This window comes from Phocoena phocoena, chromosome 10 (genome assembly GCF_963924675.1).
Source record: "Phocoena phocoena chromosome 10, mPhoPho1.1, whole genome shotgun sequence".
Classification (NCBI taxonomy): Eukaryota; Metazoa; Chordata; class Mammalia; order Artiodactyla; family Phocoenidae; genus Phocoena; species Phocoena phocoena.
The window spans coordinates 80,110,843-80,255,021 of record NC_089228.1 but is presented as its reverse complement, the minus strand read 5'-3'; the positions used below and the strand labels follow the sequence as shown (position 1 = coordinate 80,255,021).

Sequence of the window (144,179 nt, the reverse complement as noted above, 5' to 3'; positions counted from 1 at the left end):
CGCTTTTTTGACTTGACTCCTTGGAGCTTTGTAAAGAATGAATGTCAGATTTCAGGCTTTATTTAAACCCTGCTTTAGTTCATTAAAAGACAAATTCTGTCTATTTAAAATTTTAATCATTACATGTCAAGAGCCACCATAACCAGACTCAGTACAACTTTAAAACACATCAGCTGATTTGGGCAGGGTCACCGAATGCATCCATTTTTCATTGCATTTAATCTCAAATATCTTTTAGATTTTGCATTTAAGGGTCACCAAATGCATCCATTTTTCATTGCATTTAATCTCAAACATCATTTTTGGCTTTCTTTTTTTAAAAATTTATTTCATTTATTTATTTATTTTTGGCTGCATTGGGTCTTCATTGTTGCACGCGGGCTTTCTCTGGTTGCAGCAAGCGGGGGCTACTCTTCGTTGCGGTGCGTGGGCTTCTCATTGCAGTGGCTTCTCTTGTTGCGGAGCATGGGCTTTAGGTGCGCAGGCTTCAGTAGTTGTGGCACACAGGCTTAGCTGCTCCGTGACATGTGGGATCTTCCCAGACCAGGGCTCGAACCCATGTCCCCTGCATTAGCAGGTGGATTCTTAACCACTGTGCCACAAGTGAAGCCCCATTTCTGGCTTTCTTACTGGTCACCACAGTCACATCTTAAAAAAGAAAAAAGAAACAATACATTTAATCAGATAAGTCAATATTAGGAACTATTCACTAGTCACATAGAGCATGTTTTTATGTTGTAGGCACAAACATTCCCCAAATGTAACTATTTGTGTGTAGTTTTCTCTTAAGAAAATTTACCTGAAAGATGATCATAGATTTTGAACTCCATGAAAGAAAATTCTAATTTTCCCTCTGAGATTTTTTTTTTTAAGATTAGTAAAGAATGTTTTAACAAAAATGGACCACAGAACGAAGTTAGATTTTTAAAGTATTTTTAAGATCTGTAAGTAAACAGTGACTTCACCTGCCTACTCTATGAAAGACCGTGGAAGTTTTAAATGAACCCCCCAATGCTGAGCTGTGTATCCCTTTATCCCTTTACCCCAGCCTCTGCATTTTAATGACGTAAGTCAAGTAATGCTATCATCTGTTTGAAGATCCAATGATGTCACTTTTTCTAAACAAAGGACGAGTTAGACTGGATTTTAAACATTACTAGAGGTTTATCTCACAAGGTTCTCCCAACCTAATGGTTCTGGAGACCTAATGGAGCTGATTTTAATAGGAAGGGTGGAGTTGGGGGCAAAAGATGGAGAGTTGGGGTTCGGGGAAGGAGGCGGATTGAAAAGGATAAAAAAAAAAAAAAAAAAGGACATGTGGTGTCTGTCTGGGTTGAAAGTGCACTCGCTTCTTGCCTCCCCAGAAACAATTGGAGAGGAAACATGGGTTACTGTTAGGGAGACACTAGGAGTTAATCATTCAGGGTACAGATGAAAGCAAGAAGGAATTCTAAAAATTGTGCCCTCCCTTTCAAAACTGAAGCCGTTTGCAAGAAGCAGAATGGAAGAGCTTATTAGCTTGACTCCTTTGCCCTCTGCAGCAGGTGCTCCCAGGTGAAATCCTGGCACTTCGTAAAATGAGAGTTCACTCTGCAAAATCAGAAGAATCGAGGGCATCGAAGAACAGCCATCAGGTGAGTCTGGCACAAAACTAAGTCAAAATTCCACGTTTGTGTCGGGGGCTCCTCGACCTCCCCCATCCTCGTTGCCCTCCACAGAGGTCACTGAAAAGAAGTCAGACAGACAGAGCTGCCACTGACAGAGCTGCCGTCCTCATTGGCCACTGCTCTGTCATCCTGCAGCATCAGTAGCTTTGGGAGGAGCAAGGGAGGGTTGCCAAGGCATTCGATTGTATGTCCACTTCCATTCTATTTTCAGTGCCCTTTATGCAAAAGAGGCCCGGCTGCAGCCCCACTTCCTCTTAAGAAGCTTGCCACCCAGATCCACCCTGCGCCTTTCCACAAACCCTGCGAATTGTTTTACTCCCTATGGCCGACCGACCCCGTGGCTAGTGCTATGAGGTGGATCCCTTCCTTCTTTCTTCTCCTCCTTCCTATGCCTTCCTGCCCTCAAACAATTTCAGCCCTGTACGTGATGCTAGAGATACAAGGAAGACCAGAACATTCCCTGCCCTCAAATCCTTCTCAGTCCAGTGAAGGAGACATAAACTGAGGTCTGAAAACTCTGACTAATAAAGCAGCATGTCGCAGAGTTCCAGCTCATATGGAAAGTAGAACTGACGTCTTCTGACTCATAGCAAAACCTCCATCACAGCGCCACATACGAAACAAGCTATTTATACATGGGTGAGTTCCATTAACAGATTTATCATTTCAGAAAAGGCCATTGGTGCCAAGATAGCAGCATTTCAACTACTACCTTATCTTCCTCCCACTTGCTAAAGGAAGACTTTATCTGAAAGAATATGTTCCCCCACGGCTAAAGAGGCTGCCCAAAGGACACAGGCTTTTCTTACCGACAGGTGTGCAACACATGTGGGTAAGGCCCTTCCTTCGGCATAGGGTTCACACCCCACACTGTCACTCATGAGCTCCTGAGGCAGATGGAGAGGCAAGGCCTGGCCAGCCAGTGCCACCTTCTGGAGGGGCCAGGGCCTTGCAGGTGTTGTGGTTGGTGGCGCAGTAGAAGCAAATGTCAGGCCTTCCAGGAAATTCTTCCCTTTGTATACAACAGAGTGTCCTAATGCAGCTGGGCTTTTAGCGGCTGGGCACATAGCAGCATCAGGAAATTCAATTAGGGGACGGATGCCAGAGACCAGGAGAGGTACCAGAAACACCGAGAAGCTTACAAGTTTACAGATAGCCTGGTGACACAAAATCAGAGAAAACATTAGGGATCTTTATTTAGTTCCTTATGAACAACTCTCAAATCTTTCTGATTTCAGATGTTACAAATTCATCCCACCAACATTGGACCTGTGAGTCTCAGAGAAAACAAGTCTCCATTGCTTGAGGAATGACTACTTCATTTACTGTCTTTCAACCCCGCCCTGCTGCAAACTGTCAGGTCCCTACCGCTTTCTCTTCCTTACAGATCCAAAAATGGTTCTATAAAGCACAGTTTGAAAACCACTGCCATGGTACATTACTGGGAAATTTGTTCATGTGTTAAAACTCAAACATCACTTCCATTTCAAAGACCACCTCCTCAATGTTTTGGTTAGCTATAGCTGTGTAACAAACTACCCAAAACATAGTGGTTCAAAACAACATGGATTTTATTTGCTCCCAGCACTGTCACTTATTAGCAATGTCAATGTGTATGGTTCCATGAGGCAGGAATTCAGGACAGCTCAGTGGAATACTTCTCCTCTATGTGGGGTCAGCTGGGGTCATCAGGTTGCTGGGCTGGAAGGTCCAAGAAGTCTTCACTCTCATGGCTGGTGCCCGGGTGCTCCTCCAAGTGGCCTCTCTCTATCCACATGCCTAATGAGCTTCCTTACAACACAGTGGTCTTTGGGTAGTCAGTCCTAAGTCCATGATGGCTGGCTTCCAGGGGAAAACATTCCAAGCAACAAAGGCAGGAACTGCAGATCCCCTGCCTCAGAAGTTAGTGTCCTGACTCAGAAGTTACATGGGCTCACGTCTGATGCACGTCGCAAGACCAGCCTAGATTCAGAGGGAGGGTAGTTAAACCTGCCTCTCTGTGGGGGAAGGGCAAAAGAATTTGCAGCGACCTTTAATCTACCACAGTGAGGGCAGCCTTTCCAGAACTCCAGTTGAAGCCTCAGACTCTATTATGGTCTCTCCTTGCCTCTTGAATTTCTGTTTCATAACATTTATCATAAGTTAGTTATGTGATGAGCTGTCTTCCTCATCAGGAACCTTATGGCCAATGAGGGCAGGGAATGAGGTGACTCTGTTAGACTCACCATTGCATACCCGCTGCCTGGGGCAGTGCCGATGCATCGTCGGCTTTTGGAAAATGTTTGTTTAGAGAATAGGATAAACTGTTACCAGGAAAATAGAAAAACACACTTAGGGAAAGTCAGAACAACATAATGTAGTTCATGTGATATAGTTCTATTGGAGGAAAAAAGATAAAATAATGCTCCGAGTCTTTGAAATCCATCTTTTTGGTTAACAAACTTCTCATTAACCACCTAGAAATCTCATACTTCCTATCTTTTCCACCACGGAGGAAAAATCTAACATGTTCCATTTAAGCACATCTGTATATGAATTTTCCAGAGTATCTATATATTTAAAAAAATTTTTTTAACTGTGGAAAATACACACAGAAAGTTTACCATCTTAACCATTTCTCAGTGTATATTTCAGTGGTGTTAAATATCTTCACATTGCTGTGTAACCATCACCACCATCCATTTCCAGAACGCTTTTAATCTTGCAAAACTGAAACTCTACCTATTAAACAACTCCCCGTTTCCCCACCTCCCCAACCCCCACTTTATTTTCTGTCCCTATACCTATACTCTATAGATACTTCATGTAAGTGAACTCATACAGTATTTGTCTTTTTGTGTCTGGCTTATTTCACTGAGCATAATGTCCTCAAGTTTCATCCATTTTGCAGCACGTGTTAGAACTTCCTCCTTTTTGAAGGCTGAATAATATTCAGAATCACCTATATTTTTAAACCAGGTTTTTTCTTGTAATTGTGAAATTAATTATATCTATTCTGAGAAGGTGTAAGAGAACGGCAGTGCCTTGAAACACTAAGCTTACCTACCCATGCACACTGTGTAGCCTTATTATTTTTTTTAGAGTCGCTTTACAATATTTTGTTAGTTTCTGGTGTACAGCAAACTGATTCAGTTACATATATGTATTCTTTTTCAGATTCTTTTCCACTATAGGTTATTACAAGATATTGAGTATATCAATAGATCCTATGCATTTTAGTTATTCCTCATCTTCTCCGGAAGGTGTCGCTAGTCCTTGAAAATGGAAGGTCACATCTGGCCATTAGGCAATTAGGTGATAGATTTTCCTTCAAATAATTTCTACTTGGCCACCCAGACAAAGCTGTGCTGAGCATACCCAGGGAATGGTGCCCCTGACATCCTCCCGTCTGCCTTTTCAATCTTTTTTCTTCTTGTTACAACCTCCCTACCCCATGCCCTGCCCCTCCTCCCATCTTTTAATACTGACCTTTTCCAGGAGTCTCTCTCCTGGCCAGTCACCTTGGAGTTTAGTAATCCCCTTCTCATCCTGCCAGACTCGCCTGCCATGTCTCTTGTATCCCAGAGACTCTTCCCAGTAAATACCCAAGTGTGAATAGGATCACAGATGATATTTGTGAGTGAAAGGTTTATAGCTGGGTTTTTTTTTTTCCTTTCTTTATTTCCCAAGCTTTCTTTGAATTGGTTACACATTTTATAATGTAAAATTGATTTTAGGGACTTCCCTGGTGGCACAGTGGTGAAAAATGCACCTGCCAATGCAGGGGACACAGGCTTGCACCCTGGTCCAGGAAGATCCCACAGGCCATGGAACAACTAAGCCCATGCACCACAACTACTGAGCCTGCGCTCTAGAGCCCGCGAGCCACAACTACTGAGCACACGCACCACAGCTACTGAAGCCCATACGCCCTAGAGCCCTTGCTTCACAACAAGAGAAGCCACCACGCTGAGAAGCCGGTGCACCGCAACGAAGAGTAGCCCCCGCTCAGCACAACTAGAGAAAGCCCGCGCACAGCAACAAAGACCCAACACAGCCATAAATTAATTAATTAATTAAATTAAAAAATAAGTAAGGGCTTCCCTGGTGGAGCAGTGGTTGAGAGTCCGCCTGCCGATGCAGGGGACACGGGTTCGAGCCCTGGTCCTGTAGGATGCCACATGCGCGGAGCGGCTGGGCCCGTGAGCCACAGTTACCGAGCCTGCGCGTCTGGAGCCTGTGCTCCACAGCAAGAGGCCGCAACAGTGAGAGGCCCACACACAGCGATGAAGAGTGGCCCCCGCTTGCCACAGCTGGAGAAAGCCCTCGCACAGAAACGAAGACCCAACACAGCCATAAATAGATAAATAAATAAATAATTTTAAATAAATAAATATATATATATAATTCTATAAATAAATAAATAAATAAATAAGTAAAATTTTAAATTTTAAAAAATTAAGTCAAGTTTTTACTAGGTCAGCAGCGACATAATTCTACTCTGTCTTTTACACCTGATCTTCCCAATTTTTTCCATTACTGAGCACCATCTGTGTTATTATTTGCAATTATTTTTATTTATTTTTTTGTTTTTCATTGACGTATAGTTGATTTACAATGTTGTGTTAGTTTCTGGTGTACAGCAAAATGATTATGTATATATGTATATATGTATTCTTTTTCACATTCTTTTCCATTATAGGTGTTATTACAACATATTGAATATAGTTCCCTGTGCTATACAGTAGGACATTCTCGTTTATATATTTTATATATAGTGGTTTGTATCTGTTAATCCCAAACTCCTACTTCATCCCTCCTGCACCCCCTATCCCCTTTGGTAACCGTAAAGTTTGTTTTCTGTGTCTGTTTCTGTTTTGTAAATAAGTTCATTTGTGTCATATTTTAGATTCCACATATGTGATATCATATATTTGCCTTTGTCTGACTTACTTCATTCAGTATGATAATCTCTAAGTCCACCCATGTTGCTGCAGATGGCATTATTTCATTCTTCTTTATGGCTGAGTAATATTCCATTGTATCTTTATAACACATCTCTTTATCCATTCATCTGTTAATAGACATTTAGGTTGTTTCCATGTCTTGGCTATGTGAATAGTGCTGCTATGAACATAGGGGTGAGTGTATCTTTTTGAATTATAGTCTTGTCCAGATATATACCCAGGAGTGGGATTGCTGGATCATGTGGCAACTCTATTTTTAGTTTTTTAAGGAAACTCCATACAGTTTTCCATAGATATTTGCCTAATAACTTTTATTAAACTTATTCAGTTTTCTACAAAGTTAAATATATCTTAAAAGATAATTTTATGTGACATTCTAAAATGGAAAATGCATTTGCCACAAATATAAAGTAACCATATAAATAAATACAACAGAAATAAAACGATATTCTCAAATCTACTTTAAACCATTGCCTGCTGGAAGCTGGGATCCTTTGTTAAAAGGGTGATTAGCAAGTGTTAGGGGTCTTCTCCTAGGGGTAATCAGATTGATTGGAGGAGCACTGAGTCATTGTTAATTAGTACAATGGGCCTCATATCTCTTTAGGGTTCATTTGCACTTTAATGAAGTAATCTTGAAGACAACACCTTGGCTGGAGGGAAAGACTTTCTCAAAGTTGTATTTCAGATGTAGGGGCTGGTGGGCGTGGAAGAGGTGTGTGTGCACCCATTAGGGTTAGGTGGCCTTGTCCCAAAGGTGATACCCCCTGGGGTGCACTAAATTGTTTGGCCTGCACCCAGGCCCCACAAGCAGGGATTAAGGTACGAAGATGATAGAGTCATCTACCAGGGCCTGACCATAGCTCCTGTGCTCATACAGATATTCAAGCAGGCGAAAGCATGCTTTTCTTGTTTTTTCGACCATGAGCCTTAATCACAGACAGGCAGAAGGAAAAAAATGCAGAAAAGCTGAGAGCAAAGGGCTGCAGAAATAGACTTCCTGCAAAATTGTCTTTGCAGCTTTTTCCCTCTTCAATTTAGTCTTTGCTCATTGCTACAGTTATTGTCAAGTCACTAATTACAAGTGAAGACCCAAACACTAGATAAATCTATGAATATTAGGCTGTAGTAAAAGAGCTCTAGAGCTGGAAGTAGGAAACCTGAAATCCAGTCCTCTTCCAGCACTTCTTCGCTGTATCATCACCAAGACCCACTTATCCCATCGCTCATCACGTCTCATCTGCCATTAAACCTTCAATTCCCGGGGCTTCCCTGGTGGCGCAGTGGTTGAGAGTCTGCCTGCCAATGCAGGGGACACGGGTTTGTGCCCCGGTCCAGGAAGATCCCACGTGCCGCGGAGTGGCTGGGCCCGTGAGCCATGGCCGCTGAGCCTGCGCGTCCGGAGCCTGTGCTCCGCAGCGGGAGAGGCCACAGCAGTGAGAGGCCTGCGTACCGCAAAAAAAAAAAAAAAAAAAAAAAAAAAAAAAATCTTCAATTCCCTCCCCCTTATTTGAATGAATTAGGATCTGAGGGCTCCAACTAGAACCTCTGTGAGATGAGAACAACAACATCTTATCCCCACCCTGGAAGGCTGGGGACTGGACCAGATAATCTCTTGTAACCACCAGTTTGGAGGTCATAGAATCCTATGAACTAGCAAAAATCAACTGTACACCTGTGCCTACTTCTTGAGCATGAAGCAAATACAAGATATACCACTGTCTGAGATGTCAACAGCAACAGTTATGTGTAGATAGCCAACGATGCACACACAATAAGGTTGATGAAGATATGTAATTTTTATTGAATCCTCACAACAGCCCCATGAATTCGTTTCTATTACTATCCCCATTTTAAAGGGGTAGAAACCAAGGCACAGAGAGTCCAAGTCATTTGTCCACAGTGCACAATCAATACGCAGGAGAACGGCTTTCGAACAGAGGTGGTCTCCCACAGGAGTTGTGCCCTTAGTGCTGACATCACACCACTTAGGCAAATAGGAGGAAGAAGATATACAAACCACTGCCTCACCCTCAAAGCCTTGCACCCTAAAGGGGGAGGGCACAAATGCAAGCACTAAGCCAGGTAGAATGCAGTCAGGGGCAAATACAACTGTAAGGAGAAAGTGTTCCTTCTGGATGGGTGTGTAGGCGACAACGAGGGGCAGTGGGCCTGGTGATTCCCTGGGAGGGAACACAGAGGATCACGCAAATAGAACAGCACAATTTGCAAAAGATGGCCTGATGGTCCCCTTCACGCCTGGCCTGCCACCTGTGTTCTGACATCAGTCAAACTTAGCATCACTAATAGGGACAGCAGGCAAGGGTCCCCGATGGGATGGACAGGAAGCCCACTGCCCCTCGGAGGAAGGAGTCTTGCTCCTGTTAAATCAGTTAAACAAGGAGGCCATAGACCCGAGGTGGCTTTAACGCCATGGTGGCCGGAATAAGCAAAGCAAAACCTAAGCCTGTAAATGCCTCAAGGTTACGAAATTGAAACCTAAGGACAACCAATCACAAACAGCCAACTAGGCTTTAAGCTACAGCCAATCAATAATTTCCACGCTCTGTTTCTGCCTTTTCTCTCTAAAAGTCTCTCCCAGCTCCTGCTAGTGGAGGACTCCTGACCAGCCCTGGTTTGATGCTGCCCAATGTGAAATCAATTTTTGCTCAGATAGACTTAAAAATTTTAATATGCCTCAGTTTATCTTTTAAAACTCCCAACAATCTAATGATGTCGTCAGAGCTAACTTACATGAAGTGCAGGAAACAGAGGAGAAAGTTAAATGATACCACAAGGAAGCAAGGCAACAAATCCAGAATATGGAAACATTCTGTAGGAAAACAGACCTGTTTTCTGTAAGTCAGTGACATGGGAGGTCAAAGGAGAGGGGACTAGTCTGGATGAAAACACTAAAGAGCAATAACAACGTCATGTAATATGGACCCTAACTCCAAGAAGCCAACTGTAAAAAGACATTTTTGAGATAATCAAGGAAGTTGATTATGGGTGATGTAGTGGATAATACCAAGAAAAAGTCAGTTAGGAGTAAATGTGGCATTGTGGTTGTACAAGAAAATGTCATGCTTTAGAGATCTGTCATGCTTTTAGGGATCTGATATGATTTCCAGCATCTTCTTTAAAATATTTTAGCAAGAAAGAAAAAAAGTGATAGATATAGAAGACATGGCACAATTTTTATACTATTGAGTTTCACCAATGTGGGGTGGGGGGGTCACTCCACTGGTCTCTCTCCAATTTTATGTATGTTTGAATATTTGTAACAAACTACGGGTACACAGCCCCAAGCTGGAAACAAACCAACTGCCCGTCCATCAACCGGTGAATGGATAAACCAATAGCCATACAATGGAATACTACTCAGAAGTGAAAAGGAATAGACAGCTGATACACAAAACAACACGGATGAATCACGTAAGCATTGTGCTGAGTGGAAGAAGCCAGATTCGAAAGGCTGTATGCTCTATGATTCCATTTATAGGACATTCTGAAAAAGACTAAAGGGACAGAAAATGGATCAGTGGTTGACAGGGCCTAGGGTAGGAGGATGGGGTTGAGTACAAAGAGGCAAGAGGAATTTGGGGGGTGGGGATGGAAATGTTCCATATCCTGGTAGAAATGGTCTATATCTTGGTGGTTATGTAACTGTATACATTTGTCAAAATTTATAGAACTATGCACCAAAAAAAGGTGAATTTTACTCTAAGTAATTATACTTTAATATACTACTCTAAGTAGTATACTTTAATTAACCTGAGTTTAAAAACAAATAGAATGAGACCAAGAGCTAAGGAAGAAAGGGAGGGAGGAAGGGAGGAAAAGAGAGGACGGGGGATCCTCTGCATAGCAGGCCTGGAGCCTGGAGATGGAGCAAAACTCTTTGCAAATACTGACCAGTGCAAGGTCAGAGACATCTTGAGAACCACTGCTTCCCTGTGACTGTTTCCACAGTCCCAGGGAGAAAAACAAAAATATATAAATTCTGCTTCTCTTTTCCCTTCGTGTTTGTTGGGCTGTGCTTCTTTTCCTCTGCTGTGGCCCCTTCTCCTTACCTTATTCATACTCTCTTAGGAAGACAGTCTCCCCACAGACTCAAGTGCTGGCTGATCAAAGCAGGACTGAAACATTTGATCTCACCTTGATTTAACTAGAACAGCCTGTTCCGGGGATGGAACAAGCAGTGACCCAGAGGTTTTTGTTAAAGAATCTGACTGTATTGATCCAAGTAAATGAAAGAATAGATAAGTATTTTTACTGCAGCCGTCTGGCTAAGAATTGATGGGAAAATATTCATGAAGAGTTAAATAGAAAACAATGGTGTTCTCTTGCCAGCATGCTTTTCGCCTGGTGGAGAATTCATTTCATTTTTTTTTAATTTAATTAATGAATTTATTTATTTATTTTTGGCTGTGCTGGGTCTTCGTTGCTGTACGCAGGCTTTCTCTCTTTGCAGCGAACGGGGGCTACTCTTCGTTGAGGTGCGTGGGCTTCTCATTGTGGTGGCTTCTCTTGCTGTGGAGCACGGGCTCTAGGCGCACGGGCTTCAGTAGTTGTGGCGCGTGTGCTCAGTAGTTGTGGCTCGTTGGCTGTAGACCGCAGGCTCAGTAGTTGTGCACAGGCTTAGTTGCTCTGCGGCAGGCATGTGGGATCTTCCCAGACCAGGGCTCGAACCCATGTCCCCTGCATTGGCAGGCGGATTCTTTTTTTTTTTTTTTAATTTATTTATGTATTTATTTTTTGGCTGTGTTGGGTCTTCGTTTCTGTGCGAGGGCTTTCTCCAGTTGCGGCGAGCGGGGGCCCCCGCTTCATCACGGTGCGCGGGCCTCTCACTGTCGCGTCCTCTCCTGTTGCAGAGCACAGGCTCCAGATGCGCAGGCTCAGCAGTTGTGGTTCACAGGCTTAGCTGCTCCGCGGCATGTGGGATCTTCCCAGACCAGGGCTCTAACCCGTGTCCCCTGCATTGGCAGGCAGATTCTTAACCACTGCGCCACCAGGGAAGCCCCAAGAACTCATTTCAGATTTCCATTTTTAGCAAATATGTCCCATATCTCCCTAGGCTGGAACCCCTGACCCTCCTCGGGTCACCTCTCAGACAGGAGAGTTGCCTAATCACAACCTGTTTATTTCACCCTAAATTTTACAGTCCTAAGTCCTTTACCAAGCTGTCATTTTCATGAGATCAAAGTACATTTGCTTTAAGAGGTACAAACTACTATGTAGAAAATAAGTAAGCTACAAGGATAGGGAATATAGCCAACATTTTATAATAACTATAAATGGAGTATAACCTTTTTTTTTTTTTTTTTTTGGCCTCTCTACACTGCCTGTGGGATCTTAGTTCCCCAACCAGGGATCGAACCCAGGCCCTTGGCAGTAAGAGCAAGGAGCCCTAACCACTGGACTGCCAGGGGAATATAAGACTTAAAAATTGTGAATCACTATGTTGTACACCTGAAACTTATATAATATTGTAAACCAACTACACCTCAAGAAAAAATAATAAAAATAAATTCTACTGCTAAAAAAAAAGTACGTTTTCGAAAGACTGAAAATTGATTGATTAGCAAAATAATAAACTGTCTAATCATTTGTTGATGAAGTATTGTCTCTTGTAACAAGAATTTTGGTGACCATCAAGAAATCAAACTATTAGAATTTTTTAAAAGTGTTATTTTCATTTCATATCTTAACCTTTTACTTTTATTTTAAAGTTTATTCTTTAAGTGTTAGAATGGGTAATCCATTCCAATGGTTGAAAAAATAAGGAAAAAGTAGAGTGGAAAGTTTCCTTCCCTCAGTTGTCCCCATTTGCCCACTACTCCCTCCCTATAAGTTTCTTTTGTATTCTTCTAGGGATTTTAATGCATACGAATGTGAATATTTACTTACTCCACTTTTAAAACCTAAACTTTCTATTAAAGTATATATGTCTGGAGGAAAAAGTACACAAATCATAAGTGATCAGCTCAATATTTTTTCTCAAAGTGAACATACTCATGTCCTCCTAGATCAAGAAAGAAAACTTTCTCAGACTCATGGGCCATGAGGCTCTTACCATGAGACTCTCAGTAAACAGGTATTCAGGTCTTTTGCTCATTTAAAAAAAACAGGTCGTTTATTTTTTTTTTACTGATTAGTGGTTCTTTACATCTCTGGCTATGAGTCCTTTGTTTATTACATGTACTGCAAATAACTTTTCCTCTCTGTGGCCTCCTTTTGACCCTTTAAATGGTGTCTTTGGATGGACAGAGGTCCTTAGCTTTAATGTACTCCAATTTGTAATTTTTTGTTTGTTTGTTTGTTTTGACCAAGCCATGCAGGGATCTTAGCTCCCCAACCAGGGATCCAACACAGGCCACCTGCAGTGGAAGCACGGAGTCCCAGCCACTGCAACACCAAGGAATTACCTAAATTTTATTATTTTATGATTACCACTTTTTACTTCCTGTTTAAAAAATCTTTACCTTCACTAAACTCATGAAGATATTTATGTATGCTTCTTCTATTAGCTCAATTGTTCTATGTTTTCAGACCTCCAATCCATCTGAATTGATCTTTGTGTATGTTGTAAGCTAGGGGAGTCCAGATTCATTTTTCTTCCCATTTGAATATCCAGTTAACTCAGCACCATTTTTAAAAAAATTATTTATTTTTGGCTGCGTTCGGTCTTCATTTTTGCACGTGGGCTTTCCCTAGTTGCAGAAAGCGGAGGCTACTCTTCATTGCGGTGCGCAGGCTTCTCATTGTGGTGGCTTCTCTTGTTGCAGAGCATGGGCTCTAGGCACAAGGGCTTCAGTAGTTGTGGCTCACAGGCTCCAGAGCACATTCTTCCCTGCTGTTGCATTGGTTAAGAATCCGCCTGCCAATGCAGGCGACACGTGTTCGAGCCCTGGTCGGGGAAGATCCCACATGCTGCAGAGCAACTAAGCCCGTGAGCCACAACTACTGAGCCTGTGCTCTAGAGCCCACGAGACACAACTACTGAGCCTGCGTGCCACAACTACTGAAGCCCGCGTGCCTAGAGCACATGCTCTGCAACAAGAGAAGCCACAGCAATGAGAAGACTGTGCACCACAACGAAGAGTAGCCCCTGCTTGCCGCAACTAGAGAAAACCCTCGTGCAGCAACAGAGACCCAAAGCAGCCAAAAATTAATTAATTAATTTAAAAATAAACAAACAAACAAAAATGTTGCCTATATTCCCCATGTTGTACAATACATCCTTGAGCCTATCTTACACTCAATAGTTTGCACCTCTCACTCCCCACCTCTATATTGTCCCTCCCCCTCCCAACAGGTAACCACTAGTTTGTTCTCTAGATCTGTGGGTCTGCTTCTTTCTTGTTATATTCTCTACTTTGTTGTATTTTTTAGATTCCATGTATAAGTGATATCATACAGTATTTGTCTTTTTCTGTCTGACTTATTTCACTTAGCATAATACCCTCCAAGTTCATCCATGTTGCTGCAAATGGCAAAATTTTGTTCATTTTTATGGCTGAGTAGTATTCCATTGTGTATATATACACCACATCTTCTTTATTCATCTCCTGATGGACACTTAGTTTGCTTCCATACCTTGGCAATTGTAAATAATGCTGCTATGGACATTGGGGTGCATGTATCTTTTCAGATTATTGTTTTGTTTTTCTTGGATGTATACCCAGGAGTGGAATTGCTGGGTCATATGGTAATTCTATATTTCTTTACTTTTTTTTCTCTCTCTCTCTTTATTTTCTTTTGTTTTTTTCTTTTTTTTAAAATTTTATTTATTTTTTATTTTTTCTTCTATTTTTTGTTTTTTGAGATACCTCCATACTGTTTTCCACAGTGTCTGTACCAACTTACATTCCCACCAACAGTATATGAGGGTTCCCTTTTCTCCATAGTCTCACCAACATTTGTTATTTGTTTTCTTTTTGATGACAGCCATTCTGACAGGTGTAAAGTGATATTTCATTGTGGTTTAGATTTGCATTTCCCTGATAATTATTGAGGTTGGACATCTTTTCATGTGCCTATTGGCCATCTGCATTTCCTATTTGGAAAAATGTCTATTCAGTTCTTCTGCCCACTTTTTAATTGAGTTGCTTGTTTTTTTGATGTTGAGTTGTATGAGCTGTTTATATATGTTGAATATTAATCCCTTATTGGTCATATCATTTGCAAGTATTTTCTCTCATTTAGGAGGTAGATTGTCTTTTTGTTTTGTCAATAGTTTCCTTTGTTGTGCAAATGCTTTTAAGTTTAATTAGGTCCCATTTGTTTATTTTTGCTTTTATTTCCTTTACTTTAGGACACAGATCCAAAAAAATATTGCTGCAATTTATGTCAGAGTGTTCTGTCTATGATTTCCTCTAGGAGTTTTATAGTATTCAGTCTTACATTTAGGTCTTTAATCTGTTTTGAGTTTATGTTTGTATATGGTGTTAGACAATGTTCTAATTTCATTCTTCTACATGTAGCTGTCCATTTTTCCCAGCACCTTGATGAGACTGTCTTTACTTCACTGTATATTCTTGCCTCCTTTGTCATAGATTAATTAACCATAGGTGCGTTAGTTTATTTCTGGGCTTTCTATTTTGTTCCATTGATCTATATTTCTGTTTTTGTGCCCATACAATACTGTTTTTATTACTGTAGCTTTGTTGTATAGTCTGAAGTCAGGGAGTGTGATTCCTCCAGCTCTGTTCTTCTTTCTCAAGATTGTTTTGGCTACTGGGGTCTTTAGTGTTTCCATATAAATTTTAAAATTATTTGTTCTGGTTCTGTAAAAAATGCCATTGGTATTTTAATAGGGATTGTCTTGAATCTGTAGATTGCCTTGGGTAGTATGGTCATTTAAACAAAATTAATTCTAATCCATGAGCACAGTATATCTTTCTATCAGTTTGTGTCATCTTCAATTTCTTTCATCAGTGTGTTACAGTATTTCAGAGTACAGGTTCTTTGCCTCCTTAGGTGTATTCTTAGTTATTTTTTTCTTTTTGATGCAATGGTAAATGGGATTATTTCCTTAATTTCTTGTTCTGATAATTTGTTAGTGTATAGAAATGCAACAGATTTCTGTATATTAATTTTATATCCTGCAACTTTACCAAATTCATTGATAAGTTGTAGTAGTTTTCCGCTGGCATCTTTAGGATTTTCTATGTATAGTATCATGTCATCAGCAAACAGTGACAGTTTTACTTCTTCCTTTCCAATTTGGATTCCTTTTATTTCTTTTTCTTTTCTAATTGCCATGGCTAGGACTTCCAAAAATAAGTTGAATAAAAGTGGTGAAAGTGGGCATCCTTGTCTTGTTCCTTATCTTACAGGAAATGCTTTCAGCTTTTCACCATTGAGTATGAAGTTAGCTGTGGGTTTGTCATATGTGGTCTTTATTATGTTGAGGTATGTTCCCTCTATGTCCACTTTCTGGAGAGTTTTTATCATAAGTCAATGTTGAATTTTATCAAAAGCTTTTTCTGCATCTACTGAGATGATCCTATGGTTTTTATTCTTCAATTTGTTAATGTGGTGTATCACATTGATAGATTTGTGGATATTTTAAAATCCTTGCATCCCTGGGATAAATCTCACTTGTTCATGGTGTATGATCCATCCTTTTAATGTACTGTTGGATTCAGTTTGCTAGTATTTTGTTGAGAATTTCTGCACCTGTGTTCATCAGTTGTATTGGCCTGTAATTTTCTTTTTGTGTGATATCTTTGTCTGGTTTTGGTCTCAGGGTGACGCTGATGCTGGTCTCATAGAATGAGTTCAGAAGTGTTCCTTCCTCTGCAAGATTTTGGAATAGCTTCAGAAGTATAGGTATTAACTTTTCTCTAAATGTTTCATAGAATTCACCCATGAAGCCATCTGGTCCTGGATTTTTGTTTGTTGGGAGTTTTTAAATTACTGATTCAATTTCATAACTGGTAATTGGTCTGTTCATATTTTCTGTTTCTGCCTAGTTCAGTCTTAGGAGGTTGTACCTTTCTAAGAATTTGTCCATTTCTTCTGTTTTGTCCATTTTATTGTCATATAGTTGCTCATAGTAGTCATCACTTCTCGTATTTACCTGATTTTTTTCATGAGAACATTAAGTTCTACTCTCTTTGTAAATTTCATTATAGTATAGTGGTATCAGCTAGAGTCACCATGTTATACACTCAGTCCTCAGATCTTACTCATCCTATAACTGAAAGTTGGTAGCTTTTACCAAACTCTCCTTCTTTTCCCCACTTTCCAGCCCCTGGCAACCACTTTTCTAGTCTGTTTAATAAGTTTGACTTGTTTTTTTCCATTATAAGTCTTAATATTTGGTAGTCTAAGTCCTTCAGCTTTGTTCTACTTCAGGATTGCCTTGGCCCTTCACATTTCCATATAAATTTTAGAAGCCCTTCCCTTCTAAAATTTTGTGCCCCTTCCCTCTTTTTTTTAACATAAATAGCAGCATGCCATGCATGCATCTTGCTTTTTTCCCTTAACACTATGTGTTGGAGGTCTTTATATAATTATACCTAAAGAGCTTCCCTATTTTATTTCTTGAAAGCAGAAGAGTATTCTAAAGAAGAATAAGCCATAATTTATTTTATCAGCCCCTACTGATGGACAATTAGGTTGATTCCAATCTTTTTTTATCATTCGTATGTCTAATGAAGACATTAAGACTTTACACAAATTGTTTTCTTTGGGGGTCATAAGTGGAAGTTGTATGACATTCGTAAGTTGTTCTTATTGTTCACATACTGGGAAAATATAACAATATAGCATATGATCAAAAAGTCATATAGAGGGATTGGGGAGACCTCTATATTGGCTTTTGGCCAATATTGGCCATTTTAGCAATTATAGTAGCTGATACCAAAAATAACTAACATTTTTACAGAGCTCTTGTATCATAGAGTCACTCAATAGTTATCGCACACACATTCATCTCACCAGTGAGGCAAGGATGTATTATCATTTTCACTTTACAGATGAAATGCCAAGAGGTTAAATGACTTGTCCAAGGTCTATAAGGAGAAATGAGGTGGAGTAGCCAGGATTTGAGTTCCAGTTGCCTGACTTGATGTCTAGCATAAAGGCAGCCAAGCAATTGTTTCATTTAGCTCTAGGGTGCATTAGAGCTCGCTCCACCGTGCAAGCTCCATGCCATAATCGTTTAGATTAATTGCTCAAAAGTAAAGCCAAGCTTTCCAGTGGTAATGACTTAACTTGTTAAATATAACCATGACCCTCGGGAAGGTAATATTTTAGCTCTAACTACCTTCTTAACTTGGATTAGGTAAGCAGCTTTAAACAGGTTTGAAGCAAAAACATTCTATTGATCCACTGTGGGTCAATAAAAAGACATTTGCTAAGGATGTGATTCAACTGATTTCTTCCACATCAGGTACAGGGTGGGCCAGAACCTAGTTCTCAGATTACCACCCACTCATTTTACTAAGTGAATGCTTAATTACATCTTTGAATATTTTGCTTAGCTGTGTTTACTAGGTGGAGCCATAGGGGATGTGGCTCTAGCCTCTGGAGATCTGTATTTAAAAAACAGATTGGGGACTTCCCTGGTGGCCCAGTGGTTAAGACTCTGCGCTCCCGATGCAGGGGGCCCAGGTTCAATCCCTGGTCAGGGAACTAGATCTCACATGCCGCAACTAAAGATCTCACACGCCTCAGCGAAGATCCCTCAAGCGGCAGTGAAGAGCCCACATGCCGTAACTAAGACCCGGTGCAGCCAAATAAATAAATATTAAAAACAAACAAACAAAAAAAAAACAGATCGAACAGATCAGGACCCCAGCTCTTGGTGTTATGATGGAGCTTCACATTGGTAGAAAGAGTTGCACAGGCTTCTCCTCCACAACCGATTCATGAGCTGGGACTAGTTTTTTGTTTGTTTGTTTTCTTTGCGGTACACGGGCTTCTCACTGTTGTGGTCTCTCCCGTTGCGGAGCACAGGCTCCGGATGCGCAGGCCCAGCAGCCATGGCTCACGGGCCTAGCCGCTCTGCAGCATGTGGGATCTTCCCGGACCGGGGCACGAACCCGTGTCCCCTGCATCGGCAGGCGGACTCTCAACCACTGCGCCACCAGGGAAGCCCCGGGACTAGTTTTGAGTTAGGTGTCATCAGACGTCGTCTCAGGCTCATTCCCTTGGATAAGGGCGCCTGGAAAGCCAAGCTGGGACCCACGCTGGAAACCCGTTAACTTCTTTTTCAAAATTTGGAGCCCTTGAAGCGCAATCCTCTTGGGCAAGAAGAGTAGTTCAGGCTAAATGGCTCTGACCCCACATCCTCTGATTCCATTCAGTTTTGTGGCCATCTGCCTATTGTTGTTTCTATCTAAAACAAGTAAGCTTAGGAAGTATGAGGAAGAAAGATGGCTAGGGCTCTTACTTGTGTAAAACAAGTAAGCTTGGGAAGAATGAGGAAGAAAGATGGTTAGGGCTCTCCACTAAAGGGTCCTATCTATTCTTTTTACATCGCATTATTAATGCAATGACAAGGCTTACTTAGTTATGGGCAGCATAAGATTTTTAAAAATGAATAATACTAACATGGCTAGATGGACGCTTTTTGCATTTAATTATTAACTGGTAGAGATTCTGCAGTTTTAATATTTATTTTAAGTGAGAATTTATGGTGACATAGAAAACTGTCTCCCTCCCGACTCCCTACAAATCTTAGGGCCAATTCCAGCCCTATCCACACATTGGAGTGATGAGTGTACTCTTAGGCACAGCTGGTCGCCAGTTTCCCAGGTTTCCCAGCCTCGACCTCCAAAGCTTCTAATGCAAGTCTGAGGGCTTCCCAGGACGGAAGTGGGAGGAGCTTAAGTTTGTGATTGAAAACCCTGGGGATGAGAAGGTAGTAGCTTTTCTACTGGTTTTATTTTGATTTTCTCTTCTAGGTAAAACAATCTTGATCTGGACTAGAGCAGTTGGTTCTTCTGAGTACAAAAGACAGTGCATGCTAAATAGTGTTTAGATTTTTTAAAACAAAGACAAGTTCTCTGAGAGCCTCATCCTCTAAAGGTCTAGGAAACATCACCTGTCCAAATTATTTAGGTAACATTTTTTTCTCTATTTTTCCCATCTTCCTTCACTCTTCTTATTCTCCATCACTTCCTCTTGTCCAAAACCTCCAGGCAGGCGTCAGGTCAACTTGATTCTCTTCAACTGCAACTTCATCAAGGAAGACTTTAAATCCCATAAAAGTAAGTGATTTGTTATATGTTTACTTCTTCATGTATTTTTAAAATATTCCTACCTATTTAAATAATTTAAGTTTATGTTATTTAAATGTGTGAATTATTTTAGGAACAAATGGAATTATAATTACGAGCAAGTGTCCACTCCTAACTTTTCCTTTGCTGTTATTTCGGGAAGTTCTGCTTTGATTTACTGAAATTTGTTTTCCTCATGGCCTCCAAGACTGCATACATGGCGCGAGTGCCCTTGTCATGCCTTGGATTCTCACGACAGGAACACAGGAGGTAGCCTTTAGAAAGCTGGAAACAACACTATTTGTGGGGTGAGAAAAGACTGAGGTCCTCAATTTCACTTTTCAAGCTAATAACCTGTGATCTGCGCAGGTGACTTAAACATTTTAAACATTGCTATCCTTATAGGTTATTAAAATAGAAACGGAGGTGTATTAAAAATTTGAAGAGTTTATTTGAACAAAAGCTCATTCAAATCAGGTGACACCAAACTGGACGTGGTTAGGAGAGCTCTGCTGACAGAAGTAGGGAAAAGACATACAGAGAAGGTGCAAAGCATAGAAAGGAAATTGTGGGATTGGCTGTAGCTTAAAGCCCCATTGGCTGTTTGTGATGGATTGCCTTTAGGCTTAGATTTTTCTACTTAGACATTTCAACCTTAAGTTTTGGTTTGCATAATTATGTAGCCGCCAAAGCTTTCGGGCCACTTCACTCCACTGTCCTCCCTGTTTAATGAATTTTATGGGTAAAATGGAGATAACACATAACTCGAAATGTCGTTGAAAAATTAAGTACAAAACAAAGGCAAAACCATCTAGCAAGCAGACATTCAGTTCATTCATTTGACAAATACTCATTGAGAGGGTTTATTGTCAAGCACCTGGAACTAAATAATTGAAGTGGACAAAACAGACAAAAATATATCGCCTTGTGGAGTTAACATTGCAGGCATAATAAGTACGTGGTATAATACGTTAGAAGTTACAGGGCAAGGTCATACTGGAGAGCAGGGCTGAGGGATCAGGAAGCCAGGTAGGTCACACTGCAAAGGTGACATTCAAGCAGATTTGAAAGTGACAGAGGTTCCCCATGCTGCTGTCTAAGGCAAAGCATTCAAGGTAGAGGGAACAGCCAGTGCAAAGACCCCAAGTGGGAGCAGCCCTGTCTTGTTGCAGGAGCAGCAAGCAGCCCATGCGTTGTGCTGAGTGGGTGAGCGGGCAGATGACCAGAGATGGAGTCAGAGACGTGAGGGATAAGGAGGCAACGTCAAGTGAGATTTGTAGGCCATTCAGGGACTCTGGCTTTCCCCTTGCTTTCTTCCTTCTGAAGTATACTTGATGGGTGATACCGTGTGTTACAGGTGTACAGTATGGTGATTCACAGCTCCTGAAGGTTATACTGCATCAATAGTTATTATAAAATCTCTGGGTTTTGCTCTGAGTGAAACAGGGAGTCAATGCAGGGGTTTGATATGACTTCCATTTAATAGGATTTTTCTGGAGGCTGGGTGGAGACCATATCAGACAAGGGTGGAAGCAGGGAGAACTGTTAGGAGGGTGTTGCTGTAATCTAGGCGAGATGATGAGGTGGTGAGATCCGTGAGACATGGTCAGAGACGCTGGATAAATTGTAAGCGGAGAGCCAACAGAATCTCCTGACCGATTCTAGGTGGATAGAAAGAGGGTGATCAAAAGGATGTCAGGGATTTGGGCCTGAAAGGAAGGATGGGGTGCCAGTAACCGAGGGAGGGTTGGGATGCTGGGGAAGGTGACGGACCTGGATTTCACCCTGGACTGATGCCTGGACTGGGATGTCGACTCTTTGGTGTCTGTTAGATGTTCCCGTGGTGATGCCAGGCCGGCAGTGGGTAACGAAGCACGGCAGGGGAGAGGCCTAGGTGGTGATATTTATTTAGGAGTCATAAGCCTGAGAGATGGGCTTTAAAATTGTGAGTTGGGAGCAGCCTAGAAAGGTAAGGGCAGGAACAGAGCGAGGAGGTCCTGGGGCCCCAGCGATAAGAAGGGAAAAGAGGAACCAGGGGAGGAGGCTATAAGGAAGCATCCAGTAGGCAGGAGAAAAATCCAGAGGGTGTGGTGTCTTGGAAGCCAAGTGAAAGGAGAGCTTTGAGGCCGAGAGCGATCCCGGTGTCACAGCTGCGCAGCGACCAGGTAAGATAAGCCGGGAACGGCCACTGGCTTTAGCTTCACAGGGGCCGTTGGTTACTAATGCGAGCAGTTTCGGTGGAGTGATGGGGATGGTTTAAGAGAGATTTGGGGAAGAATCGTGGCCCTCAAGCGCAGATAACTCTTTGGGGCTTTTGGCTGCGGAGGAGAGCAGTAGCTGATGGGAGCAGAAGGAAGGCTGGGAAGAGGTTTTCTTTCTTTCTTTTTATTTTTTTAAGATTGGAAAAATTACAGCTTTTTAGTGTGCAAATAAGAGTGATTTAGTAGACAGAAAACCTGATAATGCAGAATTGGGTAGAATTAATGGGGCAAGCATCTTGAGTACAGGAGAAAGGATGGGATTAAGTGGCTTTGGATTGGAGCACAGAAGGTGAGGGGTCAGCAAACGCTTTCTAGAAAGGACCAGATAGTAAATATTTTAGTATTTGCGGGTCCCACGGTCTCTGTCACAACTGTTCTGCTGTGGTTCTAAAGCCGCCGTGGACGATACGTAAATGAATGGGCATGGCCATGTTCCAATAAAACTTCATTTCAGTTCATCGAACTTTTAATTTCATATAATTTTCACATGTCGCAACATATATTCTTCTTTTGATTTCCCCTCCTTCGACCATTCCAAAAGTTAACGGCAGGCTGTACAGAAACGGGCAGTGAGCTGGATCTGGCCCCCAGGTCAAAGTCTGCCAACCTCCAATCTATGTACCTGACAAGAGTAACCCAGATGGGTGCAAAGAAATTGGATAGAAGTGGTGAGGGGAATCTGAATTCTCCAGAGTGCTTCAATTTTCTCAGTGAAGTAGGACCCTGAGAATGAGGATGAGTGAGAAAGTATAGAAGATTTGAGGAGAGAAGCAAAGACATAAAATACAGAGTGTGGATTGACCAGGAACATCTAAGTAGAACAAGTCTCCCTGGAGCCTTAAGTCCCCTTTTGAGGTCTGCGGTCTTGAGTCTGAAGTCAGATCTCTTCAGGGGAGGCTGTGTTTTTCTGCAGCCACGATAGAGTTGTCACAAAGTTGGGCTTGAGAAGCTGTGGTTCTGCCAAAGGAGTTTCAAGTAGGAGGAAGCGAAGTTAAGAGTTTTCATCTAAGAGGTTATAGATGATTGTAGGCTTATGAGAGATTTAACAAATAATAATACAGGACGCCCAGTTAAATCTGAATTTCAGATAAACAACAAATACGTTTTTAGTGCAAGCCTGTCCCACGATTAGGAGGAAGAGAGAAGATAAAGCAGTCCGGGGAGATGTGCAAATTGGGACATCAATGGATTGGAGGTCTTGTCCGGGAACGGGTGCTGGGGGGACCACCAGCCAGGGCAAGGTAGAGTCGAACACCTGACCTTGAGATGCTGAGCAGTGGCAGCTACCGGTCATGACAAATGTTCAGCCACGGGAGCCACTGGAGGAATGAGTGGCATTGGGTGGGGGAGGAGATCATTGGAGGTAAGGAATTCAAGCAACTGTTCAGGGGGATCGCATACATTGATAGCGTATGGATAGCGCCATGGATGACTAGCAGTTCACACTCACCATGTGTCCAGCCCTATGGGGGGACATGAAATAAAGGTTAATCAGGATTCCAGTCCAGCGTGACCTAGAAAGGGCATTTAGAGCTAGATCTTGGGCCCTTGGATGCGATGCTAAGAACTTCAGACCACTGGTTTAACATCCCTCCCCTCCTGTGTGAAGGAAAGTAACAGATCAACGAAATCAGTATGCCTCACCCAATGTGACGTACCTGAGTATGAAAGTGTTTAAAGTCCTTGCAACACATTATGTTATGATATATATATTTGGGGGTTGGGTTAGCTGCAGTTGGGTTTCTTGTAAGCTTTCATAATCTTCTGATTACTTTTAAATGAAAGTAATTTAGAAAATACTTGAAGGACATTCTTTTTAATTTGCCCGGAACAAGTGAGTAAAATTAGACTGAATAAAAAGAGGAAGGTTGAACCCTAAAATATGCCTGTGGTTGATGCTGCAGGGTGGGCTTAAGGAGGACTTAGGGAGGAGCCAGCAAGGGGGTTGTGACCCGAACCAGGTGTAAGTTCTGACCTTCCAGAAGAGGGAAGAGGCAGGCAAACATTTTCTGCTAACTCACGTCCCTGGTCCACTTCAGCGTGAGCTCACCACTCCCCTTCCCCTTCGCACACCCAGGTGGTCACTGGGATTTGGAAACAAAAGCTCCAAGGAGACACAAAGGGGCTTTAAAATTTTCAAAGTACAGTCCACTCGGCAAGATGTTGGCTAAGATGTGTGGCCACCTCTTCAGAAGGTGAGCTCTTGTTATCCAGTCAGAAATGAAAAATGATTCGGTTATTATGATTATGATAGAATAGGCTCAGGAAGAAAATACAGACTCAGTAGAGAAGCGGCAAACCCACAGCAGCTACAGAGATCCTCAATGGGCTCTGGAAGGGATGGAAGAACGGTACGGGAGAGGGACTGGGTGATGGTTAGAAACCCTCTTACCTACCTCTGGAGACTAAGTTCCCAGGGAGCAGAGAAGGGGTTTGTGCCCTCAATTCCTAGAGCAGCTCCTGACAGAGAGGAGATGAATAATACTTGTCGAGTGAATAAATGAGTACAGAACAGTGAAAGAAAACCTGGGGAATCTCCTCCGCTACCTTTGTCCACTTAACCAGATGTGTGGCCTCGGGCGAGTTAATTAGCATCTCTGAGCCTCAGTTTCCTACACCTCCACACCTTTGCAAAGCAGAAATGAGATAGCGCTTAACTTTTAGGAATAGTGGTTGTTGTGGGTTACTGATAGGGAAAGAGATGGGGCGTGGTCTTTGCGTGGAGGGAGAATTTTTTTAGAACTAGCTTGAGAATTTTATTTTATTTTTTAAAAGTTTTTTTTTGCGGTACGCGGGCCTCTCACTGTTGTGGCCTCTCCCGTTGCGGAGCACAGGCTCCGGACGCGTAAGCTCAGCGGCCATGGCTCACGGGCCCAGCCGCTCCGCGGCATGTGGGATCTTCCCGGACCGGGACACGAACCCGTGTCCCCTCCATCGGCAGGCGGACTCTCAACCACTGCGCCACCAGGGAAGCCCTAGCTTGAGAATTTTAAAAGGGGGTGGTACTTTAAAATTTTGGGAAATCCTGGAACTTAGAAGAAAAATTTTCAAGTAAAGTTAAAAAAATTATTTACGGGCTTCCCTGGTGGCACAGTGGTTGAGAGTCTGCCTGCCGATGCAGGGGACACGGGTTCGTGTCCTGGTCCGGGAAGATCCCACATGCCGCGGAGCGGCTGGGCCCGTGAGCCATGGCCGCTGAGCTTACGCGTCCGGAGCCTGTGCTCCGCAACGGGAGAGGCCACAACAGTGAGAGGCCCGCGTACCGCAAAAAAAAAAAAAAAAAAAAAAAAAAAAAAAAAAAATTGTTTACTTTCTATTATATGTCAACTCGTATGGAAGACAGTTATACATTATCTGCAGAAAATCCTTGGGGATAGGCAACATCCTAGGAAAAAACATAACAAGTATGTAAATAGCTAAACAGCAGCATGTAAACAGGGGGAACAGGGCTTCAAACCAAAATTCAGGTTTAAGTATCTTGGAATGTTAAAGGCAAATTTAGAGGGTTAGTCCCATCTCCCACACAGGGCCCAAATCTTCTCCGCAATAGTGAAGTCTAGATTTGGAGCCAGAGTTAGACCCCTTAAGACAGTCCAATTCATTCTGAATTAGTCGAAGGTTTTTCCTTCCAAAACATTAAAGCTAGTCTCCAGCAATTTCCCCTCTCTGGCCCTGGCTCTGACCTCTGGAGCTGCCCGCAGGAAATACAGACCAGCCAGAAGGACAGGGGGCTGTGTCCTTCTCACCATCGTTACTGCTTCCTACAACCGTGCACGCAGGGGACACTCAGGAAATGTTTGCTGCATCGAACTTGGCTTTGCCTTTTCTCGCAATGACGCCTAAGAGACGAAATAGCCCCAGTCTCCAGCCCTCCAAGATCAGTGCTGCTCTTGCCCTCTGAGATCCTGGCTCCAAGCCTTGACCTGAAACCCCCCTGGGAAGATAGGTCTGTGCTCTCATTAACTCAGTCGGTCAAGAAGCATCCACTGAGTGCCTACTGTGTACCAGGTGCTGTTGTAACTGCTGCGAACCTATCTTCTAACAAAACAGGCAGATTACCCTTGTATCTTCTGTGTGAGAAAGTAGAGAATACACAACGAATATAAGATCTTCCAGAAAGTGATAAGTGGTAGGGGGAAAAAAATGGAAGCAGGTAAGAGGAATTGAGAGTGTCAGTGGTGCTTTCAATGTAAGTGGGATGACCGTGTCAGCCAAGAAGGGAGGTGATGAAAATGTCCATGAGATCATTGTGAGGGGGAGTGGCAAGGGAACAGGCTGTGTAAAGTGCGGAAGTGCCAGCCTGCATGGTGAAGGGGAGCAGGGTGAGCTCGGGGGAGCAGGGGGTCCGTCACAGAGATGCTGTCAGGCAGATGCAGGCTCAGGCTGCACTGTCCCCAACAGGAGCCTCCAGCCACGTGGGGCTACACAGCTCCTGAAATGTGGCTATGACCCACTACGTTTCAAAGACTTTGAATGAAAACAAGAATGTGACATTTCTCAATTTTTATGTGGATTCCATGTTGAAACGGTAACAACTTAGAGATACTGTGTTAAATAAAATATACTATTACAATCACGTCACTCGTTTCTTTTTACTTTTTTATTATGATTACCAGGAAATTCAAAACACCACATGTGGCTCCCAATCTGTGTCTATTGGATGGTATTGGTCTAGGGTCTTACACACCCTTCTAAGGACTTTGGCTTTTATTCCAATAGAAATGGGGATCCCTTGGAGAGCTTAGAGCAGAGGAGTGACAGGATCTGGCTTTGTACAAAAAGATCACTCTGGCTGCTGTATTGAGATTAAATTGTAGGACGTCACTCATGGAAGCGGGAGCCCCTTCAGGAGGCCATGGCAGTGATGCAGGGGAGATAACGGTGGCTTAGCCCAGGGGGGTAGCGGTGGAGGCAGTGAGATGTGGCTGGAATCGGATGTATTTTTGAAGGTAGTGCCTACAGGAGCGCCTGCAGGATTAGACGTGGGATGTGAGAGAACGGAAGGAACCAAAGGTGCATGCAGTGATTCTGGCCTGAGGAGCTGGCCATTCCCTGAGGGAGGAAGACCGTGGGCAGAGCATCGGACTGTCAGGATGTCAATATGGGTCAATTACAGTCACGTGGAGATGCTGAGACAACAGCTGGGTGTTAGAGGACAGCGCCCGGGGTGAAATTTGGGAACTGTAATATCTAAGTGGTCTTTAAAGTCAGAAGACTGGAGGAGCTCACCACAGGAATGCAATAATATTGAGAAGAAGGCTAAGGACTGAATTTAAGAATATGAGGTTGGGGAGAAAAGGTGGAATCAGCAAAGGACTAAGAATGGAGGAGGCAGATGGTGGTGACCTGGAGCCAAGGAAGAATGCGTTTCCAGGAGAAGCAAGAAGTCAGCATGTCCAGTGCTTCTATGGACAGAGTTAGGATGAGGATGGAGAGTTGACCATTGGGTTTAGATGATGTGGAGGTCAGGAGTTTTTTGGAATCGTCTGAGCAAAAGCCTGATAGCAGTGGGTTTGCCCGAGAATGGCAGGAAAGACTTTGGAGACAGCGAGCATGGATAACTCCAGGAATTTTACTGGAAAAGGGAGGAGAGAGATGAGGCCATAGCTGACAGGTACTTGGGGCCGGAGAGGGATTCTAATTAATGATGGGGTAGATAACAGCTGGTTTGGGTGCTCGTGAGAATAACACAATAGAGAGAGGAAAACTGATGATGTCGGGTAAAGGTGGACCATTGCTGCAGTCAGTTTCCCATGGAGATGAGAGGGGATTCCATCCAGGGCACAGGCAGCCTTGCCTGTAGGAGCCACGGCAGTTCCCCTTCACTAACAAGTAGGAAAGCCAACTGTAAGGGTGTGGATGCAGGTGGGGATGTCACGGAGGGTCTCTTCCAGCTGCTTCATTTGCTCAGAGAAGTGGGAAGCAAACCCATCAGCTGGGAGAGGCTTTGGAGGTCTTGCAGAGTGAGCTCAAAGTGTAAAATAGGTGTCCAGGAGAGAGTGAGAGAGAAAGCACTGGGGAAATAGGGACTGATGAGCGCACCCCCCCCCCCCAACCTTGGTACTTTTCGGAAGTGGGTTTAAAGTGAGAGCAGTCTGGGCATGGTGGTGTGTTTTCTCTAGCCACTTTTCACGGCAAAGGGCCAGGAGTAGAGTAAGCCTGGGGCTGTGGCGCCTGCCAAGGTGTGAGCGTGCCCTCAAGGGAGCGATCCTAATGACTGACCACAGACTTGACTCGTTCAAACAAATATTTGCCGAATGGCCGCTGTCATCACAGCAGTAAGGTAATAAAACTGCTTTTACGTTTTACGTTTTTCTACTGCTTACGTTGTGGTCCTGTCGCCAAATCAACCGCCTCTCTGGTGACGCTGCGTCTTGCACTGCGTCCCCGTGGCCGTGGCAGGAACTGCGGCTGCTGAGGCACCAGATGAGACAGGGCTGCCGCCTCCTGGCCAGTTTCTGCTACTGCAAATACGCCAGGACCACATCTACAACTAGCTTCTCACTGCCCTGGGCTGGTGAGCGGTAAAAACAAGGACCCGACCAAAGGCTAGCGCTGGGCGCCCAGGACCTCTGCTTTTCCCCACCCCTCCGTCTTCCATTCTCATTCTCAGTAAGGAGCAACGTAATCCCTACTAAGGGACGCTCCTTTCCTGGGAAGGTTTCCACCTTAGCAGACAACTTTAAGCATCCAAAAGCCCTCAAGCGCCAAGGAAATGAAGCAGTCATTGAATTTCAAGCATCTGTGGAAAATCAGTGCAGGAAATATGTGAGATGCAAAAGTCTGCCTTGTGGCTACTCGTCCACATACTACCATATAGATGGTATATTAGTATTTTTGTTCTCTTTGACTTTGGTTTCACTCTCTGGTTAGTAGGTTTTGCTGATTTCACTATCCTACTTGTTATTAATTTTTCATTTCACTGTTATATTTACAATTTCTCAACTATACTTCAATAAAAAAGAAAAGAAAAGAAAGATAGAAAAGAGTTCACTGTCATGGAAAACCATCACATAAAATATTAAGATTAGAAGGACCTTAAGATGTTGTCTAGCTTATATTTCTGTGCCTCACAGTGAAATTGTACTCAGGAAGTGACTTCTAATGCTCATCACAGCTACGGACGGGCAGTGTGGACAAAGGGACAGGGTTGAAGCTGGTGTTGTCAGACCGCTGGTGGGGTGCCTGGTACCCCACCTGGTGATGAGCTAATGGCTGAAGTTCTCACCTTCTTCCTCTATAAAATTGCACAAATAATCACCCTGCCCATCTTGTAAGATGGTTGTAAAATCACATGTTGTAATTCAGATCAAAATAGTTCATTAATGGCGTACTGCATTGTGTATTCAAAGATGTTTATGGAATTTGCCAGGAATTTTGCTACACGTTATGTGGAATGTTCAGTACCTTCAATCCTTCTCTAAATTCAGAACATTCCCTGATCTTATGAAACTTACAATTCAGTAATATCTCTTTAGAGAAGAGGGGAAAACAACAAAGACAAAAATCTGACTTTTTTTTTTTGAACACTGGAATTTGCTTCTCGAATTTGAAATAACTCAGTGCATACTTCTCTGATCCACGTCTACTGCCATTAGCTCTATTTTGCTTTTATCTTGGCTGATGTATTTTCTCTACCCTTTAAATGAAGGCTTGAAAAGCTTAAATGCAGTGGAAACATCCCAAATGTCCATCAGTGGAATGGATAAGCAAAATGCAGTATATACATATAATGGACTATTATTCAGCTTTAAAAAGAAATAAAATTCTGAAACATGCTACAACACAGATGAACCTTGAGGATTTTATTCTAAGTGAAATAAGCCAGAGACAAAAAGACAAATACTGTATGATTGCACTCATGTGAGGTACCCAGTCAAATTCATAGAGGTGGAAGGTAGAATGGTGTTTGCCAGGACCTGGAGGGAAAGGGAAGTTATTATTTAATTGGTATAGACTGTCAGTTTCGCAAAATGAAAAGAGGTTTGGAGGTGGATGGTGGCGATGGATGCGCGACAGTGTGAACGTACTTAATGCCACTGAACTACACACTTAAAAATGGTTAAAATGGTAAATTTTATGCTGTGTATATTTTACAACTTTTTTTAACGGGAAAAATAAAGCAGCCTAAGTGCATTGTAAGTGTGTAAATCCAGTAGCATGCCCAGAATTAAAAACAGCTGTGCATACTTTTCTAGTCTTACATGTCTGCCACAAACAGTAAGCATTCCATACACCTGTGGGGCTTGTTGAATTGCCCTGGATTTCTGCATATCAACTTTCAGGCGACTTCAAAGAATTTTTCTCAAGGTTGAGCTTTCTGGACGAAGTTCGAAGGCATTATAAGAAAGATGACTGAAATAGCTTTCAATAAATACTAAGTTTCAAGTATTACATTAGAGAAAAAGAAAGAGTTACAGGGAGTCACTTTCAAAATGAGTCCATTTCAGCCGAATAGTGTTTGCAGCCCTCTGGATGACTGGGATTGCTGGTAAATGTCAGCCCTTCCATTAGCAGGGACCTTGGGCAATCATCTGGTCCAGCCCGTGCCTTCGGGCAGGTAAGATATCATCATCCCATTTTGCAGATGTGGCAATCCTTGTGCCCAGAGAGGCAAAGAAACTCGTGTCAAGTCACACAGAAAGCGGAGGAGTGGTGTCCAGAACTTGGGGCTCCCGCCTCCCAGAACCTGTGCTTATTTCTGCTTCATCATGCTCTGGTTTACGTAACTTCTCTGCGTCTCCGTTTTCCCACCACATTCTAGAGCGAAAATGTGTCCGTTCTGATTACTGTGTAAAAATTCTTTGGGTGTCCCAGGCTGTTGCTTATCTGGGAAAAGGTGGGTGGTTATCTGGAATCAAGTTCTGGATTCAGAGTCTAAAGACAAGAATCTGAGCCTGTGATCTTGGATGAATTGGTTAACCTCTATGAATCTGACTATGTCAATTCAAAGTGTTTTTGAAAGAGGCAAGTGAGGCTTGTTAGTGCATGTATTTTGTATAGTATAAAGAAAAGAGTTTTCAAAGGGTAGCCCATGAAGACTTGGGGGTTCCCCAGACCCTTTCAGAAGGGTTCCAAGAGCAAAACTATTTTCATGATAATACGAAGCTGTTACTTGCCTATCTTCACGGCAAATTTCTCACAGGTATGCCATGGGGTTCCCAGAGGTTACATGGCAGGTGGTATTGTAACAGATTGAATGTAGGAGCAGAAATGAGGTGTCCAGATGTCTTCTATTAGGTTAGTTAAAAAAAAAATAGGCAGAAATGTTAAACAATGTGACTTTTCTCAATTTTTTGTTTTGAATATAGTTATTTTCATTAAAATGTTATTTATGTTAAAATGTAATGGGTTATTACTATTATTTTAGATGAATTAATAAATGTTTCAAAATTTTTTCAGTGTTAATTTCTAATATGGTAATATTGACAGATATAACCACATACACAAAAGCTCTTTGAGGATCTCAATTTTTCAGAGTGAAAACTGTCCTGAGAGCCAAAAGTCTGAGAACTGCTGCTATAAAGTACTGTACAAATAGTAGATATTTTTACTTTATATCATTGACCTTTAAAGAAAAAAAGTATCACATGATAAAAAAAAAAGGATGCATGCCTCTTATGGAAAAGTTAGAGAATTATAGATAAATAGAAAGAAGGAAATAAACAGTATCAATAATTCTATAACACAAAGAACAACTGTTACCATTTTTGTTGCACTTTTCTCAGTATTCTCTCATTGTAAATATCTAGCCTGTGATCTTTACAGGCTTCGTCAGTCTTCAGAGTTTAAATTGGGGTGGCACGGGGAGTTTGGGGCGGTTATTCGCTGGCCCTCGGACCACCAGCAAGATCTCGGCTCCGCCCCAGTCATCTCTGGTTGTTTCATCGGGTGGTGTCTCGTGTTTGCTCATCACTGAGTCTTTGGTTACAACACGTCCATCTTTTCCTTCCTCTTCTGCTCTGCCGCTTCGGAGCCGGGGATGCTAAGGTCCGCACAGCCCGCCGCCTCCTGCGGGTCAAGCATCTCCATCTCCGCGGGGCGTACCCCCCACTCCCCCATCCCCCCCATCCCCCCGCCACCCCAGTGCAATGGGCGGGAGCTCCGGGGCTACGGAAGTGGTGGGCGCTGGGTCTGCTGGAATCGGTCCTGGGTGCCTAAAAGCCTGGCTGTGGGCAGGGCCTCCCTCCTTGAGCGGTATTTTGTCCGACGGGCGCTGATGCTGTGCAGTTTTACCGAAAGCATCTTCTTCCTCATCATCTCCCTTCGATTCTTGCCCACTTTCTAGTCCTGAGCTAGGAGCCCCGTGGAGGGCTAGAGATGGGGTAGTTTTCACACTGAGCTCTGAATATCGCCAGAAAGAGCCTCCCCCTGACGGCCAAGTTGCAGAACTTTAGGACTTGGTACTTCATAGCGGCAGTTCTCAAACTTTCGGGTCTCGGGACCCATTTTCACTCTTAAAAATTGAGACCATCAAAGAGTTTATGTGTATGTGGTTATATTTGTCAATATTTACCATATTAGAAATTAGAGATGAAATTTTTAAAATATTTATTAATTCATCTAAAATAAGAGTAACAACTTATTACATTTTAACAAATAATATTTTTATGAAAAATAACCATAACACCATATTTTTATGAACTATAAAAAATTTTTATGAAAAAAATTGGGTACCTCCCTCTTTCATAGAAATCGTGGGATCATATTCCTTCTCCATTTGATCTGTGGTTCTTAAGTTTTTCTTTTAAAAAGTCGGTGTTGGGCTTCCCTGGTGGTGCAGTGGTTGAGAGTCTGCCTGCCAATGCGAGGGACACGGGTTCGTGCCCCGGTCCGGGAAGATCCCACATGCCGCGGAGCGACTGGGCCCGTGAGCCCATTTTGGGGGGGGTTGACACTTGGGTTTGTGCTTGTGATTTTGATATTACGTACACGTATGTTAGTCCTCATTCCTATGGGCAAAACAGTTCTCAAGTCTTTAAAATTTTTAAATTTCACAATATTTTCCAAAAAGCACCGTGACAGCCAGGGGCTTTCCCACCTGAACCACCGACTATAGATCTCAACAGCAGACCATGTTTGTCCTGTCTGCTCAGAGATTTGGAAGGAGAATGCTAAGTCAGCCTCTTCTTTCTCAGAACAGATACAGCTCAGAATCCACTTTGAAATGATGCAGGTTCTCTATAGAACTGAGGTATTTAGACAAAACTTGGAGACTCTCCATGTGAGAATCACAAATGGCTTAAAATTTGAGAAACCCTAAAGGAAAAATCCAAAGTTCTCTTTTACACAGCACAGAAAAGTGAGCTCTGAGAGGTCCCTTGGCTACTTGCTTTAAAGCTGCCTGTGCTACCTAAACGTCTCATTGGGCGAACGATGGCTGTTCCCTGGGTCCTGCACATTGACTCAGGTGAGACATTAACAAGCATTTTCTGATTTTAAGGGGTATCAGACAAGTGCCTTAGGGTGTCCACCTTTAGAAGCATAAATAAAAGGGACAGTGCTTTATTTTGAAGTCTGGGCTAATTTCAGGCTTACTTAGACGGGAGATGTGTTAGTACATCTCTAACAGGTGCAAGCTGAAGCTGCTCACCTTTAAGGGGTGAGAGTGGAGATGGTCTTTGGGGATCACGTGATTGGGAAGGAGAGGTTAGGGCTGGCCTCGGGCTTGCCTGCGTCCAGGTTTCTCTCCTTCCTCTCCCTTTGTCTGTCTCTCTCCTCTGCTTTCGCTCCTTGTTGGTTTCATCTCTCAGATCTGTCATGTGGCCGCAGAGGTGACCACAGCAGCTCTGAGGTCAGGCTCACAGTTTGGCATCTGAAATGAAAGAGCAATACCTCCACCTCTGATTTGGAAAATTCCAGGGAAGAACGGTGTAGGTCAGACTGGGTCCCATGCCAGAAGGGACAGAAAATTCTGATAAACAGCCTTGGGGGAGGAAAGAAATATTCTGAAAAATGGTGAGGTAAGGAAGCAAGAGAATCTTGATGCCAGAAGGGGCTGGTATGTCAGACAGACTTACTCTATCAGGAAGGGAATGCCTTTTAACGTCATTCTTCTCTAGTAGATATTTCTTCTTTGACCAAGGTCAGTTTGCTGATGCCAAGAGATTGGTTACTCCACAGTCTCATAAGATCAAGTTACTTAACCTTCCTGTGACTGTTTCCTCATACTAATATGGCTTAATAATACTATATCTCATGAGGTAGTTGTGAGGCCTACAGAATAGCATCTACCTCACAGGGATGCTCTAAGGACCAAGTGCTCAGCGTGGCACCTGACACACAGTAAGTGTTTGGTCAAGGAAAGCTTTCGTAATTACCATTGTTATTAATAACAATGACAGAGGAGATCCAATTAGGAGAATTTGGGCAAGAATGTAGGGCGTGGCCTTAAGAGAGCAGAAGTGCCTTCACCTGTCTGGGACATACGGTCAGAGCTCCACCAGAGTGTGAAGACGGAGCACCTTCGTTCCCCCGTGTCAAGGGACAAGGATGGATCTGCTGCTGAGGCTGGGATTCCAGCAGATCCTTCTGTAAAGAGAAGAAGAGTGGAAGATACCAACCTCACCTTGAAGGAAGTAGCAGCTTAGCAGAGAACTAGGACTAACGGGCATCAGCAGTTAAAGCAACAGTACGTACAGTCATATCACAATCATGCAAAGTAACACCTGCATTTGGTGAGGTATGTAGGAAAACAAGAGCCTGAAAGGAGTGACCCAAACGTTACCTGTTGGAATCTCTAGGAGATGGGAACATGAGTTCTTGTTTTTGTTTTTTAAGATTATGAATTTATTTTGTAATTAAGAAAAAAAAGTGCTAGTTTTAAGTGATGTAAGACAACTTATAACTCAGTTAAGAGTTCTGGAACACCACTGAAGTGAGAAATCCTGTGCTCTAGACTAACATGGGAAGACATCATAAGGGGTGACATTTTGGGGACTCCTGAAGGATCGATGAGGTGTACATGTATAGGGGGGAGAAGACAGCTCTGGCGAGGAGCCCTGAGCAAGTGGATAATCATGGCAGGTTCAGTGATCACCTTACTGCCTCTCAGCTCCACGTCCACTCTTTGCTCTGCTTCCTGATTCTGGAGCTGGACCCTATGGACATTTCTCTTTGGCCAGCTGGCACAACGCCAGGCTCTGTCCCGCTACCATTGTTCAGGGGGTGGAGAAAGATCCTGACCATGGAGGGCCTACAAAGAGCAGACCGAGACTAGCCAGAAAAAAACACAAGAAAATCGTGTAGGGTCTTAACCTCCAGATGGAGAAGGAGTTCATTCGTGAATTGAAAGCCTAGTGAGACACCTTCCCAACGTTGCCAAAGGTCTCCCAGGGCCTAACACAGCCGGTGAGGCTTCCACAGCATCTTGTCTTCCGGCGTGCTCGCTCCTCCTTCTGATGGTCTGGACCTTCCTCCAGGTACCGACTTCTCGTCAGGCTGAGCACACACTTGTCATACCACTTTACTGGCCCACGGCGTTGCCGCTACCTAGAGCAACCTCTTTTACTCCTTGATGCCTTGACTATTTGTCCTTCAAAAGGCTGATCAGGCGTGCTATTGGTGTAAAAAGTTTCCCCTGAGTCTCTTCCCTCCAGCTTAAAACCTTCCCCCTGTACATCCTTCTAGACTACCTCTATTCCACGCATCATGTTAACTTAGGCTGATTCAGTGTCTGTTCATCTTTTCCACCACTGAACTTCTTCATGGCTTTAATGATCCCCTGTAACTCCAGAGACTAGCAGACTGCCTGGAACATGGCAGGTGAACTGAATCAACGCGGGCTGCGCCCCGACTGCTGAGAATGTCTTTTGAAGGCAGGATTATATTATTCTGGGAGATTAGAACACTCAGAATTAGTGGGGCATCATTGTTAGGGGCAGGACAGCATTTTAGTGCTTCTGGTTTGGGAGTTTTTGGTTAACCAATATCTATTCCAATAAATTCCATCACTGTCACGTTTCCCTCTGTCTGTCTTCTCTCGCTAGTGTACACATGCAGAGGTAGATGGTGGAGGAATTAGAATCTACCGTTAATCAGTCTGCCTTGGGCTCAAACTTTGAAATTACAAGAAGGAAAACATCTGGACTTCCTCATGAGAATCTTTGCAATGTCCATTTCTGTTAAAATGCCTTTTTGACATAAACAAGGGGAAAGTTCATAGGCGTACTATAGAATATTCACCACATTGCTGGCATTCTGCAAAGAATTGGGCTGGTTAAGTGGCTCCCAGGTCACTCTTACCTATCCCAAGCTGAGAGCATCTAGATTTTGATTGGATTATTGCCAGAGCTCATTAGCATAGTGTACCTTGACCTGGATTAGGGAACAGCAGCTTCTGCATAGAAAATGATCAGAGCTTGCTGGGACCTGAACCAGAGACGAGATTTTTATGACACAGTTTTGTCTACATCTCCATAAGAAGTCAGAGGTAAGGAAACCATTACAAAGTTTCAGTTGTAAGATTAAAAAAAAAAATGGGGAAGTAATATACAGCATAGGAAATATAGTCAATAATATTGTAATAACTTCATATGGTGACAGATGGTAACTTATGATGATCATTTTGTGATGTACAAAAATATCGAATCACTACGTTGTACACCTGAAAGTAATATTGTAAATCAATTATACATCAATTAAAAAAAAAGGTAAAGAAGCCAGAAATCCTGAGGAGAGACAAATGTAAGGGATGTGATAATGGCCACCTCATTTCTACAGAGTTTCATTTGTTCTGGTCGGTTTTCTGTAGAAATAATGAAACTTGAACAAGTTTCAAGCTTGGCCCAAGTTGCTTTGAAAAAAGAAAGTCTTGACAAATGGAGTTTTTTAATCCTAGAGGAAAACTGAATTGGCTTGTTTATGTTTTAAAGGCTGTAAACCATCTTTTCTTCTCTCCTGTGTTTTGGTCTTAACTTTCAGAGAAATATTAAGTTCATGTTCATTCATTTGTCAAGAATTTATATCAGAAAAAAATCGAAAAAGCAATGTAGTTTTTCTGCAGCAGGATTTTTGATTCCCCTTCCCTTATTTTTTTATTTTTTTATTTTTTTTAAAGAAGATGTTGGGGGTAGGAGTTTTTTTTATTAATTAATTAATTTATTTTTGCTGTGTTGGGTCTTCGTTTCTGTGCGAGGGCTTTCTCTAGTGGTGGCAAGCGGGGGCCACTCTTCATCGCGGTGCGCGGGCCTCTCACTATCGCGGCCTCTCTTGCTGCGGAGCACGGGCTCCAGACGCGCAAGCTCAGTAGTTGTGGCTCACGGGACTAGTTGCCCCGCGGCATGTGGGATCTTCCCGGACCAGGGCTTGAACCCGTGTCCCCTGCATTAGCAGGCAGATTCTCAACCACTGCGCCACCAGGGAAGCCCCAGCCCTTCCCTTAATTTAAAAACAAAAGAATTATATCTATTTACATTGCCTAGGCTTAAAACAATGTCTTTGATTTTTTGAAATGTGAATCTTGTTATTCAAGGTTTTTTAAAAAGGTCAACCTGTTCCAGTTAGCTGTAACAAATTTTAGACCATCCAAGTTACTGTTGTTAATGTTAAAGAAGTACATAAAACCGTTGCTATCACATTTATCCTTGATATTTGCGTCTGACATACTTGTTTAAGTCTATGGCATCATTTCTTCAGTAACTTAGTGTTTATTTGCCAAACATAGAATTTGATTTAAAACTCAATGGGGATTTAATCTTGCACATCAGTGTTTGAACTGGGGGGCAGGGGTTTCATCTTTTTGAGTCTTGGACCACTAAGTTGTAGGCGAGTGTGGGTAGGCGCATTAGGGAAGGAAGAGACTCCTATTAGATTGTTATTTAGTGGCCAAGAACTTCATTTACATGTTCAGGTCAACAGTCTTCTATATCCATACACTTGCCCTCAGTACATCTCAGTGAGTGACAAGCATTAGGGTTACATAAAGCTAAGTAACTGAGGAACAGAGTGCATGGGACTTCCTACGGTTGAGACTATTAAACTAACTTGTGGTTTGAGTGACTTTTAAGTAGTTCTATGTAACATCATTATGGCCCTTGTTTTTTACTACTTTTTTTTTTTTTTGCGGTACGCAGGCCTCTCACTGTTGTGGCCTCTCCCGTCGCGGAGCACAGGCTCCGGACGCGCAGGCTCAGCGGCCATGGCTCATGGGCCCAGCCGCTCGGCAGCACGTGGGATCTTCCCAGATCGGGGCACAAACCCGTGTCTCCTGCATCGGCAGGCAGACTCTCAACCACTGCGCCACCAGGGAAGCCCATGGCCCTTGTTTTTACTAGCGCACCAGCGAATGGAAATGTCACACACGTAAATGTGTTTTACTTCATATTCTGCTAACAAGCACATTTCATCTCAAAATGATTGTCTTTTTTATCCCCCAGACTTGAACACTTTAAATTTCTTTCCTTCTTTTTTCTTTTCTTTTCTTTTCTTTCTTTCTTTCTTTTTTTTTTTTGGTGGGGGGTAAATCCCCTTTAACCAATTATAACTAGAAACTAGTATTTCTCATGGTGGAAAAAAAACACAGTTTGCACAAACATTTTTGAACATCTATTGTTTATACAATACAATTTAATCAGAGTGAAGTCAGACAGAATTTTCTTGTAGGGGGCAGATTGCTAAAGATAAAGCCAGAAAGTCTTGAAGCGTGCTTTGAATTAAACAAAGTTGAGAAACAGTATTTTGGAGCAATAGTTCTCAAGCAGTTTTTACCCCCAGGGGACATTTGGCAATGTCTGGAGATATTTTCTAACAAGGAGGGGTGGGTTGCTACTGACACCTAATGGGCAGAGACCAAGGAAGCTGCTGAACATCCTACAATGCACAAGGTAACCTCCACCACAAAGAGTTATCAGGTTTGAAATGTCAACATCACCAAGGTTTTAGAGGAGTCTATCGTTTGATGATATTTGAAGATATAAAATACATACTGGATTGTTCATCTCTATGGAAATTTAGATTTTAAAAAAGACTTCTAGACACATCTTGTTGTGATGTTCCCCTCTTGTAACACACCCCAGGTTAGCTAATTTATGAAGGTGTATCCAGGGAAACAACTCTAAGCCAGCTATCCCTCCTGCCCCAACACAGGTACACGGAGGATAAGGTTTTAACCATTGGCTACAGGTGACAACAGTCCTTACTAAGGCCTTCCTGCTTGGGGCTAGCAATGAGGAAGGAAGCCTAAATCTGAGAGTGAAAGCGATGATCTCCTTTTGATTTCCCAAGGTCAAGCTTTATTTCAGCAAGGTCACTAAGGGCTCCTACATTTTGTTTTTGTTTGTATGTTGATGCTTTGCCAAAATATCAATGAAACAGGCTTTTCTGGCAGATGAGCACTGATTTTTATCACTTTAATGGTCAGTATTACTGTCATTTATTTTTTAGTGTCAGAAGACAGTCTACTGGTCTAAACTGCCTGGGCGGACTAATCCGACTGTGTTAAGAGCATTTGAGAGCAAAATTCTCAAGCACTCCTGAGGGCAGTTGGACAGACGGAAACCTGTGGGCCACCCGACTTTATCATGGAACTTGAGAACGTTGATTCTGAGGACAAAGAGATGTTAAGCTGGGATATTAATGATATGAAACTGCCACAGGTATGTACTTGCTTTAACACTGGCTTCAGCATTTGGCTATGAAATGCTGAACCGGTAACTTGCTAAGACCTGGAAGGAACTTGGTGAGGGTCCCTGCTGGGTAAACACCTCTCCTCCAGAGCTTCGGCTGGACATCTGACTGAGGACTTTTGAGAGGAGGTGCTAAGATCTATGAAATGAGCAAGCCCTTACCAACCAGACTCACCCGGTTACAGACAGAAGCAAAGAAAATGTTACTTCCCTTCTCTTTCAAAGTTGGCTTGGCTCAGATGGCACCCGCCTGCTAGCTAGTAAAACAAAATCCACGCTAATGTGTTTGTCCATAGATCGACTCTCTGTAATGCACAAGCTCCCATACTACCTTATTTGCTATAGTCATGGGTTTAACCTAAATCTGTCACTGGAATGTCCCGGTGAGAGTGCTCTTCTAGACCTTTTGTAACTAGTACACAGTCCACAGACATGGGGCTCCTCTCCAACTACAGAGTGACTTTCATTTCATGTTTTCTTTGCTTTATCTTTGGCAATTGCCTTTTTTTTTTTTTTTTTTGGCTGCCTCGGGTCTTAGGTGCGGTGCATTGCATGGGCTTTTCATTGTGGTGCGAGGGCTTCTCTCTAGTTGTGGCATGTGGGTTTTCTCTAAGTTGTGGTGCGAGGGCTCCAGAGCATGTGGGCTTTGTAGTTTGCAGTACACAGGCTCTCTAGTTGAGGCTCGCGGGCTCAGTAGTTGTGGTGCGTGGGCTTAGTTGCCCCAAGACATGTGGGATCTTAGTTCCCTGACCAGGGATTGAACCCACAACCCGTGCATTGGAAGGCGGATTCCTTACCACTGGACCACCTGGGAAGTCCCAGCAATTGACATTTTAAACTCTTAATTTGGTGGAAAACATTAGTTGTTTTAATTTTTTGTTGTTGTTGTTGTTGGCCACGCCACATGGCATGTGGGATCTTAGTTCCCCAACCAGGGACTGAACCCTGGCAGTGAAAGCACCGAGTCCTAACCACTGGACTGACAGGGAATTCCCAACATTAGTTGTTTAAAACTGACTTTCTTGAGCTCCCTTTTTGGCCTTTCTTCCAGTGAAGAATGTTCCAGTGAAGAATGTTTTCACTGGAAATTTTTGGGAAAGGTGGCTGGGAAAGCTAAGACTGGGAGACCACCAGTACCATCTAGTGAAAGGTCAAGCTCATGTACCTGATTCTGGGGAACAAGAAATTTGAATTATCCCAAGCAGGGGAGAGGGAATGGAGGTTCCACAGTCTTGATTTATAATCATTCCAGATTTCACTCTAATGAAGGCTTCCAGATCATTCCAAATTTCACTCTAGTGAAGTGTTTCTTTTATAGATTTTTTTTTTTTTTTTTTTTTTTTTTGGCCAAGTCCTGTGGTATGAGGGATCTTATTTCTCTGACCAGGGATTGAACCTGTGCCCCCTGCCATGGAAGCTCAGTCTTAACTGCTGGACCACCAGGGAAGTCTCCCAAGTGTTTCTTTTGTTTCTTTTTATGTTTACCCTTAAATCTCCTCCCGTATTATCTCTGGGTAGGTCTTAGAAAAGCTGGGAAGCACCAAGTATGCCCTACTTTCCATCCATTTAAGGATGGTTCAATACACTACAGCTAAATCATGCAAATATCTATTTTAAGGATCTATCTTTGTAGTTGCTTGTAATTGGTTTACAATAGTTGTAGCTGTTTTAGAGGAAACTTTAAGGTAAATTTTAATTACTCCTGGCTCAGGGACCCATATTCCTAGTTCATGATTGCAGCTCTCAAATAGAGAAGATGGACATCCTCAAAAACAAGAGTTGCAGGAAGCAGGCACATAGATGATTTTGCAAAGTCACATCGTAGAGTAGGAGCTTTAATGGGGTCTAAGAACCCTCTGAAATGGCGGACAACACTGTACTAGCGTTTACTTTTTCTGGGACAGAGGATTCATATCATTCATCAAATCTGTAGACAAGAGGAAGAAACACTTCCCCGGAGGGGATCTCAGGGCTCATAAAAGTTCATGTTCCAACATGAATTTTCCAAAACTCAAGCATTCTCAGCTACCCAGGACATTAAAATGAGACATTTACAATAAAAATACACATTCAATTTTGGAAGTGCATCATTTTTAGTTCGTAGAAAAAGTTTGATTGTTCGTGGAAATAGGAAAGTGCCCTTCAATTCGTTAAATATGCCAGGGAAATGATTAAAAGAGCAAAATATTCCTTAGTATTTTCTGAGCAGAGTCAACACCATCCTCATCTGGGTTTATGCTGGCTTTGGAATCGTATCAAGACCTAGTTGAGGTGAAAAATAAAAGGTCTTGGAAGGATTTCCAAGCACAGTAGATTTTATACTTCAAGAGTGTTTCTGAAGGCAGAGTGGTGTATGGTGAGAACAGGGCTAGGAGACCAAGTCCTGGCTTTGAATTCCAGTCCTGCCTCTTTTTATTTGTAGAATTTCACGGGGTGGTTTAGCTTTTCTGAGGCTCCCTTTCCTCTTCTGATAATGGAGTGCTTGCACTAAATAGTCTCTTACGGACCCTTTCAGTTCTAAGAGTCTAGGATTCGGTGACCTGAGATTTGGAAGACGGCCTGCACCCTAGAATGGGGCCCGGGTGCCAACCACAGGGCCTGGTACGTGTTAAACACAAACAACAAATACGAAATTCACGAATGATTGGCTCTGTGGCTTATCTGTGTGACTCTAAACCAATCTATTTTCTTAAGTCTTCATTACCTCCTCTGTAAAATGAAAATAGTAATTCCTTAGATACCTTTCTTAAATGTCTAAGCTGTTTAGAACAAATGTGCTCCCAAAATGTGTTCTGTAGTGTGTAAGTTACAAGGAATTTTAATGGATGCTGCGAAGGAAGAAGAGGACTAAGTTCAATGAAGTTAAGCCAGTTTTTTTTTTGGCCACACTGTGCATCATGCAGGATCTTAGTTCTGACCAGGGATCGAGCCCGTGCCCCCTGCAGTGGAAGCGCGGAGTCCTAACCACTGGACCGCCAATTTCTCTACTGCCAACATGGTGCCTTTCTTACTGCACTGGCGGCTCTCCCAAGAGGAAGTTGTTGGCATTGTTGCCCTATCATAGTTTTGACTACAGAGCCCTTTTTTCATGGAGCCCCTTGGGCGATGAGTGTGCCTCAGACCATCTGTTCGAGCATTAAAACATATGTTTTAAAGGATTACATCTATAATAACATGCACTGGCTTATTACTATTATACATTTCCCCAATTCCATTCTTTTTCCCACCCATACAAAGGATTTACAGTTTATTGTTCATATTTTTATATTCTTGCCAGGATTCCTGCAAATTCCTGTAGCTTGTAGACAAATTCCTTTCTTATTAATGCACCCCGCTGCTTCAAGTTTTGAGACGGTTACAAGAGTGCTCACTGCATCTTTTGGTCCTGGGAACTCCATAGCCCTTTATACATCCCAGATAGATCACGATCTATGGGTTAATTTTTGGCAACAGTGAACAATGACATCCTTATCAGGATAGCAGAGATTTTTGAGTGCCGGGGATGTGCCAGACACCATAGCAGGCTCAGGGATACAGGGGCCGTTAAGCTATGCTAACTTTCACGGAAGGGCTCACGATCTTCTGGGCCAGTGAAGCAATACCAGTGTCCAAACAGAGAATCGATGCCGTGTAGAAAAATGCCGGAGGCGCTGAAAGAGGACGTACGTAATTCAGCGTGACTCAGGCATGGGGAACAAGGCATAACATCTGGCAAAAGTCTCTCTGGACACATACATTGTAAAAGGTGAGAGGATTAGGGCAGGTGAAGATAAGAAAATCCAGGCAGAGTAGAGCACTTTGAAGACTGTTCAAAGGCTACATATGGGGAAGCTGTGCACAGACAGCAAGGGGATCTGGGAGGCTACCGGCGTGAAAGGTGGTTTGGACGCAGGCTATCCTAAGATGATTCAGTTATTTTATTTTATTTTATTTTTAAAATTTTTTTAAAGCATTCTTTTAAAAAAAAAATTATTTAATTATTTGGCTGTCCCAGGTCTTAGTTGTGGCGCACAGGATCTTCAATCTTCTTTGCGGCATACAAACTCTTAGTTGCCGCATGTGGGATATAGTTCCTTGATCAGGGATCGAACCTGGGCCCCCTGCATTGGGAGCACGGAGCCTCAGCCACTGGACCACCGGGGAAGTCCCAATTCAGTTTTTTTTTTTTTTTTTTTAAAGGCAGTGGGAAGCCGTTAGGCTTGTTGAGCTGGAAAGCGTCATGATCAGATCTAGGGCTTGGATGGTCTCTTGCCCTCACTAAATCATCCCTCCCTGGATTTGTTTCATGTGTTCTTCTCCCTGCTTTAAGCTGCATGTGTGTCTTTATAAATCTTCATTCACTCATTTCTGGTCACTTGCCTAGCTTCTGGTTATTTTGATACCACTTCTCTTTTATCCAGCCTCCACAGAGTCAGCCCAGAACTTCAGGCACTTAACTTACTCAAAACCGTCATTGATAAAAGCCTCTTTATTCCAGACCAATGTAGTACACTAATTTTGCTTTCCCTTCCTATTCCATTAAACTACATTTGCATTTTCAAAGTTCAAATATAATTGCTTTAGGGTTTGCTTGGTCCAAGCAGCAAATGTCTGGGGTTGGGTTAGTCTTACCTTTATTAAAAATGTTCACTACATGGTTCATTACACGGATACTTCTTATTAATACTGATTGTTAATACTTGGGAGCCATGAACCCCTAAGAAATTTATTTATTTTTTTCCTGGTTGAAAACCAGGAAGAAAACTAATTCCTTGTTCTCCTAAATAGTACCCACTGAGCAGGGAGATGGAAGCAGCGACTCTGCTCCCAGCACCTGCAAGGTTCTCTGAGCAGAAACACAAAGTGTTCCAATAGCCCCACAGCAGACAAACACCCCGAATCACTGTTCATGAACATGAGCAGTTTCCAGATGAAACCCATGACCAAAGCCACACCAAGCCATTAACTCACACAATTCCAAGGTTTAAGTATACATTTTGCAGAGAAAACCTAAAACCTATACATAGGCTAAACATAAATACAGGGCCACCTGCAGCCTGGAGAATCAACCCCAAAGAGGCCACGTCTCTGATGAGTTCATTCCTGGACCGTGATTTTAACCAGTACAATTTCCTTTGCCTCAATCTTAGGAGCAGAGGTGAACCTTTGAGCTTGTACTGTGAATTTGTGTGGTTAAATGTGATCAGAACAAGCTAGTTGTAATCAGATGTGTCTTGGCGCTTAGGGAGCTAAGGGGTAAACCAGATTCTGGATTTCTGGTCAATTATTATCTGACTGCACGATCAGGTCACTTTGTTGTTGGTCCGACGGAGACACTCATAACTTTGTCCTCTTTGTCCAACATTGTCCTTGATCTCAAGGTCATTTGAACTCCCTGGGACAGTTCCACGTATATTGACCCCGTGGTCATTGGGTCCCCCCACTTTTGGGACCAGAATTCTTCTGCTACCCTGTGCTTCTGGGGTCGTGGGGGTGGTAACAGAGACTCTCCCTGGGTGCCCAGGAGGTCCCTTGCTTAGCTGGGTGGAGTTGGAAAGGAAAGGGAGAAAAGAAAAGAGGGGGTAACAGAGTTTGAAAGCTGGGGCACTCTGTCCCACCTTAGTGTTGTCTGAACAAATAAGGAACTTTTTCTCCTGCATCTTGACCCTTTAACAAAGGTAGGAAATTGCAAGATTAGTCAAAGGAGTAATGCTTAACTCAAAAGCATTTTGATGATGAATTTCTCCCTTTGAAAACACTTGGAGTTTGGTTTCCAGTTGATTTGGAAAGATAAGTTCCTGAAAAGTTGAAGGTAAATCAAAGTGCTGGAGGAATATTTTTTCTGTGTTCCATAAGTAACATCTAATTTTTTCCTCTCTCTGGTTTGCTTAAATGTGTATCTGTTTGCTAGCCCGGTTTTATTTGGAGACATTTATTTATAAGGAATTAATAAGCTATTCTTATTAAAGAAAACCTGGCAGATAATTGCTTTACATTAGAATAGATTATATTCCAAGGGAAAAATCAAATTTAATATAATAACATGATAATGTAAATATTTTTGATACCTTATTTCAGAATTTTGATTTTAATTCATTAGTTTTATGTAATAGTGTATATTTAATTCTTAAGTTACCCTATTAAAACTTCAAGTAGTTAAATAAATTAGAATGAAGGCAGGATGAAGGGTGCTCTGATTGCATAGGGCAGCGGTCCCCAACCCTTTTGGCACCAGGGACCAGTTTTGTGGAAGACAATTTTTCCATGGACAGGGGTGGGGGGTGGGCGGCGGGTGGGAGTGTGGGGATATAGTTCAGGTAGTAATGTGAGCGATGGCGAGTGATGGGAAGCGGTAGATGAAGCTTTGCTCACTCTCCGGCCTCTCACCTCGTCCTGTGCGGCCCGGTTCCTAACAGGCCAAGGACCAGTACCGGTTCACGGCCTGGGGGTTGGGGACTCCTAGCATCCAGTTTCAAAGATTTTGAGTGAGTTAGAGGATTAAGTCTCTTAGGGAAAGAAATTGCATACATAAGTCACAGAAATATTCATTAAACCTCCAATGATATTACCCATGAGATTATAAAATATAAATTTGTTATATTTACATGTTGGAGACCTTAAGAATATTCCCTTTAAATTATAAACTTCTTAACCAAGAGGAAAAAGAAAGAGTTACTCATGAAAAGTTAGAAATTAAAATAAACAGAAGATCTGAAAAGAAAAAAATGTTTTGTGGGGATTTGCTAAACAAGATTAAGAAATAATTATTCTTCCTTTTAAAATTTTACTCTCCAGTGCCTTAAATTTGGAAGTTTTCAGAGTTCCTTATCATTCATTTGACACCTGGGTTCCTTTGCATCACTGGAATCTGGGTTTTCTCATAGCTGCAATGTCAAAAAATGTCCAAAAATGTCAAAAATCTCACTAAGTATCCAGGTCAAAAGACTGGTCATAAATAAATAGCCAAGAGAATATCTTGATGTAAATGCACTTACTCTTAAGTAATTTTCTTGAGGTCATACTTTGTCAATCTTATTACTGCATTATTAATGGAACTGGAAAACTAGGGTACCAGTGGAGGAGCTGTTGGAAAAAAATGCTTAACAGACCTTGGGATGTAGAACGTTTTGTGGGCTTTAAAACAAACCTCAACAATGCTAAAATAATCAAAAACACAGAATGTGTTCTCCAACTACAATGGATGCAAACTAGAAATTAATAGCAAAAGGCAACAGGAAAATCTGTAGATACATGGAAACTAAACAATATATTTCTAAATAATCCATCAAAGAGGAAACCTCAAAGGGAGATCAAAATATACATTAACCTGAGAGAGAGAAAAAAGACAGTGGAGCTCATTTCTTCCTCCACAGGCAGGGAGTACTGGCTTTAACTGGAGTGTTTGAGCCGCTCTCACAGACACTGTCATTCTTCCTGGTTGGTGGAATCTATGCCATTGACCGGCCTGAAGAGGCCCCTCACCTTTAAAACATGAAAATCTCAGCTTTCCTTCAAGTCCACCTCACCCTTTTCTCTGATGCCCTGACAACTGTGCTTTGTATTTGAAGAATTCAAATCCACAGTCCAAATTGCTAAAGGTTCATAGTTTAACGTTTTAACCTACATTTTTATTATTTCAGAAGATAAAATATTATGTTTTCTGTAGCATTTCTGTGGCAGAAGACAAGAGAGCACTATTTAGAGCTTTAGGTCAGAAGGAAGAGAAGAGAAGCGGGTGGAGGAAGGAGACAGGGCTGCCTGCGGGGTTGCCTGAGGTCTTCTCCTCACCCCGGGCATTGAGTCTTGTCCAGCTCAGAATTACCAGGGAAGTCGGGGAGAGAGGGAAAGAACTGGAAAAAACAGCTCATTCAGCATCTTGGCCTGGCCAGGCCTCTTTCCTAGACACTCGACTGTAATTGCCCGATGGACCAGAGGGGACTCCTCCGGATGCCATCCCCCTTCTTCCCGCCCTTTTCGAGGAGCATTCCCTTCCCACGCTACAGGGCAGCAGCAGAGGGGCATTGTCACTGCTCTGAGAAAGAAGGTCACTAACAAGATCTGCACCAATAAAGCTTTTGTTTTATAGGGGCTTGGACTCCTGTCTTGCATTTGGCTTAACAAGGTTTAGAGCATGAAGTGAACTCTCTGGGGGTCATCTCTGTCCTAAAAGCTGGTGGCCCTCACAATCATACTGGCTGGTGTGTGTGGCCCCAGATCCGACAGAGTAACAGCTAACACTGGTGTGGAACTTGCTGTGTGCCAGGCACTGGTTTTATTTTATTTTGTTTTTAAAAATTGAAGTATAGTTGATTTACAATGTAGTGTCTGGTATGCAGCAAAGTGATTCATATATATACATATATATATATTCTTTTTCATATTCTTTTCCATTATGGTTTATTATAGGATATTGAATACAGTTCCCTATGCCAGACACTGTTTTTTTAAAAAATATTTATTTACTTAATTTATATTTTTGGCTGCGTTGGGTCTTAGTTGTGGCACGCGGGATCTTCGTTGAGGCACATGGGATCTTTCGTTGCAGCGCGCGGGCTTCTCTCTAGTTGTAGCATGTGGGTTTTCTCTCTCTAGTTGCGGCACGCAGGCTCCAGGTTGTGTGGGTTCTGTACTGCGGCACACGGGCTCTCTCACTGAGGCGCATCGTAGTTCCCCGACCAGGGATCTAACCCGCGTACCCTGCATTGGAAGACGGATCCTTTACCACTGGGCCACCAAGGAAGTCCCTGTTTTTGTTTTTGTTTTCTTTTCCACTATAGTTTATTACAAGATATTGAATATAGTCCCCTGTGATATACAGTAGGATCTTGCTGTTTATTATATATATGGTAGTTTATATCTGCTAATCCCAAACTCCTAGTTTATCCACCCCACCCCTTTGGTAACCATAAGTTTGTTTTCTATGTCTGTAAGTCTATTTCTGTTTTGTAAATAAGTTCATTTGTATCTTTTTTTTTTTTAGATTCCATGTATAGGTGATATCATATGGTATTTGCCTTTCTCTGACTTTCTTCACTTAGTATGATAATCTCTAGGTCCATCCTTGTTGCTGCAAATGACATTATTTCATTCTTTTTTATGGCCGAGTAATATTCCATTGTATAGATATACTACATCTTCTTCATCCATTCATCTGTCGATGGACGCTTAGGTTGCTTCCATGTCTTGGCTGTTGTAGATAGCAGGCACTGTTTTAAATGCTCTGTGTGTGCTGACTCGTTCAGTCTTTCTTCACAGCATCCCTGCCAGGCAGGTAGTCCTGTGACCTCCATCTCACAGAGCAGGAAGTGGAGCCCTGAGAGGGAAGGAACTATTGTAAGGCCCTCACCCAGGGCCTTCACAGGCTGTGCTCTTACCAGGGGCTCGTAAGCTCTCTGTGAAGGGCCCGATGGGAAATATTTTAGGCTTTGTGGACCATACAGTCTCGGCTGCGACTACAGGACTCTGCCATGGTGTATAAATGTATCCACAGACAACACTTGAATGAACATGGCTGGGTTCCAATAAAACTTGACTTATGAAAACAGGCATTGGGCTGGATTAGGCCCATGGCCCTAGTTTTCAGACCACAACTCTTCGCTGTTAACTAGTACTAACTCTCATGTACATAAAACCTCTCATTTCTATTTCCTCAGACCCACCTCAGTTCCCAGGAAGTTCCGTAAAATGACAACTATCATTAATTATATAAAATGTACAGTTCACAGCACATCTGCTCTCCACAGTACTTCTGTGAAGCATGTTTTATCGATGTCCCCATTTTAGAGAATAGCAAAATTCGGCTTCAGAGACAGTCACCGGCCCCGAGTCTCACATTAAAAAGTTCTTTTGGCATGTTCTAAACTTGAAATCTAACTGAAGAGACACCGACTTCCCTGAGTAGCTTTTCCACCCTAATGATGTTTGCTTTTTTTCCTTCTCAAACATCTTGTCTTTCCTTTCTCATATCCTATGCTGTGTCTTCTTGTTGGGGAAGCAAAGCAGAGGCACCCTGATCTCTCTTCCTGGAGCTTCTAGAATCTTCTACCACAATCTCCTTGCTGAAAATGTTCTTATACCAAGGGAGTGGGCACAGCCTACGTTTGACTACTGAGACCCCTTAATGATTCTCACCCTAAGAATCTGTCAAACGCCACATCCTTTTGAGCCACAACTTCAGTGACTAACATTTATTCTGAGCTCCCTCCAGGCTAGGTGCTGTGCTAAGTAATTTTTATATATTATCCTATTTAATTCTCAGACCCACTTGAGGTAGGCAGGTCTAGTTATTTATCCCTATTATGCAGATAAAGAAACTGAGACACAGAAAGCTAAATAACTTATGCTATAAGGATCGGGTATCCTGTGTGTCTGCCCACTCAAAGGAGAGTTCAGTTAGCTATTCACGGGCAGGGAACTGTGCCCATCCTGGGCAAGAAGACGTTTCCAGTCAAAGTAAGCTCTTCCTCACTCCCCTGCCCTGTTTGAGGCCCTTGAACATGAGTGTAGAGCAGAGGGGAGAAAATCTCCACGGGGGAGAAAGCAGCTCTCCAGCCTTCCACCGCGTACCTCAGGTGGCTTCGTATAAACCCTCCGCTCTCCCAACAAGGTAACCACCGCCCGGCGAGAGACATTATTTCGCGGCCCTGCCCCAGTGCCGTCCACTTCATTGTGCAAAGAGCACAATCACGTTACTTCACCCTCCAACACTCTCAGTGAAACGGTCCTCACTCTTATCACCAAAGGCTAGAGAAACAGCAATCGGGGGAGAGGGGCGGCATCACAACTCACTCTGGTCCAGGGAGCGGATGTTGGGTGGACCCGGGAATCACGTGCTCGCGGCCGTGCTGCGTGTGCTCAGACCCTCACGGCAGAGTGAAATCCAGCTTGGTCTTTGCTAAAGGTCTCGCGCCCAGCTCTCAAGCACCAAAAGCAGCTTTAAGCACAGTGCTGTTTTCCAGCTGAAACGATAATAATATCCTTTGTGTTTTCATCAGAACGTGAAAAAGACGGACTGGTTCCAGGAATGGCCAGATGCCTACGAGAAGCACATCTACAGCTCGGAGGACAGGAATGCGCAGCGGCACGTGAGCAGCTGGGCCATGCGCAACACCAACAATCACAACTCCCGCATCCTCAAGAAGTCCTGCCTGGGCGTGGTGGTCTGCAGCCGCGACTGCCTAGTCGCTGAGGGCCGCAAGGTCTACCTGAGGCCGGCCATCTGCGACAAGGCCCGGCAGAAGCAGCAGAGTGAGTGGGGCTCCTGCCCCGAGGGGCCACGACGTCCCCGCACCTCCCGAGGCCCATCCTTCGCACTGGAGGGTGGTGGAGACCAAGGCCGGTCCTTTAGGTTATCTTAAGGAAAGCCAGCCAGCTCCCTGGGCTCCGGTATCCATCCCAAAGATCTGCCACGGCCAGGGCACCCACCATTAACCTCCCTCGGGTTAAGACGCCTGACTCGGGGCCTCTGTTAAAAGGAAGACACATCACTTAGGGAACTAACATTAATTCACCAGCACACCCACCTAAAGTTTAAGAGAAAGTTGTGTATCACGCTTGCCACCTCACATCTTGGGGAATGGGGTCCCCAAAATGATCTCGATGAGTGCTTTGATCTAGAGTGGGAGCCGGGACTGACTCTGAGGTTAGACTCAATTCCATGCCATTTAGGTTCATCCATAATCACATGCTGAGATAATTCTTCATTTTGTTTTTTTATCATATTCATCAGGTTGTGAAATAGATGCATTTGGCATTCCCTGTGCCTTGCCCACTTCAGACCTCAAGTTACTTCATGTTCTTTCCTTGTAATTTGTTTTCAGAACTTGCTCTCAGGGCAGGATCTGGTATCAGTCATTTACACTTTAGTGAAACTTTAGTAGCTGCGTTCTCTCCGTCATGTGGTTCTGCTCCTTGACCCTTAGTTCTAATTGTGAAGTAAAAGAATTTTTTTCTGCTTCTCTACAAAGAATTTCAAGTATCAGTAAATAAGGAGGGAGGGATTTTTTTTTTTTTTTTTTTGCTCAAAGGAGCTCTCCCCTGTCCTGTAAAATATCCCGCTCTGTAGGCAACTGCTTCCTCTACCACGTGTGAAAGTGACCTGCGCTGCTTTGGTGGTCTGGCCTCCTAGGCTCAGGGGTCATGCCCAGTGTACAAAAGCCTATAAAACTGTGCCCAGGTGGATTCTTTGCCACCCAGGAATCTGAAATCGGCAGGGCCGCACAGACTCAGGTCACCTTCCTAAGTCACCTTCCTCTGCTCCTTTGTAGGGAAACGCTGTCCCAACTGCGATGGGCCCCTGAAGCTCATTCCCTGCCGAGGCCACGGGGGCTTTCCTGTCACTAACTTCTGGAGGCACGACGGACGCTTCATATTTTTCCAGGTTAGATTTGAGTTAGAGATTCCATTTCTCTTTAATTCAGGAACTCTTCACAGAGCGCCATCAGGAGTTTCCTCCAGGAAATGCACAGGTGGAGGGGAGCCTGCACCCTTCCTGGGGGACCCTCTGGGCGAGCAAACGTCTGTACCCCAAACCTTGAGACAGGAGTCAGGGGCTGGAGGCCAGGACAGGGGTGGCTGCCCCTGCCTCAGGCTCTGAAGGGGATGCTGCGGTCAGTAATCTGCTGAGGCAAGCACTGGCCTTCCACAGACCCAGCTCTGTAAACATGGACACATTGCTTTACTCCCCTAAGCCCCAGTTTTCTGTAAAATGTGGTGTTAAGAAGTCCTCATGGGGGAGGTGGTAGAAACAGTGGCCTCTGACAGTTGGACTGCCTGGGTTTGAGTCCGTGCTAAACCTGTCTCTGAAAAGAAAATGTTCTGATGTGTAGGGTCTGCCAGTTTCTGGGATATAACTATTCCCATCATGGCTGATAACAAGCCGGGTTTTTTTGTTTGTTTGTTTGAAAAAGCTAATTATTTTACTATATATTCTTTCATACTACTTATACGATCATAAGAAACATGGAGTTTCATGGCAAAGCACATTAAAAATTAATATTGAAGGTAAAAGAGAATAGAAGATGTTAAGCTTGACAGAGGTTCTCTGGAAAGATTTCTTTGGTAGGAGTGTGCAAGATGAGCTGAAATTTCCTTTCCCTTCTTTCCTCTTTGTTAATTCGGTTTCTTCATCAAATATATATTTTTAATTTAAAGTTAATTTTTTAATTAACTTTGTTAATTCGGTTTCTTCGTCAAATATATATTTTTAATTTTATTGGAGTATAGTTGATTTACAATGTTGTGTTAGTTTCAGGTGTACAGCAAAGTGTCAAGCTGTTTTTACAACCAGCTCACAAATTCCTGAATGGCCAACAGTTGGCTTTCGGCCTGGCTGGCTCTGGCACACTTTGAATCCTAGCTCCCACACGTACTAGGGGAGGTTTCCCAGGTGGTATAACCCCTCCATGCCTCCTGGGAAGGATGATAATGGTATAGCCCTCACAGCCTTGTGCCGAAGGTTCAGGGAGAATTATGTAATCAGCATTACTTGTCATCACTATGAATGTGACTTGGCCAGGCTGGGGAGAGACACCACGCAAGGAAGGAGCATCGTCAGCAAAGGCAGGTGGGCAAGTAGGAGCGTGCGTGGGGGGCTTGGGAGCATCTTAAAAGGATGCTCCACCAAGGGGGAAAGGGCGGGTGCTGGGATGAATTGGGAGATATATATATCTCCATATATATTGACATATATACACTATTTTTATACTATTGATACTATGTATAAAGTAGATAACTAATAAGAACCTATTGTATAACACAGGGAACTCTACTCAATGCCCTGTGGTGACCTAAATGGGAAGGAAATCCAGAAAAGTGGGGATATATATATATATATATATACATATAGCTGATTCACTTTGCTGTACAGTAGAAACTAACACAACATTGTAAAGCCGCTATACTCCAATAAAAATTAATTAAAACAAAAAAAAAGGTTGCTCCAATCTTGTCTTAGTAGTCAACTGCAGCAATACCCAGTCCGATGGCAGGGCCCAGGATAAAGCTTTACGCACCGTGGAGCGCATCTAGTTATTTATTTCACTGCTTCGTCTCCTCTAAGTCAAAGGGAGAACACGATCATCCAAAGCCAGAAACCAAACTGGAAGCCGAGGCCAGAAGAGCAATGAAGAAAGCGCACTCTGCGTCGTCCTCTGTCGCCTCGAAGATGAGACAGGGCCCACAGATAAAGGTAACCTTGCCCCATGCAGCTTCAAAACGTACGACGACTTGCCACCCCTGTGGTGGCGGCGGTAGATTTCCCTGTCCCTTACCTACGAATGAAGCCGAAAATCACATACCTTCAGGCTCACCTGTGAGTCAGCCTCTGCCAAAGAGACTGAATCTGCGGGTTTCCTCTTCATTTCTACCATCTTTGTAGCAGGCCCTCAACTGTAAAGTCCATAGAATTTCAGAATCGTCTTTCCCTACTACAATTAAAAAGAGACTCGAATTAGTACTCAACCTGTGTTTGGCACTCTGTATTTCTGATAGAACCAAAATGAAATGATCTGTACAAAACATGAGCCTCGTGCTTTTTCATTCTTCCCTGAAGCAGATGATTTCCTCCGCGCACTCCACCAAGACGAAATAACCAGGCAGTTTCTGAAAACAGTGCTCATCCAGGGATGTGGGGATGGAGGCTTCTTCCCGCAGTCAAACTGTGATGTGAAGTTCATGGCTTTATGGGTGTCAGACTGTAGGTTTGTGGGTTTGTCTGCTTAAGAGTGTTACTAATTCCTATACTTTTTCTACTGTCCGATGTTCCACACTTCAGGAGTACAGAAATGAAGTCAGTCCATCCCTGGAGGCTCTAAAGTACCTTTAGAAAAAAAATTGTAATTTGAGTCTTTTGTAGGGAAATAGGAGCCCCTGAATCCCAATGACTGGTCTTATCCCATCTCCCAGCCCTGGGAGAAGTTGAAGGGTATTTCCTCCCACTCACCCTACCTGGTCACAGTCTCTCCAACCCCATCGGTCAATAGTCTTACATAAATAAGAGGATAACTTAATTCTCAACCAGATTCTTTCCTTGCGATTAACTGGAGGACAATTTACTTTCTCCATTGGTAAAAATAAATTGACCACCTCGTATTCCAGAGATCTACAATTTAACAACATGAGTTCAAAGTCTCTTGAGAAAAAAAACAAACCCTGTTCTCATGGAATCCACACAGCACTAAAAAATAGGAAAGTCAAGGAGGGAAATGAGGTTCCCCTGAGAGTTATACTGAGGATAAGGTAAAACTTTGAAGATAAAGTTTGATTTTTCTTAAATAGCCCCTTACAAGTTTCTCACAGAGTCAGTTAGGATATCAGACTTGCGTTTGAGGGGAAACATTTTAAACACACTCCTGTCTGAGTAAAGGGCAATTCGGCCCTTCCTGGTTGGTCAGATTGCAAACGGAAATGGCAGCAGCTTTTAGTTCTTCCAGGCCTTGGGTGCTTGTGCAAAGCCCCGTGTGTGCTTGTGATTCAAGTATGCAAGGAATGAAGAAAATCTGCAGAGCACTTATTTGTGCAGGGTCACTCGTGGGTGCCTGGGGTAGTTAGGTCAGTTTAACTTATTAACATGAGTTTTCTCTTTCCTTTCCAGCCTCTTCCAGGTGAAACACAAAGTTGGGAAAGTTTAACTTGGTCTTTCCAGGAAGGTGTCCAGTTGCCTAGTAGTTACAGTGGACATTTAATAGGTAACGCTCCCAAGAAGAAGGCACTGAATGATGGCTCATCCTTCTCTGAGAGTTATGGTTCGGGGAGAACCTCTGACCCCAGAGACCCCACTCCCACCTTGGGCCCCACTCAGCTCTACGAGAAATGCAATTTGTCCAATAGTCGGGTCTCCAGCAGCCAGGACCTGCTTCAGCCTCCTGTCTCTGGAGTCTTCTCTGATTACACTGACCTGCAAACATGGAATAAGAATGTTGCTTTGGGGAGAAATCCTTCCAATGACAACAGTTGTCCCAGTTACGCTTTTCCTCTGACCAGCTGGCCTTACGACTTCTCCCCTTCCCAGAGCTCTTCAGAACCCTTTCTCCAGCAGATTCCCGTGGAACCACCAGCACCCAAAACTAGCTGTCACCCCTTCTGGCCAAATCAAGGGGGTGAACTTTACGAAGAGAAGGTGCATGTGGATTTTAACAGCTACCACCCTTCCACCACTTGCCATTCACCTCAGGAAGACCCCTTTCTCCTCACCTACACCTCTCAGCCCCATCATCAATATTCTCTGCCTGGCAAGAGCAGCAAATGGGATTTTGATGAAGAAATGAGGTACATGGGTTTGGATCACTGCAACAACGAAATGCTTCTGAACCTCTGTCCTCTAAGATGATCCAAATCGGGAGACTTGTGCACTGCCGGTGGAAATGTCATTTCGTGCAGCCTCTGCAGCAAACAGTATGGAGGTTCCTCAAAAAATTAAAAGTAGAACTACCGTATGATCCAGCAATCCCACTTCTAGGTATATATCTGAAGGCAATGAAATCACTATCCCGAAGAGTTATCTGCACCGCCATGTTCATTGCGGCATTATTTACAATAGCCAAGACATGGAAACAACCTAAGACAGGTGAATGGATAAAGATAATGTGGTGTGTATATATACACACAATGAAATACTATTGAGCCATGAAAAAACAGGAATCACGTCATTTACAACAACACGGATGGACCTTAAGGGCACTATGCTAAGTGAAATAAATCAGAGAAGGAAAGACAAATACTGTATGAACTCGCTTACACATGGAAAATTTAAAAACCCGAATTCATAGAAATAGAGATCAGATTTGTGGTTGCCAGAGGTGGAGGGTGATGGGTGGGAGAACTGGGTGAAAGTGATCAAAAGGTAGAAACTTCCAGTTTTAGATAAATAAGTTCTGGAGATGTAATGTACAGCATGGTGACTATGGTTAACAACACCGTATTGTATATTTGAAAGTTAAGAAGAGAATGGATCTTAAAAGTTCTCATTACAAGGAAAAAAATATAACTGTGTGGCGATGGATATCAACCACTCATTGTGGTAAACATTTTGCACTATATACATATATCAGGGCATTATGTTGTACACCTTAAACTTATACAAGGTTATATGTCAGTGATATCTCAATAAAATTATATCTCAGTAAAACCGGGGAAGAAAAATGACCGAAATCTTTTATAGCCACTTAAAAAGCTGTTTTGGGAAATGGCTGAAAGAATTTCTTTAGGAAATGGTTTTCAAAAGGTAACCACAGATAAATCAGAATCATGACAACGAGCAGAAGGCAAGACTTCTCTCTTCACACGAGTGATCTGTTGGCCTGTCCTCCTCCTTTCTAGTACTATGGGGTACTAGAAGTACTAGAGTACTCCTCAGGAGTGCTAGAGTACTAGGACAGTTTTCAGGAGTGCTAGAGTACTCCTCAGGGAGAATTGAAAACTTGTCCCATCTGTGGCAGGAAATGTCCCCGGCTATTTTTTTTCTCCACAATATTTGGGGTTCTCAGCACCTCAACTGCATTATCTGTTGCATTTTCAATGTCCTTGGAATCATCTCAAACAGAGCAGACGTGAAAGGCCCAGGATCTCATCTACGCCTTCTTGGAAACAGAATGAAGGAACGGAGAGAGCGAAAGAGTTTCAGAGGAACAGAAAGACGAAGATGCTACCACTGAAGTAACAGTACTTTGTCTAGTATGAAACTTGTGGGGTTGGTTTATGAAACATGTGTCCTCTAGTTGATTTCTAAGACTCGTCAAGACACGGGCTATGACCCAACCGCATTTCCTGAACACAAAGAGCAGCAGAATCGAACAGCTACATGAAGAGACTTTCCAGTGGCACCAAATGGTCTCGTTTCCTTCTTCTTCCTCCTCACTGTCCTCCATGAGAGCTCCAGTTTTGTCCCATTTACCTTTATTTTTACAGCACCAGGCTCAAAATATGTGCTTGAGAAATGTTTGATTGGAAGAGTCCTTGTGTAATGAACATGGCCATGGTCAGGCAGCTGTATTTGAATGCCAGTACCTCTTTTTTGCTGAAGTACTTTACAGAAAGGTGAGCCTAGATATAGAATCTGGAAAGAACCATACAATCAGCACACATTTTCAAAATGAATGCTCTTTTCTATTTGAATGGTGACAAATGCACATGATACAAAATTGGTTCCTAGTCTCCGTCTTAAGGCATCATCGACTAGTTTCTTGTCTGTTTTCCAAAGATTAGAGATACTTTCTGCATACAGTAGTCCCCCACTTATCCGTTGGGGGGGTGCCTTCCAAGACCAGTGGATGCCTGAAACCATGGATAGTACTGAACCCTATATATGCTATGTTTTTTTCCTATATATACATACATACTGATGGCAAAGTTTAATTTGTAAATTACGTTCAGTAAGAATATCTGAATTGCCAGCATCATTACTCTTGCACTTTGGGACCACTATCAAGTAAAATAAGGGTTACTTGAACACAGGACTGTGATACTGCAACAGTTGGTCTGATAACTGAGACGGCCATCGAGTGACTGTTGGGGAGCATATACCGTGTGGAGGCCTTGGACAGAGGGATGATTCTTGCACTGGGTGGGAAGGAGCCAGATGGAGGGAGAGTTCATCGCGCGACTGCACAATTTAAGACTTATGAATTGCTTGTTTCTGGAAGTTTCCATTTAATATTTCAGACTGCAGTTGACCACAGGTAATTGAAAGCACAGAAAGCAAAACCGTGGACAAGAGGGGGACTGCTATATATGTAAGTGGTATCGTACTAGATTCATTTCTAACATGACTTTTGTCATTTTCGGACACAATTTGGACATCAGATCCTTATAAGGATAAAGGACCACAGCTACCTCATTTTTAATGGTTTGTAATACATTAAATGACTATATTATAATTAATTTAGTCCCCTAGTGATAAAAATTTAGATTGGTTTGAATCTAGTAAATTATTTTGTCTAAGTATATAAATTTATATATTCAGTTTAGCAGAGTTATAAAGCAAATGCTTGTATAAGCACCACCCAGGCCAAGAAATAGGACTTACAGGCATTTCAGAAGGTCCCCAGTATCACCTCACATGGGTCAGAATGTCCATCATGAAAAAGTGTACAAACAACAAATGCTGGAGAGGGTGTGGAGAAAAGGGAACCCTCCTACACTGTTGGTGGGAATGTAAACCGGTACAGTCACTGCGGAAAACAGTATGGAGGTTCCTCAGAAAACTAAAAATAGAATTACCATATGATCCAGCAATGCCACTCCTGGGAATATACCAGGACAAAACTGTAATTCAAAAAGATACATTCACCCCTATGTTCATTGCAGCACTGTTCACAATAGCCGAAACATGGAAACAACCTGAATGTCCGTCAACAGATGAATGGATACAGAAGATGTGGTAAAGAAGGTCCCCTAACTGCAGCCCTCAATCCCACCCTCTCCTGATCACAAGCCCCTTCCTGCATCCCGAAGGTGATTGCTAAGGTGGCTTTTTATATTTTTACTACCTTTATATGTATTACTCAACAATAGTCTGATTTTGGCTTTTGGGGGAGAACCTAACAAATAGAGTCACATGGTGTACTGTTAAAAACGTATTGAACTGTAATGTACATACAAAAGAGTGCACGGTCATAGCCTAAGCTCAGTAAATTCTCCCAAGAACACAGCAGTCTGGCCACCGTCAAGTGCAAATTCAACGTTGTGTCCAGAAGAATCATCGTATTGTCGTGTATAGCTGTACTTTGTTATGTTCATTGATGCATTAAATGTATTTATTTGCACCTGAAATGCCTTTCCTCCATGCTCTGAGACAGGTGTCTCTGCTTGCTAAACATTTTGGCTCAAAATTCTAGGAATTTTGTCTGATAAAAAGTGTCTGATGTAATTCACCTCCCCTCGGAGAGCCCCAGGAGTTTGCATCTCCCCACCCTGCATGATCCTTGGGTATAAACAACCGATTAGGGACCTATAACCATTGGATCTGAGGGTCTGAACAAAGTTTAAAGGTCACTTGTGCAAATATCTGAACAGACATGAATCTCCTTTACAGCTTCCCAAACAAAAGCTTATCCAGCATGTGTTTGTATCTTTGCAGAGAAGAGAAATTCTTTCCTTCAGAACATAATCAGCATAGTAATTTCATCAAGTGCTTTGAATTCAGGTCATTTCAAGGATGCCTTACTGTTCCCTGAGGACAAGGAAAAAATATTAGGTCTTCAGTTGAAAAGTATTAAAAGCCTTACATACAGCCAGGCATCCAAGTCTGTGTAAGTCAGAAAGCCAAGCGAAGGACCCTGAAAATGCTAGTCCTTACTCTTAAGATGCAGTTGTCAAAACAACCTAACATTTGCACTGACCACAATACATGGAATTTCAAACTTTTGGACAGAATCCAAAGTACTTTTTAGATCAGGGACCTTCTGGCAGCCACAACGATTACAAAGAAAGGCCTTTAAATTAGGCTCTGTTGAATATTCAAAAGGCCTAAAAAGGAAAGGACAGGCTTAGGGTGGAGCAGGCTGTGGGATGAAGCCATGGGCGTGGAGGAGTCTCCTGGGTCTGGGAGGCTCCCCCTGCACCTCAAGCAAGTGTCAAGGAACAGCCACTGCGTGGGTGGGAACTTTAGTTTCTATTTGGTCCAAGGCTTTCTGGATATTTCAAACATTTCACATCTACTAAACTAGGCACTCTGCCCTCCCAAACCTTTTTCTCTAGAAAACGAGAGTCTTGATATTTATCAAAGCAAGAACATGTACATAGCTTGAAACATCAGATGGCACCACCAAACTCTTGACGAATAACAGCCATCTCTACCCATCCCTCCCCACTCCCAAGTCCTTTCCCCACACTCCACTTTTTAATTCTTTTAGCTGATGGCATTTTGTTTAGGTGTTGCGGGCCTCTAAGTGGCCTTGACTCCAGATGGTGCCTTAACAGCCATCGCTGCCTCTTGTCAACCAGCCCTACCAGTAGGGGTCAAAGTTAAGCTGGGCCTGGACATTAGGACTTGGTTGGAAGCTGACTGTCTTGGTGGCCAGCTGGGTGCCTCCAAGCTCACAGCATGAGTGAGATGGGGAGACTTCAGGAGTGGGTGAGGGAGACGTAGAGATGAGACTTGTGCTTGTCAAGGGGGATGGGGGCAGGGAGAGGGTTGGACTAGGTGTTTGGGTGTGGTAGGTGCAAACTATTACATTTAGAATGGATAAACAACAAGGTCCTACTGTATAGCACAGGGAGCTACATCTAATCTCCTGGAATGAACCATAATGGAAAAGAATGTTTAAAAAAGAATATATATGTGTGTGTGGCTGTCACTTTGCTGTACAGCAGCGACTGACACAACACTGTAAGCCAACTGTACTTCAATAAAAAAAAAAGAGTGGATGAGGGGAGGGTTGGAGGAGATGGAATGGAGGATAAATAATTGCACGTGGTGACTGAGGAAAAGAGGATGGAATGAATTTTAAAACCAGAACCAACTCCCCAATTCTCATTCTGTTCCAAATGGAAAGAATCATTCTCCATTTTCTGACCAGAATCCCTCCCTTAAAATGGGAGCATTGGCTTCCCTGGTGGCGCAGTGGTTGAGAGTCCACCTGCCCACGCAGGGGACGCGGGTTCGTGCCCTGGTCCGGGAAGATCCCACATGCTGCGGAGCGGCTGGGCCCGTGAGCCATGGCCGCTGAGCCTGCGCGTCTGGAGCCCGTGCTCCGCAACGGGAGAGGCCACAACAGCGAAGGGCCCACGCACCGCACAAAAAAACAAAAACAAAACAAAATGGGAGCATTGTCCTATGAGAACAGGAGGCTTTTGGCCCAGGGTGATTTCAGTGGTTTATCCTCTCATCCTGCAAATATCTGGAGGATTCCTCCAGAGCAGTTTTTTTTTCTTCATCAGGAGAGAAGAAACATACCTGACTTGTTTCTTTTTCTAGCTTCCTTTGCCTTGCTAAGAAAAAAATTATTTTGGAAATCTAAGCACCCTCTGCTAAGCCTTGGAGTTGTTTATCTATAACTGTCACAGAGAACTTGTGCTCCTTTTGGTACAAAATAAAATACAAGAATCGGCAGTAACCAGGAGACACAGGGTTCTTTGGGCTGACGCAGGCTGAGATGTACAGCCTGGGAGTTCTCATTCCTTCAAGTTCCTTTTGTGTGACCTCATACCAGCAATTTTCTCCTTGTGCAAAGAATGGCACAGAACACTGTCCTCTTTACCCTGAGAGAGGAAAGAGCTTGTGTCTAGTTCCCTGTCTGTTCAGGCTCTTCATATGTCCTCAACAGACCTTCCACGGACTGGCCTTTTCCCACCTCTTGGAACCATTCGGTTTTGTTCTGGTTATAAGGCAAATGGAAAACATCCTTTGAGGAACTCAAGTCTGTGAGCTGTTGAGACTCCATCCTGAGATGCTGAAAGCTGTTCATTAAGGCTGGGAGAGAAGATTAAATACGTTGAGACTTTAAAAAATACTTTTTATTTTTTTATACAATTTTAAATGTTACACTCCATTTATAGTTATTACAAAATATTGGCTGCATTCTCCATGTCGATACATCCTTCAGTCTGTCTTATACCCAGTAGTTTGTACCTCCCACTCCCTCACCCCTGTAGTGCCCCTCCCCCTCCACTGGTAAGTACTAGTTTGTTCTCTAGATCTATGAGGCTGCTTCTTTTTTGTTGTATTCACTGGTTTGTTGTATTTTTTAGATTCCACGTATAAGTGATGTCATACAGTATTTGTCTTTCTCTGACTTATTTCACTTAGCATACTGCCCTCCAACTCCATCCAGGTTGCTGCCAATGGCAAAATTTCCTTCTTTTTTATGGCTGGGTAGTATTCCATTGTGTGTGTGTGTGTGTACATGTGTGTGTGTGTGCGTGTGTGTGTGATCTCTCACATCATCTTTATCCATTCTTCTGTTGATGGAACTGCCCTGAGACTTTCTATTGAGAGCATAGAATGTGCCAGAAGTTGTGCCAATCTATACACTACCTTATTTAATCCTCAAAACAATGATGTAGAAAGTGTGATTGTCTTTGTTCCACAAACAAGAAAACTGAACTCCGAGTTGTTAAGTAACTCAGAAGGACACCCAGGAGACAGTGCAGAGTAAGGGTTAGTTAAGAGAATGAGCCTTCAAGGGGGTGGGGAACTGGGAGATGTTGGTCAAAGTGTACAAATAAGTTCTGGGGATGTGGCACACAGCAGGGAAGGTAGACTTCAGGGCAAACTGCTAGCATGATTGACTGTCCCTGACACCCAAGCAGGTGAGCTTAAGTCACATCTCAGTTACACCTGTCACTCAGTGCTGAGAGGACTCAGGGCTGCAGCTGGGCACCCACAACATCCAGTGACATTCACTGAGGCGCCACCATGAGGGCCTGGCAAAGCCACCCCACCTCCACAATACTCCACGGCGTCCCCAAGGTCCCACACAGACACACGCGCCTCTGTGCAGTGGTTGCCATGCTATCTGCTTCATCAGAGTCACCGTGGCTTGTCCTGCTGCATTTTATTGGTGCTGCGGTAGCAAAAGCTGCCAGGGCTTAACCGTAGGATGGAGACACAGCACTCTGGGCTAATGTGAAGAATTCTTGGCGGGGATGTGGAAACGTGCTTTGGATGAATAGAGATCAAAAGGCTGACTTTAATGATAGCTTCCTTAGAAATGCTTGGCATTTCGCAGAAGCCATCAAAGCCTGACATAGTCTGCATGGCTAAGTAATTGTCCTATAAGCAGAAACCTGAAGCTGTCTCTCTCTTTGGCTTCCGGTTTCTTGGGCCAAGCCCATCATCAGGACATAGATGAGATGTGGGCTGGGCAGCTTGCTTTGGGCTCTTAGTGACCCTGCAAGATGTGCTCTGTTTATGGCCCCGATCTTTTTCTTCTTTTAATTAATTAATTAAAAAACACTTTTCTCCTAAGCCTTCTGAGGGGTAGGGCATGTCAGAATAATAGAAATTAAAGCAAAGAGATGAAATATAACACTTTGAGAGTGTCCAGCGGGAGTAGATTGTTTGTAATTATTTAATTATTCGTTGGCTGGGGGCAAATCAGGGAAGACTTCCAGAAAGAGGAGTAGAACTTTCAAGGTAGAGCTGGAGGAGCTGGGAGAAAAGGAATTCCAGAGCCAGCAGAGCAAAGATGCAGGGGCAGGGAGGTGCCTCAAGTGTCCTGGGAACCAGAACCACTCTTGGCTAGCTGAAGGCATGAGCAGGAAGGACCGCTGGAAAGGTAGGTCATTATCTAGTCATTCCGAGCCTAGAGTGCAAAGCTCATGATTTTGGATTTAGCCTGGACCCTGGAGGTCAAACACTGGCTGATTTCATTCATCCTGCAGATGGCTTCTGTTTGGCCTGTATAGCATGTGTGTGTCTTTTTAATTTGATCCAAACTAAAAATATGGACGTTTCACGCACAAACCAGCTTCTCTTTAAACATGGGAAGATCTGGCTTCAAGGAGACAGTCAACAGGAGCCTAGTAGCTGATTCCCTTTCAGGCAAGCCACACAGGGACCCGCTAGCAACTGCCTACCCGCCTGGCCCACTGTGACTCATTTGTGGCCCCCTGCGGACCCTACCACAGAGAGGAGGGCCGTGCAGCCTTGCGTGATGCCAGCTGGTATAGTCATGGGCACTAAACTTGTAATTTTCTCTTGACTCTTTTAGGTAATTTCTCAGGCTCTTCTGGCTACCCCTTTTGGGTTGCTCCTGGTTAGATTTAGGAAATCATTGAAATTTGTCCAACATACTATCAAGGATTTTCCATGATCTTCCACACCTTTCCTTTTATATCAGCCTTTAGAGCATCACTGCCTTCCATTTATTTCCCCTGAGCTACCCAAAGCCTGACCGCTGCTCTAGATGTCCAGTCCCTTGCCTGTGTTAAGAGCAGTCTTATGCATTGGTCAGTGAGGAACAGAGGGTAATTATGTGCCGTCCCAGTCCTGCACCCAGGGCAGGCATCATTAATCAATCAATTCTGGCTTGCTTCCCTGAGTTCAGACTCAGCATCAGAATCTTTCTCAACTGCACTTCAGGCAATCCCTACCAATCGATCAAGTCCAGTCATAGATTTGACATAATCTGACTTGCCCCAGGATAAGAGGATTTCTGATATAAACTGCCCAGTTGAGATAGGTCACAGGTATAGTCTTAGGGCTTCTTTCTCTTTCAAGATTTATGATGTTAGGATCTTCTTGCTGGGGGCTCCCAGTCATAGAGCTATTTCCCCCACCTACCTGAGTGCTGCTGTTCTCTTAGATAATCCTAGGCGATAATAGTTTCCTTTTATAAAAGCCTATTTTGTGCCAGGGCTTAAGATGTGTAGCATTTTGCTGTCATGGCAACCCTGCAGCTAGTAATCATTATGCCTAGTTTACGAATAAGGCTCCAGGTGTTTAAGTGAATTTGACTACGATGATAAGTGCTGGTAAGGGTGGATGTTCAAACCCACAGCTATCCAGCTCCAAAGTCCAGCGTGTTTCTACCCTTTTACGCAATTTCCTTACTTGCCCCTTCAAGTTCTGAGTTAGGGGAAAACCTTACTCCTTCACACCTGGAGGAATAAGATCCTTTCCTTCCTACTCAGATTCCAGGGTCTCAAAGGAATCATGCTTAGGTCTGAAGGATGCTTAGCCAACAGACCCTTGATCTAGAGAAGCCCCAATGCTTGTGGCTACCACTTGCTCCGAGTGGTACAAGCGCCTATTACTGGAGGCTTGACTTGGGAGCCCCAGGCAAGGAACTCCTCCTCTGACACGTTGCTGGTCGAGAAGGCCACAGAGGCCGCCCCTCCACTGCTCCCCGGCCCTCCGTCGATGAGGACGGTCTGACTGGGTGTTGGCTCACATTTACCGAGCACCCACGATGCATCAGGCTCCGTGCTAGGCGCTCTGAGCGCGCAGGTCCTTTGATCCAGTTGATGGTCTTTGAACCACACCATGTCACAGCGCTCCAAATAAACCCACTCCTCTAGGTGATCACGCAGAGTAGGTGTCCACAGATGAGAACAAAGAAGGCACAAGGCAGGAAACTTGGCTTCTAGCCCCGCACTTGGAGGGAATGAAAGTCATAAGGCAAAAAGAAGACATCTCTTGGCAAGTGTCCTCAGTTACCTGGGATTCTGAACAGAATCCCAGCCACAGATGTGAAAACGAATCAAGAACAGACGTGAGAAAAGTAGAAACTAACAAAGAGTAGAAATCAGCACTTTTTCATGCTGTCGGTGATGCCTCACACCAAAGTCTCCATCAGCCAAGTGCAGACTTGGTGACGTTCTGAGGGAAATTAGCAGGGCCCAAAGCAGTCACTTCACACACTAGGAAACCAAAGGCGTTTTCTTCTTTCCTGTCGAGAGGAAGAAAAATAGATCGAACAAATAACCTCATTCAAGTGAAATCTGATGAAAAGCTGGTTGTAGGGCCTTGGCAATGCCTGGTATGTAGTGACCATCCATCCCCACTTGCCCAGGACAGTCCCGTGTTATGCTGGTTGTCTCAGTGTAATTACAAAACACACTCCTCTTTCCCCTAACAAGTGTCCTGATTTTGACAATAACCTGACTGTACAGTCACTTTGCTTCCATAGCAGGTCTCAACTTACTGCCCCTTTGGCCTGCGCACCATATGTTGGGTTGAGTGTATTTCCAGTGTTCAAGGAAAAGCTAGTCTGCTCAGAAATCCATGCTGTCAGAAAGAAGCCTGTGCTGATGAAATTTCCACTCTTCCCCTCAATCTGCTGCGCGCACACACGCAGCATCTGCTGTCAGTCAAATCTTGGATCAGTCTTGCAAGCTTTTATGAATCTCAATTCCACGACTCAATGTCTATTGGAGTCACAGGCGGAAGGTGCAGATATGGAAGCTTCGAGTGGGTTTAGGGGTGATGCAGCAAATATCTGTACTGGGCAGAAGGCTGGGGAGTAGGGCTCGGGGGCTCCCAAAGTATGCAATAGTTATAATAAATCAGGCCGCGTGTGTGTCAAAAGGGGAAAGGCCGGTCTCTCTTGTTCCCCTTTCCATCTTGTCAACCTCCTAACCCGACCCCAGTTAACTCATCCCTGGAGCCCTTTTCTGTTCATTCCAAACAGGATATTCAGTTTCCTCCTGCAGCCGAGATAAGCCGGCCAGATAAACACTGGTCAAGAAGACCGGGCTTCCTTGGCTGGTAATTGAGGGGTTCAGCAGGTGGGAGTCAGGGCTCTGTGGTCAGGGTGGCATCTCATTTTGGATACACACCTTGTATTAGTTCCTATCACGTGCAGCTTTGAAGGCCAATCAGAGGGCCGTGGAACGCCCCATTTTCCTGCGAGTGTGAAAACCAGCTCCCTCCCTCACACTGACGAGAAAAAGAGGCAAACTTTAAAAGAGTGGGACAAGAGCGTCACCTAGTGGCAAAAGCATAGTTCATTCATTTGAGGGAAGAAACGTAGTGCTGACTACTATATATAAAAGATAACTAATGAGAACCTACTGCACAGCACAGGATCAGTATTCGGTGCTCTGTGATGACCTATATGGGAATGGAGTCTAGGAGAGAGTGCATATATGTATATATATATGGCCGACTCACTTTGCTGTACGGCGGAAACTAACAACATTGTAAATCAACGATACTCTAATTTAAAAAATAAATTTTAAAAGGTAGTGTTGAAAGACCCGTGGAATGTCTGCTGCTTCCTAGGGGTTAATGTTCACAGCACAGAGGTGCTTTGGGATCAGGAATTGAAGAGAAAGAGCCCCTGTCCTAAAAGAACCCAGTTTTATCGAGGGACACTGACATGTACAAAAATTAGAAGTGTGATACCTGCTGGGATGGCGGGAACGTGGGGTGTTTTGAAAACGCAGAAAAGGGACACTTGCTGGTGGAATCAAGGAATGTGTCACGGAGGTGCTGAGCCTAAGATTAAGTGGGAGTTAATCAGCTCCGGTCTTGGCTCACCCATCCCAGCGAGGTTGAGCATGGCACACGGCATCCACCGGCTTACACTTTCCTGTGACATGCCCACATTTCTCATTTCTCAGATTGCTGCAAAAACCCAAACTAAATGGAACTTTTTTTTCCTAAACACACACCGGATGGGGGGTTTTCATCTTTTCTGGCTGCACCACGCATCACGTAGGATCTTAGTTCCCTGACCAGGGTTATGAACCTGCACCCCCTGCATTAGAAGCGTGAAGTCTTAACCACTGGACCGCCAGGGAAGTCCGGTTTTCATCTTTAACATAACATATATTAACTTTTTAAAAGGTCTGCCCCACAGTGAATTGTGGGAACTTACGAAGCAGCCTTTTTTTCTCGGCTGCGTCGGGTCTTCGTTGCTGCATGCGGGCTTTCTCTAGTTGCGGTGAGTGGGGGCTACTCTTCGTTGCAGTGTGTGTGCTTCTCACCACGGTGGCTTCTCGTTGCGGAGCACGGGCTCTAGGTGCACGGGCTGCAGTAGTTGTGGCTAACGGGCTCTAGGCACGCCGACTTCAGTAGCTGTGGCGCACGGGCTTAGCTGCTCCGGGGCATGTGGGATCTTCCCGGACCAGGGATCGAACCCGTGTCCCCCGCATTGGCAGGTGGATTCTTAACCACTGCACCACCAGCTGAGTCCCCGAAGCATCTTTTAATGTCACTATGAACTTGAAAGCAATCCTGGCTGCAGCTGTTTTCTTCTGAAAGTACACAGGTACTCAACTCTAGCTGTATTTGAATCACCAAAACCGAACCTGAATCTGGTAGAGATGTGCCGAACGCAAACTCTGAAATTACTCATAGCGTTGCTGCCGGGGCAGTAACGTACAGTTCACTTGGCGGCTGGCCCTCTCCCAACTTTGGTTCTGGAGAGAGTTAGGCCTGGGTTTATATGATCCACTCCTGCTCTTTTAGGAACAAAGAAGATTGGCTGAGCTTGTTGACGAGTTCCGGCCCCGAGGGAGTCACCCTTTCTCACCTAATGTCACGTATCTGTAGGGGGCCTAGGTAGGGTCAGAGTACAGATACTATAGTCTGTGGCTGTGTATGAAGACCAAGACGAAAGAGGCGCTCATTCATTCATAAGCCTTCACTGGCTACCTTAGGATTGTTTATCATTCTGACATTTTAAAAAGGCTGTCCAAATACATTTTCTTGAAAGAAACATTTATTTATGATCTTTATTGGTCAAAGTTTCAAACAAATCCAGAACAGGTGTTCGCATTTTGAGCCTTTAGTGAGAGACACTACGTCACGCGTGAAATAAATGCTGATCCCGTGGGGTGCTCCCCGACGCATTTAAATACTGGGCTGATCAGTCAGAAGACGACCTATGTGACAGAATCTGCTCAGAAATCTGCTTGAAAAAGGGCGTGATTTAAATCTCATGTGGTTTTTCACAACATAAATGTACTGTAACTTATAATAATTTCAAAACAAACTGCCCAAGAATCAACTCTCTCTTTACATAAAAAAAATAATCAATTTATACTCTTCTCGAAAGAACTCCAACAATGTAAAATAAGTTCCAATTCCATATATATATAATATATGTACATTTATAACTTAGGTGCTCTGTTTCTCTATATACTTTTATCCATGCATCGCGGCAGGGGTGGACGTGAGGGCTACAGGGGCCTCTCGGAGAAGGCAGTGTAGCTTCTCACCCTGGCAAACAGCAGGGGCGTGTACATCTTGTCGATCTCGAAAGCTGTGACCGCAGTCTCTCCAGTTGATCTGGAAAGAAAGCACAGAATCACTCGTTACCAGGAGATATCAACTCACTTGAAATCCTTGCCTTTTTTGGGGTGGTGGTGGGGGGGAGGAGTTTATTTTAGGCTTTAGCCTTTTTTAAATTTAATTCATCTCAGTCAATTCTGAATAATATAGTGTATTATAGAAAATTTGAAAAATTTAGAAAAATGTAAAGAAAAATCAATCATCCCATCACCCAGATACGGCCTCATGAAGCATTTCTTCCAGGCACTTCAACCTTGCTGTCAAACTTTACTGCTGAGATCACACTCTACTTGTCATCCTGCCTTTTTAAAACATTATGACATAAGCATTTCCTCATGTCATTAACTACTCTTCAGAAGCCATTTTTGTGGCTGCATAATATTTCACTGTCTGCTTGTACCACATTTACTAAATTCTCCTTTTGCTGGAGATGTAGGCTGTTTCAATATTTGCCAATTAAAAATGATGTTGTGATATTTTTGAATATGAACAAAACAAAACAGATCCCTGAGAGTAGAATTTCTAAGTCAAAGGCTATAGACTTCGTAAAGCTCTTGCTAAAATGTATTTTAGAAAGAATTATAATCCTAGAAGAGAATTTAATGAGTTCATATTTGCATGATCAACAGCACAATTTCAGGTTGGAGGGGAAGCAGGTGACGAGTTACATTACCACAGCTTTTAATTTTCTCCTAAAAACAAAAAAGGAGAAATAAAACAAAAAAGGAGAAATGAACAAAAACACAAAATTCAAGTGACTTTATAGATATTATTATAAGGACGTCAACGTGATCATTAGCAGTTACAAATGACATCACTTTTTTCTCTTAAGATGTGATGCTTTTCATTTGCTTTGTCCTACTTCTGGGTTTGGTTTCTTTCTTTGAAAACAAACAAAAAAAAAAGATTCCACTTCACAAATTACTCAGAGAAGCAAAAAGAAGATAGTAGGACCAGGAGGTAAGGGTGAGAAGAGAGAAAAATGCTCTTTCTCAGCTGTCAGGACCTCCCAGATGAGTGGGGAAAGTTATTTGTAAGATAGAAACGTGACAGAGGAAGTTTTCAACAACGCAGTCAAGGTTGTGAAGGAGGCTAATGGAAGCTGACCTCACAACCTGCCTCTCAGAATTCTGATTTCAACTGGCATGCAGACCCTCGGGCACACACCGGTGTTCTTTCAAACCTAACAACAGCTAAGATCTGTATCCACACGAACTGACATTTCACTTTCCTAATTCCTTTTTTTTACTTTACTCATTTCTGCACTGTTCCTTTCTCACACATTCTCAACTGTTCATTAATTATTTCATACAAGCAAATCCTAACTCATAGGACAAAGAACTTTAAATAGGAACCACTAATAGATTTGGCTTTGGAACACACGAAATCTTTTCAGCAGACTTACTTTCCTAACTACAACTTATTTTAAATCTGGGTATAATCCCTGGGGATAAACCAAATGGAAATAAGGTGAAAAATGATCAGACTGAAACATGGGAGAAGAAAAAAGGTCTTGGTGCTTTACAACTGCCTTGAGTAAGCCAATGAATGAAGTCACGCACGGACAGCTTAGTGACCAGGCACCATCCACGCACGGAAGCTGCTCTCAACCCCACAGAGTAGGTGCCCACTCGCATCACCATGGGCAGTGGGCAGGAGCTCGGAATGCTCCACTTCCTGGTCCACTTTTAGGTTTCTTCCCGTTGGCCGTTTCCTTCGTTTGCAGGATTATTATGCTGTGGTTTTGCTTTGTAATCGAACGTTCACTCTGAGGAATCAAACCCTATCTGAGTCCCTCAACTGAACAGGAAGGACGCATCTAGTCTGTAACCTTGGGATTTTTACTGCATTCGCCTACTTGTAAGTAATATGACAAGAATGATGTATCCAGATGAGTTTGTTGAACCTCTGGTGGCCACTGGAACACAGCTGAAGCCCCACGTGAAAATTCTGATCGGCTTCTTGTACAGGGACACGGCGAAAATACCTGTATTTATAGTCAAGTGGTTTCTGTAAAAGAAGAGAGGTGCATGAGCCACAGTGAGGCCTCACTTCACTGACAGAGACAGAGAGATGGAGGGTGCTACACCTATACACGAATACCTCAGAAACATGTTACGTTACATACTATCCGCACATAGTAAACAGCTACTTTGGTTATCGACTGAGAATGTGTACGAGTGCCTTGGAAATACACGAAGGACTCTAAACACAGAAGGCTCTTCCCTCCATCATCACCATCTCAGTCAGTCATCACAACATCCCCAGGTGTGACATGCAACCGCATCGCTGCCGTGTGATGGCCGACAGGATGAGGACCCAGGGCGGGCAGCCCAGGGCCAGTGTCAGAGATGCGAGCTAAAGCTCCTGTCTCCCATCTCTAAGCCTAGTATTTCCTTCTACTTGAAAACACTTGGGAATTTTTAAAGAGGGCAAGTGATAAACTGGTGAAGGCTGCAGAAAAAACACTGAGTATAACTGATCCTTTGTAATAACAGTAAAATAGTCAACGGAGAAATAGATGTGACAAGGTTCACTGGAATCACACTTCTGTAAATACTGCTAAAAACACAAGAATGTCGCCACTACGCACGGCTTCACTGAGTCATATTCTGCAGAGAAAACTGGTCATCAGCATGCGAGTCCCTAAACTCTCTTATTAGATCAAATCTAAACAGCTAGGGCCTCACGACTCCCCAGCTCTGACCTCAGTAAACTCACGGCCAAGGTCACAGTGATAGCAAGCAACTCTGCCCCTCAGACTGTTGCCCCCCGATTCCGGGAGCCAGAGGGAGCCAAAGAAGCCACAGCCGAAGTCCACAGGACTCACAGATGAAACCCGCCCTAACTATTCCCATACATGGTGCTGGGGGTGGGAGGGAGGGGGGTGTTTAACACAAGAGAAACTTCATTCAAGAGCTATATTAATTATAAAAGCACCAGGCAAGTATTTATTCTAACTACCTCACAACTGACTTCTTGAGTACACATTAGCGTTTTCAACCAGGACTGAAAAAAGGCACATGGGGAAAAGCTGTGGAAAAAATTAGCCCCTTAATCTGTTAAGAGAATTTAAAATACTCTGGAATGTAATAATTCAGCCATCGTATTTACTCGGCATTTTTTTTTTCCTTTTGTAAGAAAAGGAAGAAGGAAATTATCTCACTTCAGCTTATTTCCAGTACAAACTGAAATTCTAAAAATATCCTTGTGAAAGAATTATCTCTATGAGTCCGTTTAGGAAGAAAATCTCCTAGGATTCAAAAGGAGAAAAGCAAAAACATAGTCATATATAACTGTACTAGTTATTTCACAGGAATAACTAATAGTTACTTTGGCTTTACGTTTTCATGCGTAAGAAACCCGGACCAGAAGAGGAAACTTGGAGAAGAACAAATAAGTCGATCCAATAAAAAATAACTGTGTTTTAGAAACCCTCCGGCTCTCCTCAGAGATATGCTGTAAGTCAACACCCGTATTGTATAAATTACGAAACGGTATTTTTTAACCTTTCTAATCAAGAATGCTTGAATGAGCAGGGTAAGAAAATTAAAAGGAAAACTGCCAATTCCACCTTGCATACTCACTTCTTCTTTCTTCTTAGTTATCACAGCAAATACTTTCGTCTGATTGTCTATATCTTGTGACAAGCGATAATGACCCAGTAGAATTGCATCAGTTCTAAAAATTGAAAAAAACCCAACACTTTAAATCTATTAATCCATAATGTGTATTTATTTAAGTAATCGAGAAGGTAATGGGTTAGTTAGAAGTGTTGACTCAACTTGCCTGAGGGCAATCAGCTAGGGTGTGAGCAAGCCTAGTCTCCGAGGCCCCAGACCTACGGAGGGACATCTCTGCGGAGACGCCCAGGGATCAGTTGTGTTTTTCTTTTGGCTGTGCTGTGCACAGCTTGTGGGGTCCTAGTTCCCCAACCAGGGATCGAACCTGGGCCCTCAACAGTGAAACTGCTAAGTCCTAACCAATGGACTGCCAGGGAATTCCCGGGATTGGTACTTTTCACAAGTGCCCCAGATGACTGCTTCTTTAATCCAGTATTAAGTTACATAATCTGCAAGTTGCCACCTAAAATTTGGACTGGATAGAAAACTACAGAAAGACACTACCTGGTATTCCTGGTTCTTAAACGCGGAACAATGGACTGGGGCTCCTCAGGGGTGGTCAGCATCATCACGTGTCCGTCTGGGAAGAACCTTATGTACCTGCGGAACAAGGAAAACACCCAAACACCACATGCAAATAGAAAACACATCCGTATTTACTGGTACCGAAACCTATTTACTCATGGCTGTGAAACCAGAATGGAAACACCGTGGGCCAAAGAAGTGGCAAAACATCACTGACACAAACATGACCTGTGAGGCCAGCAGAAGAGAACCAAAGCATTTGTGTGTTTTTCCCCAAAGCACTAACTAATGTCAAATGAAAGTGAGGCCCAATGCTATTACAGGGCAGTTACCATAGCTTGCGCGTTCCTCAGTGACACTAGTATCTGGTGAACAATAAGCCTGAGTAACAGCACACGCTACCCGACAAGGCAGAAGACACGGAGGAGCTCTAAAGTGACTTCATAGGGATTCTTAGGTTTAGAGCCCAGGAGGAATTAACTGATTTATCTTAACCTACTGGTTCTTTGAGTGCAGTTCCTGTTGTAACACCGGATGAAAATACTGAGGGCCATTTTGTGGATAAATGCAAAAGCCACAAAGAACAGATGTCCAATAACTAACGAACCAATACTTGGAGAGAGAGAATTTTTCACTCACTCAGTTTACTACAGTTGTACCTGTAATATTCCACTTGGTGCCAGGCTCTATAGAAACCATCAAGAGACTGTTCCCCTTGACGAATATATGTGGTTTTACTGATATACACTCCTATAAAAAGAAACAGGTTTTTTAAAAAGAACATAATAAAAAACTTTTACAACCATGTAACATGTTTCCAGTTTTGTTTTTATTGTGGTTTCCTTTAAATATACTTATAGTACTCAGCTCTGTTACAGAAAATTAAGACTGTGTATTTCTCAAAATCAGCACAACAGGTCACCATTGTTCTAAAGAGTTCAACTTACCATCAAACCGAACACGTGGCCTTTCTAAAAACATCTCTCTCCAGGATGTATATGCAACAAGTTTAATACAGCTTCTGCCCCAAACTTTCAAGCAGGCCAAACGCCATATTTCAGGGTCTCTAGGTAATAAAAGCACAACATCAATACATATAACAGGTGAGTCCCTATCCGCACTCAGACATGAGAAGCATTCCTGCCACCAGCCATCTTCTATTCGGCAATATTGGTTGAGTGCCGGCCAGGCACTGTCCTGGGCACTGGGGACAGACTGACGGACAGGGCAAAGGCCCTGCTCTTTTACAGGGAAAGCAAACAAAAGAGAAGAAAACGAGAGAAAAGTTTTAGGTAGTGTGCTCAGTACAAAAAGAAACAAAGCAGAGTAAAAGGACCAGGACGATGGTGGTGAGGAAACAGAGACTACTGTTTTCTGGGCAGGTGTCTACGGTGACAAGGAAGGGTATCCTGGCAGAAGCCACAGCATGCAAGGGCCAAGGGCTGGAGTGTGGCCAGCACGTTCAACAAGGAGCGAGAAGGATCATGGGGCTGCAGCAGAGTGACCGGGTGAAGTGCAGACTACGTGCGTGAAGAGGCGGTCAGGGGCAGGCGACATAGTGGCCTACAGGCGCGAGTGGCCCTTTGAGTGAAGTGGAAGCCACTGGAGGGTTCTGAGCATGACTGATGCTTTTAAAAGGTGACTGGTGGTCTACGGAGAATGTGCTCCCGGTACGTAAGAGCGGAAGCCCAGAGACCACACAGGATGCCAATGCCATAATCCAGACCAGGCCTAATGGCGGCTGAGCCAGAATGGTGCTCGGAGAAACAGTGAAACAGTCAGACTGGAGGTCAGTTATGAAGACAGCACCAACCCTAACCCTAACAAGACTTTGTCATGGGATTACTGCAAAAAGCGACGCAACTGACATGGTTCTAATACAACTCAAAATAATTTTAACGCCATCTTTAACGCTATCTTTAACTGAAAACATTCCGTTTTAAAGACGTAGGAATTACTTATATTGAAGCCAGACTACAAAAAGAGATAAACCCCCCAAATTTACATTGCAACGTATTTAAATTTTTTTCTTTTAATACTTTTATAACCAAATTTTATCCTACCCCTGAAAATTTATTTTCTTAATTCCCTTTTTGTTGTCTCATGTGTAATTAAAAGGAAAGTTAATGGAATAACAGTGCTAGAGACCCCAATTTCAAAAGGCTGGGTCAATCCACTAGGTGCTTGATAGGTGCTTGTTAAACAGAAATGCACACAGAATCACCAAAAAAAACACCAAAGGCTTTAAAGTAATTCAAATGTTTTACCCAAAACACAAGACTCCAAATGAAATTAGGTTACTTAAAAACAAGGTACCTGAGTTTTAAGAACTACATAAAGTTATAAAAAAACTTCTAGATGCTAAGGATAAGCTATTTATTTTTATATAAGACGTTCATAAAGGATGACCTGTCTTAAATAAAGTTACACTAAACTATGATTATTCTTCACATAACCAGATTTTAGAAGCAGAACTCTTTTCCCAATTTTACTGAAAATTATTTGACACACGTCACTGTAAAAATTTAAGGTGCACAGCACAATGGTCTGATTTACATCTATTGTGAAATAAGCCACAATAGGTTTAGTGAACATCCATCATCTCATACAGATACGGTAAGAAGAAAAGGTCTCCTGTGATGAGAACTCCTAGGGTCTACTCTCTTAACAACTCTCTATCATATGGCGATGGTAACCACAGTCACCATGTTGCACATTACATCCCTAGTACTTATTTGTACCTTCTGACCACCTTCCTCTCCCCCCCACCTCTGGTAACCACAAGTCTATTCTCCTTTTCTATCTATGCAGATGCCACATGTAAGTAAGATCACGCAGCATTTGCCTTTCTCTGACTTATTTCACCTAACATAATGCCTTTAGAGTCCATCCATGTTGTCACAAATGGTAGGATTTCTGCATTTTTCACGGCTCAATAATATTCCATTGTTTATATATACCACATGTTCTTTATCCATTCATCCATCCATGGACACTTAGGTTGCTTCCATGTCTTGGCTATTGTAAATAATGCTTCTATGAACATGGGGTGCAGATATATTTCAGTTAGTGTTTTTGTTTCCTTTGGATATATATTCAGAAGTGGAACTGCTGGATCATATGGTAGATCTATTTTTAATTTTTTGAAGAACCTCCATACTGTTTTCCATAGTAGCTATACCAATTCATAATCCCACGAACAGTGTGAAAGGGTTTCCTTTTCTCTACATCCACATTTATATCGTCTTTTTGATGATGGCCATTCAAACAGGCATGAGCTAATATCTCACTGTGGTTTTGATTTGCATTTCCCTAATGACTGATGATGTTGAGCAACTTTTCATGTACCTGTTAGCCATTTGTATATCTTCTTTGGGAAAACATCTATTCAGGTCCTTTGCCCATTTTTTAATTAGATTTGGGGTTTTTTGCAATTGAGTTGTATGAGTTCTTTATACATTTTGGATATCAACCTCTTATCAGATATATGGTTTGCAAATATTTTTTCCCAGTCCATTGGTTGTCTTTTCACTTTGTTGATATGTTTTTCACCACTGCCAGAGTTGCTTAAAAAAAAAAACAGTAAGTACCTGGCACAGATATAGAAGCCTCTGCACACCTGTGACAACTGCTCTAACGATCTGAGGTCCAGGTCGCTCGACACCACCCATCGGAAGACGTACATCAGGACCTCCATCGGCAGCGCTGCAAAGGAAGCTATCCTCTCAGTGACTCTCTTTCCTATACATCACTCTGCTGTCACGTTCTCCCTGCAGATATCTTTATGTATTCCTTAAATTTTATAAACCGCACCTTCAGTACTGCTCAGAGCTACAGCGCAAGTATATTTAACTACCCAGAAGTAATAATGGTTCCTAACATCAAGACACAAAATATCTTTGTTTTTTCAGTATTGAACAGATCCGAAGGTATTTTTATAAAGTACCCCTTTCCCTTGGAAGATCATTTCATCATCAAGATACATAAAAATGGATATGTTAGAAAAATAGTCTAGTATGTATGCGTGCGTATGCATTTGTTAACATTAAAAAATGATTTCCATCTCCTTGGAAATTTTCAGTTGTCCTCCTCTGGAAAGTCCCATAGCTAAGTAAACAACATTTAACATATGAAAAGAAAAAACCCATCAATTTTTAAACATTCAGCCCATCTCAGGACTACCGTCCAACCTGGCTGAAGTGCCTGATGGTGCCATTGTTCCTCCAGTTTTCTGAGGGCCGCCCCAACTCACACATTCACCCTCACAGAGCATCACTGAAAAAAGAATGGCACCCTTTTTTTTTTTTTTTGGCGGTACGCGGGCCTCTCACTGTTGTGGCCTCTCCCGTTGCGGAGCACAGGCTCCGGATGCACAGGCTCAGCGGCCATGGCTCATGGGCCCAGCGCTCCGTGGCATGTGGGATCTTCCCGGACCGGGGCACGAACCCATGTCCCCTGCATCGGCAGGCGGACTCTCAACCACTGCGCCACCAGGTAAGCCCAAGAATGGCACCCTTTAACAACTGTGCTACAAACTCCACTCTACTTCGGATCTTGAAAATCTTATCAGTATGCACAAATTAATTACAATTAGTTCTCCCACCATACTTTGAACTAGAGCAACTGTCTGACAAGCTATCTGACCTTGTAAGTTTGGAAAACGTAAATCTAAGGAAAAGTATTTCTCACTGAGTTATAACGACCATGAAGTCACACCTGATATGTGAGTCTGACTGCTCTCAAGTTCGGGCTGACACAGTTTGAGCACAGACTCCTGAAACGTGAGCTGCTGCTGGAAGTAGGACAGGAGGTCTGCCATCTTGCTGTCATCATCGGTATCTTCGATGCTGAGAAAATAAGGGAGGTGAGTGAACGCAGTGCCACAGTCTACACAACACAGCTTAGAAAATGATTTTCCACAGTACTTTCAAAATCTGCTTTAGAAAAAGTCATCCAAAAGCAAACTTCCTACTACTTTTTTTTTTAATATGATAAATGGTTACCCTGCCTTGCAAAGGAGTACCATACCAACTTTTTGAAGAAAAAAGCTTCAGCAATTTTAATTCCCACAGAGAAAGAATTAAAATTTTTGGATACAGGTGTTGAGATTTAATTAATTAGTTTTATGGCAAATAGAGATTTCATGAATTAGTAAAAAGATACTTTCAAATGATTTTTTAAAATCTTATGTAAATATATCCTTTTAAGTGACCATAATCCATTGTAACTGGATAAAAATAAAATATACAAATGTTATCTGAGGTGCTTACTTACCAAGGGTTTTCTAACGTATATGCCTTATCACCCTACCTTTAGAGAGGAAAATATGTAATTTTAAAAAGCAGGGTCCACAAATAATTTATCAGTATAAACAAATACATAGTTAGAGTTCTAGAAAAACATATAGCTTTCCATTTTTGCTAACAGTAACTTTAAAAATGATCAGACTTACAAAAAGGTTGGATGAGGATGAAGTTAGAAAACCAGGATGGGCTTATTACAAGACAACAAAGGGCACATGCGGCTGAGGCTAGATGGACTGCAGGGCTATGCTACCAGCTTTTTACAGAAGGCAAAAAAAATAGCAGAGGCTTTTAGGGCCTGTTAAGTCTGATAAGAAAATAAACTGTACCCTTAAAGAACTTTCATAGCATCTGGGTTTGTGTAACAGGACGGGAGAGAAAGAAATGTTTCTTTAATGTTTTAATACAACCTTTCTTAACAGCCCTTGGCGTCTATTTATAAACCTGGCTAAGAGCTGGGTCTAAAGGACTCTACCCAAATTCAAAGAAGGTTTAGAAAAAGCCCAAATGAGCCCTTCTGAGTATGAACTACCTCACGTTATTAAATCTAATTTAGTGAACAATATTACTAGCCCCAAACAGACAATAAATGCTGACTTCATCAGGATGTTTTTAATATGGCTTAGCCAAAGCTTAAGTGTTAATACCATAAGCAGTTAAATAGCACTGGCGATCAGCGCTAAGTTATCGATAAAGGTAACCTCTTAATTGTTTCGTGGCAGAACTAATATAATATCTCATCACCAAAATTCTATTTTTCTATGTACTGCTCATTTTAAACCTGATATCCTTTTGTGGGGACAGACTCCCTTCCCTTTTAATATAAGCTTTGGGAGAGAGAGGGGTTAAGCCGGTACAATTTTATAATTGTTTTACACACAGCTTCAAAAGTATTAGCTTAAAAATATATTCTCTTGGTCTCTGTCCATATAAACAGTCAATGCTACTCCATGACCGTGATGCCAATGGCATCTGTACAATGAAACACGGTTTCTTTGGGTTTTTTTAGGAGCACTTATGTCCTGCCCGTGTTTTTAAACAAATGTTACAGTCTTAACAGTATTCTATCTACAACAAAGTCTGGTTAGAGTCCAGCATTTTCCTAATAAAAAGCCTTTTAAAAAATGTATTATTTCAAATGGATACAAAAGGAGAAAGACTAGTGTAATAAAACACTATGTACCCAGTTTCAACCATTAACATTTTTCAGGCTTGCCCTGATCACGTTTTAATAGTTTTGACTTTATAGGTTTCAGAAAGTTGAAATGTGTCCTTTAATTTACTCCTTTCAGTAATCACTGCTTTTATTTTTTTAAAAAACTCTTTCATCACCTAATTTTTGTTACACCTGTTTAAAATATGCATTTCTATACTTTACTCTTACAATTTCCCTAATTAAAAAATTTCTACAACTTTATAAACAAGTCTTTATATTAAAGACTATATAACAACAGAATTAGCACCGCTTCTTATCATTATCATGTTAAGAGTCAACAGGGCAAAGACGCTTAACTTTAACAAACTCTATATATTACTGTCTATCAAATTATGTACGCACTAGCTGTTTCCAACGCCATCACCATCTGGAGACCGGGTATAAGTAATCTTGAACTCTATATCAGGTACAAGTTGCATAGCCCTACGATAAAACTTGATGGCTAAAAGAAAAAATAAAGCTAAATTAGCTATGACCACACATTTTTGTCATTTCCTTTGATTACCCTAACTGTGGTTTAATTTGGTAACTTTCTTTATAAACAGCCAAATTCCGTTTTTCTACATGCAACAGTAGCAGTCAGCAAACTTATTTCCAAACCCTACTAGTCAGAAATAATCTTTTTCTAAAGCTCTCACGTTACAGAAACTTAAGATGTTGCATTTTACTCTTATCTTTTAGCCCACCTTTTCCCTCTGCCTCTCACATATTGTCAGAAATGATCTTATATGTGGCTGTCTTTCTCTGTGCTTTGAAAATGCCACTGCTGCAGCCCCAACAAAAACACCTTTAAGCAAACTTCTTCCTAGGATGCAGAAAATCAAATGTTTCCTCCTGAGTAGAATAAGGAGAAGGGTTTTCTGGAATTTATTGGAATTTATTCTTCAAATCCAACTTCCTTTAGTCCAGCTGCCTCTTATTTAGCTAAGTAACCTATAAAACCTGTTTTTAAATCAATCTGCTGGCCAGGAGGTTTAGAACTAGAACACTGAGCAGTCTCTCCCACAGAGACATACCACAGAACTTGGGGCTGCAGAAGCCGACTAGTTCTTTCCCCACAGATGAAGTCCACTCAGTTCAGTCCACTCTGCCATGTTCTGCTGCTCTGGGTGAGCGACTGTAAACTACATGGAGACAGGAACCTCACAGGCTAATAAAGACTGTGGCGGGATATCACCATTTGGGCCCTTTTCATATCTCAGAGTGAAAAAACCCCTAGAAGAAACTTGCAAATAAATGCAGTAATTTTGAAAATGTTATTTGGGGGGCATTTTCAAACCACTCAAGTGCTAGCATTTTTTTCCATGCCCCAATTAACAGCTTTTCTATCAGGAAATGAAAGCCTAATTACAAACCTAATCTGGTAAACAGCCCCACCACTTGGTTTACTTACACATTTCTACTGGCCTAATAAAAGAGACAATTAAGGCTGAAGAGTATTCCTTCTCTAAAATGTACACTAGAATTTAGAAAGCATGTACACGTTCCTCCATCTATCCTTCATAGTCTCCTCCTCTGAAATAACGTTCACCTATAAAAGGAGCATATCCTATTTTTTCAATGGCATATCCTGCTATTTTTCAATAAGCAACAGTATTTTTAAGACTTTAATAATGAAGAATAAATACTAAACCCTAAATGTAGAAAAAGGTTATTTTACTAATCCTACCAATATGATGATGTTTCTCAGCAATAATTTTTGGACAGAGACAGGTTATATAAAAATACAATTTTTATTTTTTTAAAATCAATATCAAATACAGAGACTGATGTTCTGTATAAATATATTCTATTTTTTTAAAAATTGGTGAATAGCAAAGGGTTCTTATTCAAAACTATCAAGACAACATGATCCTGGGACCTGAGTTTTTACCTTCATAGAGAGCTCCATTTTGTTCTTCTTCTACTGCTTTTAGGAAGAGTTCTCGAGCCTATAAAAATAAACAGTGAAAAGCAATTTCTGAAAATCTGTACTAAAAATGAGTGTGGGTGGTAGAAGGATAGCCTTTTCAACAAGTGGTGCTACAACAGTTAGACATCCACAGGCAAAACAATGAATGTCAACCTCAACTTCATAGCTTACATAAAAAGTGACTCGAAAATGGATCAAGGACTTAAAAGTGAAACTTTAAAAACTTTTAGGAAAAAAAAGAAAGAAAATCTGGGAGACTTGGGCGAGGAGTTCTTATACTTGACACCAAAAGCACAATCTATAAAAGGAAAAACTGATAAATTAAACCTCATCAAAATTAAAACTTTTGCTCTGTGAAATTTCCTGTTAAGAGAATGAAAAGGGTTTCCCTGGTGGCACAGTGGTTGAGAGTCCACCTGCCGATGCAGGGGACACGGGTTCGTGCCCCGGTCCGGGAGGATCCCACGTGCCGCGGAGCGGCTGGGCCCATGAGCCATGGCCGCTGAGCCTGCGCGTCCGGAGCCTGTGCTCCGCAACGAGAGAGGCCACAACAGTGAGAGGCCCGCGTACCGCAAAAAAAAAAAAAAAAAAAAAAAAAGAGGATGAAAAGACATGCTACAAAGTGAAAGAATTTACAAGCCACATATTCAACAAAGGACTTGTATTTGGAATACATAAAGAACTCTCAAAACCCAACAGTAAAAACATGAGCAATCCAATCATTAAAGACAAACAGGTATTTCACTGAGGGGCGTATAAAGACAGGAAAGATATTCAACATCATTAGCCATTGGGGAGATACAAATTAAAATCACAAGAAGGTATCACTACACAGCTATCAGAATGGCTAAAATTAAAAAGTAATGACATGGGCTTCCCTGGTGGCGCAGTGGTTGAGAGTCCGCCTGCCGATGCTGGGGACACGGGTTCATGCCCCGGTCTGGGAAGATCCCACATGCCACGGAGCGGCTGGGCCTGTGAGCCATGGCCGCTGAGCCTGCGCTTCCGGAGCCTGTGCTCCGCAACGGGAGAAGCCACAGCAGTGAGAGGCCCGCGGACAAAAAAAAAAAAAAAAGTAAGGGCTTCCCTGGTGGCGCAGTGGTTGGGAGTCCGCCTGCTGAGGCAGGGGACACGGGTTCGTGCCCCGGTTCGCGAGGATCCCACATGCCGCGGAGCGGCTGGGCCCGTGAGCCATGGCCGCTGGGCCTGCGCGTCCGGAGCCTGTGCTCCGCAATGGGAGAGGCCACAACAGTGAGAGGCCCGCGTACAGCAAAAAAATAAATAAAAGTAAAAAAATAAAAAACATTAAAAAAAAAAAGTAATGACAACTCTAAATGGTGACGGGGATGTGAAGACACTGGATCACTCATACACTGCTGGAGGGAAAATGGTGCAGACGCTCTGGAAAACAGTTTACAGTTTCTTTTAATCAAAGATGCACTTACCGTACAACTTAGCAATTGCACTCTTAGGCCAGAGGGATGAAAACTCATGTTCATGCAAAAACCTGCATATGAATATTCATAGCAGTTCTAGTAATAATAGCCCCAAACTGGAAAAAACCCAAATGCCCCTCGACAGGTGAGTGGTCAAACAAAGTGGGGTACGTGAACACCATGCAACACGACTGAGCGGTAAAAAGCAACAAACTACTGACACACACAACAACTGGGACAGACCTCAAAGGAATTAAACAACACTTTTTGAACATCAAAATTATAGAAATGGAGGCCAGCGTAGGGGCTGCCAGTGGTTAGGAATGGCTGGGGAGGAGGTGGGGAAGAGAGCGTATAACTATCAAGGTAGCAAGAGGGAGCCCTGATGACAAAACAGTTCTGTATCTTGATTGTGGTGATGGTTACATGAAGCTACACGGCTAATTGCAGAGAACTATTTATACACATACAGACAGTGAAGTGCTTGGAAACCTGAATAAGCTCTGTGGACTGTACCAAGGTCTACTTCCTAGAAGTCTAGCTACGGAAGGTGTCACCGTCAAGGGAGGACGGGAAGGGTGCACAGGACTCCCCTGTGCTATGAATCTGTGATTATTTCAAAATTAAAATGAAACAAAACAAATATGGAAGTTTTTAGTTATCATGGTAATGTCGATTATTAAATGGCAAATTTTTGTAAAGAAAAACTTGGGTCTGATGGTACGAAGACGACAACCCCTGCGGAGTTAACAGGATACAGTCCGCCCTCCACATCCCTCTCTCTGCATCCTCGGATTCCACCAACTGCAGATCAAAAATGTTTGAAAAGAATTCCACAAAGTTCTGAAAAGCAAGACTTGAATTTGCTGTGCAATGGTAACTATTTACTCAGCATTTACACTGTACTTACAACTATTTACAGAGCATTTACATTGTACTAGGTATTACAAGTAATCTAGAGATGATTTAAAGTATACTGGAGGATGTGCATGGTTACACGCAAATGCTACACCGTTTCATACAAGGAAGGTGAGCATCCCCGGACACAGAGGGACAAATGTTGTGAAAATTGAAATGGTGGGTTGTGTGTACTTTGTGTGAACAAGCACTAGGAAAGAGGTGAACCATTAGAAAGCATTCAAAATTTTCCAGGATAAGGAAGTAATTACTGCATCACTATAAATCTGTTCAACTCAAAATATAACAAAATATTGCATTATGACCTTTGGGAAGGTGTTAACATTTAAACCAATTTTTTCCCCTTTCGGGCTTCTGTTAAACAGATTCAGAGGCATCTGTCTTTTAGACCAGGTGAATCTCAGGGGTGTATATTACCAAAGAGTTCCAGCAAGACTGTATACCTGCAGGAAAGAAGGAGTAATGTGTCATCCAAAGGCCTACAAAAAGTGGTGAGGGATGGACACCCTGGCACACTTGTCACCATCTTTCCAAGTACAACGCCCCTAACACTTAACTTTTCTTCTTTTGCCAGCTCCTGCTTTCCTCTGGTGTCCACTGCTCTCAGTGAAGAGCCTCTCGTTGCTCTCCAAGGTCGAGATTCTAAACTGCTCGAGCCTCCACCTGGGGCAAGTTCAAACATCCACTGAGCTCGGAACCTCTGGAGTTGCGCCTGAGGGAAGAAGAATGTTTCAGGACCCACCAAGGAAGAGGAGCTCAACTCTGGAACAATCTGTCAATAGGTCCAACACCGATGTCCACACATATACATATGCTAAGATGAGAAAACACTGTCTTTAAATTATTAAATTACTGAATACTACCATTAAATACCTGTTATCTTCCAAGATAATTTTTTGCTTAAGACTTTGAAGAAATTGTGAAATTTTGCCTAAAATAAGATTCTCTATACAGGAGAAATCTAATGGTATGAGAAAATCAAATTTTAATTGGAATCGAAAATGTAAGCCATCACTTAGGGACTGAACTTAGATGCTTTCAAACATTTCTTCCCTTGGAATACATCACCTCAAAATCCTGTATGCGAGCCCCAAGTCTTTCTTTTAATAACCTTTCTCTTTTTTAAAAGAAATTATTTTTTCTAATACATATCATTAAAAAGAATCTAAACATAGAAAAAGTGAAACCCCCTCTGTGGCGGGCTCTGCTGTCCTGCCCAGAGCCCCCCATTAGGAACTGCTGGGAGTGCCACAGAAGAACAGCCCTCAGCCCTCGCCCTGCAGTAGGGCCTCAGGGAGACCACACCCCTTCCCAAGGGCTCCCCACCCAACGACTGATCAACGAGAGTGATCAAAGACCCCGCTCTGAAAGGTCATTCTTCCCCCACTCTGAGGTAGTCTTTGGAACTTCCGCAGGATTAACTGAGCTGGTCCACTGAGACTGCAGAGCAGTCCAGCTCCCCCAACCCCCTCAGGCTTCCCTCCCTGCCTCCCAGGCACAGGTGCTGACTCCAAGAGCACTGCTTAATAAACTTCTTACATCCACCTCGGAGTCTGCTTTCTGGGAACCCAACCTGGGATGCCCTTCCCCCCAAAGGACATTGGTAATTGGATTGTATATATTAGTGCTGGCTCTTTAAAAAAAGAGTACAGATTTAAAACATGAAAGCTTTTAATAATTTTTCTCTACATTCTGCACACTGCTTTGACTCCCACCTTCCTATTACGAATGTAACACATATACCTCTGACTTAAACATGTGGGATCTTAGTTCCCTGACCAGGGATCGAACCCAAGCCCCCTGCATTGGAAGCACGGAGTCTTAACCACTGGACCGCCAGGGAAGTCCTAGCAGCACTCTTAACGCCTACTAGATGGTGCACTCCAAATGCACAAGTATTATAAAGATTACAAATTCAGTAAGAAGCACTTAACTAACTACAATGAATATTTTTCTATTTCGATGCACAAAGCTCTACCCTATCCTTTGAAACGGCTGCAGAATATTTCACTGTATGGATGCATCATTACTTAACACAAGTGATGGATATTTAGGTTGTACTCCATTTTTCCATATAAACAATGCTACAATAAACATTTTTGTATGTGTATATTTACTCACTTCCCCTATTATTTCCTTAGGATTAATTTCCTAGAAGTAGGATTGCTGGTTCAAAGGGAATGTATGTTTTTCATTTTGATCCATATTGCTAATCTTCCCTGCAAAAAAGCTGTAGCAACTTATGCTTTCATGTATACTGAGTGAGTGTTCTCAGAGCCTGGACAGCAATAGGCATTATTCACTAATCTGATCTTTTTTTAAAAAACAATTCTTTACTGATTTAATTTGTTTTTTGTTTTTTGGTTTTTTTGTTTGTTTGTTTTTGCGGTACACGGGCCTCTCACTGTTGTGGCCTCTCCCGTTGCGGAGCACAGGCTCCGGACGCGCAGGCTCAGCGGCCATGGCTCACGGGCCCAGCCACTCGGCGGCATGTGGGATCTTCCCAGACCGGGGCACGAACCCGCATCACCTGCATCGTCAGGCGGACGCTCAACCACTGCGCCACCAGGGAAGCCCTTAATTTGTATTTTTAAAAAATTATTAGTGAGGCTGATTATCTCTTCTAATGTTTCATCAATATTTATATTAATTTTTTCCATTAGTTATCCATTCCTATCTTTCTATCCTATGTTGTTACTACTTTTATAAGGATGTTACATCTGTATCAGAGATATTAATCCTCTTCCCCTAGATGGTAAATAGTTTTTCCAGTTAATTATTCCTCTTGATTTAGGAGGTCTTTTGCTATATACAGGTTTCAAACTTTTAGGTGGTCAAATCTGTCAATCTTTTTCTTTAAAGTGATGGGTTTTAGTCATGCTTTTGCCTTGGTTTGAACACTGTAAACCCACATATTGAATTACACAGCAGCAATTACTGATATTCCTTTTTACAGAAAAAGAAATCTATAACATAGTAATAACTTAAGTATTCTAAAAACCGGTATGAAGATACAGCTACATTCAATGCAAATAAGAACCTATGAATCTTCATAATTATGACCAACTCCTGCTTAGATATGGAAAGCAACAGAATAAGAACTAAATGCACAAAGGAAGAAACATGCCTGCAAATCTGTCTCAGCAGGGCGTTCATTTCCATCCTCATCTCCTGCCCTGACAGCGTCGGAATGACAATCTTCCTCAGCTTCTGCCTGAGTGAGGGAAAGCAAACGATGCTCAGGAATAAGCAAACATGGTTTCCCTGGTAACCTACATCTCCTATTCAGCTACCTGCCCAGTGAAACACACAGCTGCCTCTCTCTAAATATCTTCTTCACAGGTAAGTTAAATGATTTCAGTCAGAAAAGTCTGATACTTTAATTTTTTAATACTGTAGAATAAACAACTTCACTGGGCTCCAGCTTAAAATGTTTTGGTAGGTGGTTAAAAAGAACAACCTTGCTTCAGAAAATAACAGTTGGTGGTATAGAGTTCAAATAGTTTTTGTTTCATGGATCTCTTAAGACCATATATAGCCCATATATGGTTGTCCCTGGAATGTTATTAATGTGTGAATGACTTTGTCTAATAATATTTTCAATGTACTAGAAAAGCTCACTCAAATCAAAGACATGTAAGAGTGAAGGTTTTTGTAAAGAAGCTCCTTCCATTTTTTTTTTTTTATAAATCCAGATTTTCATATATTGGATTGACTTAAAGTGGAATAAAGCTGGGCTGGAACTACTGTGCACGGCTTGGGACTTAACAGAAGCCTCAGGTCAGTTTCCGTCCATTTTATCCTTTTATTCTCCATAAATGTTTGCTAAATAAAACTGGATCCTATGTTCCAGTGAAAACGAAATGTTGCCTAGGTGTGGTCTATAACCTAACACACTTGTTAGCAAATAAGACTTGCTCAACACTTCAAGTGTTCAGTCCTATAAAGAAATGTGGCAATCAGGGAAGTGACTTTGATGGTTAGTTAGAAATAAAAATAATAAAACCTATTTAACTTCACTCATTCCAAACACGGTAAGTTTTACAATTGCCAATTGGGGTTGTAATTTGTTCCCAGGACTAAAATGTCTGTATTAACACCTATCTTTGAGCACAGCAACCAGATATACTTGCACTACTTCATAGCACAACACAAACAAGCCTGGCTCCCTGTCTTATCTCTGGCAACCAGACTTACAACAGAGGTGCCTGTGAGATGTGAACTAGTTAGTACGTGGTAAAGTGCTTGGCACCCTGGAAAGGCTAAATCAGTGGAGAAATAAAAGAGAAAGGCTGAGCCTCGCATGAACTTCCAGAAAACTGGAAAATCTGAGCATCAACGCACTGTCAAATACATTTTCTTAAGTCTCTTTAAGCTGAGAGCTTTTCCTACTCAGATCATCAGTAATGGGAAATTACACAATAGAAGGGTTTGAGTTTACAGACCTAACAAGTGTATTTCTCTCTCTTCTCAAATAAGGGTCTGCTTTATTACTATAAACTCTAAGGACAGCTAATGGAAGGGGACCTTGGTCCCTGGGGTATCTCAGTAATTCAGCCTCTACCTCTAGCCCAGTAGCCCCACCAAAGTGACTTCAAGAGCTCCCCCTGCTCTCTCCAGCCCCGCGCTTTGGCACACGCTGCTTTGCTCTCTGCATCTGGAATGCCTGCATCCTCTTCCACTTGGCTACTTGCTACCATCCTTCATGATTCAGCTCAGGGATTATCCCAGTAGGAAACAAATTCTGATCCTTTCACTTGCCTCTTTGGTTTTCCCATTACACTTGTGCTGGTATCACAGCACTTAAGACTTGTATTGAGATTTCGTCTCTTTCGCTAGAAATTAGTGCATTGGCATCAAGATCTGAGGTCTGGCACTATGCCAGGCTGATAAGTGCTCCAAAAAATGAATTAACAAATAAAATGCCATGAGGATATATAATGCATATCTCAAGGATGAGGTAAGGAGACAGGAAGCCTACAATACAGACAGCAGCATCTCCCCTGGGCTGTGTTAATAGAGCTCTCATCCACTAAGACTTTGATTTTGACAGTATGGTGACAATAACAAGAACCATCAAATTTGGGGTTTTACCATATGCTCTTCAACTCAAATACCACTTGAAATAAGTAGGTCTTTGGCTGTCATCCAGATATTTTCACTTTGTTTTTCATAACTGAGATGGACCTAACATCACCTTTCACTGGAGTAGCTCATGTGTTCATCCTTTTACCGTTTTACACATGGGACTAATGAAATACAGAAAGTTAAGTGCTTAATCCTGGTCAGAGAACTATTTCTGAAAGTTTAAAAGCATAGTCAACTAGTGTTTTTCTATTCACCAAATTGACTTCATAAAATAAGTTCATTCAACCATTCGTGTATTCAATAAACACTTGGGTCTACTATAAGCTAATAAGTTTGGTATCATTTCACTCTTGAATCACTCAACTTTAGCCAGAGATTAGTTTCTCGGAACGACAATTTATTTGAAGCCAAAGCAAAGCAGCATGGGGCAGAGACTACATACGCCAACACGTAATAGCCCCATGGAATCTGCTTTGTCAATTTCTGGAGCTTTGCTCAGTTCCTCCATTTGGACCGCGCTGACGCTGCTTGGGCCCTCACTGCTGTGAAATGAGACAAAATCCCTCCAACCCCAAGCCACCAGGACCGCCAGCCAAAACCCTGCACCAGGAACTGCCGCGTCCTGGGGCGGGTGCCTCCTAAACCCAGGACTCCTTAAGGGGTCAGAACGGCTTCTCCATGGGCAGGCTTTTTGTTTTGGAGGGGCGGGGGGCGGCGATCAACAAGTGTCTCCACTTGCCAAGGTTCCCTCCCGCTTTCAGATGTTGCGACGGCTCACCTCAATCTACGCTCGCTTTTATTAAAGGGACGAGATTGGTTCAATGCCCTCAGCAGGCCGACAGGCATTATTCCGGCCGTCCAGCAAACCCGCTCTGCTCACCTGGAGACCCAGCTAGGGGGCTCGGCAGGAAGGAACCCCGGGGAGCGGGCAGGGCCAGCACTGTCCGCCACCCTCAGGCCAGGGCCCCAGTATGGTGGTAGCCGTGCAGCCCCCAACCCTCGCAGGTTCACCCTCTCCACGTCCCCCGGGTCTCCCCGCAGGCCCGGGCCGTCCCGCCCGCCGCCCGCCCGAGCTCCTCGGCGCTTTACCATGCTGGCGGGCCAGCCGGCCGCGGCCGAGGGGCTCTCGGCGCCCCCTCGGCACCGCCCCCGCGAGGAGGTGCCCCGGGAGTCCGGTGTCTACTCCTGCCGTCTGGTGCAACGGGACTTAGCAGAGTTCTCGGTCGGAGAAGCGCACCAGGCAGCGGCAGTAACTGCGGGCCCGGCGTACGGCAGCCATTTTCGCAGGGCAGAGGGCCAGATCGCGGCGCGCTGCGGCGGCGGCCGGGGACTCGCGGAGCGCAGGAACGCCTGGGGCCCGCCGAAGCCGAGGACTGTGCGCCCACCGGAGCCTCGACCCTGCTGGAGACCCCGGACGCCGCAGCACAGATGCACCCCTGCCGCGGAAACCTGCGCCGGCGCAGCGAGCATGCGCAGTGCTGACCCTCCGCTGCCCGCGCACTTCCCTGTGGAGGGCTAGGGGCGTGCGTTTTCTGTGTGCGCGAGGGACAGCCCGGGTGAGGTCAGCCCGGGGTGCCGAAGGCCAAACTCAACCTAGTATTCGGCTCAGTGAACTTACGCAAACTTGAACAGGACTTAACTCAAATTTAGAGTTGAGACCCTAAGGCAAGCGGCCCGAAGGCATCGAATTGGGTGCCCGGGACGGTCACTACACGATCCTCGGCGACTGTGGTTAGAGTCCCACTCCGGGGTTGCAGGGAGACAGTTAAATTCCACTATCGTCACAGGCTGTTATAACGACTAAACTTTTTAAAGACACGGTCCTGGAGGTTGAGAAAAAGAGGCGCTCAGGTGTGTAGCGGCAGGAGAGAAAACAGCCACCCCCCCCCCCAACGCCCGTCTCACTACAGATCCCATCATGCAACGCGGGAGGACGTTGCGGCTCTACGGCTCCGAACCCCGAGTCCTGCGGAGACGGCTCCCGCGGCGCCCTGGGATTTGTAGTCCGCCGTTCCGCGTAGAGCACCAGCCCTCACTTGCCGTCCGGACCCCGCTTCTTACAGCCCAAACACCTGATTTCATTTCCGCAGAAGGCACTCTTGTTTGTCAGGCAGTGTATTATTTTCCCACACTTTACATTGTTTTAAATACTGGATTTTGCATGCTCTCTGCTCTGTGTAAACCTAGTCTTGGGGCTTCTTACCTTCATTCAGCAAACATTTATGTAGTTTCTAAAGTTTCTACTAGGTGTGGGGTACTAATAGTCATCAGGTTTCCAAGATCCTACTCGTGGTTCTCACGAGTTCACAATAGTTTAAATCTCTTATCCATTATTTTCTTTTATTGTATTTATTTAGATCTTAGTAATGCAGTACATTCTTCTTCAGAAAATAGAGGCGAAAAAAAATGGGAGGGGTGCAGAATGGTGAGCTACAATAAGGAAGCCCCAACTGCTGTCTTGTAATATTAGAATCCACCCTTCCGATGGGTTTTTCATTTGCATCCTAAGTCAGCTACCTATAAAAAGTACATTCTTGTTTAACGGGGACTAAAAATTTACTAGTTTTCAGTTTTTAAAAGAGACTAGGGCTTAGGTCTGTTAAGGATGATTTTCCTCCCAATGACCTCTTTTAAATTGTATTTTGAAATTTAAATCGGGAGAAAGATTAGATGTATGGATTTATAATAGAAGAAAATGTTATATGTGACTAATGAATACAAAAGATCAGTTTTGCAAATGAGGAATGGGGTACTGAAATATTTTCAGAACGAGTCTATTTCATTAAACTTGTTGAAATGCTTAGTCAGTTAGCACAGATGATTTCTATTATTCTAGTAAATAAACAAAAAAGTTTAATAAAATTTGTATTTTTATCAATAAATTGAGCACCTATTTTATTAAAACGCTGTTATGTTTCATAGCTACTAATTTTCAAGTTTAGGTCAGTATCCACTGTATCCACTAGGCTTCTTTACAGTGTTGTATTATCTCATCATATTATATAATACGTGGTTATAATTTTCCCGAGGCTAGGACTATGGACCTAAGCCACTTACTAGCCCAATGGACCCTTGTTAAAGGTAGATCAAGACAGTCCATTTGCCAGTTGCTTGGACAACTGAATTTGACTAAAACTGATCATTTTAAATACTTTAAAAATCACTTTTTCTGGGAGTAGTATATGATTTGTCAGGCTGCCTCCTGTCTCCCTATCTTTTCATTGACAATGACGTTCAATTTTCATTTGCCATATGGTTTGGGTGTTATATAGGTAAACATGAATGTAGATAAATGTTATACGTTTGCCAAGTGGCCAGATGACCCTTTCCCATTTGAGACAGGAAGTCTAAGGAAGTTTGTCCTGTATCTTGTAGGTTTCTTCAACAGAAGCAAAAAGAGGGAAAGAGGGATTCAGGCCTTTTGCATAGATTCTTCCTAGAAAAAACAATCTTTTCGGTTCTTAGAATTCAAAAACAAAGATAGTGAGAGAAAATTGATATGAGCTGGGGAATTTAAACTCAGAGAAAGATCCACAATGTGTGAAAGGATTACTGTTTTATTAATTAAAACTGTTGCTTAGGGCAGTGTGGTTTCCCTGACCAGTAGCATCAGCACCAAAATTCTGGGGAGAGGGCCCAGCAATCTGTTTTCACAGGCTATCCCAGCGATTCTGATGCCTCCAACTAAAGCACCCTCGGCTTGGGGCAGTTATGTGAATTTAAATCGAGGACCTCGAAGCAATTTCTTTTTTCAAAGTGGTTCAGGGCCAATCCTGATAGGATGATTTACCTCCACAATATAACTAACGACACAAGTGACAGTGTTTAAAAAGTGTTAAGTGTTAGACTTCGTAGAAATAGTCAACACACAGAGGACGATTCTGTAGACCATTATCTAGTCTGTTCCCCACCTAACAATCCAGTCTTCCAAACTAAAGTTGCTCAAAATACAGAAACTCTTGAAGTTCAAATGGATGCTAACAGGCAGTCTGGTTTTTATTTTAAATATTTTTTATTATGGTAAAATAGATATGACGCGATTTGCCATCTTCAACCACTTTCGGTGGCACTGCAGTTACGTTTTTTAAAGCCAGGAAAGTGTGTTCACTTCGATCACCTGTAATGAGATGTCCTCCCAACGTGCATCCTCAGCCTGCACTTCTCCATTCTGATGCCCGAGGCAGTCGATCTGCAGTAAGGCGAGCGTGTGGAGCTGGAGGGCCCGTTGGCGGTCGGCGGGGGCCTCAGGGACCCTGGGCTCCAGCAAGCCCCGGGTGGAAAGCGGAGCGCGCTGCTCGGCGCCCCCCGGCTGCCCGGCCGCGGTGCAGGGACGCGCGGGGCCTGCGAGGGGAGCTGCAGGGTAACTTTTCCCAGGGAAAGAGGCCGGTCGTCCCCACCAGAAGCCTCCCTGCCTTTTGTTTGTTTTCCTGCCGGAGGCTGGAGAGCGGCCGGGTGCCCAGCCGCTCACCATGCGCGGCGCGGCCCGCGCCCCTCGGCGGCGCCCCCGGGCGTCCCTCCGCGGACCCCTCGGCCCGTCCTAGCGCGGGTCGCCCCGCTCCCGCTCCCGGACCAGTTCGGCGCCCGCCCTCCGAGAAGCCACGCTCCCCGCAGGCGCGGGCCCCCGCCTGTGCTCGCGGCGCCGGTAAGTGGGGTGCGGATTAGGGGCTTCTGCCGGGTGATCTGTCACTCGGGGTGATGGACCGGAGCTGCGAGGGCCCCCAGTGCCGTGGCCCCGCGAAGGATCGGAGGTCGAGGGAGAGGCTCTCGGGCTGTAGTTTCTCTCCGCGGTCCTGTGGGTCTCTCCCTCTTGGCAGAAAAACTCCCGCTTCCTCGGAGTCTGGAAGATTTTGGTGTGTGTTTACCTTTTGGCGTTAAAGAAGGGAAAGATCCCGGCCCGATTTGAAGCCCCATTGGTAAGATATGGAGGACTTGCTTTCGGAATTTTCCTGACTAGGCCTTTGGCTGTCCTGCAAGAGGTCTGAGCAAGAAATCCTCACACATTTATGTGCAACCATTTTTCACTGGGTTTCTTTCTGCTCTGATTTCTTTCTTACTAATCAGAGTAGACGTTATGAGAGGGATGCTGAAGGACTTTACAGAACCACTGTTTCTTTTATAATGCACCTTTGAAAGTTTGACTTTGACACTAGCATTGAGGGCTTTTACTTTTAAATTAAAAAGTAGTTGAATGCCTTATTCTGCAGAAAAGAGTATTCGTTTCCACTTATAACTAAATAAAGAGCTGCTTTTGCTAAAGCTGAATTATACTGAGAAAATATCACCCTGAATTTTGCATCCAGAGCTAGACTTCTCTAAGGTATTGGCACTTGTTTTCTATTTTTGCTTGGAGCACTCTTTGTAGCAGTTTGATAAGTACAGTTTTCGTTTCTCACATTTTCCAGTGAGTGGGCTTTCAGGATGTCCCCCCAAAATGAATTGTACTATTGCTGAATATAAAATTAAAATGAGCTTTAAATTTGTGTAGCTAACATATAAATTATTAAGAGGAATTTGTGCCTCAACCATATGTTAGCTGTGCTAAGAGTTAATGTATTCATAAATATGCACATTTGAAATAGTTTCTGAACAAAGCACTGCAATTTGGTAAAGAATTTGGCCTTCCTGTCTATTTGAGGACCAGTAATTTTGGGTGTAGAAATAAGAGCAGTGGTGTGATCTTTTATTTAAAATGATACCCTGTACCACTGCTTGCTTCCCTAAGATCCAGCCCTTACAGTGACCCTGCCTGTCCACTTTACCTTGTCCCCTTCTCCAGAGTCAAAACTGGTGGCAGGGCAAGAGCGGACAACCACGTTTCTAAGTAAGACCAGTTTAGTTTCAGATGATGGAAGGATGTGTTGGAGGGTTGATGGAGCTTGTTTGAGTGGGCAGAGGTCTGTCCTAGCCAAGGGAACTCAGAATTTAGTCATTTTCTTAAAAAAATGCTTTTTTCTCACTGAAGTTTCTTACCTACAGACTGTGTGTAAACAGGCTACCAGGATAAAGAAACCAGGCTTTGGGGGTTTTATTTGTTGACTGTTTCACATCATCAAAGCTATTTTTCTACTTTCATTGTTTTCTTCTCATTGTTTTTTGAGGTTCCCAGTAATGGTGGAAATCCTGTCAGTCTTGAACCTTTTGGAATTCTCTTCAACAGTCTTTTCCTTCATTTCCTTCATCCTTGCTATCAATGAGTCATGAAGACCTTTGACATGTGATTTATATAGCGCCCTCCCTCCATATTCTAATGCAGAGGCTCACCCTTCCTCTCCTGCAGACTGGGGCAGCCTCTGAGCTAGCCCCGCAAGCTGGCTCTTAGTAAGTCCTCATTGAATGTTTGTTGAATAAGTGGATGGATGGATGGAATGGATGAATGAATGAATGAGACACACCTTCTGGTTTCTTCATCTTCTTGTCCATCTAGTCTTTTAAAACTATCAGTTCCTCACATCTCTCCTTGCCTTGCAGCCCTCAGGTCCTCTCCCTTCTCAACTATCTCAAGTCTAAAACAATTTGCCTGATTTTTAAGGCCTTTCATAATCAGGCCTCACGCCTCCTATCTAAATTCTATTTTCAGTTCAGCGTACATCTTCGCACTCTATGGGTGTGGTCTTCTTTCGAGCCTGCTGTACTAAGGGGGCCAGGATGATTCCTGCTCAGATTGCTGTCCTAGAAACCCTCATCCCTCTCCCCCATCTCCTGTGCAAATCTTACCCTTCCTCAGAGGAGGAAGCTAAGTCCTCACTTCTTCTATAACATCTTCTCTAACTATTCATTTCTCTTCTCTCTCTTGCAAGTCTCCAGATACTTGTTTCTTTTGTAATACACCTTTTAAAGTTTGACTTTGACACTAGCACTGAGGACTTGTTGTTTTTTTTTTTTTTTTTGGCTGAGTTAGGTCTTTGTTGCTGCGTGCGGCTTTCTCTAGTTGCAGACAAGCCGGGGCTACTCTTCGTTGTGGTGCGCAGGCTTCTCATTGCGGTGGCTTCTCTTGTTGCGGAGCAGGGGCTCTAGGTGCGTGGGCTTCGGTAGTTGTGGCTCGCGGGCTCTAGAGCACAGGCTCAGTAGCTGTGGCGCACGGGCTTAGTTGCTCCGTGGCATGTGGGATCTTCCCGGACCAGGGCTCGAGCCCGTGATCCCTGCATTGGCAGGTGGATTCTTAACCACTGCGCCACCACGGAAGCCCGAGGGCTTATATTGATCTCTCACTGGTTTAGGTTATTTTAAGCCTCTTTAGGGCAGGAGCCATATTCTCTGCATGGTAATGTGGGGTTGTGGGCTTTGAAGTCGGGCAGAATTGAGGTCGGGGCCTCACTCCTCGGTACTCATGTGGCCTTATGGATTCTCCAAGCATTAGTCCTCACGTGTAAAATAGGGGAAATGCCTCCCCACCTGGCTGCAGTGTGGAGATGCTCTTGGTGTCTGAACAGCACCTGGAACACACCTGACAAAAATCCGCTCATCCCTTCAGTGACTGGGAGAGCCCTGAACACGTAGCAAATATTTGGTAGATGTTTGTCAGCTGACTTGGAGTCAAGTCATGGCTGGGTCTGGAGGCCCAGGGGATGGCAACCATGCAGAATCCTTAGTAAGTGTTATCCTGCCCTTAAAGCAGCTTGAGCTTGGGTTATTCCTGGTGCCAGCTCTGCTTCTGGGATCTGTTGCTGTTTTTCCGTCTGAACCTTGCCAGGAACACGACTGCCTTTAAATTTTCTTTTTTCACTGCTTCTTTGCGGCAAGCTCCTCCATTTCATTTTGCAGGATCTTGCTGAGTTGGAGTTGTACGTAGCACTTCTGTTTTTCTGCTTGTGAGGGTATGTGTGAGTGTATGTATTTATGGTAGGACGTGTTGCCTAGCAATTTCTTGGCAGAATTCTGGGCACAGTGACCTTTCTGTGTATGTTGATCTGTCAGCCTGTGAATAGTGTCTTAACTGTAAATTGTCTCATCGGCTCTCTTGCTTGACCACGGCCTTCTGAGAAAGGCCTGTAACTAGAGCATCAGAAACTTCCTATCTGTGGGCCTCAGTGTTTGTGGTTGCTGTAGGTGACCCGGAGAACGTGCAGAGGCGTGCGCCAGATGACTTACACGCATATCTACAGTGTAATCGTGTCCTAGGTTGTGGCTGTGCTTTCCTTGAAACAGTTTGAACTTCCTTATTAGTACACCTGTGTGTTCAAGAAAATTACCTGGTAAAAACAATTTGCTGAAGTACATCAATTCCTGGGGCAGATTGCATTAAAATGCTAAGTTATGGAAGGAAGAAATCAGAGGCATCTTTACTTGTAGCCAAAGAAGTAGAAGAAGCAGTGGAGGGTCCCCTCGAGATGGTGACCAAGGTTGATGTGGAATTCACGCTCGCTCTCTCTGCTCCACGTGACGTGCTGTCTGATGCTCGGAAAATTCTACTGCTCAACAATCCAAGCAGAGAGCTTCGTTTCTTGATTCCTTCCAAGGAAACGGAAGCGTCCTTGCACTTTAAGTGCCTGGCTCACTGTGCTTTGAAAGTCGAAACCTTCGTAGAAAGAAGTGCCTGGGTTTGGACTCACCTGTGCAGCTGGCTTCAAATCCTGGGAGCACTGACTTCTGAAACTGTCTCAGAGTTTGAAGAAAGCACGTCTCTGGAGAGCTGCCACTTTTTTTTTTCTATGTAGTTTCAGGATTAGCAATGCCTTCACGGACTTTTTGAGGAAGGGGAAGTGGGAGCATTTGCTACATCTTTAATCGACTATGAAAACATTTCTTATATTCACACATTTAAAACTCTGCTGCCCTGAAGGTATCAAGACTTCTGTCCGTTGGGCCACAGCATCTCAGCTGTAAAGTGAGGGTGTTGGGGGGTGATCGTTCAGGTCCCTTATAGGGAAAAAAATCTGATTCTATAGTCAGGTTTCCTCAATATTATACTATGCCCGTGTTCAACTTAGGTCCTATTAAACTGAGCATTCAATCTATGCTAATTAGCATTAGGTTATATATTATTTTACTTTCCATTTTTCCTAGATTTTGTTTGTCATCCTCAGTTTTTTTTATTTAAAAAATACTGTTTATAAAATAAAATAACACAATAGTGTTATTTCCACCGTGCTCTTAGTAGCCACTTGATAAGTGTACAGTGATGACCAAGGGCTTGTGAGAGCCACGTATTTGTGAGGAAAGATCAACGTGAGTCATTTTTTATCTTTCTATAGGTATAGTGTGGTCTGTGATAAAGTGCTGATAACATGTGACTGCTCTTGTGGTTAATATGAAAGATAATGGCCCAGAACCAAGAAGATAAAGGAGTAGTGGTGTAATGTCCAACTACGTATTTCACAATATCATGAAAGTTACTATCTGCATGAGTTTGTAGTTCCGAGAAGACAATAGTTAATGGTTCTGTCCTCTCGGACACTGCCTGTGCTTTGAAAATGAATTTACTGATGATTGATTTAACTCAGACGAAACCGAGTGAGAAAAAAGTAGGTTATATATACCTACCTTTTTTTTTTTAAATAGTAAATATTTATTTATTTATCTATTACATCTTTACTGGAGTATAATTGCTTTACAATGGTGTGTTAGTTTCTGCTTTATAACAAGGTGAGTCAGTTATACATATACATATGTTCCCATATCTCTCCCTCCCTCCCACCCTCCCTATCCCACCCCTCCAGGCGGTCACAAAGCACCGAGCTGATCCCCCTGTGCTCTGTGGCTGCTTCCCACCAGCTATCTACCTTAGGTTTGGTAGTGTATATATGTCCGTGCCTCTCTCTCGCTTTGCCACAGCTTACCCTTCCCCCTCCCCATATCCTCCTACCTGTCAGCTTAGCTGTTAACAAGCAAATGTTTTCCTAAATTGTTATAAAAGCTTTTAGAAGGAGTCATAATTTTTGTGCCCTAGTCTCCATAGAGCTGTTCAGTTCTGCAAAGAATCTATGAGGGATGGCGGTAGGAGTGGGGTGGATGGTACAGGAAAATGAACAAAGTGACCCTTTATAAACCCATAAGTTACTCCTTCATTGATTTATTCATCCAACTCATCTTTATTTGGAGCACCTATTTGGGCCGACCGGGTGCCAGGTCCTTGTCTGGTTGCTGGGAATACAGTGGTGAACATAACAAAATTTCTGCCCACAGGAAGCTTTATACTCTCAGGATACACACAGTCTGTATATGCAACCCTGTGACCCACGGGTACGTGAGGACTGTGTGGAAAGGGCTAAAGTGCTCTGCCTGCGCGCGTTGTTTCCTGTGTTTCAGGGGTCCACGCATCATGCCCTGCAGGCATGTCCTGCCGGCTGCCCGTTTTTGTAAATAGACTTGTACCGGGATGCAGCCGTGCCCATTCGTGTCATCTGTGGCTGCTTTTGTGCTACAGCAGCGGATTTGAATAGCTGTGCCAGATCCCTGCCACCCTCACAGCCTAACGTATTTACCGGCCCTTCACAGAAAACATTTGCTGACACCTGCTCTATGTTATTTTTATGTTAAGCCTTTACGTCCTCGATATGTTTTATTGATTTGTTTGTCGTTACACATGGTGGTGAAGCATCGTACGCTGTGTGAGATCAGCCCTGAGTTCAACGTGCTGTGATACTTGAGTAGCGCTTGAATGTGTGACATGTTCTGATTCACTCCCTCATCTTCACCTCGTCCTCCCTTGCCCACCCTTAGAACAGAGGGTGGCAATCAGGTGAGCAACTGGGGCTGGGACCACGGCCACCGCCTGCGTGAAGCTGGGGGACTGTCACCCCAACTCATCCGCAGTTTCCCACGAGTCAGAGGAAAGTTATTCTTCCTCTGGGTCTTCAATATTTCCTTTCCCTTCAGTTCTTCACAGCCCACAGACCACATAGAATGATGGGTCCTAGTTTAGAACTAATCTACAAGCAATGGAAGACTTTACTTTAGGTTCGGGGCACAGCGCCCTTTGTGGGAGAAGTGATGGGAAGTGGTAGACCCTTCTCCTGGGATTTAGGACTTGGTGCATGAATTCTCCTTTCAGAAGCTGGGGTTGAAGGATGTGAGGGAAGTCAGGGCATGAAACGGTCTCTGGGGAGTAGAAGAGGGCAGCCCAGGTAACAGATCCTCTTCTCCCATCCTTCCAGTTAAGGCAGCAGCCAGAAGCATCTTTAATGTGCTCCTTGTCACAGGAAAGGCAAAGCACGTTCCACAATAGAGGAGGCTCTTTTGGCATTGTAGCTGCTGTCCCCAAAGCAGAAAAATGCACTGGTCCAAGAGGCAAAATATTTAAAGGACATTCTTGCTAAAATGTATGTGGGCAGAAGAATTAGGTCCCAGAGAGAAAAATTAGAGATACAGATGTACTATTTTTAGTACCTTTTTAAAAGAAATGTAACAATATTAACTTTACTCTTGTAAAGTTATGAAATGTTCGAACCTAGAATTCATGCCAGTTAAGGTAAAATGGAACTCAGAAGTGCCAGGAGAGGGGCCACTGAGTGATTTTGCACATGATCTAGTTTTCCGATGAGGACAGGTGAAAGCAATGGCATCTTTTCAGTGGAAAATGATCAAGGCTCAGGGAGAAAAGCTCTTCACACAGGTCCGAATGGTGGAAGTGGTGCTGGTAAACCACGACTCCCAGAGATGCCCACTTTTGCGTACAATTTTCTGCCTCCTGTCTTAAAAAATGAGTAATTGTGGCATTTATTCAATGACTCTTAAGTTTTCAAACTAAAGAGCGGCCCACCCTGTGCCTGGTTGGTTTCCCAGGCTGGGAATGAACAGGGCACCTGGTGTGAGACCCCAGCCGTGAGCAGATGATCTGCCCTACTGAGGACTGAGCCGAGGGGAGGAAATTGGGACAGACCGCAGGAAGGTTTCCCCAATGTCGCCTAGCCAGAAAAACCATAGCATTCATTTCAAAGTTTGTCTGGAACCCTTTGAAAGCAAAATAGAGCTGTGCTGCTCTGTGAGTTGGGTACAGCCTAACCCAGAAGCCGAAGGCCTGATCTGACGACACTGTGGGGACCTTTCTGTGATTCTCTGAGACCCAGTAAGTAATTCCAGCACCATGGTGGGAGGACCCAGGCAGCCTGCCGGCTTTAGCCTTTCTGCAGTATTTACTATTCTCCCATTTCAGAACTTCAGAACATTTCTGCTCAGGGCAAACAATCTGAGTACCATGACTTTGCACAGGAAGAAATAGAAGCATTCTGTTTCGAGATACTTACCAAGGGTGGTACAGAAGATACACAGCAAAGACTAAAATTCATGTATTGACCGTTCAAACCATGAGTACCTGCTAGTGTAGGCGGAGCATGAGGTAGGAGAGCAGAGATGAAAGAAGCATGGTGACTGTCCGGGACAGGCCTGCGTGTCGTTGACCACTGGGGAGGTGGGGACAGGGCACTGTGGCCTCTTGGGGAGAGAGCCGTTGGCTGTGTCTGTGCAGGTTGGGACAGGAGGCCCTGGAAAGGTGATGTTTGAGCTGGACTCGGAGGGAGGAAAAGGAGTAGATTCTGAGCTTTGGGGTCTGGCTGAGACAGTGAGACACTTACCCTGCTCTGGAAGAGAGATGATGTATAGCACACAGGGTCCCTCTGGGGCACTGTCTGCTCTTTGCTAGCTTTTGTGCAGGTGATGGGAAAGGTGGAAACGTTGATCTGTTTTTTTTCTTTGACAAATGCCGGCTTGATTCCTGACCCAGAGAGTCACAGAACCACAGAATAACGGAGCAGGAAACCACCTTGCTTCATTAAGTCCCGTGCCCTCACCTCACAGAAATTAACCCGGCGACCAAGAGATGCTCCGAGTCACAGGTGCTCTGTGCCAAGTGGAAACTGGGACTCAGTTCCTCTTTGTCTGCAATCACTTGCCTCCCCTGTAGGCAGTGGCTGCTGGCAAGGTCCCCGCTCGGTCCACTGAAGTTCGATTGTAGAATGAGGCCAACTAGAGCATGGCCACATCACTGGTTTCCATATTTGGACTTTGAGCTACAAAGTACTTCTTTTAATTCCTCTCGTTCTCAGATCCTCAAAAGATTTCATAACCTTTGGATCTTTTGCAATCTCTCCCTTGAGCTTGGTGCAGTCGGCCCAGGTTCCTATCTCACTGCCAGCACTTATTACACTTATTGCATAACCTTGAACAAGTAGCTGGTGTCTCAGATTCCTTATCTGTAAAATAGGGGTAATAATATTAGTACCTACCTGGTGCCGATGTGAGGACTGAATGGATTAATATATGCAAAGCACTTATAACAGTACGGTATACGTAGTAAGTTCTGAAATTATTATTATTATTACCTTTTTGGCTTATTTGATATATTAGTAAGCTACATGTGGATTGGTTATAGTGAGTGGTTATCCAAGATCATTCTTGGAGTCTGAGTGGTATTTAGAAGTACTGCCCATTAACATGTTAGCTGATTCCCCAAGTTAATGGATGGACTGTTACACCGCATTCACTTCACAGGCAGTAGTGACCATCTATACCAGGGACCGTGAATTCAGATGCTCTCAGGGGCAGAGGAGGAAATGTAAAAGAATCAAGGAAGCTGGGTATGTGCTTGTTAAACGGTAAGGAGTTGCTCTTCTCTTTTAAAAAGAGAACAACAGTTTTTCTTTCCCTCCAGTTTTTCTTCAAATGAGGTTTTTTTCCCAGGCTTTTTCCTTTGTTACTTTTGATATAGGCAGAGGAATAGAGAAATATTTTTCTTCTAGTAAAACAAGTGGCCGTGACGGTGCAAAAATAAATGGCAACTAAGAAAAAAAAATTAGCAACTGACACAACATTCATTTTAGGGACACAGGGAGGTCGGGGACAGTGGCGGGATAGAGGGCTCACGCTTGGCCTAAAAGGCCAGTGACCACCCTTGTCTAGCTTTTATTCCCATGGAGGACAAAGGACCTTGTGTTATTAGCTCTTCAGTTTTTCTGGAGCTACCCCAAATCTCGATATTTATATGAAAGTTCCCATTTTAAAATATAAACTCAAAGCCAATCTGTGAATTCCATCCTCAGGCTGCCTGTTTGCAACCCCTGGTCCACACAGGGTAGAATCTCCATATGCTAATGTCATCTACTGAGATTTCAGCCAGAATTGTGAAGTCTTGTCTGCTTTGTAGAGTTAGAGAGAAATACTCTCTATGGTTCAAAAAGGACTGCCTTTGTTCATTGGGTAACTAAGCATTAGATTCTTGATTTCGTTCCTAAGACACTCAACTTTGTATGACTGGAAACCACAGCTGCCATAGCTCAGATGACTGTGGGAGTCTTTGGGAGGTTTCATTGGATGGTGGTATCTATCCCCTGAAGATATCAGGTTCTAGTCCCTGGAACCTGTGAATTTTTACTTATTTGGCAAAATAGACTTTGTAGATGTGATTAAATTAAGAAATCTGAGATGGGGAGATAAACCTACCTATCTCTAAATGGAGATAGGTTTAGTGGGCCCTAAATGGAAACACTAGTCCTCATAAGTGAGAAGCAGAGGGAGATTTGACACAGAGAGGAGTCAGTGTGACCACAGAGGCAGAGACTGGAGTGATGTGGCCACGAGCCAAGGAACACCAACAGCCACCAGACGCTGGAAGAGACAAGGAGGAAGTGAGCCAGTACCTCTGGAGGAGGTGCCAATACCTTGATCTCGACCCAGTGATACTGGTTCTGGACTCTGGCCTCCAGAAACGTGAGAGAATACATTTCTGCTGTTTTAAGCTACCAAGTTTATGGTAATTCGTGAACAGCAGCTGTGGAAAACTAATACTGTTAGTAAGGAAAAATTTTTTTAATTGGTTTTTGCCAGTGATGCATGGATCAGTAAATGACATGTCCTTGACGAGAGAAATTAGCCATTATTTAGGGATCAGTGGCCCTAAGCCTTCCTTGCGATTTTTGGCTGGTGGTCCACATGGTGACTTCTGGCTTGTACAACTGTAGCACTCTGGCCATCTGTGCCCTGCCAGAAACTTACCCCAAGGGCCATTCCCTGGTCACTGTGTGTGTTCCAGAGGAATGCTTTCAGTTGTCCTTGACAGAATATCTGATGGTGGCTTCAGCAACAAAGACTTTTGATTAGATCATATAACAAGAAATCTAAAGCAGATGTTTTCAGGGATCGTGTAGCAGCCCAGTGATGTCATCCAGGATTCAGCTTCTTTCTCTTAATCCATCCTCAGCAGTTGGGATTCTCATCTTTAGAGCTGACGTCTCATAATCACCAGAAGACTGTCTCAGCTCTGAATATTACAGCTTTATACCACCATGTTCAGGGCAGAAACACGAGGCAACCTCTTTGTCAGCTGTCTCTGTCAAAGAGTAGATTCCCTCCCAGAGGCCCTTCTCTTCCCTCACCAGCTCACTTTCCTTTCCGTCTCGTTGTCAGAGCCGTAGTCCCGCTCCTAAACGGTATTCAGTAGGAAGGAAGTACAATAGAATTGTTTGGCTTGGCTTCAACTGAGCATTGTTCATGCCCTGGGACTGTGGTAGGTGGCTGCCGTCCCTGATTGTACTGAATCGTGAATAAAATCAGAGCTCTATAAACTAAGCAGCAAGAGGAACATTGCTATGGGGTAGATCAGCAATGACATCTGTCATATCGCCCTTCTTTTTCCTAGTGCGTTGTCCATCACCCTGCTGTTTTCCCAGAGCAGCAGTGAGTTTTTGTCCTTTCCTTTCAGAGTATAACATGAGTCATCAGATTCAGGCTACCACGAAAATGGTGAACAACTGTACAATACTGATCTCAAAAGTCAGTAACCACTTCCTGCTAGGAGATGCTCAGAGTTGACTGTGGGTCGAATGCTACTTTTTGTCTAATGCTAGTTTGAATAATACCACTTCATTGTTTTTAGTTTAGGAAATAATTCACTAGAGAACAGAAAGCTCAGATAGTTGTCATGATTCTGTTCTCTAGATCTGTATATAGTGTAACTAAGCCTCCTCTCTGATACTCCTTTGGACCCTTGAAACAATCACCACAGCTTCCTAAGTCCCTTTTTCTTCATGTATTCTCTGTTTCTTCAACTACTCTTCACGTGCTTTCATTTAGGCCCCTTATTATGTTCCTGAATATCTTTCTTGATGTTTGTCATCCAAAGCTGAACAGTAATTCAGGTGTATGTTGAGATTGTCACGTCCCTTGTTCCGGATCCGCAGCTGCCATGTTGCAAAACTCCGGTGGACACCATTCGTGTAGTGTTCTGTGAGTACCCCAGAGCTGTGCATGGTATTAGCATTGTCTGAATGCTGTCCTCCTAATAAGAACTCTAATAATGCACTATCTTTGGGGGGAAAAAAATAAAGCAACCTTAGAGCATCTCCAGTGAGAGGTTTTGTACATATCTCAAATTCAACACCTTAGAAAACAGAACCCATTGTGTCTCCTACTCTCTATAACATTCATCCTGTCTGGTGCCTTTGTTCAGGCCTTCCACATATTTCACCTGACTATTGCAGTACCCTCCATCTAGTCTCTCTGCCTCTAGTCTCTCTATTCTAACATCAGTTTGAATAGTCCGGGGTGGGGGGGGGTCTCCCTCATGTCATTTCCCTGCTTAAAAGCCCCAGAGAGCTCCCGTGTGGCAGGGTAAAGACCAAACTCCTGCATGACAGATGTACGCCTCACAGCTGGGTCCCACCCTAAGTTTCTAGCCATTCCCTGCATTTCCTTACTGCCCTCCGTGGCTTTTATGTCCTAGCCCTGTACTTCACAGTGGGGTTGCACATTACAGTCCCCTGGAGGGCCTTCTAAATTATCAAAACTCAGTCCCCAACCTCGACCTGACTCTTAGAGGTGGGGCCTGGGCATCAGTATTTGTTAAAATTTCCCCAGGTGATTCTGTCGTTCACCGTAGGAACCGTAAGCTCTCGTGAACATGCCAAGCTCTTATACCCACCAACCTTTTGCAGAGTTTCCTCCACCTGTAATTCCTTTCTCTCCCTTTTCTGTGTAATAAAACTGCTCATTCTTCAAACCTCAATATTACCTCTTCTCTGAGGGGGTGTCTGATCCCTCCCTCCTCCCAAGAGTTTGTTGTTCTCTCTACCGTGGGCTTATAGCGTTTCCTACATTTTCCATGTTCGTGTTGATAAGGAGTTATTTAAAGGAAGGACCCTTCTCTTATCCATAATGTGCCCCAGAAGCCCTGCGTAGTGCTTTGGCATCTTGGTAAAGTTTGAATAAAATTGTCAACCTGACTTCAGTGCCTGAAGAGACTCTAGTCTGATCCATTTTACGGTCGGTATGTAATTACCTGAAATAAAATTAAAAAGCAACCGCCACGTGTTGGTGGGGGTCAAATCTTGCCAGAGAAATTGAATTTTGTTCTATGATACTGTGACAGACAGTAACAAGGAGGAATCATAGGGTGACTCTATACTGAATGAATGACCCACTCTATCATGATTTCAGTAAAGTTCTTAATTTTTTCAAGATAGCTTTTCCTCAGTGATAATCTATGAAGACATTGTCCCAATTATGCAGTTTCAGTAGATGAGGAACTAACTATCAGAGAAAGGCTTCTATGATTAATAATTGATAGATATGTATTATTATTATTATATATAATGCCATTGCAAAAAAAGTGGGGGAGAGCCCACAGGCTACTGGAATGTAGATCGTTATTAAGTTTTGTTTGCCACAGTTCATCAAAGACATGGAGAAATGTGTGAGGATTCAGAGATGAATGCCAAAGAAAATTAAAGGAGTGGAAAACAGGTCCTATGAGGAAAGGCTGTGTAATTACAGCAAGAGGAGGTTGAGAGATACACATTTGATTACTAATTTGATGTACATCACATTTTCATGAGATAGTTTCTTTATATTCACACACAAAAAAAAACAAAGCGTGAGGAAATTAGGTTAAATTAGAATAGGCAGGTTTCGGTTGGACATTAAGAAAAATACTCTAACTGGATTACAAAATGCAAATCTGATCATGTTATTTTCTTGTTAAAAAAAAAACCCTGGTGGCGCAGTGATTGAGAATCTGCCTGCCAATGCAGGGGACACGGGTTCGAGCCCTAGTCTGGGAAGATCCCACATGCCGCGGAGCAACTGGGCCCGTGAGCCACACCTACTAAGCCTGCGCATCTGGAGCCTGTGCTCCGCAACAAGAGAGGCCGCGCCAGTGAGAGGCCTGCGCACCGCGACGAAGACTGGTCCCCGCTCGCCTCAACTAGAGAAAGCCCTCGCACAGAAATTAAGACCCAACACAGCCAAATAAACAAACAAACAAATAAATAAATTTATAAAAAACAAAACAAAACAAAAAAACCTTAATTGACTTCCCATTGTCTCTAGGTCAAAGCCTACTTTAAAAAAATAAATAAAACATGTAATTTATGAGTTAGCTGATTTTTGACAGATCAAAGTTCCAGTGATTTTTTTTTTTAAGGAAGATGACATACAACAATGATTTGGGAATTTTAATTTGTTGGAAAGTGAAATTATGAATGATGCAGAAATCATATGTCATATCAAAAATAGATGGAGATAAATATGAAAAATAAAAAGAGGGGAAAACAAACACAGAGCCCAAAATTGCTTATGTTGTGGCCCAAATGCTCTTTCTATGTTATGTTGAGACACACCTTGAATCCAAAACAGTCCACAATGCACAAATCGTGAAGTGGAGGAGCCGTGATGTATGATGTGTTCTGTCTTATGAGCAAGTTCATATTAGGTTTTATTAAGTAAATCTATATTTAAATGTTTTAGGCTGAAAAAAATGCTTAAGATATGTATTATCTTTTTAAAGATTTCCTTCCTCTACCATTTTGAGAATTTTTTTAAACTTTTAGTCTAGAATAATTCAAACATACAGAGTTGCAAGAACAGTACAAAGAAGACCCATACACCTTTTCCCCAATTTACCTCGTGTTAACATTTTACCCCATTGTGTGTTTGTTCTCTCTCTCTCTCTCTACCCCCACACACACACACACACACACACAGAATTTTTGTTTTACCACTTGAGAATAAATTGTATATATTATGGCCCTTTGCTTACAAATCCTTCAGGGTGTATTTTCTTAGAATAAGACTATGCTCTTTCACAACCACAGGACAGGCATCAACTTTAGTAAATTTAATACAGATACAATACTTTAATTTAGCATCCATATCCTAATTGTTTCCATTAATGACCTTTATAGTGTTTTCTTCTCCTTTAGTATAGGATCCAGTCAAAGCCTTATGTTTTTTGAAATGTCATTTGAGGCTCTCAACAAGCAAACTTCTGGGGTTAACTCTTTCCAGCTCCAAACTCCCACCTTCCCCTCCACCCCAGATTCAAGCCCCTGTGCCTTCTTTTCTGCTCCTTGGAATGCTAGAATCCCCTACATTACTAAACACCTACTTTTCTTTTTCCTTCAAGACTCAGTCTTTTATGAAGACTCATCTTACTGCCCTCCTGAGCCCAAGTGGAATCAACCAAGTTAGAAGCCAGGGGGCTTTCTCCTTAACCCCTCCCCACATCCTGTACCCTCTGTGTACATGAAATATCTTAGTGCATATTCATGAGTATGCATCCACCCACTCTCATCCTCTGCCGTGAGACTCTAAGATCTTTAAAAAAAAAAAGGACCGTGTTTTATTGGTCTTTGTATCCCCAGATATTAACATAGGGTCTGTCACACAGGAAGTGCTTTATAAATATTTATTAATCAGCAATGGAACCTATCACTGTAAAGAGCTGCTGAAGAAAGTTGTAAGTTGTCTGATACTGGAGCGCTTCAAAAGAAGGAAAATGCTCTTCAAACAAGGGGCCTTGAAATGGTTCTATGGGGAAATGGGAATGAATGGGAGAGGGGCAGGTAGGCTTGATCTCTAAAAGGTTTTCCAGTTATATGGTAGAATATGGTGAAATCAGGAATAACCTTTACAGTTCTTTTTTTTTTTTTTTTTTTCCCGCGGTACGCGGGCCTCTCACTGTCGTGGCCTCTCCCGTTGCGGAGCACAGGCTCCGGACACGCAGGCTCAGCGGCCATGGCTCACGGGCCCAGCCGCTCTGCGGCATGTGGGATCCTCCCGGGCGGGGGATCGAACCCGTGTCCCCTGCATCGGCAGGCGGACTCCCAACCACTGCGCCACCAGGGAAGCCCACCTTTACAGTTCTTAAGGTTTCTCAAGGTCATGCAAAGCCTTCACAAAAACATAGACTAGAATTACTGCTTAATTTTGAACTAATTTTAGACTTTCAGAAATGTTACAAAAATAGTACAGACAGTTCTTAGCGATTCTTCACCCAGCTTACCCTAATACCAACATCTTCTATAACCATAGGACAATGATCAAACTCAGGAAGTTAGCGTTGGCACAGTGCTGTTAACTAAACTATGACCTTATTCAAATTTCACCAACTTTTCCGCTAATGTCTTTTATCTGTTCTGGGATCTTATTCAGGTTCTCACATTGTGTTTAGTTGTCATGTCTCCTTCTTTGCCTCCAATCTGTGACAGTTCCTCAGTCTGTCCTTGCCTTTTATGATCTTGACACTTTTGAAGAGTATCGGTCAGTTTTTTGTAGCATGTCCCTCATTTTGAGTTTGACGTCTTCTCATGAGTGGATTGAGGTTCTGCACTTTTGACGGAACACCACAGAGGTGTGCCCTCCTCAGAGCATCATATCCAGGGTACACGGTGTCGTATGTCTTAGTCATGTTGATGTTGAACTTGATCACTTGGGTAAGGAAGTTTCTGTTAGATTTCTGCCTACAGAGTTACCATCTTTCCCTTTGACATTAATGAATGTCTTAAAGATATTTTGTTTTTTGGGCTGCTCCATTTGGCTTGTATCTTAGTTCCCCAATGAGGGATCGAAGAAACTGGGCCTGGTAAGTGAAAGGGCGGCCAGGGAATTCCCAAAGATACTTTGAAACTATGCGGATAGCCTGTTTCTCCTCAAACGTTCATCGACCAATATTTGCATCCATCGGCAAATCTTGTCTGCAACAAATTGTGACATTTGCCTAATAGCGAATTTCTTATTTCCCTCTTTCCTTCTACATTTATTGACTGGAATTCTTCTGGAAGGAGAAGCTGCATTGACTGGATTTAGATGCAGAATGTCACTTATTCTATCATTCTTTTCCGATCTTTTGATTGTTCAGATTATTACTTTGACAGATGTATTTTTTTTAATGTCTTTAGTGTTCTTATTTAAGCATTTACATTTTATTAATGTTTGCCTAAAGGCATTGCAATCACTTAAGTTATGTACTACATTTTCTTCATTATAGGCAGACTGAATGACACTCAGTTTCATAAATGAAAAAGCAATGACTTATCTTTTTCTTTATAAATGTATTTGTTTTGGGCTGCATTGGGTCTTCGTTGCTGCGTGCAGGCTTTCTCTAGTTGCAGCGAGCAGGGGCTACTTTTCCTCACATATGTGGGCTTCTCATTGTGGTGGCTTTTCTTGTTGTGGAGCACAGGCTCTAGGTGCGTGGGCTTCAGTAGTTGTGGCATGTGGGCTTCAGTAGTTGTGGCTCGCGGGCTCGGTAGTTGTGGCGCACGGGCTTAGTTGCTCGGCAGCATGTGGGATCTTCCCGGACCGGGGCTCAAATCCGTGTTCCCTGCATTGGCAGGCAGATTCTTAACCACTGCTCCACCAGGGAAGTCCCATGACTTATCTTTTTAAAGAACACAACTGAAGGACTTTAAAAGAGACACACCGTACATGCAGGCCTTAAAAAATTACTAGTTCTTTGCTTAGTTTCTGAATATCTAGTAATAAAAATAATATTAATAAAATACTGTTGTTGCCTAGCCACAAACAGTTCGTGGAGCACATGTGAGTTCTATATCAGGAGAACCTTAATTTAAGCATTTCTTGGCCTTTGTATGTTTACGTTGTTAATTGTAGCTGAATTACACAGAACACAGTATATTTAGCATGGATTCTTGTAGCTCAGCAGTTTCCATCGACCATAGTTATCATGTCGTGTTTGCCTACAGTGGTTAGTCAGCAGAAATTGCAGCTGATTCATTTCTGAGTCAGTGATAAAATCACTTTCCAAGAACGCTGTGTCTCATTTTATAAAACATTGGAAAAGAGCATTATTTAGACCAGAGGTTAACAAACTTTTTTTTTTGGTAAAGGGTACAATAATATATCCCTTAGGCTTTGTGGGCCATACAGTCTGTGTCACACCTACTCTGCTGTGTAGCGTGAAAGCAGCTGCAGACAGTATGCAAGTGAGTGGGCATGACTGTGTTCCAATAAAACTTTATTTACAAAAAAGCAGGTGGCAGACTGGGGGTTACAGCTGGCCCCTGATTTAGACAGACATAGAATGTACATTAACATTTATCCTTGTCTTTCATTTTTCTCTACAGGCAGAAGACTCATCTTTGAAAATATGTATTTGGGAGATAGTCACGTTCTATTGAATACCTTGTGCTGCCATAGAAAAATCTGGTTACACTCCGGGGAGGTCTGCTGCGGCTGCAGGACTGATCCGCCTTGGCCCTGAGATGAATGTCCGGCCTGAGCGGGCACACCATGAATAGGTACACAACCATCAAGCAACTCGGGGATGGAACCTATGGTTCCGTCCTGCTGGGAAGAAGCATCGAGTCTGGGGAACTGATTGCTATTAAAAAGTAAGTTTTATCCTTCATGCTCACGAATCCATCCTCAGTGACACATTGTCAACATAGTTTTAACTCTGTGCTCTCCATTCTTCATCTGTGAAAAGTTTCTACAGGGGAGGCATGGAGAAGAATCTCAGACATTGATTGCTGTGGGTTAGATGACTGTGAACTCTGGGATGCTCATGTTAGAGTCTTAAACACATCCCCAAGTTAGACGCACTACTTTGCATACAGCTCTAGTACTTGTTCCAAGGATCTTCTCATATGGGGAGGTAGTAACAAGCAGATTAAGAAATACTTTATAGGAAAGGAAACTGAAACTGAGAAATGAAATGTTATTTTGGATCCTTTACACGTGTGATAGTCTGGTGACTGTGGTTTTGCTCCCCCCACCCCACTCGCCCTTTGCAATCTGAGTCCAGACCCATTGTATTAGTTATCTGTTGCTGCATAACACTTTACCCCCCAATATTGTGGTTTAAGACAACTATCTCACAGTTTCTGTGGGTCAGGAGTCTGGGCCTGGCTTAGCTGAGTTCTCTGCTTTGGGGTCTCTCATGAGGCTGCAGTCAAGCTGCTAGCTGGTGCTGGGATCTCATCTGAAGGCTGGACTGGGGAAGGATCCACTTCCAAGTTCACTCACATGACTGTGGGCAGCATTCAGTACCTTGGGAGTTGTTGGACTGAGGGCCTTGGTCCTCTGCTGGCTCTTGGCTGGAGGCTGCCCTCAGTCCCTTGCCATGTGGGCCTCTCCAAAGAGCAGCTCACAACATGGCAACTTGCTCCATCAAGACATGGAAATCAAGAAGGCAATGAGAGTCTTCAACCAAGATGGAGGTGACATCTTATTGCATTTGTAAACTAATCACAGAAGGAGTATCCTCTCAAACTGCTGTATTCTATTAGTTAGAAGCAAGTCATTAAAAGAAGGGGGGTTAGGCCAGTTTGTGAATACCAGGAGGTGGGGTGCTTTGGGGACCATTTTAGAGTCTGCCTGCCACACCCATCTATATGCAGTTGCCTTCTCAACATCTCCATTTGGATGCCCTGAAGACACTTCACACTCATCATACCCAAAACTGAACTTACATCCAGCATATAATGCCTGTCTTGATAAATGACACATTTCCATCCCCGCAAAGCCTGGGAGTCCCCCAACACCCCCTCCCTGTGCCCCAGCATTGGTCGTCTGGTCCTATAGACTCTAACTACCAGATATTTATCTGATCCACCTACTTCTCCACTTCCCCACTGCTAACCTCCCATTCAACTCATTATCATTTACCACCTCTGCCTCTAGAATACTTTCCTCTCTAGGGTTCCTGGCTTCCATTCTTAACCCTGTCCATTCCAGCCTGAAGGGATTATATTAAACACGTGAGTCTAATTGTCTAAAATCAATTGTACCAAACCTTCTTTGCTGCCCCATCATGTCCCCTTGTCCCACCTGACTTCAGCGTGCTAGGGTGTGCAGTGATGTGCCCGCCACCAGGATTGCACCTCAGGTGCATGTGGGAGACTCAACCAAGGTGCTCCTGCTTGTTCCACAGAAGGTCCCCAGCAGGACTGAGACCCCATTGCCCACTGCAGTGTCAGCTCTGTAATGTGTCCTTTCATGGGTTTCCCCCCTCTCTGTTCTCAGGTTCCCTGCTCCTTGCCCTGGGTTCCTGGAATCACCTCCCAAATCAACTCCCTGCACCCAAGTCCTTGCTTCAGGCTCTGCTTTCAGGGATCCCAAAGGAAGAGCTTTTAATGTCTTCCTATCAGTTTTTGGGTCAAGCCCCCAATTTTACAACTTGCTGTTTCACTCGGCCCCTGCCTGTCTTCTCTGGCTGCATTTCCTCCCACTACTCCCTTGCCTGCTTTGTCCTGGCCACACTGGCCTTTTGGCTTCTTGAACTCACCAGATACCTTTCTGCCCTCTGTCTTCCCATGCTACTCACTACCCCACGCCTCCGACCAGACCAAATTCTCCTGGTCCTTCAGGTCTTGGTTGAAATACCACTTCACTGGAAGGCTGTTTCCTGATACCCTAGACAAGATTAGGTCACGTTGGGGTCCACTTTCACGGTGCCCTGTCCCTTCCCTTCGTGGCACTCAGCACAGAAGTCGATGGATGACCTGCCTTCCTGCTCCGAGGTCGGTTCCATGAGCAACGTCTTGCCCATCATTGTATCCCCAGTGCCTGGGTCTCTGCCACGTGTAGCAGGGGCTAAAATATATCTGGGGCATGAATACAGGAAATGGTCACTCAGCTGGGAGACAGTGTGACATTGGGACAGACTCTCAGAGTGAGGGGGAGAGATGAGAGTTGATCTGTTATTAGCCAGCACTGAGACCCTGGTGAAATGGCATAACTTCTCTGTTTCTTAGTTTCCACCCATCCCATCTGTCTCATGGTACTGCTGTAAGATTCAAATGAGACGATGTGGTTGAAGGGCCATGAAAGAGAGAACCCTTAGATTTCTGGCCAGCTCACCAGGCTGTCTGTCTCTCCCCTCAGGCTCTGGACCAGGGGTTGGCACACTTTTCCTGCAAAGGGCCAGACAGTAAATGTTTTAGGCTTTGCAGGCCATGTGGTCTCTGTCATAGCCCAGCTCTGCTGTTGTAGTGGGAAAGCAGCCATGTATCATATGCAAGCAAATGAGTGTGATTGTGTTCCAGCAAAACTTCATTTATGGAAACTGAAACTGGAATTTCAGATCATTTTCACATGTCACAAATTATTATTTTTCTTTTGCTTTGTTTTTCCCAACCATTTAAAAGTATAAATGCCATTCTTGTCCCATGGGCTATATAAAATCAGATGGTCGGGTGGAATTGGCCCGTGGGCCATAGTTTGCCACCCCCTGTACCAGAGTGTCCATCCCTGTGCCGTCCAACATGGTGGCAAGTAATCATATATCATTTAAATTTAAATTTAAATTAACAATTCAGTTTCTGTGTTGCCCTAGCCTCACGCCAGGTACTCAGTAGTCACCTGTGTCTAGTGGCTACCATACTGGACAGTACAGGACATTTCCACCAATACAGAAAGTTCGATTGGACAGCTCTGGTCCAGATAAAATAAGCCTGGGCGTTTTTCCTCCAGGGCAGGGTTAGCTAATTAGTGACAGAGCAAGACAGCAGTCCAGGCCTCTTTGCAATGCCCTCGTGCTAACTCTGCTGGGAAATTTTGTGCTGGAGGATTGATTGCACTGCCAGGTTTTTAAATAAAATGCCGTTTTGAATAGTATAGTATCTGGTAGAAATTGGAACCCACTTTAAGCACTGTTCATTAGGTTCAGAACGAAAACTTTTTTTTTTAAGATAAAGCATAGCCAGTTACTGGGAATAAACGTGCTATTTGTTTCTTTCTTCTCTTTTAGAATGAAAAGAAAGTTTTATTCCTGGGAGGAATGCATGAACCTTCGGGAGGTCAAGGTATTTATTAATACACAAAGGGATAATTTATGGTATGGTTGATGAAAATAGCTTTATACACGCATAGATTTATAGTTGATACAGTTTGAATTGTTTCACTGATGTTGAAAAAGGAGGCAGATGATAACGCAGCTGACAGCTGAGAGGAGAAGATTGCTGTGCTATTTATGTGTGTGCACTTTTTTTTTTTAGTTTTTTGGTGTGTGTGCCTGTACTTCTTTTTAAACCTTGGTAATAGTGCTGTTAACTAAACCACAGATTTATTCAACTTTCACTAGTTTCTCACTAGTGTCTCTTTTCTTTCAAATGGTGATAAAATATACATAGTACTTACCTTTTGACCATTTTTTTAAAGCTTTGCAAATTTTGTTTACATAGCAAACTGGACAACATTAGAAAATCTGTCATACCATCCAGAAGTTGAACATATGTAACAATGACATTTTGTAGCCATCTCTGGAGAAGCCTCCTTTGCACATTTTCTGCAAACAATGCCTATGCATTAAGGTTAACAACAACTCAAAGGAAAGTGGCAGGTTGCCAGGTAGATAATCAGAGAAATAGTCCAGATTGTTAGAACAGCGATAAAGGTGTCCCGTGCTAGAACCCAAAGGACTCAAAATAGATATAGAATTGCGTATTTGACCTAAAAATGGTACGGTTCAGTGGTATTAAGTACATACATAATGTTGTACACCCATCAGAATGGCCCATCTCCAGGACTCTTTTTATCTTGCAAAACTGAAACTCTATGTCCATTAAACAATAATTCCCCATGAATCCCTCCTCCCAGCCCCTGGACAGCACCATTCTACATTCTATCTGTCGACTACACTAGGTACCTCATATAAGCGCAATCATACAGTATTTGTCATTTTTGTGACTGGCTTAATTCACTTAGCAGAATGTCTTCTAAATTCACCCATGTGTCAGGATTTCCTTCCTTTTTAAGGCTGATTAACATTCCATTGTATGGATCTACTATATATTGTTTATCCATTCATCCATCGATGGACACTGGGACACCTTTGGCTATTATAAACCTTCCCATATCTTTAAACTCCTTTCCACTGGCTCCTTGTCTTCAGTCTATCAATGTGCCCACCGTTCTGTCTAACCAGGCTCAGCCCTCCCTCCCCTGGAGCTCCCACCCCTTCCCCTTCCTGACCTTACCTTCCAGAGCTCCCCCTCCGCTGTCACTTCCCCCCACCACTGACTTTCCACCTAACTGAATCAGGCATTCACCTCTGCAACTCTACGGAAGTTGCTCTCCTAAAAGCCACCCGCTGTCAAGTCCAGGATCGTTGGGACTTCCCTGGCGGTCCAGTGGTTAAGACTCTGCGCTGCCAACACAGGGGGCGCGGGTTCGATCCCTAGTCGGAGAAATAAGATCCCACATGCTGTGCGGCGTGGCCAAAAGATTAAAAAAAAAAGTCCAGGATCATTTTGTCAGACATTTTCTTGTCTGTGGACCACTTCCTCCTCTCCTTTCCCAGGTCTCTGTGACTCTGCTTTGACCCACCTCTTCTACCTCTTCTTGCCTTTCACCAGTGGTTCTATGATTTCACCCTTTAAGTGTGGATAATTCCTCACATTCTCTTCTCAGCAATTTTCTCCTTTGCTCTGGCTTCTCCTCCTGGGTGATTTTATTCATTTCCCCTTGCTTCAGCAGCCCCAGCACATCTTTTATCTTTCTTATGCATTTAGACCAGGGGTCAGTAAATAGCCCACTGCCTGTTTTTGTAAAAAAAAAGAAAAGAAAAAAAAATGTTGGAACGCAGCCATGTCCATTTGTTTATATATTATCTGTGGCTGATTTCACACTACACTGACAAAGTTAAGTAGTTGCAGCAGGGACCATATGACCTAGAAAGCCCTAAATATTTACTCTCTGTCCCTTGACAGAAGAGTTTGCTGACCCCTGCTTCAGTCCCATATATCCAGCTGCTTAGTGGACACCAGCGTCTGAATTTTCTAGAACGTCTGCCTCCCTCAGTGCTTATATTTTCTCCCTCTTGTGTTAATTATCATCTACCCCTGCACTCAGAAACCATAGCTCATTGCAGTGGCCTGTGCTCCCCACTCTCCACACCTCTCATCTCCCTAGCACTCAGCTGTTCACTCACACACAATCTACCATTTACTGAGCAGCTGTTATGGGCCAGGCAGCACCTTACGTGCTCTGTCTTATTTCATCCCCACAACCACCTGATGAGGAAAGGCTTAGTATCTTGAATTTCCCGATGGGCACAGCTGAGGCCCAGAGATTCCGTAATTTGCTGGAGGGAAACACAGCTCTAGGCGGCAAAGCTTGGTCTCAAGCTCAGGGTCTGTCAGAAGACTTCAGTGGGCATCCACCTGGCATCCAGGCAGTTCTCATCCCTCCGACACTGGGTGGCCACTTGATCCCACACCCAATCTCTGAGGGGCTCCCTCCTGACGTGCCCTTGCCCTCCCACCGAGTTTGTCCAAGCCTGATTCTTCCTTCAAGTCTCGTGTATGAGACTCTCACCGACCACTCAGAGCTTGCAGATTACGCCTCCTTGAAGCATCCCCCTGATATGCTCCCTCTCTGCCCGATACGACTGTCCTGCCTCTACATCTTTTTGGAAGCCTTTCCCAAGCCAACACAAGATGCCTTCTTTCTGGAAATATACCTCTTGAAAATGAATCACATGAAGTTCTCCACAAAATTAATTCATGTTTTAAATTAATTCTTTTTCTATTAAACTGATATAGACTTTAACTTGCCCCTGAGCCTCACTGAGAAACGAGAGCTGGAGCCACCGTTAGACTTGGGCCAGTAATTCATGCTCAAAACACACTTGCGGCAGACGGTATCCTACTCCTTGCCTAGAATTCTCTTCTTGCAAAGCTTTGAAAACGACTTCATTTTCCTCTGAATGAATCTGCCCTGTTCATTCTGATGCTCAGCCACTGGACACCTCAGCCACTGCCGGTGGTGCATTTTAAGCAAACAAGCAGGAAAGACGCCTGCAGTCCATGAGAGTCTGGTGAATGCTTACAAGTTAGGCAATGCTTGCTACTCATGGAGAACCAGAAATCCAACCCAGCTAGAAAAAGTAATCAGCCTGTTGGGTCATTCTGGAAGGATTTGGCCATTTGGCCAAAACAGCTGAGTATTTCCTGCCAGAGAGGCGCTTGGCAAAAGCTTGTCTTTCAGGGAAGAGGTTCCAGAAGAGTCTTATTTTGTTCTCATTCACTGGCCATATTTCCTCCCTCTTCCCAGCTGCTCGAAGTAACTCGGTCATATTGCACGTTCCCCAGCTCTGATCCCTTGGGTGCGTCGTCACTGAGTGTCCTTCCAGATTTGGACACTCATGTTAACACTTTCATCTTCAGACATTCTGTTTGTTTTATAGAAGGAATGTTCCTTTGAAGGAAATGCAGAGATAAAGAGGGCTTTACAATTTATTATTATCGGACTCACGTCTCTATGAGGAAGAGGCTTTTTGAATGAAAGGCCTCAACCCCCTGCCACGGTGACCCCTTGAGGCATTCTTGAAGGAGACGGTCTATCAAATTCTGATCACCTGGTGAGCAAAACCCACAGTTGGGTGTCCGGCTGTCACACATGAACTGGATTACTGCTCACCAATATGAAAGTGTATTTGTTCACCGTGGACAGAGCTAGTGATGCCAACAGAAAATAGCTTGCGCGTGGCTGCGCTCACATGTATGTTCCAGGAGGAGGAAAACCACACATGCGCATGGGGAATAATCAGAGGGTCACTTACCATTTTCTGAGCCACCCTCTGTTCCTCATCCCCCGCTTGACTTTTTTACCTTTGCTGTTCTCGGAAGCAGAGGTGTCTCTCCCATCTCACCTCAGGGTCTTTCCAATGAGATTTCTCCTCCTTCTCCCCTCCTTCTTCTCCTCCTTTAACACTCACCTTGTAAGGAGCGCTATACGTCCCATGGACACACACGTGTCAGAAGAAAGTTGGGAGAATCAGGCTGCCAGCCTCTGTCTGAGCAATTTCCTGTTCGGAGTGTCTGCAGACTGCTGCCTGGTGATCTCAGCTCCCAGCAGCTGCCTCTTCAGTATCAGATCAATCAGAGCCTCAATGGATTCCCCTCTGGCCACTTTCATGGCGTGAATTCCATCACCTGGAGGGAGTGCACCTAAAATAGCCCTGGCCCACTGCCTGGTCCTGGGGGCAGCCAGGAGTTCCAGTTATGGTCAAGCTCTTACCTCCTAGTCAGTTAATTGACATAGTTTTTCTACATAAAGTTAATACCAACTTCAGAGAAATACCATTTATTAACACATTGTCAATAACAAATGAATTGTGGCACTCTGTGGTTCTGGAATTAGGTGTTTCTCCCTAAGTATATGTGGAATTACTTTTTTCAACAACAGACTTGCTCTAATTTTTTGTTTTTCTTCTTCGCCTTTCAGTCTTTAAAGAAGCTCAACCATGCCAATGTAGTAAAATTAAAAGAAGTTATCAGGGAAAATGATCATCTTTATTTTATCTTTGAGTACATGAAGGAAAATCTTTACCAGCTCATTAAAGAAAGGTACAGTGTGGTCATCATGGTCTTAGAAATAAATGTTGCAAAGTGGATGTGTTTTCTTTCTGCTTTTGTTTACTGTGGTCATGCTGCTTGGCCTTGGCTGTTTAAAGCTGCCCATGAGACGAGGGGCCCCATCTGCATTCCTGCTTTGGAGGCCCTGTGATAACGGCAGAGAAGCTGCTTTCAGTGCAGCCGTCTTGAATGTCTTAATGGGTTACTCACCCTAACAGGCTCAGAGATTTAACGGATACTCTGCAGCTCTCCTTCCCAACAGGACTGTATGGGCAGAGTGACCACAAGTGAGGGCTGTAGCAGCTTCATTCATTCTGAGCCATCCATCGGAACTTCCAGGTTCCTTTCAGTGCCTTTCTTACTACAGTGCACAGGGCTCGCATGCTGGGAAGACAAAGAAACTAATTTAAAAAACTAACCTCTGATGGTCATTTTGGACTTGACAAGTAAACCATGTAGAACCTCTTGGGCACATTTTCCTGGTGGCAGTTGAATGCCATTCTGAGCATCCTTCTGAGTGATTTCAGTGAACAAATATCGTTTCCATTGTCAATAACAGCAGAGAAGCTGTGTGGTTTGCCCAGCCAGGGAAAATGTCACAATCCACCGCATCTCATAAGCCCTTCATCTGAAAGACCTCAGATTTTCCCCATCAAAAAATTTTAAGCTTTAATTATATTATGGAGAGAGGAGACTTTTATATGATACATTGGAGGGAATTTATTTGTTTGTTTGTTATTAAATGTTTGATCGTTTCTTTTTTGTAACATAACTGATTTGGTGCTTATAAGGTATGCTGTCTTACATGGATAAGCAGTTGTTTTTCTTTGATCTTTATTATCAGAGGATCTAGTCAAATTAGCATGTCAGCAAGTGTTTTCTTAAATTCTTACTGTATAACCAAAAGAACATGAAAACAGGGGCTTTGTTTTCATTAACAAATTTCATAAATCTAGACTTATAACTTTTTTTCCTCTGCCCTATACAGAAATAAGTTGTTTCCTGAATCTGCTATAAGAAATATCATGTATCAGATATTGCAAGGACTTGCATTTATTCACAAACACGGTAGGTGATTTGCAGTATTGTGCTTCGGAATAGCAGTGAAATGCTGTCATCAGGTAGAAGATGTAGGAAGCATCAGTGTCTTTTGTAATTGACTCTCAGAAAAAATTGAAGAGTTGAGAGGCTGACAATGGATTTTGGAATATGTTATCTTCTGTAGCTTGATTTCTGAATTTCCCTCATTATTTATCATGTCTGTGTGTTCTTATTCGTTAGGCTTTAACATTAAGCTTGTTAGTTACAGATCTAAGAGTTATTCCTGATCATTAACTGGTGTATTAATCAGGAACCTACGATTAGAATTCATAGAAGCTTCACATATGATGTTTAACCTACTAACTAACACTGCTTTGCTGTGGCTTTTCATCTTTTTAATGTGTTTCAATTTCAGCTTGTTCAGAAGGGTGCAAAGTGGTCTAACAAGATCTATGCAATCCAGGAAAATAAAATACACTTAAAATAAGCAAAGAAAAAGGCAAAACAAGGCACGGACATAGCCGGGGTGAGGTTAATCGACAAAATGCATGTCAGCAAGTTTTACTTAAGTAGAAGAGGCAGGCTACAGATGTGAGCCTGAGTTTGCTGTCAGACAATGCAGAATGTGAAACACGACCAATTACAACCTACATGGTTCCTCCAAGGTAAAAACAGTTCAGTTGCCCAAGAGAAGCAGAACTTTTCTTGGTACTGATACCAGAGAGGTTTCTGTCATGGATCCTTATGTAACATGACTTTATGGTAAACACAGTGACAAGTTACATGGGACAGTTTCAGGTCATCTTCCTCGATATAGGCCAATTACATCACCTGATCAGAGAAAATGGTCCTACTGGGGCCCAGTGTGATTCACTCTGGGGATGGTCTGGTGAGTCCAGGGAGAGATTTAAGGCATCCAGAGGTATGGATGGTCATATACCCTTCAGGAAATCCTCCATCACTATTGTTCTTAGCTGAACTTTTGAACAGTATTGAGTAGCAATGCATTTGAGGTTATATTTCCAGCAAGTCCCGAGGCATTACTAGTTTGGGTTACTAACTGGCCACAGACCCAACTTGGGTTGGGTCGATATGTTCTCATGAACGCAGAGCCTCGGGATGGACGTGTCTACCAGGGGAGCCAGGAGTCCCTCAGAAGGCCATTTGAGGGTGCTTTGACATACAGACAGATGGCAAGCTGATCTTGCACAGACAGAAATCTGTTCCCTCCCAGTCTAAGGGTATCATTGCCATTGCAAATACTGCACCAACAAATGAGTTTCATTACCCAATAAGGAAACTGGGCGGAAGCCCTTTGATGATACAGTCAGTTCAGATTTGACGCGAATTGGCAGTGAGGGGAAAAGACATTGTGCCGCATGGTACGTCTGGGACCCTTCCCAGCCTGCTCTGTGACCCCCTAAGCAGCCATCACATTTAGAGGCCAAACAGAGGCTGTCTGTACAAGTTCTTGGAAGCTGCGGGCATGTGCTGAATAATTCGAGAGTGATATGCAAGCCCGTGAACCAATTCTAGTAAAAAGTTTTCAGTAAAAGGTATCTCTGATTCCACTGACACGGGTAGAAGGAGCACTTTTGCCACAAGAATTTCCCAAGGGATGGTATGAGTTTGCAAAATACCGAAAACTTCTGGTATGGTGTCTTTAGGGACAAGTAGGAGGAGAAGGGGCACTTGCTAGATTTGAGAGCCCAGGAAAAAGAAATGGTGAGAAATCAAAGGGATTCTCCAAAGAGAAAGGTCAACCAGAAGTTTTCACATAGGGACCCGTCATAGTGTCTCAGTTACTGGGGCTCTTTGCTCAGTACTGGGAACGGCATGGTGGATCTCTATAAGAAAGTTGATATGTGTTGGCTTTCTCTTCCTTTCCTTTTTGTTGCTTTTTGTGAGACTCAGATAGTTGTTGCCAGAAAGAACTTGTATCCTTTTATCCAGGTCTCTACCAAATCCCATCAAATCAACAGAGATGTGCACACACACACACGCACCCATACTTGTGCATACACACGCACACATCTGCGTGTACACCTACACATACACTCTCCCCCAATACCCACAAATGCACATGTATGCACACACACACAGTACATATTCGTATTCAGTAATTCAGCATCCCTAAATTATTGTGTCAAAACACCTCTTTGAAACTCTGCACTGTCAGTCTTCCTTGCACACCTTACATACTCCGATTGTGTTCAGAAATGGCGGAAGGGAAAGCTCAGTTTAGGACGGTCAGACCTCCTTTGCTTTTCTAACCCCAGCACCATGCCTCTCCCTAAGATTCTTGTGGACACTCTCCCCCAGCTAAGTGCCAGTCCTAGTCTGAGCTTAATATCATTTCATCCGTTACCTTATTTGTTTCCTTGCCAGTTTCTCAGGTAGAGAGGACAGATGGTATTTATTCCTTTCAAAGGAGAGGAAACTGAGGTTCAGAGAGGTTTAAAGACCTGCCAAACGCCCCACTGCATTAAAGCGGTAGAGCGGAGATTAGCTCCCGTATCTGTGCCCATTTGCTACACTTCTCTAGAAAAACCTGTCTCTCCTCACAGAGAACAGAGAACAAGAAGTGAAGAAAGTGGTGATAGTAGTTGGAGGTGGGATGGATATTCATTTTGCAGGTTCTATCTCATTTTCATTGATAAATGATTTTTGAAAACTTTTGAATGGTTTTCATACGGTGTTGACTTAACTTTGGAGCTTTATGTTGTTCTTTTCCTCCAGTCACGGAAAAGAAATAATCAAAAGCACTTTGCAGATTTGTCTTGTGAGTTTCAGGCTCTTCCCTGTTGTCTGGTTCTCACTGTGAGAAGGTGCATTCTGTCCCTGGGAGTGGACTCCTTTGGGAGCAGAGAACAGAGCTACAGGTGGTTGCCATGGCCATGGTTCGTGTCAGTGACTACGTCCCCCCCACGGGGAATGAAAACTCAGCTCCACTTGGCGCTGATCGAGCAATGCCAAAGCAGATATACTTTGCAGGAATTAAATAATTAATGCAAACCGTGTTTCATCCTTGCCCTGCCCTTACAAATATCCATGCGGGAAATCCAGAATGCCTTAGGTGGCTTAAAGGACAATGTTTGGCCCCAAGAGGTGGTTCTCTGCTACCATGTTTCACCACCGTCTTGCTGTGTGTGACCTTGAGTCAGCCCTTGGCCTTTCTATGTGTTGCTGTCCTCCTGGCCTTCTTGATAAAAGCACTGTGGGTTTAAATTCAGTAATATCTGTGAAATTACAACTTCCCTAGCAGGAAGGTGTGCTACAGAAATTCATAATGTTTAAGTGTTCTCTGGTTATTTCCATATATTCCTATCAGATTCCTCATGAACAGAATGTGGAGGGGAGAAAGCCTTCTTTGTGGCTTGACGTTTTTCTTGCCCAAGGGTTGTTAATAAAAAAAAGGAAGCACAACGCATTTTCTGCCAGGATGAAAGAGAAAATCCCTCTGTTATTCGACTGGCATAGGGTACCCTGAAATTAAATTGGAGGTCTGTTCCTGTGTTCTGAAAGCCAAACAGTTTCGAACAGGAAGATTCTGTGTTAACAGCACTTTGCTGTTGCCTGATCTCTGAATAACCCAGCAATAAGGGTTTCCACTGTGAATCAGAAGCTCAGAGGGTGACGTGGGCTCATTGTTACAAGCCTGAGTGCACACATCAGCAGAACACGTGCCCAGCCAGGAGTCAGATCAGAACTTAGTGCCACCTCCTCACAGGCTGGGGGGCCCCGGGGTGGGGTGGGAGGGGGGTGGGCAGTCACCGGCCTCGCGAGCCTTAATTCTTATCTGCAACAAATGCAGCCGTGTCTGCCTGTCCCCCTTGCCAGGTTGTGGGGAAGACAAAATGAGAGGATTCGTACTACTAACAGTGACAAGCTCTTGCAAGGTGCAGATGTGCCAAGCGCTGCACTGAAAGCTCTACAAATATTAACACGCTGAATGCTGCAAAACAACCCCATGAGGTAGATGCCATTATTTCCCCATTTTACAGAGGAGGAAAGTGAAGCACAGAGAGGTTAAGTGATTTTCCAGCCAGATTTGAAATCAGGCAACCTGATCGGTCTACACACTTAACCACTATGCAGCGTTTCCTCTCATAGTGATAAAATCGTGATGCTTTGTTAAAATAGAGATGAAAAGTAAAGGTACATGACAAGAGGGTCTTATACCTTAAATTACCAAGGAATAGAACTCATGGGTATAAGGCTGATAATAATTATTGCTATTATTCAGTAATGAAAAGAACAGAGGGCCAGATATTCTACAGACATATTCACAAATGCTTCCTAGTTATAAAGGCTTATCCTCGAATACAGTATAACAGGTGACATATGTCAGCTGACAAATACAGTTTTCATAAGTCACTTTTAAGGAGTCTGTTTGCAGTTCAACTTTTTTTCCTAGCCATCTTCCCTCTGATAGTTTATTTTGGGCCTGAAGTATGATCCATAGAAAGGAAAGCTGGTTAGAGGGATAAATGGGGAACCAGAGTCTTCTCTCTCCTCATTTCATTAGTGCCCATGTTCTCTGTGGAAGTAGGATTAAAGATGAGTTAGCAGGGAAAGGATAAAGCTTGACCGATGGGAGGAGGTGGTCAGTGTGTACTGGAGCGTGACCTGGGTGGAAGCAAGGTCCAAGGTCTGGAGTCCAAGAATGATGCTCGTATCTGAGTATAGTTGATGTGATAGGATGAACTGAACAGGGAGAAGATGCAGGTTTGTTGAGCGGGTGTTATATTGATGGTGGCAGGGGGAGTTGCAGTGGGGCCTGGGGGTGGAGGACATTTCATTATCAGAGAAATACCACTTAAGTTTGGAAGCAACAGTGTAGCCCAACTAGAGGAGAAAAAGGGAGTCTAAGAGGAGAGACAGGGTGAATGTGGACTTGAGAGGCCCAGCACCACAAGTCAAGATTTGGCTGTCTGGATCGACAGGGACAGAACAGAGCCGGATAGGGCAAGAGCTCTGACACACCTCTTGGTAGGGTTGTGCCTAATTCATCCCCCGCTGCCCCCATGACTCACTTTTCCCATCTGTTCGGTAAGAAAATGATGTCTGCCGTCTCTTTTTTTCATGCTTTTGATGCTCTGAGTGTTTAGGAAGGGAGACCATCGGTCTCGCAGGTCATATGTTTTAGGGGCCACAGGAGCCTTGCTGGATGCACTGGCAAAAGATCCCATTCTCATAACTGCTTGCATTTTTAAGTCAGAGAAAGGGCAGAAAGGACAGATAGGAAGTATTTTGATGGAAAATGTGACACAGCTCCATTACTGTCTGGGGACGGATGGATCCAGCATAACTACAAGCTACCTGGATGTCATATCAAACGTTCAAGAAGGAGAGATAATTTGGGAGAGGAGAAGAGTGGTTTGGGACAGGTCAATGCAAGGGTGACAGTGACATCAGCTGCTGTCCCATCAGAGACACAGATCTGGAGAGGATTTAGCAGGCACGTTAGAGATGCAGACTTGAGCACATCGGCACAGAGGTGGGTGAGGAATAGCCGACGTCTTCAGTGATAGCTCTTCCTTCCTCCCGTAAATGCGCTCCTTAGAATCCAGCTTCACAACATTGGTAATGGTGGCAGGTAACCAATAACCCCATCAGCAGCACTGACACAGTTGTATGTCCGGATTTGATGACCCATTGAGACTTAGACTCAGGTAGAATGATGTCTGTCAGTGGTACTCTCTGCAGGAGGAAGGTTTGGGGTCTTCAGAGGCATGTGATGCTGATCGGTGGGTGTTTGAGTCTCTCCTACATGTACCCCCAAAGCCCTGCGGTAGCTGAGACAGGCTTCCCATTCCATGAGTTATCTCTGCCTTTCACAATGTGAATTACAGATGTACCCCTGTGCTTCTTTACTGGGCAAAGTAATCAGTATTTGACATTTAAACATTTGTTGCAACACACACCAGAATCTCAGATACGAGTAGGTCATATTCATAAATCCCTTGTTTCTTAAACAAAAAATGTGACTGTGTTTTTGCTGTGATGTAAACTCTCAGTAGCCATAAGACTTGTCTTTTGAAATGGTTTTAATCTCAAATTCTTTCTGGCTGACTGGGGCAGGGTAGGCATGATATTTTTTTCTTTGAGTGACAATTTCTTTTTGCCAAGTTATCTCAGCCCATAATGGAGTCTTGATATTTTAAAAGAAGTTTGCTCTCTTGGCAAAAAATTATGAAGATCAACTTTTGAATGATTTGACATTTTTGTATTTGTCAAGGGGAAATGAATGGTCCAAAGGGCTCTGCATTACCATTGGGATGAATGTACAGAGCCTTCAGGGTCACACCAGACTATCGCTGTCATGAAAAGAGCAGTACAGCTACAAAGAGTAATGCAGACACGATCTTGCCTCTGAATTCCTTCTCCACCACCTCCACAGGCTTCTTCCATCGGGACTTAAAGCCGGAGAACCTCCTCTGCATGGGACCCGAACTCGTGAAAATTGCAGACTTTGGATTGGCCCGAGAAATCCGATCAAGACCTCCATACACAGACTATGTATCTACCAGATGGTGAGTACCATCTTCCTCAAAGGATTTCATTGCACTTCTTTAAAAATATACCATTATACTGAGGATAATATTAATGTTTGCATTTCTTTTTTTTTTTTTTTTTTTTTTTTTGCAGTACGCGGGCCTCTCACTGCTGTGGCCTCTCCCGTTGCGGAGCGCAGGCTCGGTGGCCATGGCTCACGGGCCCAGCCGCTCCGCGGCATGTGGGATCTTCCCGGACCGGGGCACGAACCCACGTCCCCTGCATCGGCAGGTGGACTCTCAACCACTGCGCCACCAGGGAAGCCCTGCATTTCTTATTTTTAAAGACCATTTAAAGACCATGTGATTATACTGAGGATAATATTGTCACAAATACTAATTTTCCACTAAGAACACCATTTGAAACACATATGTGTAGGAATGTTGGCATTGTACAAGCCTAAAAGCTTGTATTATAGGGGCTTCCCTGGTGGCACAGTGGTTAAGAATCTGCCTGCCAGTGCAGGGGACACGGGTTTGAGCCCTGATCCGGGAAGATCCCACATGCTGTGGAGCAACTAAGCCCGTGCGCCACAACTACTGAGCCTGTGCTCTAGAGCCCTGAGCCACAACTACTAAAGCCCGCACGCCTAGAGCCCATGCTCCGCAACAAGAGAAGCCACCGCAGTGAGAAGCCCACGGACCACAGCAAAAAGTAGCCCCTGCTCACCGCAACTAGAGAAAACCCATACGTGGTAACAAAGACCCAACGCAACCAAAAATAAAAATAAATAAATTTATTTTTTTAAGAAAAGCTTGTGTTGTAAACAATTTTAGAAGGAAGTCCAACAGGGAACAGGGAACTATATTCAATATCTTGTAATAAACTATAATGGAAAAGAATCTGAAAAAGAATATATGTATCTGAATCACTTTGCTGTACAACAGACACTAACACATACTGTAAATCAACTATACTTCAATAAAAAAATTTTAATAAGGAAGTCCCTTGTGCTTTTCCATAATCTGAATAATATTCTGTATATAGAGCTCCCAGAAGACCTTTTCCTAAAAGAGTTGTGTAAAAGATTCTCCAAAGACCTGTCTGAAAATCAGCCAGTTGGTGTTATTAAAACTTTCAGGCCCTAAGAATTTTATTTAAGCAGTTGGCCATGACCAAGAAGAGCCTACAGACCACTAGTTCTATATTGTCTCTCGCTCCTTCTCCCTCCTCTCTCACTCGCTCTTTTCCTGTTCTCTCTCACTGTCTGTATTTCTCGAAAATGCTATAGAGCAGAGGCCTGTCAAGAAATGCTCCACAGAAAACCCTGTGAAGCAGAGGAGTCCAGCTTTACACCGCGGCTACAGCTGTTGCTTGATGAGTCCACGCACCGCCCTGAACTAGACAGAAAACAGAAATACAGAAACGCTCTGAGGAGCTGATTGCGTATTTAGTTTGCTTCTGACCGGCAGGTGTGGAACTAGCTTCTCCTTGGTCTTGCAGGTACCGGGCCCCGGAGGTGCTCCTGCGGTCCACAAACTACAGCTCCCCCATCGACATCTGGGCCGTGGGCTGCATCATGGCAGAGGTGTACACCCTCCGACCACTCTTCCCCGGGGCCAGTGAGATCGACACAATCTTCAAAATCTGCCAAGTGCTGGGGACACCCAAAAAGGTAACGAGGTGGGACAAAGGCCTGTAGGACAAAGCTGCAGCTTCCTGTGTTCCCTGCCCCCCCGCCCTGGGCAGCACCGGCTCGTTCTGGATCTTCCTCGCCCTGGGTAGTCCTCCACGCCCTTCTCCTACCCTGCAGTGGAAGACGTCCTGGCTTCCTCTGCTTTTCTGCCCGCGTCCTCTCCGCTCCCTTGCAGAGCTTCTGCGTTCTCGTGGCTACAACTCTTAGGCGTGCAGACGTCTCCTAATGTGATCTGTAGCCCTCCCCGTTTCCTTTATAACTCTGGTCACAAATTTACATCTTTCTCTGGGAAGTTTCCCTGACACCCTCACCCTTACCTCCAACTCAGCACGTCTGACCCAGACTGCTTACGCGGGCCTCTCACTGTTGTGGCCTCTCCCATTGCGGAGCACAGGCTCCGGACGCGCAGGCTCAGCGGCCATGGCTCACGGGCCCAGCCACTCCGCGGCATGCGGGATCCTCCCGGACTGGGGCACGAACCCGCGTCCCCTGCATCGGCAGGCGGACTCTCAACCACTGGGCCACGAGGGGAGCCCCAGACTGCTTTTTGTTTTGTCCCCAACCAGCCTTCTTCGCTCATTCCCCACTTCTGCCTGTGGTCCCATCACATCCCAGAGCCTAGCCTTGAGGCTGAGTTTCAGTTTTACCTTCTTCCTGTCTCCCTTGCTCCCCTTTCCCTTTATCCAAGCAGTTGGCCCATAGATCCTGCTATCTTCAGCCAGTATCTCAGACTGAAGCCCTGCCTGTGTCTGGGGAGGGGGGCACCTCCCCAGTCTTTCTGCCTTCAAGTCTTTTCCCTCCAGCGTTTCTTCCAGTCTGTGGCCAGACTTATTCGCCTAAAGAACAGCTCTGGTACTGTCCTCCCCTCCTAAAAATATCTACTGCCCAGCCCCCTAACTCTAATCCCTTATCCGCCACTTGCACCCCTCCTGGCTCTGTGCTCTAGAATCTCCCACTTCTGCCAAGTGCATGTCTCATGTGCCCCAATCCCACTCTTCTTCCAAGACCCTCGTAATCTTTCTCCTCCCTATTCCTCTAATCTCTTCATGTTCAGCTGTGTTCTGTGTTATTAATATATCATGTGTACATAATCTGTTTGCTGGACCATAAGCTCACTCAGGGAAGGGATTTGTCTCGTGTTTCTTTTTGCATTTATTTTACACATTCTAGCACCATTGCTGGTACAAACCAGACCCTCAAAAATTTTTTTTTAATTATCTGAAGGGGGCTTCCCTGGTGGCGCAATGGTTGAGAGTCTGCCCGCCGATGCAGGGGACACGGGTTCGTGCCCCCGTCCGGGAAGATCCCAAGTGCCGCGGAGCGGCTGGGCCCATGAGCCATGGCCGCTGAGCCTGTGCGTCCGGAGCCTGTGCTCTGCAACGGGAGAGGCCACAACAGTGAGAGGCCCGCGTACCGCCAAAAAAAAAAAAAAAAAGAAAAATTATCTGAAGGAATCATTAGTGCCACCTCTTCAAGATTTCCAGACTCTCCTGCTGGAATCTGTCCCTCCTCTGGATGACTGTATCTCTACTTCTCTTGTGACCTTCGTTACTTTTTATTTTGTGTTACTGTGCTTTTAAAATAAATGTCTTATTTCCTCTTTCCGACCATAATATCTTTAAGGACAGGATTTATATTGGATTGTTTTTTGGATACCCAACAACATTAAGTATATAGGAGGCCCTCGGTAACTATTCTAAGTGAATGAATGATACAAGCTATATATTCTGCCACTTCACTTTAAAAAAATGAAAAGCAATTACATCAGAATGTGTCTTATAAAACAGGAGTTTGTTGGAGCTAACAGGGATCTTAAAGACTGATTGCTTAGCATCTTCTGTCATTCGCCCCCACGCTGAGTGCCCCGTAGGTCTGATGCATGAAAAAGTGGAGGACTTGAGACTAATAGCTCTCCTGACTGCTGGGATTCTAAGCATTTGTACTTTGACTCACCAAGATGGGGATATAGTCATATGAGGCTTTCACAAGTTTATCTGACCAAGAACAAGGTGTTTTGTTTTATTTTTTTCCCCCCAAAAAATCTCATTAGCAGTTTCTAAAACCTATGTCTCATGGAACGCAATTGGGAAAATACTAATTTGGTTCAACCCCCAGATCTCAAGAGGTGAACTGTCTTGTGTTAAAGTTATAAAATAAGTTGGAATGGGGAGTTCCCTGGCGGTCCAGTTGTTAGGACTTGGCGCTTTCACTGCCGTGGCCCAGGTTCAATCCCTGGTCAGGGAACTAAGATCCTGCAAGCCACGCGATTCAGCCAAAAAAAAAAAAAGTTGGTGGCAAATCCAGTGTCTTTCCCACTGTTCCCCAGTCTTCCTGTTCTTTGTGTCTCTCTGTTAGCATCCTCCTGCATTTCAGTACCCACAGTGCCACCACCACCATAGTTAGTATGGACGTGGCAGTGACACGTCATACATGCCAGATTATAAAGTCCGATCACAGCGACTGGCTGAGCAAGATTTTCTACCTTTTCCTTCTTTCAGACTGACTGGCCTGAAGGCTACCAACTGTCGAGTGCCATGAACTTCCGCTGGCCCCACTGTGTGCCCAATAACTTGAAGACCCTGATTCCAAATGCCAGCAGCGAAGCAGTTCACCTCCTGAGAGACATGCTGCAGTGGGATCCCAAGAAACGGCCAACAGCTAGTCAGGTTTCCTTCCATTTTCTCCGGATGCGTTTCTCTCGAAGTTCATGTCTAACTGTGAATAATTCCTATAAATCTCATGGGAAGTATTTTATTAGGCATTATGTGTGAAAACTAGTTATTGAATACCACTAATGGTGAACTATATAAGGTATAAGAACTTAAAATAGTTTAAAACTGTCTGTGTCTAAAGTAGTTAAGGTGTAAACAATATAGTTGCTTTGAAAATTGCCATACAATTCACGTCATATATCACCGTATACGTGAAAATGAAAATAAACATATATCCACCTGTCTTTGGCAGATGTTTTCAAATATATTCTCTATGAGTTAAGATGATGTAGCAGTTTGTTTATAAGGCAGTACTGGTTGTTGAAAGGCAGTTTCAAAGTGAAAATGTCTTGTAAGATCCAAATCACTCGTTTTACAGATGACAGAGAGAGAGAGAGCGCTAGGATAATAAATGTAATTAGCATTTTATAGCCCTTTATAGTTTGCACATGCTTTAGTATGTTTTTATGTGATTTTAACGCTGTGAAGTCTCCATGAGGTAGGTGTTACTGTTTTCATTCTATAAATGAGAAAACTGAATCTCAGGAAGTATAAGTGATCTGCAAAAACAAAAAAAAGAAAAGAAAGCTTAAGTGATTTGCCTTAATAACTCCACCAGTAACTAGTACAGATTGTGTGCTATCAATGGCAGTTCTGTCCGTGGATGACACATCTACTGTTTTCCCAATTCCATACCTCCCGTTTTCCCAATCCGCCCTCCCCCAAGGCCACTTTGACTTAGATTATAAAGTGCACCCAAAAGAGACATGTAGTGCCATGGGCTTCAAACCCCGCCAGGCCTCCTGCCAGCTTCTTTTTGTGGTAGTTGTACCCGGCCCCTTCTCAGCTTGTCTCATTGATAATCCCACTGCTCAGAGAATCAAGAAGGTGACCAGTTCTAATCAGAGTCAGTGATTTGGCTGAGCGACAGTGACAGAGGCACTTGAAGACAGGGCCGACATGACGTTAGAATTTGTGAGAGCTGAGAGCTGACGGCTGGGGGGATTAAGGAATGGGAGAAAAGCAGCTGTCCAGTGGCTCAAAGAAGAAACAGCCAAGACCCTGGATGGCTCAAGAAGGTTGGAGAAACAAATGGTTTCAGGGCAGGAAGGAAGCTTTCTGATGAACCCAGTTTTTTATGATGAAAAGTTTTTTAGAGATGAAAAGAAAAAGATTCTGTAAGGAACCCAGGAACCAGGAGAGGAATGTGTACTTTTAAGAATAGTATCAGAAAAGCTAAAAATACCCCCAAGTCAGTTGAGAGTTGCAAAAATACCTGGGACTACAGAGAAGACTTTCCGAGTTAGATATCAGGGTCCAGGACCACTATGGGAGTATCCATGTTATTTGCCTCTGTATCTACACTTATTATCATTACAGGTGTTTATAGCTATGTCCCAGATTCATCGAGAAAGGTTATGTTGTATTCAATGACTTCCACTCAAAAAGACTAGGGGTATTTCAGAAAGAATTGCAAACCCAGCACTTTAAGATTTATCCCTCGGCGATCCAGAGAGCGTGATTATCTTGATGGGCAAGGTTTAACTGTAGCATGCATTACACTCTTGGCGTTTCTGGTGTTAAAGCAGATGCACCTGCTTATTTTATTCTTTTTTTAGTTGAAGTATAGTTGATTTACAATATTGTGTTAATTTCAGGTGTACAGCAAAGTGATAGTTTTATATACATTTCTTTTCCATGACAGATTATTACAAGATATTGGAGATAGTTCCCTGTCCTATACAGTAAATCCTTGTTGTTTATCTGTACCTGCTTATTTTATATTTGATTTTTCAGAGTCCTCCTGGATCATTATACTTGGCTCTCTCCATTTTATTTTTTTTCTTTCTATGGACTGAAGAAATGGGCTTAGAACGGTGAAATATTATATTTAAGACACACAGCAAATAAGTTACAAAGCCAGGATACTGGCAGAAGTAGCAAAGGGCATAGCAGTGAACCTGGGTGCTTTACCCAAGTAATTTGAGTGTGGCATCCAGTCTGTACATTTTACACTATTTTAGATAAGGAAATTCACAAAGGGTGTTACAGATTCAGGATGCTGTTTTACAGTTGGTTTGGGCTAAGCAACTGTAGTAAACCGGTTTCGTGACATCTAGCCAGCAACCCTGAATGGTGTCAACCTTCCCGGCCAGATTCTTCTCCTAAAACAGCCTTATGTGTCGTTCCAGGCGCTGCGATATCCTTACTTCCAGGTTGGGCACCCCCTGGGCAGCACCACGCAGAGCCTTCAAGATTCAGGAAGACCACAGAAGGACGGTCTGGAAAAGGCAGCCCCACCGCCTCACATAAAGCCGGTCCCTCCTGCCCAGCCCCCAACCAAGCCACACACGCGCATTTCTTTGAGACAGCATCAAGCCAGCCAGCCCCCTCAGCATCACACTTACCCCTACAAAGCCGAGGCTTCCAGGACGGATCACCTCCCAGAGGACAAGCCAAGCCCTTTGCTCTTGCCATCCCTCCACGCCAAGCATCCCCAGGCAGTAAGCAGGAAGATTCGCTCGAGAGCCCTGTGTCTGGCCCGTCCCTCCTCTGACCCTACCTACTGAGTGAAATATTTTCTTTTTCAGCAGATAAGGTCTAATTATCATAGCTCTGTCTTTGCAATATCGTGGACTTGTGAAAAGAGCCTTGGCTTTGGGGTTAAAGGTCTAAGTTCAAGTTCTGGCTCTGCCTGTGAATTACAGTGCCGTGCCTGGGGGCCTGGCCGTGGGGTGGTGGCCAAAGGCTGGACGCGGCCCCAGATCACTAGGGTCTCACATCTCGGCTCTGCTGTTTCATAGCTTTGTGACCCTGTGCAGGGTACCTGGCCTCTGTGCTCCTCGCTCCCTCATCTGTGAAACGGGTGGATAATGAGAGAGCGCTAGTCATTGTTATTATCGATCCCTGTGGACTCAGTGTCCTAATCCGGAAAAGGAGGATCCTAATGCCTGTCTTGCCCACCAGACAGGGCTGTTCACGGGGCTCAAAGGTCCTGCTGCCTGTGAAGGTGTTTTGAAAATCATCAAGTGCCCCACTAATATTTGTAGATCATTATTCCTATCGGTACCATCAGTCGATGCTGGTAATGCCAGGCTGTTGATGGAGCCCAGCTCTTTCTTTTCCTCTTGCTGTTCCAAAGGAAACAGTGAGTGTTAGTCAATAAGATAAGAATCTGACACGGGAGTCTGGTTTCCATTAGCCTTACAGTGCTGTCTGAGAGCCTGATCTTCTAACACCTTTATGCAAAAATAATACTTTATCTGTCGACTAGCATTCACTCAGTGAGTGCTGGTTCCCGACTAGGGCAGCTTGAGGTTTCAGGGATGGTGTCTCCAGACTGTCCACTTTACCCCCGCCCCCCTGCAGCAGCAGTGAGTGTTTGGAAATTTCTTACTGTAGCTAATACTGCAGTTAAATTGGATCCAGGTCTACTGAGAAGGCATTAATTGCATCGTTCTCTATAACAGAGCAGGTGACTGACACTTTAGCTATATTCTCTTACATTCTATTTAGGACAGTGTCAATCACACTAACTCTTTCAGAGATGAGCCCTGTTTGAGCATCCAGCCACTTTCCTCATACGTAAGAAGTACCTTAAATTTCTTGTTTTAAATCCTTACCTTACACAGCTTAGCGTCCCCATTGAATGAAAACTGATGTAATCTGTGCAGGATGAATGACACAGGTCCAGGACTGTGTTTTCCACCGTTGTCCTTTCCAATAAACAGTGCATATTGGGGAAGGAGACGCTCCAGAACCCTCCTTTACATAACTGAGAAAGTTCAGAATGGGGATTACTCGTGGGTGAGCTCCGTTAATGCCAAGTATTGCTTTTTTCCCCCCCTCTCCTTGTATACACAGAGAATTCTCACTGGCCTGGAGCACAAAAATGGTGAGATCAAGCCAAAGAGTAGGAGAAGGTGGGGTCTCGTTTCCAGGTTAGCAAAGGATCCTGATAGCTGGGCTGACTTAGATGACTCGGATTTCAGCCCATCGTTCACCAGAATTGACTTGAAAAACAAGAAGAGACAGAGCGATGAGACTCTGTGCAGGCAAGTGTGGGCTCCTGTCTGTGCACGGATTGCACCTGGGGTCTGTGAGGTCATCTTTACGTCCGATGAGCCGCCCAGCTCGTGCTGACCAAAACCATCTTCTCCCCACTCAGATTTGAGAGTGTTCTGGACCTGAAGCCCTCAGAGCCCGTGGGCACCGGAAATAGTGCCCCAACCCAGACATCCTATCCCCGGTGCGACACGCCCACCTTGAGGTCGGCGGCCAAGCAGCACTACCTGAAGCACTCCCGGTACCTGCCTGGTAATAAACATTCCCGCCTCTGCTCTGATCGCGGATAAGAAATCGTGTCCCTGGAATCACGTGTTCACAAAGATCCTGTTTTGCATTGCAAGTGCTTGGGGCTTCTCTTCCGAACTGGTGGGACCACCATAGAAATACTAGCTGAAGCCCAGGCTTCACATTCTTTCCTTCTTGTTTTTTTGGCCACATGGCATGCGGGATCTTAGTTCCCTGACCAGTGGAAGTGCGGAGTCCTAACCACTGGACCATCAGGGAATTCCCAGGCTTCACATTCTTATCTTCTGTAGTTGCCTAAGATAAGAAATTTGGTAGAGGAAACCGGGTCCAGTCCCCAGGGAAGGAGTAACCAGGAAGAACCAGGCAGCTTGCCCAAGGTCTCTCCAGAAACTACCAGCCCTGTGTGTTTTCTCAGGAAAGCAGATGGGAGCTTAGTCAACCCATGTGGCTGTACCACAGGGGTTAAGTGAAACATTGTAGTTGGAGGGGACCCAGACCTCTCTTCGCATTCTCCGTGTTCTAGGCGTACAGGGTTAGCCAACCGTTCATTCACAAATTCATTCCATCAGTAAATCCGTGTTGCACAGCGTCCTATGCTGGGCACTGAGAATCTGGAGGACACAATAGCCAAGAGGGGCCACTAGGCTGCCCACCTCTAGGGCCTCCATTCACATCACAGGCTATGCAGTGACTTTAGCCAGCAGCCTGTAGACAGTATCCTCACCCTCGTATTTTCTAGTGGTGGGAGACAGTCCCTAAATAAATGGACACACCATAGCCACAGATGGTGACAACTGGCGTTAAGGGTGATGAAATAGGGGCAGAGGCAGTACTTTAGACAGAGTGGTCGGGGAAGGCCTCTCTGAGCAAGTGACTCCGACCTGGGCCCCAGCGATTGGGAAAGAACTCCACGTGCACAGAGACATGCTGAGCAGAGGGAACAGCCAGTACAGAGGCCTGCAGGCAGGAAAGGGCTTGGCTTGTGAGAGGCCAGCATATGGCCCGAGCTCTGTCAGAGAGGATGAGGTGTTAAGACGCGTGAGGCATCTTTGGGTGTCTTATAAGAAATTTGGATTTTATTTCATGAGCCACTGGAAGCTCTTGAAGGGTCGTAGCTGGTGGACTGACGTGCTTTTTTTGACATCTGTGTGCTGCATGGGTGAGGGGCCCACAAGCTGTCACTGTTGTCCAGGTGGGGACAGTGATGCTCAGACCCAGGGTGGAGACCTAGGGCGGGGAATGGAGGCCCTGCTGATGCACTGGTTCCCCACTCTTGACTGGGAACAGGCCTCCTAAATCCTGCCAGACCTCATCAGGCTTGGCACTGTGGCCTTAGGAGATTGGCCTGCCACTTCCCAGATGACAGGGTATGGGGGGGGCAAAGACTCCAGCTGCAGTGAGCACAGGCAGAGAGAGTTATTTCTTTCTGGCTCTAGGGGATGAAGAAGGGTAAAGGATGAATTGAGTTTTTCTGTTCTGAAAGCTACCTTCAAGGCCTGATAGGAGTGGGACGTGGGTGGTCCGGGGGGGAGAGTGGTTTGTCTTGCAGTTGAGGTCAAGGCAGCCTTGGGCGTGAGGGAGTCAGTGAGGGTCATTGGTACAGACCAGAGTCACCTCCAATAGTCCATGTCAGGTTGAGAGGATGGAATCTCAGAATTCGGAAAGAGGAGAGCAGAGGGCTGCAGAGCTGGGCTTGGGGGTGTGGAGGGACAAGAGAAGAACTTGGGCAGCTGACAGAAAGGCAGTGGTCTGCGAAGGCGGACGAGTAGGAAGGCCAAGGGACCCAGAAGCCCAGGACTGCACCAGGTGGTCAAGACATCAGACGTGGACAGATCTGTTGGTAGAAGTTGAGGTCTGTCAGGCCACCCACCAGTGAGACAGCACACTCACCCCGAAGATGGCATCTTTCCTCTGCCACCTATCTGATGACATCATCATGGTCAGTTTTTGCTTTGATTGTTGAAACACGGGAAGTCTTGGACAGATTGGATTCTGCATTCGTTTCATCTCTGGCATGTGATGCAAGATTAAATATAAATTTTGCATTTGAAAAACATTTCTTCCCTTTTAGGAATAAATATAAGAAACGGCATACTCCCGAGTCCAGGAAAGGATTTTATTCCATCTAATCCATGGTCTAGTTCTGCTTTGTCTGGAAAATCTTCAGGGATGGTATCAGTGATCAGCAAAATAAATTCAGGTGAGCAATGATGATTAACCCCTAAATGATAAGAAGCAGATTCTCTGGACGTGGCAGGGTGACAAGCTGTGGAACCACAAGGGCCTCTCTGGCGTGAAAACCTTGGGCCTCTTTTCCAGGCCCGTGCTGCCCTCTCTCACCTGGCAGCAGGCCTTGGGGACTCCGCCAGTTCCCTCGGACTCCGCTGTCAAGAGTAGCGGCGGGGGGTCTTCCCTGGTGGCGCAGTGGCTGAGAGTCCGCCTGCTGAGGCAGGGGACACGGGTTCGTGCCCCGGTCCGGGAAGATCCCACATGCCGCCGAGCGGCTGGGCCCGTGAGCCATGGCCGCTGAGCCTGCGCGTCCGGAGCCTGTGCTCCGCAACGGGAGAGGCCACAACAGTGAGAGGCCCGCGTACTGCAAAAAAACCGACAAAACAACAACAACAAAAAAAAAAAAAAAACATGAAAAGAGTAGCAGGGGATGAGAGCAGTCTTCCCTGGTGTGAGGGAAAAACAGTCTTACGGGTCTGGATTCCGAGGCTCTGCTCTGTGGTGGGCGACCTCCAGTGTCACACTTCACTGGGTCTGCCTTGCTCTGGCTTCTCCCTTCTGTCTGATGGCCCAGCCTTAGCCCTGGGCATCAGAACCCCTTCTGGTTGGAAGGTGGACGGTTTGGAAGCCCCTGCCTACTCTTTTTATAATAGACGGATGAATTTCAGAAGTCCTCCAGGCAGACATACCCCATGCCCAGTAGACAGCTTCCCCTGCTGTGGGCTGCTTCCCCTTCCACATGCCAAGTAAACATCTGGGCTTCTCTTCTCCCTGCCTTTGTCCATTGAGTGTTCATGTATTTTTTTATCTTTTTTTTGTGGTACGCGGGCCTCTCACTGTTGTGGCCTCTCCCGTCACGGAGCACAGGCTCCGGACGCGCAGGCTCAGCGGCCATGGCTCACGGGCCCAGCCGCTCGGCGGCATGTGGGATCTTCCCGGACCGGGGCACGAGCCCATGTACCCTGCATTGGCAGGCAGACTCTCAACCACTGCGCCACTAGGAAAGCCCCATGCTTTGTTTTTAGTATACAAGAAATACCTAGTATGGTTTTGCATGTTTTAAAATCTATATGCATATAATCCTGGATCTCCACTCATTTTAATAATTATATTACATATGCAGCAATTATACATCCATAGAATATATATCGCATTATGTATAGTATTACATATACAATATATATAAGTGTATGATACCGCGATTTATTATTCATACTAGAATATAATTTTTTGAATTCAAGTATAGCTGCTGTTCAACATTATATAAGCTACAGTTGTACACTGTAGTGATTCACAATCTTTAAAGGTTATGCTCCACTTATAGTTATTATAAAATATTGGCTGTATTCCCTGTGCTGTGTAATATATCCTTTGTAGCTTATTTTATACCTAATAGCTTGTACCTCTTAATCTCCTACCCGTATACTGCCCCTCCTCCCTTCCCTCTCCTCACTGGCAACCACTGGTTCTCTATATCTGTCTGCTTTTCTTTTGTTACATTCATTAGTTTGTTAATATTTTTTTTAAACATCTTTATTGGAGTATAGTTGCTTTACATTGGTGTGTTAGTTTCTGCTGTATAACAAAGTGAATCAGCTATACGTATACATATATCCCCATATCCCCTCCCTCTTGCGTCTCCCTCCCACCCTCCCTATCCCACCCCTCTAGGTGGTCACAGAGCACCGAGCTTATCTCCCTGTGCTATGCGGCTGCTTTCCACTAGCTATCTATTTTACATTTGGTAGTGTATATAAGTCCATGCCATTCTTTCACTTCATCCCAGCTTACCCTTCCCCCTCCCTGTGTCCTCAAGTCCATTCTCTACATCTGCGTCTTTATTCCTGTCCTGCCCCTAGATTCTTCATAACCGTTTTTTTTTAATTCCATATATATGTGTTAGCATACAGTATTTGTTTTTCTCTTTCTGACATACTTCACTCTGTATGACAGACTCTAAGTCCATCCGCCTTACTACAAATAACTCAGTTTTGTTTCTTTGTTAATATTTTTTAGATTCCACATATAAGTTATATCATACAGTATTTGTCTTTATCTGATTTATTTCACTTAGTATAATGACCTCCAAGTCCATCCATATTGCTGCAAATGGCAAAATTTTGTTCTTTCTTATGGCTGAGTAGTATTCCTTTGTATATCTATACCACATCTTCTTTATCCATTCATCTGTTGATGGACACTTAGAACATAATTTATTCATTCCTTCTCTTCTTGACCAACATGTAAGTTGTTGACAGTTTTCACAGTTAGAGCACCGGAGTGAACATTGATGCCCCCTATAGGTGGTGTGCACGTGTGAGGTTTCTGGGTATGACGTAAATGCGTTAGCTTAAATGCTGTGTTCATCTTGGACTTTAACCAGCTGCTGTCCAGCAGGGTGTGGGAGTTGTGCTCTGCCCTTGATGCCTCTTGGTACTGTTGAGATTGTCAACGGGTGCTCATCTGAGGGTGTGCAATGGCATCTTACTGTGGCTTCAACCCGCATGCCCCATTGACTAATGAAGGTTGATCATCTTCTCTTGTGTTTACTGACTCTACGTCTTTTTCCTTCTGTGATTTCCTTGTTCAAATTCTCTTCCCATTTTTCTTCTTATCTATCTAGTCACCAAAATTGCAAAATGTGTTTCAGCTGACCAACACAGCTCCTCGCACATGAGCTCCAGACCCTTTCTCCCGCTCTGCCTTGAGCAGTTGCCAAGAATGCTCTGTGTTGTGAAGACAGAGAGCAGCTCTCCCCCTCATGAACTCTTCCGAATGGATATAACTTCCATTTGTATAACATTCTTCATTATTCCGTGTGCACCTTGAAGCCTTAATAATAAGGCTTATTATAGATACGCATTCACCCATCCGATACATATTGATTACTTGCTATATGTAAGGCGTTCCATGAAACGCCTGGAACACTAAGATGAATAGCACCCAGTTCCTGCCCTTAAAACTGTCTCAAGACAGAAATGACATAAAAAGTGAACGTATTTAATATATTTTAATAAGGATTAATTTTCTGGTTCTGGACAATACTTAGCATAGAATTACTTATAATAGCTAAATAATTAACATAACCTGTATGCTGATCAATAAGAGAATGGTTAAATGAGCTATGATTTAACCATATTCTGGAATTTGTATATACTGACATGGAAGGCTAAGTCTTGTATATTATGGAGCAGAAAAAGAAAATTCCAGAACAGCTTAAACTTATTATTACAAACAGAAAATTCCAAATTTCCCCTTTTTTTAAGCAAACCAACCTACCAGCCTCCTTGTGGGTACAGGCTACAGGGTCAGCACTGTCTTTGCACACCCTCGCCCCATCCCCCAGTGTTTCCAGCAGTGTAATGTGGTGGAATGCTTTGCTCGGAATTCACTGTTTTTATCCTAATTCTTTTCCCCTGAAAGTCAAAACCTGGTTCTCTATTGTCCTGCCCCACTGTCCTTTACCCCCATTGGTGTCCTGTGCACGTCTTGGCAGTAACAAGCTTTTCCTTTTGCAAATCAGTTGGTTCCACCTCAACAAGTTCTGGTGGACTGGCTGGAAACTATATCCCTTCCTTTCTGAAAAAAGAAATCGGTTCTACTGTGCAGAGGGTCCACGTGGCACCTATACCTGACCCTTCCCCTGGTAAGTTCTATTTCAGATTATTATTATTCATGAATTGATTCAACAAACAGTTATCAAACAACTGCTTTCTGCTGGACCTTGTAGGCCTAGGGTCCACGAGTGAAGGAGACACAAAACTCCCTGTCCTCCTGGAACTTGTACTCTACAGACAATTAGTAGACCAAATAAGATGCTCCAAAAGTGCTAAGGGGAAACTAAAGCAGGGAGTAGGGAGTGTGGGGTGCAGATGCATTTTACACAGGGCAGCCGAAGAAGACCTCACTGCAAAGGAACCGTTGGGTAAAGATCTACAGGAGGTGAGCAAGAAAGCCCTATAACGCAGGCTCTTAGTGCCTGGGCCTCCAGGTAGGATGGGCCTGGTAGATGCAAGGAACAGCAGGATGGCGGAGTGCAGGAATGGTGTGAACAAGGGGAGGGTAGCAGGAAGAGGAGGTCAGAGAGGTGATGGGGGGCGCCCCCCACAGGTCACTGTAAGCACGTCGTCATGACTCTGAGCCACATGGAAGCCCCCGGAGGGTTCTGAGCTGGGCAGTGAGGGGATCTGACTTCTATCTCCAGGCTCACTCAAGCCCTCTTGTCACTAGACTGAAAGGGCGAGCAGGGTGGAAGTAGGGAAACCAACCAGGAGGCTGTCACGATTATCCAGGTGAGGAATGAGGCTGGCCTGGGCCAGTGGTGATGGTTGACCTGGGCCAGGTTTTGGGTAGGTTTGGAAGGTAGAGCCAATAGGATTTGCTGAAGATTACAAGTGGGATCTGAGAAAAAGAGAAGGGTCAGGGATGACACCAGTAATTCTGGCCTGACCACTATAGAATGGGGTTGTCCTTAACTGGGAGGGAGGACCCTGAAGAGGCGGCTGCTCTTCAACTCTCCTTAGCTAATATTTTTGTCACCAGGATGCTCTTTGCCGCACTTTGTTTGCATGGGTCCCATATCAGTCAGACCCACCTTTTTCTTTCATTGCAGGTTATTCTTCCCTGAAGGCTGTGAGACCTCATCCTGGGCGACCTTTTTTCCACACCCAACCTAGAAGCACTCCCGGGTCACTGCCCCGGCCTCCGGCCGCCCAGCCCGTGCACGGCCGGACGGACTGGGCTGCAAAGTATGCATCTCGGCGATGACTGTCACGAAGCCCTTTGTAGGGGACAGCAGGACACTCTTCCTCAGCCAGCTGGTGTTCTACCTGCAAGAGACTTTCAGATGGTGGAAAAGCAGACACTTTATAGTTATTCTTCTGAACTGAGACATTTCAATATTCATTTTTTAAGTGTTTTTTTTTTTAATATTGATTTGAAGGCAGTACCTTTTTTGTACAAAGTTATTTTATTCTAAAACTGGGTCCCATTATTTTCTTAAACAGCAGCATTTTGTATATATGGATTATGTTTTAGCATTTTATACAGTCAACTTTGTAAGGAAGTTTTTAAAGATTAATTGATTTTCCTTTGGGGTTCCAGATAATATTTTATACAGATTTTTAAAAATAGAATAATAATGATGCAGTATTGCAACAGGGGTGCAATTTAAGGCTACACGATAAAGGGTTTTTCCCTCAATGTGTGCAGATATTTGTGAAGTGGTTAAATTTTAAATGTGGCATATTCTTTACTTTAGACTTTTTTGGACTGACCTCAGCACCAGAAAACTGACCATCTGCCGTTCTCAATACCACGTTATTGGTTTGACTTTTTGATACCGCTGTGCTGTTCTAAAAGTACTATTACGTAATTCACTTTGTTTTCTTTTTACTCCCCAGATGAAAGAACTCTAAGTAAATATTTTTAGAAATGTTTATAACACCTTTTTTGGTGGTTGGAGATATCCAGCTGAAACCAAGCTATGCCATGATATTCTATTTTCTTCCATTTTTGAAATCAACTTGTATAAGTACCCACAAAAAGGAAGCTTTTCAAGCCAAAATGTTCTCCACGTAAAGGTTAACACGGTCACTTAAACTATATCCCTGCCAAGATACATGATCCAAAAGCTAAGTTTCAAAGCAGCGGAAGATTTTTTATTATCCTAACCCTCAGAATGTTGCATTTAGCTCGGTTTTCATGGCAATCTGGGGAGCAGGAAAGATAGATGGCAGAGGTCCCACTGG

At 43.7% G+C, this 144,179-nt stretch overlaps 4 protein-coding genes across 5 annotated transcripts; 3 read left to right on the top strand and 1 right to left on the bottom strand.

Moving 5' to 3' along the window:
• Positions 1–39,628: 39,628 nt before the first annotated feature.
• GCM1 (glial cells missing transcription factor 1) lies at positions 39,629–56,039 on the top strand. Its single transcript, XM_065886229.1, has 5 exons — positions 39,629–39,703; positions 50,707–50,959; positions 51,979–52,091; positions 53,772–53,900; positions 55,305–56,039. The coding sequence occupies exons 1-5, from the start codon at positions 39,629–39,631 to the stop codon at positions 56,037–56,039; spliced, it is 1,305 nt and encodes a 434-aa protein (XP_065742301.1).
• Positions 56,040–69,280: 13,241 nt separating this feature from the next.
• On the bottom strand, positions 69,281–95,833 carry FBXO9 (F-box protein 9). Its single transcript, XM_065885974.1, is given in 16 exon segments — positions 69,281–69,389; positions 71,251–71,402; positions 72,980–73,073; positions 73,520–73,615; positions 74,200–74,290; positions 74,488–74,606; positions 77,131–77,245; positions 78,257–78,387; positions 80,402–80,501; positions 81,933–81,990; positions 84,876–85,037; positions 87,453–87,539; positions 90,503–90,588; positions 90,591–90,945; positions 93,531–93,754; positions 95,806–95,833. Coding segments are annotated over 16 exon segments (2,007 nt in total).
• Positions 95,834–111,728: 15,895 nt separating this feature from the next.
• Positions 111,729–111,842, top strand: LOC136130050 (uncharacterized). The gene has a single exon (XM_065886457.1). The coding sequence runs from the start codon at positions 111,729–111,731 to the stop codon at positions 111,840–111,842; it is 114 nt and encodes a 37-aa protein (XP_065742529.1).
• A 29-nt stretch (positions 111,843–111,871) lies between these two features.
• Positions 111,872–143,196, top strand: CILK1 (ciliogenesis associated kinase 1). Of its 2 annotated transcripts, none has more exons than XM_065885325.1 (13): positions 111,872–111,972; positions 115,332–115,386; positions 119,810–119,931; positions 120,929–121,008; positions 127,385–127,517; positions 128,983–129,154; positions 131,674–131,841; positions 134,079–134,390; positions 135,751–135,941; positions 136,055–136,203; positions 138,272–138,400; positions 141,953–142,075; positions 143,042–143,196. In XM_065885325.1, the coding sequence occupies exons 1-13, from the start codon at positions 111,872–111,874 to the stop codon at positions 143,194–143,196; spliced, it is 1,890 nt and encodes a 629-aa protein (XP_065741397.1). The 2 variants fall into 2 exon arrangements, with proteins under 2 accessions (XP_065741397.1, XP_065741396.1); XM_065885324.1 differs by having other exon boundaries at positions 134,079–134,414.
• The last annotated feature ends 983 nt before the right edge of the window (positions 143,197–144,179 follow it).

What these genes read in the sequence shown, in the direction of transcription:
- GCM1 (XM_065886229.1), top strand. Translation starts at nt 39,629, where the DNA reads ATGGAACTTGAGAACGTTGATTCTGAGGACAAAGAGATGTTAAGCTGG. An exon ending in GGCCCGGCAGAAGCAGCAGA is followed by an intron (nt 50,960 to 51,978) that starts GTGAGTGGGGCT and finishes GCTCCTTTGTAG; the next exon opens with GGAAACGCTGTCCCAACTGC. An exon ending in GACAGGGCCCACAGATAAAG is followed by an intron (nt 53,901 to 55,304) that starts GTAACCTTGCCC and finishes TTTCCTTTCCAG; the next exon opens with CCTCTTCCAGGTGAAACACA.
- LOC136130050 (XM_065886457.1), top strand. Translation starts at nt 111,729, where the DNA reads ATGTATTTGGGAGATAGTCACGTTCTATTGAATACCTTGTGCTGCCAT.
- CILK1 (XM_065885324.1), top strand. Translation starts at nt 111,872, where the DNA reads ATGAATAGGTACACAACCATCAAGCAACTCGGGGATGGAACCTATGGT. An exon ending in AGCGATGAGACTCTGTGCAG is followed by an intron (nt 135,942 to 136,054) that starts GCAAGTGTGGGC and finishes CTCCCCACTCAG; the next exon opens with ATTTGAGAGTGTTCTGGACC. An exon ending in GCACTCCCGGTACCTGCCTG is followed by an intron (nt 136,204 to 138,271) that starts GTAATAAACATT and finishes CTTCCCTTTTAG; the next exon opens with GAATAAATATAAGAAACGGC.